General features: G+C 37.0%; 1 protein-coding gene across 1 annotated transcript; it reads left to right on the plus strand.

Annotated features, from left to right (window-relative positions):
- Positions 1–6731: 6731 nt before the first annotated feature.
- On the plus strand, positions 6732–69327 carry SLC1A3 (solute carrier family 1 member 3). Its single transcript, XM_013181799.3, has 10 exons — positions 6732–6982; positions 8512–8786; positions 27001–27138; positions 51169–51373; positions 52777–52819; positions 60167–60462; positions 62395–62628; positions 64753–64947; positions 67034–67168; positions 68478–69327. Exons 2-10 carry the CDS (start codon positions 8606–8608, stop codon positions 68680–68682), a joined length of 1632 nt encoding a protein of 543 aa, XP_013037253.1. The 5' UTR covers positions 6732–6982; positions 8512–8605; the 3' UTR covers positions 68683–69327.
- The last annotated feature ends 39643 nt before the right edge of the window (positions 69328–108970 follow it).

A 108970-nucleotide genomic window follows, 5' to 3' on the forward strand; every position in this document is an offset into this window, starting at 1 on the left:
TATGGAATTAATGAATCATCAGGAAATTAATATCAAAGCACAGCTGACTGGGTTCCTATTCAGCACTTCTGAATCACTGCTCATTGAGCAAAGCAATCACTGGACAACGGAGGTTTTGCCTGAGCAAAATGTGAGTCAAGAGACCTGGACTCCAATTGTCTTCACTGGGAGTTTTGCCTGCTTATGGAGTGAGCTGGGACTGGTGGTGAATGGGAGCCATTCACAGAGCATCTAAGTAAAGCACCCAATACATCACTATTTTGAAGTTAACACTAGGTGGTAGACGTAACTGGAAGAAATACAGACATTTTTGGAGCTATGTGAAAGACTTGTATAAAGCACACTTCAAAAGTATTGTCTCCTATTTCCCCCTGTTTTGGCCTAAACTTTTTTGTTTTGAAAGGTATCTGGCTGATCACACTGACATTCCCTTTGGTTTAACAAATTAATTAAAATAATTTCCTTTTTGCATTCAGTATGTAGGCGGAAGAGACATCCCTGTTTAGAGCAGAAGAACTGACGTCCTTGCAGCTGCAAATGGAAATCTCTTCTACTGTGTAGACCCTTTATGATTATTTAGTTGGAGGAGGGAGAGATTTCTGTCTAACCAATTCTCAGCATGCTGCTGTTTGAGTGCGTTGTCACTGATCTACCAACCCCAGATGTACATTTGTATTAAAATCTCCTCCATGAGCACAAGTCAGTGTGAATGAGACCTTCAATTCCATTTCCTAACAAAACTGAGAGTCACTATAAGCAGAACACAAGGGAAAGGGAAAGGGGAAAAAGAAGATAGACAAGTAAAGAACAAAATAGCCAGGCAAGAAAGCCTTCGAGGAAAAGAGAATATGAGTGACTAAAGAGAAAAGAGAATTACTGTCTACACAGAGAAGGAGCACAAAATAGGTGATGACTTGGAAAAGGTGTTGAAGAAACAAAAAGGCCAAGATCCAAGCTCCCTTCAAAACTTGAATTCAATGAATCAAATGAAAAGAAGACCTATCCTTACTCATCTTTCTCTGACTTAAAGAAAAGTGCTGGTGGACCAAGGAGTAAGAGGGGAGAGAGTTTTAATGGAAGCAGAAAGGAGCAGAGTGCTGAACATGCATAAACATGGAGAGCAGTTGCTCTACCAAACAGGACAAGAGACAAGGCAGCCCTCAACTGAGGCTGAAGTTCAGAAAGGAGCAGAGGGATGGAGTGAATGACTGCATGAAAAAGCAAAGTTGCACGTTGTATAGCAAATCTATGTAACATCCCTGTTTTCCCTGCCATCTAACACCTTCATAGGCTTATTTCTTCTATAGATCTGATGACAGGCACTTGGTAATATTTCAAGAAGAACAATGAGTAATAAATTAAAGGACTGTTCCTATTTTCTTTCAAGTAAATCACAGATAACCAATGAGTTCTGTATGCTTTGGATCACAGCAGAGATTGGTATTTCAGAATGAAAAACACGGCAAGAAAATAAATGCTGACTACAGCACAGCCTGAATATCTGGATGCCAGGGGTACTATGAAACAGGTTTCGTGAGATCTTCCATGGTATAAGAAACAAAGATCGTCCAGAAGAATTTACTGACTTTACATCGTCTCAGCCAGTGTGGACTGATTATACGGCAAGATAGAAGCAAAGACGACTTTCTGCCATTCAGTTTTCCAAACCTGGTGCTGCTTTTTCCCTTGCTGAAAATTTGCATGTTTTCTCAGAGCCTGTTTCTTTCTCACAATAAACAATGCAAAGCCCTCCTGCCAAAAAAATGTCCAAATGCTAAGCAGTTGCTATTATAGTCATTATGATAACAGCAACTTTGAGCTGTGTGCTTTTAAATTATAATTATTTTTACAAAAGATTTTTATGTGTCTTGATTGCAGTAATTATGATCCTACAGTAGTAAATGTGTATTTTAAAAGTCATTTTAGCTTACTGCTCCAAATAAATGAGTTTCCTTAACTGAACTTCACACAAATGAGTGGTTTTCTTTGTATTTATCATACTTGCTATTCTAGCAACACACTAGGATGTATTAAATTGCTGATAAACCATTGTTTCATTATAAAAATAATGATGGGCAAAGATATCAAAAAACAAACAAACAATGTTTCATACAATGTGTGTTTCATGTAGATAATACTATATTTAATTTAGAAATAAGTGTTGCTCTTTAGTCTTGTTTCTCACCTATCTGTCCTTGCTTTGTTTAAGGAGTTCGTGTTGAGAAAATAAAGGAATTTAAAAAGGAAGGAATTTCAGACCATGTCGGTTGTACAGGCTAGTTCCGTGGTCTAGTGTCAAGCCTCTACTCTGTGTAAAGAATATCCAGTATAAAGAGCATCACAGAACCCAAGAAATGGGCTCTTTAAACAGCAAGTCCAGTAGGGAATAAAGACAGAAAACTGTTCAGCCAGTGAGACACCCACCAACAGTGCTATTTTCCCAAAATAGGACAAATATGGCATCATTGCTCTCTTGCTACCGTGACCAGCAGGGATCGGAGGCAGCAGCTTATCCGTGACAGTGCGTGCTTCCAGCCAGGGCTTCCCTGCAGGATGTTCAGTAGTTCAGTCAATTCACATGCTAGGAAAGTTTACAGCTGGTTGGAGAAAAGGTTTAAAAACTAAACAAAAAAAAATTTAAAAAAGAAATCAGGAAGAGGAAATAGAGGGGACCTGAGAGAAAGGGGGAAGCAAGTCTCTGGCTCCAATACCATGCTCTTTTGTAAGGAGCCAGAATGTTGTATCAGCTTTTCAAATGAACCTGTCTGTCCCCTGGAGCCCATTTGAGTCATTGCTACTAGCCGTGGGGAAGCCAGTGAAGACATAATGTGAAGCAGTTTGGATCTGAAACTCAATCAGCTATCAATGCGATCCCATTAGATTTGTTACAATGACATGCCTGTCTATCTCCCATCCCTTCCTAGGCAGCCTTGCCTATCCTTTGCTGAGACGAGAATTACTGCATTGTACATTCACAATCATGATAAGACGTTCAGGGGAAAAGTTCATAAGCCACATCCTCTGCTGATTTAACTTCATTTCCCGTCCCCTTTCTCCCAGGAGTGAGCGTGTGAGCTGACTCCTGGTGCTAGAAGGAAACAAGGTAGTCTGTTCAGCTGCAGTCAGACATACAGTATGCCGTGAGGCCCAGGCAGCTGATGATGCTGAATGAAGATACTGTAGGCTCGTATTTCTCTGCTGAGAATTGTCACCGAGCAGAAAGGAATGCCATGTTTTTGTTGCACAACTTCTGACTGAAAACCAACAGAGCTCTAAAGCATAAAAATCACAATTATTTTCATGGGACAAGACCTCAAAATGTAGGAATAAAAATGACCAAGAGAATTTGTTGGCTGGCTTGAGTCAGCAATGTTAAGACTGTAGTAGGACACAAAATGGAGATGTAGATACAGGTTACTGAAAGTCTGAGTCCTGCTGATTGCTGTGCCCATTACTACTAATCATTCAGCCTAATCTCAGAAAAAACACCTCGCTTTTAAATGTTCTTTTATCAGAAGAGTAGAATTTTATAATAATCATTTAAGCTGCACCACCAACAGAACATTTTACAACATCATTTTTATTGATAATTAGCTTTGGCCAATGACTTGTTATGCAGCACAGATAAACTCAAGTTCAGAGTAGCCAGGAGAGGAAAATTTCTACTAAAATTGACCAATAGTGACATGCTCTGATTCATATCCTGGAGTGGTCTTAGAAGGTGTGATCTGGATTCCTTCAGGATAAGACAAAACCAGATCATACAGTCCAAGCACTAATGGATGTTTGGGTCAGAAAAAAAGACTTAACAGCAATTCAGAGTAACACTTTTGGAGTACATACCCTGCAAATATTGGGTCCTCAGTGCCAGCTATGGACCTACAGATCTTTTTCTTTTCACGTTTGCTAAGAAAACATAGCCTATGTTCTCTTTGATGTGCGTAGAGCACATATAAGCATACACATTACAGTGTTAACTTTTATTGCATCAGATCTTAATCAAAAATGAAGTATATTTTTCATATTTAGCTGGCAAAAACTGAGTTATTTTTCAAATCCCACTGTGATAAACAGATCCGAAAGCAAACAAACACCAAACCTCAATTTCTCATCATTTCAGCATGGTCAAAAAATGAAAGAGCCAATCTAGTATCTCAGGAAAAAAACATGCCATGGTCCAGTGGAAATATTCAGGAGCCTAAGGCTGTGTCTTAACTCTGCCAAATATTTGCTAACTTTTAAGGAATAAATTTGATCTCTCAGAGCCTCAGTTTCTTCATTAGCAAAACAGGGTCTAACGGTCTAACTAACTGTTCTAAGACGGGTTGGAACTTGCAGGGGAGTAATATATATTCTTGTTTTGTTCAACTCAATTGAAGACTGGGGACATACCAACTTAATATGAATAAACATATTCTTTCACAAGCATATCACTCCAATTTTGCTGTTGTGACATGGATTGCAATCACGTTGTAACAGTACAACGTTGTCAATGTGAAATTGGTGGTAGCACAAATCACTGCTGCTCTGTCAATCTATAAACTGTACTAATGCTTTTCCATATTCTTGGTGTTGGCTGGTTTGATCTAAAGTCTACAATATTTCTAGGAACTTCTATGTTTTAAGTTGTTATTCTTAGAAACTAATAGTACTACTGAAAATTACAGATATAAGTGTTTAACCAGTAAAATTGCAAATCTTGTCCTAGTCCTGGTAATTAAAGATTGTATAATAAATCTGTTAAATTGATTGCATATTTAAAAGTAGATTTATTGCAACTATGTATTGCCAGGAGACACTGTACTATTAACTCTGACTCATTTATTTTTATCCAAGGATACCTAATATACATGTTTATTGCAATATGGAGGATAGTGTTCTTTATATACTCTTTATAAGTTCCCTTATTTCACTACCAAAGATAAGTAAATTAACAAAAGGAAAGGATGTCAGGAAAGGAAGAAGACAGGAAAAAAAATAATAATTTTTTTTAAACATGTTGCCAAAAAGTATTCAGTTAGTATTCTGTTTTTCTAAGCACTGTCTGTTGCTTTCTAAGAGCTAATAAAAATATTGCTGCTGAAGTTAAACTAAACTGTAAGATTGCTTATTGTCTATTTACATTTTGTCTCATGGAATAGCTAATTCTCTTTCATTGGATTATCCTTGTTTCTCATAGACTCTACTATTAATTAAAGTGTTAAATGATGACATACTTTGGGATCATCTCACCTGGGGCCTGACCCTGCTCCCATTAGGCAACTGGAACATTACCATTCATATGAACACAGGGCAGAATGAAGTCCTTATCTGGGAGGTTTCAGAGAAAGCATGCCATACTCCAAAAGGAAGCATCATGCAAGCAGATTGCTAAAGGCCAAAGGTCAGTAAAGAGGTCAATTCCCGTCTCCAGGCAAAAAGGTGAAAGTATGTAAAAACTGAACCAGAAAAAATAATGATGAGATAGACTTTTAAGATGACAGGTATAAGAAAATACAGCACGTGACTTCTATCTTTGCAACACAAGCAGCCAACAATTTTTCTTGCTTTTTAAAATAAATGAATAACAAATAAGGTAATTCAGATGTTTACTTTCTCTCTTGAGAAACCTAAGATCAAGACTCTGCAGTTCTAAATACAAGTACGAACCTACAGTAATCCCAAGCATGGTTGCATTAAAAAGTAAAATAATTTTTTCTATGTTACACATTATGTGAAGCCTGTTTTAAATTAACAAACATTTTAGCAAAACCGTTACCGTGACTGTGTGAAAGTAATACTGCTTTCAGTTTTATTTCTTACCTAAATATTTTCTGTGTGCCTGGTACATAAGATTATATCTGTATACTTGAAATGGCTTTGTAGAGAAAAAGAAAAACATTAAAAGCAACATAATTCATCAGCAGAATTCTTAACTTTTACATTTATCATACATTTATATAAACTTCCATTCATAGTATTTGTTAATCTTTTAGGAAAATGCACTAAAAATCTCATGAAAATTTCACTGAAGTATAGTCATTGAAGAACTTAAACTGACTCTAAAATGAAAATGTTCTTCTAAAAGTTAAAATCTTTGGGAATTCCCCCAGCTTTCCTCCCCAAGTACCTTTTCAATGGTGCAAACTTTTAAATGCTAAAAAACCTGAAGGCCACTTATTTTCCAAAAGTCGATGTTATATTCTTCATTGTTCACTCCCTGCTATTGAAACGGACTGGATAATGGGGCTTAGCATCCAGTGAGTTTAAATTGCTGAATTACAAATTTTCTCATCACGAATTTTGTGTATCTTCAAGAAACATACAAAGAATTATAGCTGATTAGGTTTTTCTTGACAATGCTCCAGTCACTTTTGAAAGATATGTCTGGTTCCCCACCCTGGGGAGAGGGAGTTCATGAATAAGTGTCTTTAAGGATCAGAAAATATATGATAGCCTCACACTATGCCTCTGTTTAGAACAAGCTAGCATGCTCATGTATTTTATCATTTATTCTGAAAAGCACAGGAACGGTGTTATGTAATTATGTGGAGGCTTTTCAGTTTCCCAGTCTGGAATATGGAATGAAGAAGCCGTCCCCGCTCCGTGTGTGTGTGTGTGATCCTCCAGTTCTTCCTGGGTTCTGATTTTGCATTTCTAATGAAGCTGAACTGACAAAGCGTGAAAGTGGTCTAAAAGGAAAAACAAAGAAAATGACCCTGTTCTCACTGTGCCGAGACTCATCAATATTCCAGCAGCTCGGCTTTCCTCTCTTGTCTGATGTGTTTTCTTTTCATTTTTTTTTTTTTTTTTTTTTTTCAGAGCTGGGCTGACAGTCTCCTCCCCTTTCCTTAAGTTACAGGGATAGTAAGTTGCTGTATTCCCCAGCACATGCAGATTGTCAGTTTTCTCTGTCTCCCACTTGCTGAACTGCTATATCTGCTGGGAAATCCCTGCCTTATCTGACACCTCTGTGTGTGTACAACACTGCAGATCTGAAAAGGTGAGCCGATCCTTTAATCTGCTGGGGCTTGGGGAACGAAATCTTTTCTCTCTCTCCTCCTTTGTATGTTACTTAATGTAATGATACTTTTGCCTATAACCATGTTCTTTCTTGATCTTACTGTTAAACTATAGAGGACAGACTAGCTGTGTGAATCATCTCAGAAACAAAAGGCACTGTGAATGAATCTGTGTTTTACAAAATACTGAAAATTAATTCGTCTGAAAAAATCCTTCTTGCACACAGTAGTCGTGTCCAAGCTGGAATACGTAGTAATGTAAATATCTAGTTCAGTCTATGAATGCTTTCACTCTAACAAGTTAAGCATGCATCATTCCGTCACACAGAATATTGTACTCAAGTGCCAATGTTCAAACATAAGGTAATTCAAAAAGCAGTGATCAAATCCCATCAAAACAAATTTGTAACAACGTGGTATTTTCTGTAAGACACATGGTTTCAAAACTCTGTGTATTTACAGTTTAACCGCTTCCTAAAAAAAGGTATTTAAGCACTAGACTTACTATGTTGTTACAGTTGCATTGTGTATAAATAGACAGATTTCAGTGGAAACTACTGTCTCTGAACATTTATGAATTTCTAATTTCATCATAAAAACATGATTAATGAACACTTAGAAAACTGGATTTTCAGCCTGGAAAACACTTTGTGCAGACTCTGTTATTAAATAAGTTCATACTAAGCAGACATAAATATTTAATTTTTAAACAAAGAAACAAAAAATAATGTTCTAATGAAGGATTTTTAATACTAAAACATTTTCGGGTTGATTCAGTGTTTGATTTCTTAAAATCAGATTATGTCCCCATAGTTGCTGTTGGACCATGCTAGCCATTACTCTGCAATGTGAACTTGTATTATGGTTAGAAGCAAGAAGCTAAGTGGGATATAACTTCTGATACTTTACAGATGTGCTCTAAATAGTTTATACGCTTCAAACATGAATGTTATCAACATAAAACTGTCAAAAGCATATCTTCTAAATTGTGGTTGAGGGATAAATAAACTATTCCTGCTGGGTTTTGCCATGTGAAAAGGAGGAATTCAGACAATGCAGTCAACCATTTGAAAACATCTGAAATGCAGAACGTTTTAAACGTTCCATTTCAAGCAAAATATTTCTATCCATTGGTTAGAGTAAAGGTGAGCTAGATTTTATTTTTTTTTAAGATGGTATGGACCAATTAAAAGTAAGCCCGACAGATAACTTTAAACATTATAATTACTTATACTTCCAGGTATTGTACCCATTTTATGTTACCATATCTCTAGCAACTGGAAAAAAATTACAGAATGACAGCAAATTCAGATTAATTTCTGAAGACAGGATACCCATCTGAACAGCTCATAAAATCCTTTTCAAAGAGTTCTTCTCACAGCCAACAGCTTAGATGTTGCAAATAATACAAGTTGTACCGAAACATGAAGAATAACCACTTCCATGTAAATATATGGCTAACCATTCCTCTGAAATTTTATTGCAATATTTGATATTTCTTGTCTTACAGGTTTCTCCAGTACCTCCCACGGAAAAGGGTCTCTCACCTTTCTGAAGGGATTTTGACAGAAGTTAAGTGTAAGAGAAAACTTTCTGCAAGACCGATGACTAAAGGTAACGGAGAAGATCCCAAAAGTGGAAGTAGGATGGAACGCTTTCAACAAGGAGTCCGGAAACGTACACTTCTGGCCAAAAAAAAGGTGCAGAGCATAACAAAGGATGATGTTAAAAGTTACTTATTGAGGAATGCCTTTGTGCTCTTCACTGTTGTTGCTGTGATTCTTGGTGAGTAATTTGTTCAATAGGAATATTCTGTTCCCCAATGCATTTGACGATGACAATTTGCCTGGGCAATTTGCATTACAAAAAAGATCCCAAATTCTTCTGAACTGATAAAGAGTGTTCTGGCTTGGAGAGCTTGGGCTCTGACACCAGCACGTTGAAATTTTGCAAAGAGCCATTTTGATTATTCTAGGGAAAATAGTGGTGAAAGAAATCAGCTGTTCTATGGATTCTCCTCTTAAGGAACCAGGTACAATAACTGAATGGAATATTCTCAGCAAAATCTTCTACCAAAACAATTTGCAGCAAAATGCTCAGGGTGTAATTTTTATTTACCTAATCTAGCTGAAACTAAAACCTTGCAATGATAAACAGAAATCCTCAATGAAATAATTTAAAATTAAAGGGTGACATTTCTGAGCAAAGTTCAATATCAGAGCCTCAATCTTTGTAGTTTTCCCTTGACAAATGCAAACCTGTCAAAACTAAGTACAAGCTTATGCTTGCTCAGTTGCTCACAATCTTACACATGCATCTTTCAGATGCAATTGGGGCAACAATGGAAATGCTACTTGTTCAAAGGACTGCAAGATGTCACCTGATTAAATGCCTTTTTTAGAGTGTATTGAGAGGAATCCAGAACATTAAATAGCATTTAGATTTGGAATGCAACAAAATGTTAATTTAAAATACAGCTACACATTTTTTTCACATAAGAAAGAGAAAAATCTGAGAAAAAATGTTTAAAAAACAAAATTTACTTAATATAATTATGTGATCACCTCTGGTCATTTTCCTTTAAATACAGATTAATTTTATACATGGTACCACGATATGTTCCATGAAATGATATTCCTTTGTGTGAGCAAGAGCATTATTGTTTTACCATACATTTTTCTTTTTATTTTCTGATCAGTTTAGGTACGAAACTGTGAATCTGATCATCAAAACCCAAATGTTAACACTTAAAGATAAGGGTATATGTCCTAAACCTACATAGGCCCTAATGCTAATGATGATGCTGTTTTGCATAGATCTGCTTGTTCTATTTCTATGTCTTTCTTTAGGAATTTAAATTTCAGGGATTTACTATTATTTTTGTTTGGCACCACTACTGCAAGATTATTTTAGATTACTTTCAGCTTTCATGGTCTTTTTCTGGAAGAGAGTTTATTGGTTTGCATAAGGGTAAAATGAAGTACTTTGTTGCTGTAACAGAAAAACCATTCTCTCATGTTTATCTATATTGTTTGATCAAAAGTGCTTTTCATTCCTAACTAAGAATTTTCTCAATGCAAAAAAAGAACCTCTACTGTTCATATCAAGGGTACAAATTATAGGCATTCTGTCTACAGTTTTCAGGAAAGGCAGAACTAACCAAGCAGGTTTTGAAACACCCTCCAACCACTAAGCAATACAATTCCTCAATCAACATCTGTCTATACTGGACAACAAGACTAAAGCACTCTTACAATTTTTTCACTGTCACATAGCTCCTGTGTCACAGACCTCCATAAAATTGGCAATGTGGGAACAGAAATGTAGTCTCGACAAGTGTGTTTACAGTAACTGCATGTTCCAATTAGCTTTAGATGAGTAGTGACAAATGTGAGTCCGTGGCTCTGCTAGCACTTACAGCCATTTCAGAGTACCAGTAAGGCTGGAACACAAGCTGGAGAATTGATGAAAATGTGCATCTTAAGACGACCCAGCTCCTAAAATTATGCTTATGGACCAGACATATCTGGAGTAATGTTCAGAAAAGAGTCTGTTCATTACTGTTATGGAATATTCCAAAATTTTCTCCCATTCCTGGTGTAATTTTATAGTATACTCATGATTAAAACAGCAAGTTCACACTTGGCAGCTCATATAACGGTAAAACTTCTATTTTGGGGATTTTTTCACTGTTGTGGAAATATTCAGAAGTAGAGAACAAGAAGGGAACAATTGGTTGAAAAGTTTGGAAAAGTATTGTTGGTTGAACTGCATCTGTCTAGTTTGGCAAGAACAAAACTTCTATCATCCCTCAGCTGTTTGGTGATCTATGCACAATCAGATGATGGGCTTTCCTAGCAGACAGTAATTAACATTGAAAAATTAATGCACCAGTTAGCACCTCTGACTGTTTCATTAGAGATGCTAGCAAGTAAAAATAGGTGGAAACCAATCTATGCTCAGGTCAAGGTTGAATCATTTAAAAGAAAAGATGTTTAATGCTCTCTGTAGTCTAAACAAATAGAGACATCAGTTTCTAAGGCTGTCAGTCCAGCAATGTTCATAAAGACTCAGCTCAGGACAACACAAATTTTAGCTTAAAAGAGTGCAACATTTCTTCAGAAACATTTCTTTTAGGCCACTTTTGCCAAGGGAGCAAGATGAAAAACCCTATTTAATAGAAAGCATTTCTGACTTCTTTGCTGGACAGGATTGATGCTAGTAGAGGTGAAGTGTACAGGATTATGTCTTAGCCTGGTTTTGGGACTGTAGCTTGTAGCAGGCAGTTGAGTTTGTCAGATAACTTTGTGTCTGTGGAAATAAGCATGAAGCTGCAACATGCATTTGTTTGTTTTGCATATGGCTATTTTACAGACAGAGCAGAGATTTTCTGGCATGCACATAATAAGGAAAATATAACCACCTACCCTTACTTTTGCTGGTAATCCAATTCTGAACTAATTTCTAAAGTAAACTCACTAGTTGCTCCAATACAAAAAAAAAAAAAAAAAATTACTCTTTAATAACCTAATTACGAACATGCCAGAAGTTATAACTCTCACTGAGAATTACTTGCACACCATTCTCTGTTTCCTAAAAATCTGAAGAAAGGTCTTCTTACTTCACATTTTGCACAGGTAGTGTCTATTTAGTACTGCATCATTATTATAATTGTTGCCAATTTTAGGGAAACTCAAAGTGCTTTCAAACCCTTTGAGAAACTTTGAGAAAAAGTGTTCACCAAAGTGAGTTACAATGACGTTTTTCAGATTCTGCTGACCCACCTAGAAATATTAAATTAGGTTTTTTTGTTTGTTTGTTTGTTTGTTTTTTGTAGTGGGTCTTGGCAAAAGCCAAAAGATGTGTGAGATGAATTTGGGCAGCTGACCATTGGTGAATTCAGGGTGTCATGATGAGCAGGAGCAATTTTAGGTATGCTAGAAGTCTGGTGGCTCATGGAAAATCTTCAGGAAGTCTTACAAACTTTGAAGTGTTAGTCAAATTACTGGAAAAATAACAGAGGCTGCCCTTGCTCCCATGTTATTGAACTTCATTGTTCTGTCCCCAAAATACCTTCCTCTAGAAGACACTTGATTCTCTGCTACCTACCTTCCATTTTTCCAAAACTGCTAAAAGAGTCCACACTTTATTCTGGAAGGACTTTTAAATGCCCAAGAATCTCTTGTGAATTCTGAACTTATACTGAAGGAAAGATCACAGTGCACAGAGGTTCTGAGAAGCTGTTCGCAGAGAGGGAGGATGTGAAGTACTATAAAAAACATTTTTTGCATAGGTATGAAGCTATCATAGTCCCTTTCAAAGGGGACAGGGATGGAGCATGTTCTGGAAGCTGGTTTGGGTTTCTGGCTGCGTGATGGCATCCAGTCCTCTGTAATTCAGGCAATCTCACAATGAATGTGAGAGGTCCATACATTCATACCAAATCTGTTCTACAACAGGATGCACCATACATAGGATCCCCAAACTTTCCAACATAAGAACAAAAACAAACAAACAAAAACCAAACAGCTAGCTAAAAATACAGGATGAAGATAGTAGGGATGAAGGCATTTCCAATGTCCCTATGGCCCCCAAAAAGTAGAGTTATAAAAAGCCTGCAGATGTTCCTTCATAATTCAGAAGGGGTGGTGGGGGGAGGTAGGGGAGGCAGGGGAAGGTCTAAAAGACCTGGATAATGAAAAGCTGTGCAGAGAAGCAGATTTGCCTATCTCAACACACAACTTGTCCAGACAACAATTTAAAAGGAGTCTTAAGAGGTTCAAGTCCATGATATATGGTTAGATGGAACCCCTGGATAACACCCACAAAAAAGACATTGTCCAGTGTATTGAAGCTTGTATTCCCAAGCTTGTATTCCCAAGCAGAGCTACAGGCTGGGAGATGAGTGGCTGGAAAGCTGCCTGGCCGAGAAGGACCTGGGAGTATTGGTGGATAGTCGGCTGAATATGAGCCAGCAGTGTGCTCAGGTGGGCAAGAAGGCCAACAGCATCCTGGCCTGTATAAGAAGCAGTGTGGCCAGCAGGGCTAGGGAAGTGATTGTGCCCCTGTACTCGGCTCTGGTGAGGCCGCACCTCGAGTACTGTGTTCAGTTTTGGGCCCCTTGCTACAAGAAGGACATGGAGGTGCTCAAGAGAGTCCAGAGAAGGGCGACCAAGCTGGTGAGGGGTCTGGAGAACAAGTCTTACGAGGAGCGGCTGAGGGAGCTGGGCTTGTTCAGCCTGGAGAAGAGGAGGCTCAGGGGCGACCTCATCACTCTCTACAGTTACCTTAAAGGAGGCTGTAAAGAGGTGGGGGTTGGTCTGTTCTCCCACGTGCCTGGTGACAGGACGAGGGGGAATGGGCGAAAGTTGCGACAGGGGAGTTTTAGGTTGGATGTTAGGAAGTACTTCTTTACCGAAAGGGTTGTTAGGCATTGGAACGGGCTGCCCAGGGAGGTGGTGGAGTCACCATCCCTGGAGGTCTTTAAAAGACGTTTAGATGTAGCCCTTAGTGATATGGTTTAGTGGGATACTTAGTGTTAGGTCGGAGGTTGGACTCGATGATCTTGAGGTCTCTTCCAACCTAGAAATCTGTGATACTCTGATACTGTGATACTGTGAAGCGACATCTTTTCTGCTACTGGTAGGTCCTCTGTATCCACTGAAGAGAAGGGAATTTGACCCCATTACACACCGGCAATGTGCACTGTGACAGTGCTCAAGGCAGCCTTCGTAAAATTTGCATGAGAACAAAGCAAAGATCCATCACTGTAAGAGAAACAGCTGTGGGAGGTGAATCCTAGGAGAGAGAATATGATAAAATATAAAGAGAAATGTGATATTGGACAAAAGGATAAGATGTATACAAGAAAAGCAAGATAGCTTAGGGACAGCTAAGGAGAAATTCCTTCTATTTGTGCTGAACTCAGAGGCTGTCTTTGTCTTCATGCTCTCCTAAAGAACCTGTCCAGCATGATTGCTCCTTTTTACTGTGAGCCTTCCTAGCAATATACTGAACCAAATATATAGCAATAAATTCCTAAGCCAAGACTTAATTCTATTTGAAGTTAAGTAATATTTATAATTTTGTGGGGAAAAAAATAAATAAACAGACACCATATGGTCCTTTAAACAGTGCAACACTTAAAAATTAAAACATGATCTTTTCAAAAAGGGTAAGAAGTATAGAAATACAAAGAGCTGTAATTCTGCTATCTAGTAGCCAGTAATAAATGTCAGATGGTGAAATATGAACAGCACACTATTTTAACAGTTACTTGTAAAATAAAATTATGTACATTTATTATCACAGTCTTAATGTCTTATCGTACACTCTGGTGTTAATGAAACGAAACAGCACTAGTTGTCAGACTGCCATACACAATGTAGTAACAACAATACACGTGGCTGCTCTGTGAATCACAGCTGTGCATTCAGTAACAGTGCAGATATTAGTAAAGATACAAAATATGCTAAATATTACCTTACTAACTTCCTATTTGCTCTATTTGACAAATCAGTGGACTTGCAAAGTGGTGCTGAAAAGTAGCATTTGTGAGTGGTCATAAATCAGTCCAAAGAAACAATCATTCACTGCTCTCCTCGTACAGTCTGAAAATGTAGGCATTGATGGCCTTCTCAAATCTCTGTCTAGAAATTCAGTTTAAATTGATTTATGTAATACTACTTCATACAAAGCAGATTTCATGTCTGTGGGTAGAATTCAGGACATTAACAGAGACATTTAGGGTGTTTATATGATTTCTAAGAGATTTAATGAAAAATTTCCCTGCAATGTTAGTACAACATGGCAATCATTTTATCAAAGCAGAAATAACAATAGAAAAAATGGCCATATTAAAGACCATTATGAAACAATTTGGGGCTGTATGAGCATCAGAGAGGACTAAAAAAACATTTTCAGCAGCAAATCAGCTAGTGCTAGGGCTGGCCACTCCATTCCACTTTTCAACATGTGTGCACTGTAGTCACTATGGTGACTACAAAGCACTACAAAATCATAAGCAAGGTGCTACTGACTTGTATGCTGAGTAAATGTTTAACATAAGTTTCTTACCAGCACCCTAGCTATTGAAAAGACTCAAATGAGTTGTCATTTGCACTGGAATGCCTTTCAGCTGGCCAAAATGAAAGTATAACCCAAGATGACATAATCAGTTGTTTATTGATTCCTGAAAATTTCATTCTTTCAGTGTGAATCTGTCACATAGTACTCTTGAAATAATCAGGCATCTAAAAGTTTGTGTGGGTTTTATGGTACCAAAGAAAAAATAGTTGTATTTTTAGGTGAATCAAGATAAAGGGTATTTGAAAAAGTATACAAAGAAATCCAGTATGAAAGAGGTAAATAAAGAAATTCAATCTTCTGAATAAGGTTAAAAAAAAAAAAGTAAAATACAAATATAGACATTCTGATGCTTTGTAGTGTAGCATTGACTTTTAGATCAGGATAAATAGCTGCCAGGAGATATTAATTATCTTTTTCATTTTTTCATGCCTTCTTTAAAAGGTCAGAACCAGCAACTGCATAAAATAATCCATGCAGTCACATTAGCTGTATATATCCTCTGCCCATCCTCCCAATTCTGTACTTTTACTGTGCATTACATTCAGATTTTGTATTTTATTTAGCTTCAGATTAGAACTCAGTATCCTTGGGATTTACCATATTTTGTCCTGTATTTGTTGCCTAGCTTAATATAGTCCTGTTCAGCCTGGACCTTTTGAGCAATATCTAAGTAATAAATAATTATTTTATTTTTTTTTATTTTTAAAGTAAAAAGCTAAGAGATTTCTTCCTTGTATACTAATTTCTCCAAAATTCTCCATATTCACAGAGTATGATAATGTCTATAATGTGTATTACGAAGCAAATAGGCTCCTAAACAGTTTTACTTCGTATCATTGACACAAAAAAAAAAAAAAAAAATAAAGTGTTTGGAATAGGGAAGATACTATGAAAAACAGGAAATGAACAAATGGAAATTATTCCTGATAGATTTCAGTAAATGCTGGATTACTCCATTTATTACATCAACCCAACAGAGCTGGAATTGTACTGATACTGTGTGTACTTTTAAAAAACATGATGAAAACCCAGAATGTATAACCTCTTTAAAGCCATGCAAAAGAAGTTTATTTTGATGAGAGATTTTATAAAACATTTTTGGATTAAAAAAAATTTAAAAAAAATAGGTCCATGAAACTATAAAAGAGTTAAAAGGAAAACATTTAAAAGCAGGAAAGGAGGCAAAGAAAACCAGAAAGACAACATGAGAATCAGAAGGAAACAAAAGTGTTATTGCTATCCATGCACTGTAGTTGTACTCCCATGATCTTTCTCTTAGCAGTAGTTATATCCACCTTTTGAACCTTAATTCCTTAAACTGAAGAAATGAATTTTCTTTTGTTAAATTTAAGATGGCTACCAATTTTCTATTGGTATTGATATAAGATCATAAATGGCTTAGCTGGTGTACACTGTGTGCTTGGTATTCACCATTTTGATAACTTGGCCTAACAGAAAATTAATTTGTTCAAGAAAGGTCTATAAAAGATGGGACTTACATGATAAGTATAATTTACACTGATACTTCACTGATACCAGCAAAAGACCATTGATGAATTAGACTGCTGCATACTTTTTGATGTCTTTTGAAATCTTTTTATTTTTACATATGTTGAACAAAAAAGGATGTATTACCTAGTTCTTCAAAGTCTGAAAAGTAAGGGAAGCTACATGTGGAATACAAAGCTCAGACCTGGATGTCTTTATAGCGCATGAGTGAGAGATGGCAGATTCAAAAGGTGACCCCACAAGTCCAGAAAGAAAACATGTAAATGCTTAAAACTTGCCAGGAGGAAAAATGAAGCAGGATTACATTCCCACTCCTTGCTGAGTGAGTCAATGGACCATGCCAAATATTTCACCCAATCAAGATCCAGAAGCAGATGAACCTTCACCTTGGGAATGGTGTCAACAGTGCTTGAGGAATTGGCTCACACTTTTCCTTTCAAAACTGAAGTTGCAGGATGGATTCCACCATTCCTTTCAAAGTTGTGTCATTGGTCAGAATGAAATGCAAGACTTCTAAAGGCAAATATGTACACCAAGTACATATACCTAATGGCTGAAACAAGCAAGGAGCCACGGGTTGTTGAGCAAAACTTGGAGTAAGAACAGTAACACAGGGCATCCCAAATCCAGCTGATTTTCTGCATGTATGTGTCAGACATGCTCAGGTCAGTTTCTAGGCCCCCAGTACTTACACTGGAAATAGGCAAATTGATGTTTAGGTCATGGCAATTCTGAGAAAAACACAAACAGAACTGTGAGAAGTGAGGAGTCTTCCAAAATGAATGGAGAAGTGCCAATTAACTTCATGGATTCTCAGCACTAAGCTTTTTACCTAGAGGGACTTTGAAGGTCACAATTTGGACTCAGGTACTTACTTTGTGATTAAGTATTGTTCCAGGTGCCAGTTTCCCTTTGCTGTTTTTGTGACCTTTAAGGTAGAGAAATTCTTCCATTCTGAATAATGACTAACAGTGAGAAGAGAGTAGCTATATATATAACCTATATGCCAGCTACATCCAAATCAATCCTCTGTGGTACAACATTTTCAGAATCACAGACCTCCCACTGTATCCCTCAAATGGCAACTTGTAAGAAGTCAATCAGTTAAAAAGCTCATGTGAGACTTCTTTGGAATCGACTGAAATAAAACAGTTTTGAAATTCATTTGTTGAAAGAGGATGTTGACCAGTAAACTAAATAGATGGGAAATTCTAGTTAAGGATAGTTTCATCAAAGTCATAATAGAGGAAAAAAATGGGTCACTTAACAAAATCAAATAGCTAGAGACTTGAAAACATCTTAGCTGTCTTTTTGAAAAGATGATAATATGATTCCACGAATTTCAGTCACGAACTTGAATGCCCTATTGAAAGAATATACTGGGTGATAAATCTAATAGGGTTACAATAATACTTAAATCTGATATGGCAGCAGTCCTGTATTCTACAACAGGAAATCCTTCCTCTCAGTTTACCCAGGTTGTTTGCATGTGTCAGCAAAATACTGGATGAGAAAGAATCTTTAAAATCTTCCAGCGAAGTCTGCCACGTGAGTTATGTTCCATGACCAAACAGTTCTGGCACAGGCATATCTCGATTCAACAAAAACTTAATCCTCAGTGGCAAACACCTCAATTACAGATTTAGACTATCAGCACTAAGTTAAATTAACAGGTGGTTTTGTAGGAATGAGAAGTTGGGCGAGCTCCACAGAGATATGAATGCATAATGTGAACCTCCCACAAATGATCATATAAAACTGCACATCAAGGAAGCAAAGCCTGCAAAGATGTGTTTTGTAATATATGTCTAAGGTGGAATTAAAAAACTCAAATAAAGGCAACTACCAAGGTCCAACCTCAGGCTCTCTGTTAAGTCTACACCAGAAATTCTTCAGAGTAGAGCTCTGTTTTCTGAGTACATTTGTACAAAATTCTTGGCACTGAGGGGTCTCAGTCTCATTGACTGTGATTCCTGAGTGTTGCCGTACTGTAAAAAAAACGACAAAATAATACAGTCAGGCAAACGGAACTGTTGAAGAGAAAACAGAATTTGGTGCTGTTAAGGACTATGTCAGCTTCCAGTTGAGGAAAAACAGGCAAGAAAGAAACTATGTAAACTTTACAAGAGATCAGCCTTCATATCTGTTGGGAATTACCTTTTATGGGAGTAAAAACATGAGCATTAGTCAAGAAGGTGGAGCTGCAAAGTAAACCCAGGCATGAAAAAAAGTTATGACAGTAATTTTGTAAAGTGCTAAGTAATACCTTAACTCTGGACAGTACTTCACTAAATGTAACCTGACATTTTTTTAATGCTGTATCTTTTTTATATGAGAAAGTAAGAATGAAAAAAATCCTGAATTTTACTGGAATTATATGTTATTTTATGCAGCCAAACCAGTAGTAGTCTGTCTTTCAATAAAGTCTTTTGTGTGAGAACGAAAATAGGAATATAGAAAATGTAGAAACACTTCAAGAAATATAAGGGAAAAGTCAAGAATAAAATTAAAGACTAACAGATAAGCCTAAGTTGGACAAAACAAGAATGATATTTTTGATGTATTATCAAAGGGAGAAAATTACTTCCTGACTGGGGAAGAAAGGCAAATGAACCAAATAACTAGAGAGAGAATGGAAACCATGTTATGAGGATAACAGTGGAGCCAAAAAGCCGCAGAGCACAGACTTCAACAGTTTGTTGGTGGTGCTGGTGGCATTTTTGTCTGTTTTAATTTTCAAACAGTGCTCAAATGTTTTATATTCTCAGATTTAGTATGCAAATGTCCTCATATAGGCTGTATCTCATAAAGCAGTGATTTTACTCATTGCTTAGTTACATCAGTTCTTCCGCACAGCTTCAGATGCCTCATTCACACCATATGCCTTCTGTCCACAAAATCTAAGGAAGAGATACTGTGTCTGCAGCTGAAAACAATGTGCAAGTTGCCCAGTCATAGCTATCAAGGTGTTTCAGAAGTTCAGGCCCCTTTGAAGTTAGTCATTAACAGGCAGAGGTTTTGAGTCTCCTAAGTTTGAGTTGCAAACTGAGTGCCCTACAAAGCTATGTTAACCTAGTTATAAATGCTTATAAAATACATGAAAATTACAAAATGCCTCTGGATCTCTGCAAAGTGTACCTGCAGACTGATGTTACAAGTCTGGTGTGATTTTGGAAGGTAACGGCACTCACTGGATGAAGGAGATCTTCAGGGTCATGTTCAGGAGGCAGGAGCTGCTGTTGCAGTGGCTGCAGCACTACCACTCAGCCTCCACTTGGTACAGCTGGGAGCACCATGGCTCACGTGTGATGCCTGAGCAAGGGTAGCACAGAGACTTCCCTTCTGATACAGGGAACAACTCTTTGACATCAGTGTAACTCTTTCTCTGGTGTACATTTTTTTTCTCCGGATGTGTTTCTTTTTATAGCGTTAGAATTCTATCCAGATGGAATCTGAGCCTTTTTTTCTACTGTTTTTGATCTTTCATGGCTCAATTGAAGCAGGAGTTTCAGCTGAATCCCTTGATGTCTGGGAGTCTCAGAGAGCCCCAAGGTTCATGGGTGCATGCGCAGCAGACTCTGTAGCATGTGAGTGACGACCAGCCTGCCACCATCACTGCGTGCCATCCAGGACTCCCAGGGGTAGCCCACTTGTGCACAATAAATATAGTGCATCCTGACTAAAATAGTTTTGGTTTTGGTTTTGTTTACTTGTTTTTATGCACAGATAAACCAGGTAGTTCATTTTTTTCCCCAAAAGAAATAAATTAATATTTTGCTGCTAGAACTCTCCCACACCACAATCTCATATCACAGGCTTCTGGGTCCCAAGCACGTCTAGGATATTTGGCTATCTTAAAGGACTTCTACCCTGACTCCTGTCATCATATCTCTTCAGCAAAGTAAACAGATCTATTTGTGTCCAAACTGACCCATAGTGTGCTTCGCTATATGAGAGCTGTGAGAGCTACTTTGAGCACAGCTCCTTAAGCTCTCTACTGCTCTAGCATCATGCACTTAAAAGTGCAGGAACACACCACAGGGATATTCAGCTATAGACGTGATATTCTCTGCTGGGCCTCTGTCATTTAAGAGCTGTAGAGAAAAGTCAAATAACTTATTAAGCCAATTCATACCAGGTCTTCTTCGGGTCTGGAGAAGAGCAGCAGGTTCTCGCTGAAAATAGTTCATCCTCAGAAATAGAGAATTTAAGGAACTCCAAGCTACCTATTATCCCCAATTCTGAATGGTTTGTGAGGAAGAGTAACTGATAAGGTTGCTTAAGGATATGTTTTTGCGATCAATTAAGTCAGTCTTACTCTGCCATAGGTTGCATATTTATAGCACCAACTGTTTTTTTTCTCCACTTTCAATTACACCAGCACTGCTGCCATCCAGCACAGCAGTAAACCTGTCCAGGGAAGTAAACTGGCAGAAAACTGTCCCAGTAAAAATAGTTCCTCCCTAGTTTAGCTCCCAAATTAGATCATCTCAGTATTTGACAAGTGCACTAAAACAGTAAAAATTTGGATCAACTTAAACCGTAGCAATTTGGTGCTCTCCATGACATAATCCCCCTCAGTTTGATGCCATGTGTGCCCATTCTTACCTTTGTTTTTTGCCCACCACAGGACTTCCAGGAGTAAACAGCCTGGAATTGCCTTTCCTGAACCAAGGGGATTTTCCTATTTTGGGAACGAAGACTCACAGAGAGCTTTTTCAGTTATCCCACCAAACACACTTTATGTTAAGGAGCTTTAGAGAGTTCTTACACCTCTAGGATAAAAAAGGTTGAAGAAATGTAATAAGGCAGCACTGATGACTATATAACAAAAGATTTAGTTCTCAAATGCTTAAGAGCAGTAACAGCTACAGACCTAAATTGATTGAGTAAATAAAAGTAACCATCTAGCTACTGAACAACAGTTAGCATAACAAGAGCCGATCTTTATGATAAAATTGATGAAAATAGGAAAAAAGTCACACACACACAATAATAATAATAATAATAATAATAATAATAATAATAATAATAATAATAATAATAAATTGCTGCAGTACTTAATTATCTAATACTTATGTTAGGCACCTAGCATTTAGGTTCATCAAAGTGGTGTCAAAGGGAACATGTCATTGTACCCACATAAGGAAAATCAGAAAGGAAGGAAGGATCAGGTAATATAAAGGGGAATAAGGGGAATGGGGGGTGAAGGGAAGGTTAAGTATAAAATTGTGAAAGCAAAAAAAGATGAAGAGCTTAAGAACTATTATTGTCGGCAACTTAAAGTATTTCTTATCACTTAGAGAGGTTATTTACCTGTTTGCCTCAAGCAAATACAGTCGAAACCTTATCTGAAAATGGCTCTTAAAAGAAAAGGTGTCAGAACAAAATGCTAAATTAAGCAGAAAAAAAATGACCCAAAGAACAAAAGCATTCATTCCAGGGCTCCACAGGAACATAAGAATGAAATGGTTGTGCAGCTAACAAAAATATACAATGTCCCATTAAACTGGTAGGAGCCTGATTCTCTTACTGGCTGTAGCCCAACTTCTGTTATAGAACAAAATGTTATTTGCTTGCTGGTTACAAGATATTCAGAAAGATCACTCTTAACAGTAGTTATTTTAGTGATCATTCTACCTAGTCTAAGGTAATCTTTCCCAGTTATGACGATACTTTCTATTTCTTGCTTGAAAAGAAAAAGTCTGTATGTCCACTGTTAAAGAAAAGGATATTGATGCAGACCTCATTTAACAGTGTTTTGAGATTTACTGGTAAGAATCGGAAGATCTTATTTAAAGGGAACTTTTGCACCGTTATTAATATATCATCCAGTAATTTCCTCTTGAAATAGGTTTGAGTGATTTATGATGAATTAAAGAATAAAACTGCTGGATTTTGTACTTTCTGCATGAAAATATAGAGAGCATAGACATTATAAAAATATACAGTCCAAATGTTATGGGTTTATTTCCTGTGTGTTTCTGATATAAGAGAGAGATGAAAGACTTATAAGGATTCATTACAAAAATTCAGAATTCACCTGTTTAACAGAACTGCTGCTATTGTTCACTTAAAAATATCGTGCCATTTCTTAGGAGCTTCCTTATTGCCTTAAATTATCAGTTAGTTGAAGTAGGGGGGAAAAAAAATGTCCTTCCCTCTTTATTAAATTTCCATACCTAATTCATCTAAATAGGCTAAGGAGGAGGATAGACTTCCCTAAAGTTCTTAAGTAAGCATTTAGATCGGGGTAAAACCCCGCCTATCATCTTCTAAGAGTTGTGGTTAATTTTTTTTACTGATGTGGTGTTTTAAATCCATGTGTAGATGTACAACATTTATTTATTTCATCTATGTAACACAAAGAATTGTGTGAAACAGTTTTCTACCACTGTAAGACCAAGGCATTTTGTAATGTAGTTAAGAAAGTTTTCACTTTTTCCTTGAAGTATTTTAAAGTTCATTTGCAAATATAATTTGATTATACTCTGATAGATTAATACTTTTTTTTTTTATAATGACCACAGACAAAAAAAAAAAGTTCCATAACTAAACTATTCCTAAAAAAAGAATAGTTTAAAAAATATTTTTATTGCTGCTTCAGACCCTGATTTTAATACTCAATTCATAACACTTTGATATTAGTCCATTTCAGAAACTTGATATAGAAGGTCATACGTTTATTACCAATGTTGGTACAATGTTGGTTACAATGATGTTCCCACAGTCTGAAAAGCTTCATATGAAAACTGCTGTTTTCTTTCTGGTATTGCAGCATCTGAAAGTGAAAAACTTATGCAAATCATCAATGTTTTCCTGCATTAGAAATAAACAATCCCAAATCATATCTACCATTATTGTTATTTAAATTCTATCACCATCAACCTTGTTTTCCCCTTCTGCTCCTTGAATTTTTAAATTCTCTCTTCATATAAGTTGAGTTTTATTTTGAACATCTACAGTGGAACAAAAATATTAAAAAATAGTTAAGTTTAAAGTTTATTCTGATTATCATCAGGATTACCTGTAAATCAATGTTGCCATAAATTTGATTGTATCATTGAGAAGTGCACCTCAAAACCCATCTTTTTATAACTCTAACCCGATTATCTTCTTTAATAACTGTATAAAGTATTCAGCAATATTAGTCTGTTGTACTACTATACACATGCAAAATTCATCTCCTTAACTTAAACAAACACTACCGATTTTTGTACAGGAAAAGGGAAAAAAAAAAGGAAAAAAAAAAAAAGAACTGATTCTGTTAAGAAGTCTACGCTTTCTTGCAGTGTGGATAAGGTACACCATTTACCATTTGGGAAGTTAGGCTCTGATATTGTAGATTAGTTGTTCTTTTCTGTTATAGAGGGTAGACAGAAACCTGCACAACAGGTTGTGGGAGAATGTTACACACAAGGCTTTGTTTAATTACAATTTTCAGAATTAATCAGAAACATGAAACTTTTACTGAGAAAGGCCAGCTCCAGTATTTACTCTTCTCAGCCTTGATTGTGGGGCTTGCTGATCAGTACAACACTAACCATGCACAGGCATCGATGGTTGTTGAAATAACTGCACACCTTCCAGAGGTTTAATACCTCATACCATGTCTAATTTCCAGAATTCATGTTGATACTTTGTCAATGTGCCTGTCTTTAAATTATGATTGTATGGTGTTATCAGAGAGGTTTTAAACCTGTGAATGTTGGCCCTGAATTTAGCGCTATCTTGCCAACTTCTACTTGTCTGTTTCAATTTTATATTTTTTTGTTAATAAAACTTCGACATGAGGTAATATCTAGTATCTAGATATTTATACTGAGGACTGAAAAAGAAATTTCTTCTCTCTATTTTCTAAAATCAAGAGAGGATGGTAAAACCATGCTATTCTTCTTTCATTAACAGACTACAATCAAAAAATTTAATTTCTTAAATTCCTTCTTCTGCATGTAAGATCACTATGTTAATACAATTTTCAGACCTTTGAAGCAATAGCAATTATATTTTACAGGTAGGGAAACTGAGTCAGGGGAACTTATTTTGGCTTCACATAGATCAATAGCAGTGCTAAGATTAAGGCTGAAGAATTAGTAACCATCAGATGTCAGCCCAGGTCACCAGGGCACATTCCTTCCATGTTGTAGAATTTTTTTCTTGTAAACTGCAGTGGCAGGCAATACTGTAATAATGCACAAAACATATTAGGACAAAAAAAAAAAAAAAAAAAGGCTCAACAGGTTTGCATGGTGCTTCAGAAACCTACTCTTACTACCAACAGTATTCAATGAAACTGCCATCTGTTTGGGCCCTGATTCTTTCTTAACACACTTTGTACAGCTTAGACAGTAGAGGACCAGATAATAAAGCCCATATAGTATAGCATAAGGACTAGTTCTTATAGCAGCCTTAGAAGCCCTCACTAACTTCACAGAGGCTTTGTACTGGTGCAGAGATTAATCCATGTGGAACTAATTGCAGGACTGTAGCCTAAGTAAGAGACTGGTCTATCTCTATTTGCTTGTTACCCAGTTGTCAAAATGTAGTGCTCATTAAGTGCAGAAACAAAGGGTCCAGATGAATTCTTTATATCTGAGAAATGTGTTTCCCATATAAAAGGAAAATAAGCAGTAATACTGCAGTGAAATTTAAAACCTTATTGAAAAGAAGGGAACTCTAATGCAGGTCTTCTGAGGCCCTTTCTCTATGTGGTTTATGATCTACTTTTACTTTAAAAAAAATCTATGCAAAATGCACTTTAACTACCTGAGTCCATGGAATATGAATGAGGCTAAAATAAATACCTTCCACTGCTACACCTGTCTTCTGTAGTGTGAGCTCCATGATTTGTACTCTAATTCCATGATTTTGTACTCTCCAGTTGTACTCTAATCACTTTTCCGCCATCCTGTAATATTGGAGTTTTCTGTCCTGCGTTTTTCTGGACTCTTCTAACCTAAATATTATAATCTACTGTATGGATTTACAAATCAAAAATCCTGTTTAAAAAACAAAATAACAACAACAACAAAAAACACAAAGTGATCAAGAACTGGACCTAGTCAATGTTATAGCATTATCAGGGCCTGCCCAAATTCTAACAAGCTCTAGAAGTGAACTTGAGTGCTCTACTGCCTATCATCACTGACGATGCAGTTCCATGAAAAATTTTAAGGCACCTGAGTTTACTTGGCTGCCAAAAAGGGCAGTCACACTCTTCTTCAAGGCACATTTCTACCTATTCCCTTGTGGAGCTACCAAATCTTGTGCAGCCACACGAAGAAGTCACCTTAGTGAATTGACCTGGCTGAATATTAACCCAGTAAAATAAATTATTTCTGTGACAGTAACAATTCTCTGATCCAACTTTCTATACATGCGCAATTAGCATAAATGACAGTGCTAGACAGTGGGCAAGAACATGGAGTCAGGAGTGCAAAAGACGTATAGTTGAATTTCACTACCTGTGTGGTTAAGGAGTGCTCAAGATACAGCCATGTGTTGCTCAGCTTGATATAGAAAACCTACATCATATAGGCACCAAACTATTTAATGCTCAGTACATTGTAATGAGTAGTGTCAATTAACCAAATAATGAAGTAAGAAAATAAGGCAATTCGTGCCAGGTGAGGAAGTCCTAGCTGAGAAGTGTGGGTTGCCATATGTCAGCCTGTCTATGGCTTCCATTTTTAAATATCTGTCAAGTACCATTTATTTGTTCATAGCAAGACAAATAGATTCAGGCACTCCCTCACCCCACACCCTTAGGCACTGAAACCCACCACATAATTATCCAGCAAGACCTTCCAACCCCCATTAAATGCTTCTTTGCATGTGCTTGTGTGTCTGAAGGTAGGCATGTATAAAGCCTACTTACATCCTGGTGCTGTTTTGCTGGGTAAAGATCTAACCACAAGGGGATTCTCAGCTAAATCTCCCCTGGTTATCTCATCCAATCTGAAGCATGTCTACAGGATCAGGCCCAACAGAGAAAACAGGCATGGACAAGACTTCTGAGGGTTGGTGACTAGTATGCATATGCATTACATGTATGATTACACTCAAAATCTCAGAAGTCAAAGCACTCTGCCGCAGTCGTGGGGCACTGTTTCCCTTTCATTAACACTCAAGATGTACCTTTTACACAAATTCTATTTTGTAAAATTGAAATGCAATCAACCTTCTGAATCTGTTACAGTGAAAAATAATTCACTGGCTTCAGTAGGACTACTCATATAAGTAGCTGATGTTTGGGAGAGAAAATCAGGAGTGCAATCTAGAGCACAGTAAAAAATGCATATTACAATCAGGTATGCCAACTAACTACTATATACAGATATACATGTTCAGATGTTACTACTACTTTAGAATAACGTTATGACTATCTTTTCTCTCTCCTCAGGTGTAATCCTTGGATTTTCTCTCCGATCATACAAGATGAGCTATCGGGAAGTCAAGTACTTTTCATTTCCAGGAGAACTACTTATGAGAATGCTGCAAATGCTGGTCTTGCCACTAATTGTGTCCAGCTTAGTCACAGGTAAACAAAAAAAAATTATTCTGAAGTTTTCTTTTAATTACTTTGATAAAGAGGCACACGGTGAATAACAAAACAACAACAAAAAAGAATATTCCAAGTGATAGAACAGAAGTGTTAAGAACTACAGGGAAAAAAAAAAAAAAGAAAGAAAGAAAAAAAAAACAATACTGTTTCTGTTGCCGTTTTAGGGACAATGTAGCAAAAGGTGTGAATACACAGGCACACAAAAAAAAAAAAAAAGAAAAAAAAAGATGCTTTTCCCATTTCCCAGACAATCTAACTGTATAAGTTACTGTATGTAGCTGACTCTGTATACCACTTTCTTCTCCTGCTTTCTAAACATATGTCTTCCTCCACAATGTCCTACAGTTATCAAAGAGAATAAATCTCAGAAAAAAATATTTCCAGGAACCAAGAAAATTTCAACTATTGATTGTGAACAATAGCCAGTGCTACTGATCTGTAAAACATCCACCTCCTGTCCTCTTAGCAACAGGTTAGAAAAAATAGGTTATATATATAATATAATATAATATAATATAATATAATATAATATAATAATAATAATAATAATAATATATATATGTACTATTTGGAAGAAAGTTCATTCCATCAGTTCTGGTTTTATTTCTTCTGGTTAGCAACTCTATTAAGTTTCTTCAAGCTGTTCCTTGAGCTACACATATAATACTTAATTTCATGTGATCATTTATGTCTTGCCGTTCCACCTAAGTTTCATGAAAGACCTCTCTTTTATGGATGTTCAGGATGTACCTGTGATGTGTTTATCCTATTAATTATCTGAAGAAAATAAAGTAAATAATTTAGACTATCAGCAAATTAATGGTACATCTTGGAGAACCTAATCATAGCATTTGCTGTGCGGTCCAAGGACCTAAACACCCAACACACTACCTTAATTGTCGGAGGATCCAGAGACAATAAGCCATACTCTATTCCATTGATTTTCAAACATTTTAATATTAGGATCTCCTGTTAAATACAAATGAGCCCAGACCCCATCTTTAAAGATACTAAAGACTACGTACATATATAAACTGTTAATCTAACAGCAGAAAATTAGGGTATTCAGGGTTGTAAAATCCTTTGCCTTCACATATTTCAAGGAGAAGGAAAAGCTTGTTTCTGTATTATATGAATACTTGTTTCATCTTATATGAATACTGAAAGCTTAATGCATACTGAAACTAGATAAATTTATGAATCTTGTAGTGGAAACAGTAACAGGTTTTATTCCCAACCAGTGTATAATTCTGCTGCCCATTATTTCTCGTATCTCCTTACTGTCTTCTTATCCCTTTCACCTCCAAAAAAAAACTCCCCAGATTGGCTAGGCATCAGTAGAAGAACCGTTGAAAATAGAAAGGGAGAGACATTTATCTTTCTTCAGTGTCAGCTGAGACTCCTGCTGCTACTCCTGCTACTATATTTTGTAGGATGAGTTATTGAAGCAGAAATTACCTGCTCAGTTCCTTCTAAATCTACATCCATAATGGTTCCCTGAAAGAGCTGCAGACAAGACAGGAAGTTTGGTAGATCAGCCTATATAAGGACTTGAGTTCACTTACTTTCAAAATTCTAAGTAGAAACCCTTTGTTCAGGTATAGATATCCAGATCCAGAGTCACAGGTGTCACAAGGATCTGGCCTTGCAATAAAAAATATACCAAATATCAAAATACCAAAACAATGAGTTTACAGCTAATTCTACTCTGGAAAGAATCTTCCATCCCTGTATTTAAACAATACCCTTCTTACTAACTTTTTTTTTTTTTTTTTGGTAATGTTCTTTTACATTACTCTATCAAGATTTCTGGCAAAGAGAATGTCATCTACCTATAAGATTTATCTTATTATACAGGTGCTTCACAGTGTTTCCCTTGTTGAGTGTATTATTCTTAGAGTTTCCCTTTGAAGTACAGACGTTTATTATCAGGATGAATAACAAGAGTTTAAAATTCCTTAGTCAGGAAGGGAATTATCGCAGAAAACTCAATGCAATTTCCAAATGAAGTATTTTATTTTATTCTTTTTTTTTTTTTTAAATCCTTAAATACAACAGTACCACATCCTTTTTTATTGGATAAAATTTCCCCCTTTTTTGCTAAAAACTTTAGAAAATCTATTTTCTACACTGAGTGATACCTTATTTAGCACATTATTTATAATCATTACAGCTGTACTACTGTACAATTTCATAGACACTATCAAGGTATTTGTTTCACACATTATAGGTTAATTCATTGGATAAAAGTCTTATCCTTCTTAAATAAGTTTTAAGACCACTCGGTAGTACATCCATGAGCCAAGTCTCTTATTTCCTGTATTTTATTTGGCAAAGCTGTAACCATAAGATTCCTCCAGGGTCTTACATGCTGATAATGTAATTATTTCTTCCCACTGCAAATTATCTAAATAAATATTTTTACTGTTTGTAGACATGACAATATCTCCCAGAGATGATGTTCTGGGTTTCCGTTTGCATTCATGTTAAGTGTGTGCAATATAACAGGTATCAGAACATATGATGTCTGAAGTATTAGAAATAGGCTTGGCATGATTACATTCCTTTGCAAACTCTTTGAAAGGCAAATAAATTAGAATAAAAATGAAGCAATAGTTATAGAAGGTATGGGCTGTTACATTAGAGAAAGATAAATGGATTAAGTGAGGAGCCTTGCTCTTCAAGTAAGCAGTTCTGACAGTCATTCACAGACTCTCACAAGGTAAATACGGTTAAGTCAATGATTAAGTCATCTCTGTCACATTTCTCTAAAGACCTTTTTGGTGCTTTCACTAAAGAAACATTGCAGAATCCCATTTAGAGGTTTTTATTCACATTTGACTTGTGACTTACCACTGTTGCACGTGGCTCAAGCAGGTATACAGTTTTCTCCATGAGATTCTATCTTTTGATGTGTATGTTACCAGGCATGTACTAACATCTGCTTGGGAGAAAATTGAGGTTATTTGCATACCTTTCACCATCTTTTATTGTTTATAGGAAAATGGGATTATATTAATATCTGTATTCTTCATCTTCTGTGGTTTAGGCACAAATCCTATGCATATTCTATGCTGGTCTTTACAGTCTTACAAATGTGAGAACTCTTAAGTCAGCATTCCCAATCAGTATTTCTCACAAAGCCTAGGGCAAAATTAAGGCATAGTATATGGAAGTCAACAAAAATAAACAGCGACATAGAGAAAATTCCCATTATGGGTTATTTTATGACTAAGTCTGGACTGAATTCTTGTACAAACACAAGGCTGACAGTTTTGTTCCACTTCTGTTTTGAATTTGCTGCAGTTATAGGAGTTCAGAATATTTTATACTTTCTTATTTTATTATAACTCGAAGCATTTGACATAAACATTTGCTTGACATAATTATTTTAAAATATACATTGTCCCTAACAATTATATAAAATAAATGTATGTGCATATGCTAACAATTCAACTCATCATGAAAAAGGCAAAGACTGCAAGATTTACATTACAAAGACTATATGTTAACATTTTTTTGATCTGTTTACAGAAAGAACATCATGCCATTAAAATTCCAGCTCTTATAAGTGGCCCACAAGTTTTGTCTGCATGCTTCATTTAGGCGGAAAGTTTATGAAAATAACTAATGACCAGTCATTAAGAAGCGTAGTTAGATCACAATGTATATAAAAAAAGATGAAACTAGAGAAAATTTCTAAGACTTATTTGCAAACATTTTCACAATTATGATCGCAGTTCAGTTTAACAGACATGCTCTATCTTTCTTCCCAAAATTTTGGAAGCTTGGACCACTACTTTTAAATGAAAATAAACTAAGATTAAATCCAGTGCATTTCTTTCAGGTATCTGTGTCTGGTAAAGTCCAGCAAAACATAAAAGCCCAGTGAATCTGCACATTGGTCAAACACAGTAAAAAAACAGTCCTGGAATATTTACTAGCTTAAATCAAGATGGAAGAAAAGGAATGTGAAAACAGTGAAACAGAGTGGTCTACTGACTGCCAAAGATGATATATCAGGTCAGCAATAGTAGAATCAAGCAAAGATTGTGATCATGAGTACCAGTGCAACACACTGTGCAGTAGGTGATAATGTTTGCCTGAAGTGTTAATGGGAGCAAAGCTGATACAATAGGAATGAAATTTAATCACAGATCAGGATTTTGTGTGCACAAAAAAATAAGACTGTGAATTATCTTATACAAATGGAGGCTGTATAGTAAAACATACAATGCGTTTTACTATATACGTCAAGGATGGGTGTGGACCTCAAAGACGAAAACAATCTGTAGTTCGTAGTATGTCTTCTTTGATATTAATTTCCCATTCTAATTCCAGTTATGACATGACCCTCTTTCATGGATTCTGAAAGATACAGAAACTTCTCTGTCTCTGATGTAGCCTTTCAATGTCAGACTGCAACACAGACAACTGCAGGAGACACAAGTGACTTTCCTTACCCAAAGTCACAGGCATCACAGTTTTTGTCCCCAGACTTCTTCAGCATATGCACAGTATTTACCCCTACACAAACTACAGAAGAAGCTGATAAAGTGCAGAGACCTGGGATTTCCATGTGTAGATTTTTACTGTCCTGTTAACTAACCACAGATGTAAGTGGTTTCAACTGATTTCAACTATCAGTGGTGTGCAACAAATGGTGAAAATGCTAAAAGCAAGTAGCAAGGAACATGGTCTATCCCCTCAGCAAAATAAAAGCAAAGGCACATGGCATGACTCAAGTAATAAATTGAAACACGAGCAGAGACCATAATTAATGCTAAGTTGTTTGAAAATACCTATAATGAAGCAAAGATAATATTCAATGAAATAACTGAACAAGAAATAGTTTCTAAGCCACTCTATTACGTAAGTCAGGAAAAATGCAGCATCTGGATATGAACACAGATTCAACTGGTGAAAAGCCCAGTTTTGCCCAAAGCAACTTAGGGATATAAAATGTGGAAAATTAATGCTGTGACATGTTGTGTAACCTTAGGCAAATCATGTTACTTTTTTGTATCTGTACTTTCTTTCTCTTTTCAGACGTAGTGCTGGCAAAGGTGTGTGTAGGTTTCTTCTATTTATTTATTTATTTATAGCTACTGGGCAGCAGAGATGACTATATGCTGAAAACTTTAATTGAGACAGGTACATTAAGCTTTCATGGCTCAGCAGACACAAAGTGTATAGCTATTGCATTTATATCACTGTGGAGATGGAAATAAACTTGAGCAAATAATTACAGCAAGAATGGTATGGGGCCACCACTGAGCCAGTTGCTACAGAAAAGCTACACCCAATGTTACCTGATTTCAGCTAGCTATGATGATATCACCATAAAACAGATATGCATAAATTGACTGTTTGTTTTAATAGATCCATCTGTTTAACAAGAATGTATTTGCCATGACATTAAATATAATTTCTCCTGAAGATAGCATATGGTATGATGGACCTAAACTAGGTTGTATGACAGGGAACTGTAATACAATAACACAGCCTTCCACATCCATACGGCAGCTGTACCCAGTCCCCCATAAAGACATAATTCTAGAAAAGGCTATAGTCCCAACTTATTAAATTTAAGAAATGATGTTTTGTATCTCCCTTTCCAATATATGAGACAGTACCCATCAAGTGTAAGTGGATGCAAACACCATTAAATATTACCAGTACATCCTTTCTCCACTAAATTATAAGCATTTTTCATTTTGACATTTGTAATGTCCCTTATTAACACTTTAAATTAATAGCAGTGTACATAAAGTGCCAGAATTTTGAATTTGTTTTTTTCTAACCTCCTGCATCAGAGAACACAAAACAATAGGAAGGTTTCGTAAACAGACCTCTGCATTACCTCTTCAAGGAACAGGCTGGGAATCCAACCTGTGTCTAGTTTTGTAGAAGCAGAAGCCACACTGCATAAAGTCTCCAAGTAGTTCCAGTGTTGTCCTGTCTTCTCACTGACAAGTCTATTGTGGGAAAAATACTATCACTTACGAGGTCCCAGGTGCTGTCTTTTCACGCAGAAATGTTTCAACAGATGGGAAATGTCTCCCTGATTTCCGTATGTATAAACATGGACATAATCCTTACGTCTGTTCTACTGAGTCTTAGCACAGCACCAGCAGGATTCCAGAGAGGGAACAAACGCTGTGAAGTCAGCAATATTCTTTTCCCAGGAAGAAAAAGGTATTCCCTTTAATTCATTCCAGCAGAACAGACCTATAAACATCTTGGGCACCCACAGTAATGCTGGAAGCCAAAAATCAGTCTTACTTTTCTGTGTTTCAGCTTAAGAAATATATTACTGATTCAGTTCATATAATACATACATAACAACTAAGAAACAATTAGGCCCTGTTTGTTCAATTTAGCTGATTACCAGAGCAATAAATCCATGTCCAAATTCTAAAAATTGCAATTTTTCCAACATTTCCAAAATTCGCTGATTTTGTATGTCCTCACAAAATTATTTTAGAAATCAGAGCAATGAAAACCCATCAAATCAATGGTAAATTTTGTACTGATCTTGGTTGAGTCTAGTTGGGGCAGAAGAACAAAACTGACAAATTGACTTTGAATGAAGCACCTTCTAGATTACCAGTGTATTTGAGCTGCCTGCAGATATGTAGTAGTAAGCTTGCTAAGAGAAACCAATCAATGAACATCCTCAGAACTTATTTTTTTCTTATGCCTTTCTTTTAATACAAAACATTTTATTAAACAAATAACATCTTTTTTTATTAAACAAATAACATCTTTTTAAGGCAATTTTCCATCTTCCTCCCACTCCCCCGTATTATATAAGCATGTCATTGCCATGAAAAATGAATTGCATGGAAGATTTAATTTTATTTACTTTTACATTTCATGCACACATCAGTTTATGCATTCATATGAGTATTTACATATGCAATTTGCATAACTGGATGACAGATAAATACTTTTTCCACAAATAAAGGAAAACTCAGACTTCGATTTGTGTGTCTCCAGAAAGAGACACACATGTTCTCCATGGATGAAAATATGGCTATGCAAGTTAATAAGTTTGTGAAAATACATTAATCTTGTAAATAGGATCCCTTGCAGGAATACAAATAAATAAATATATAAATAAGAAGAAATATCACTACTAGTACAGATTCAAGTTCTACAACAATTTCATCTTGAACTAAAGTGTATGGTAGATTAGGGCCAACAGCACCTAAAAATCTACAAACACTTTGCTAGAGAAGTAACTTTTACACTATGTTCATAAAAGTAGAAGGAAGAAGGATGAAACTTTATACACATTTTACTACACTACAATTACTGCAAACACCAGATCTTTAGTACTTGTATTACTGCTTAAACCAAATGTCTATCAAGTTAGATATATAACCTCTAATAATCATTAATTAGACAAGTACTAAGAGATGAAAAAATTGGAACCATCTTATACACAGGTTTTAAAGGGATGTTGGCAGGATACATTTGATAATTATGTCATGTAATTCTAATACAATTTGGACAAATGCTTTTAGCAGTTACAAAATGAGTCTAAGTAACAGGGCAGCTGCATTTTCAAATATCATTAAGAAAATAAAAAGGTAGACTGGAAACTATTCAGCACCTAGAAATATCAGCTTTCAAGGTGCTGGCAATCAATCTGATTATGAGTTCCTCATAGTTTCCCCATATGGTTCCTCAAAACATATTTCCTCTACATAAAAATTGCTCCAGCAAGAAATGAACTATACCCAGTTGTAAATCAGAAAGCATTGTGAAAACCATTAATGTTAGAAAACAATAAAGGAATGTTATATGTATTTGTAAAACTAAAAGAAAAAATAAAATAACTTTGGATAGAGCTTCTTACTCAGCAAATCCTATATACCTTAACTTATGCAAACACTGAAAGCAAGGAGCTACAGAAGGAGAAAAGATCATAAAATGAACACTTACTACGATAAACTCACTTCTAAACACTTTTGCAATAGGAAATATCCAGAATCTCTCCTCACAAGATTCTCAGAGGACAATCCCAAGTGAACTCAGATACCACTCAAAATTAGAACTTAGTAAGATGAATTTACTGCATAAAATGAGTGTATAAAATAAGATCTGTTTATACCTAAAAAGTGGAAAGTAAGCAGTAGCATAGTTTTGGAAGTCTTATTCTCTGCAATCAGTAATACAGAAACAGCAAGGGTCTTCATGAAGAAAGCCTGTAGTACTTAAAGAAAGCAAAATTCAAAATATCCTCTAAAATCATTTAAGTTTGCATACAGATCTTAATTAAAGGCTGATTTAAATTTCACCACAAAATATAGCTTTTCTCAGAGAACCATTACTTTTGGTCATTTCACAACTAAACGTCCTGTTTTACAGGTCACTACACACTGCTATTGAATTTGTGTTCTCCATAGGTTTCCAATTTAGCTGGTAACTCCCACCAACAAAGGTTTTGTTTTGATTTTTTATATAAATGCATTACATCAAGACTTTCCTTGCTGACAGGAAGTCACTGGCAGGAAAAAAAAAAAAAAAAAAAAAAAAACAGAAAAAAAACCTACTTGGAAGAGCTTGTAACAGTTAAAGCTTCTTGCCTGAGCACTAATGGAACAATGTAAACCCACACTATCTCTTTACCAACATTCCTACATCTCTCTGTTTATTTCCTGTTCCTATCAAACGCAGGAGGACTTAAAGTATCTTAGAGGCAACTTATAACAATTTTTTAATTATTTTAAAATTATTTTAATGCAAATACATTTGAATTGATTACAAAGAAAACATACCTGAAAAGTAAAAACCACAAAAATATTATGAAACGTAAAATTAGCTACACTAAACTCTAAGTGGAAAAGACTTGGTTTTGCATTTTGTACAATTTGCAGTACAAAATACAAAAAACGAGTCTCCTCAGCAGTTCAGGAATTAGGACACTGAAAGCAAGCATTTTATTCAGGGTATTGAAGACTGAAACTATAAAGAATTATGTTTTCAATAGTGAATGACTGATAAAATGACAGATGATTTAGAATGGTGCCAAGTGCAAAGTAATACACCTGGGAAAGGCGACCATACTACAGCTATACTATGCCTAATCATTAGCTCTCAATTGGTCATTAGTACAGAGGAAAGCATTCTCAGATTCGCTGTGAACGGTACAGAGAAGGTGACAAGGTTTACTAGTGGTAAGGAGTTGCAGTGAAATGCAAAGAGAGATTAAACAGACTGCAGCATTTCAGCTTGGAAAAGATACAACTGGTGTGGAACATTGCTGTAAAAGTCTACACAACTCATGAATCATTTGTAGAGGCTTAGATGGAGTAGTACTATTATATCTCATAATGATTTTTCATATTAAAGGAAACATGGGCTGTCCAATGAAATAATCAGGGAGCACATTTGTAATAAAAGAAGTACTTTTCTTACAGCACACAATTAAATTGCGCTCCACATTGGTACGAGCCATAAGTTAATAGTTTCAAAATGAAACCGGAGAGTTCACACATACAGCCACCATTGACTATTAAGCTTGCAGCTCTTGCTTTTCTACTGCTTTCACCTCTTTACCTGTAGCTGGAATGCCATGGTCTGCATCCCTATTTCTCATGCATGAGTACAACTCCATCATAGTTAATTCTTCGTCAGCTTGTCTTTGCTATAACACAGGCAGCACAAAGATAATTGCTATAACCACTCGTGTAGAACAGAAACATCTAAACAACCAAGAACATTCCCTCAATCAAGAATGTTCCTGAGGGTGCATTCTGGGGACACCAAGAATGTTACTGGGAGTACTTGCTCACCAGCAGGAGTAATGCACATCATCCTTTCATCAACATTATAAAATCTGACAGACACAAATTACTTCCTGCATTAGCTGCACAGATCGTTGCAGAAGGACCATCTGCAGACCAAACCCTGTGCATATAAGCAGAAGGTTTTCAGCTCTCGAAAACAGGAGACTCTAATGCTCTCCTTAGGTTCTGTACCATTGTTTTCACCCTCAAATTTTATTTTTCCATGTTTTGATAATGGGCAATTGTTGACCTTTAATGTATTATTTCAGTTTAATTGGAAAATGAGATGTAATTACTGGATCTGCTATATGCTGCCCTTTAACTATATATCTAGATTAAAAAGTTCTCTAAAACAGATTCAACTTTGTCATCATTACTAGGGGCAGAGATATTGAACACCTGTCTCTGGATAGTGCTGCTGGGTGCCCCACCTGTGTTCTGAGCAATTGATAACGAGGAATGCCATTGCACACCACAGAAACTACAAGGCTCAAGCCTGGGGTCTGGGTTCCATTGAAATATTTGATTGTCTGGAAGAGGAGGAAGACTGCTCAGCTAGCAGTTTGTCATTCATCGCCATGCACTGGTGAGGGAAGATGAGGAGGAGAAAACAGAGATAGTGAGGACAGAAATTTCTAGCTGGGGAAAGATTTGTTGAGACTACAGATATAAGAGTCATCAGTGTCTGGGATATGAGCTGCATGTTACAGTCACAAAGCAAATCCTGCATCCACTATAATTCTTTTTAACCAGGTGCCCCTATTAGTGCATATTTCTTCTTTATTTTTTCTTCCTGGCTATTTCTGAATATATTTTGTATCCTCTGGTTCAGACCTTGAGAAATGAATGCAACAAAACATAAACAGTGCCATCGTATATGCAGTGAAGATTCAGCAGAAGATATCATTGCAATTTAAGAGCTTGCCAGGTTGCTAGGAATTGCTTTCCAGTTGTGTCACAGTTACTTTTCATAGCTGATAACTTTCTGCAGATACATGACACAGGGTATTGTACCTTTTCCTTATTTGTCTGTTGCAAAGTTGTCTCTAAATTAGTGCCTGAGGCAGCCATGAACACAGCAAAATGTATGCTGAAACATGGAATCTCCTTACAGAATCGACATCCTGTTTTAATTGCGTGGAAAGTCTGTTGATGTGAACTTTTTCAGGCTCACATGAGTCTAATCTGGTTTTCTTCATGTAAGTCAGTCCAGGGTGATGTTATATTGCTGAAGATTGATGCAGAACTCACGCAACATCCCACCAGCTCCAGAAATCACTGCTTGGTTTGGTTTGGTTTTGGTGATCATTTATTCTAGGAAGTATACATTTTGTCTAGGTCTGGGCATACTCTGCCACTTCTATGTACTGCCTCAGATATTTTACATGGGCCACCCTGATGACATTTACACAAAGCCTTTTTCCTTTTACTCTCTCTAGGACTTGATCTCCGTAGGTTTGACTGAGAACAGTGATGTCACTGATACACACCACAGCAAAGTCAATTACATTCACTTAAAAGCCCCATCTCTCTGTCTCTGGAAGGTAGCAAGTATCATCCAAATTCCAGAAATGGTGAGAAAGAAATCTCTACAGGCCAGTGACTGTTCTCAAGGCTGGCTTTTCTTGAGTGGCCTGTCTCAGTGCTTCTCAGGTCAACAGTGGTGGTGTGTTTAGTTTCTCTCATCCTGACCCAGAGTTCATTACTGCAAAGCATGGCACTGCCATCTGAAAGAGGGACATGTGCAATCTGTGCAAACACAGATTCCTTAGAGGTTTGCACAGTTAGCAGAACAGGGCAGTTTAGTGCATCACAAACTCAGTTCCTGCTGTTGTGAACACATCTTGCAAAATGTCAAGAAAAACAGCTGGAACGGTCAGCTCTTAACTTTTGTCTCCTCAACTCATCTGACACAATTGTCCCATGTACCTCTGTAGTTTTTTTCTTGAAGGGACCTTTTTATCTGCAGGAGTTATACCAATGATGTTCTACAAAGAGAAGTAAATTACGATACGGAAAGACTTGTGCAAAAAAAATTTGTCTCATTATTTATGGGGCAATACCATATGGGAAGTTAAAAGATCACATTCTTTACAGTTTTACACAATTGAATAACAATTCAGTTCTAATACCTAATATGAAATATGGGAATAAAGAAAACATTAGAGTGATCTACTCTCCTGCCATCGGAAGTGTTCAGATCTTAATGATATTCTTAAAGACTCATCCTCTCTGAATGTCAAATATCTAAGCATATTTTTATTCCTTGGATGTGAATAAAAACTCAAAAGTAGACTATACCCTGAAAACCCTTTAGTCAGACAACAACAAGTACTTGTTCTACAAAATGTTGATTTTTAAGTTATTCCAATATTTAGAGAGCTTGACATGTAATTCTTGAGTAGTTAGAGCTGTCGATTCTAGTATTATTCTTTAAGCAGTATACTTTATCACTACTTCATGGGAGAGTTTGAAGGGCCTCATGAAGTTGCCTTACTTAAGCATGTTTTCAGGAGCAGGTTTTTAATGGTAACATACTTAAAGAGAATTCACATTTTTTCAGATAATTACACCTTTTCTTCCTCAGGCAATTATGCCACTAGCTTTTTACTGGTGGTCAATAAAAAAAAGTAGTGGAAGTATAATATTTGCACTAGAATTAACATGCTGATACTGTTTTCTCCCTCCATAAACAGCTCTACTTGTATGCAAAGCTAAATACTTACTTTATTCTAACATTTCACCACCCACTTCTAATTTAGATTTGAATATTTGATAAAATCAGAGATTCTCCAGTGAATATAGCTCCTTTTAAAAGCTAGTGAAAAAATAAGTTTTGGTCGAGAGTTCACCTAATGAATGGCTTTTTCATTAATGAATACATTCTTGCACTGAAAATCAGCCTTGTCTAGTATTTACAATTGCAGTACAACTTAACTCCCCCGACCCTGAAAACAAAGCTAGAGAACATTAGCTTACTAAGCCTGCTAATGTCTATCTCACGGCTAATGAAGCTGTGCAAAGGACCTGCAACCACAGAGAAAATAAAGCTTTCAAATTCAAGATGTTTGATGTTCAATGATCATTAAAAAGTAAATAAGCTTCTTCTCTGTTCCGCTAACATCACAGTCCAAAAATAACAGTAACCTAAAAAACAAAACAAAACCTAAAAAACCCCTTCTCTTTCATCTGTTCAGTTTTAAAGCATTTGATATTTTCTTTGGTACCTCATACCTCTCATAGAAATTCACATGCTAAGTCCTGCTTGTAAGCAGATCATGCCTAGATGGCTCTGTATATCACTTGAATCATGGAAGCCAAAACATTTTTTTTTTCAGCCCTACTTAGCACCATAATATCTCAGAAAAGAGTTGAATAATATTATTAAAAATTGATTTTTAATTGCCTGATTGCTACTCTCAGGCATTCCAAAGGAAGACTTAACTTCTTCCCATTGCCTCCTACAAGTCTGTAAGGTGGCTAAAGACAAAGCAAAAAATGTACGACTTTGATGTTGCAAGGCTGTAACTGAATCAGTGACCCAGAGTTCAAGAGGTCACAGAAACAAAGGAGAGAAGAGAAGGAAAACAAAAGCCCATTCACATGAAACTCCAGTTCCACACTTTCATAACGAGTTCTCAGAACAGCCTTAACATCATTACCCAACTACGAAAAAAAAAATCCAAACTGTAATGGCAATTTAAAGTGTAATTGACTAGTTGCAGTGAAAGCAATGACTCCTGAGTAGTATTCCTATGGCATATTACCAGTGAACTTTGTGGGTTGGAGTTCGATGATCTTTAAGGTCCCTTCCAACAAGAGCCTTTCTATTCTATGATTCTATGGCCTTAAAATCACACACACACAGACACACAAAAAAATAAAAATAAATAAGTTCTTGCTAAAATTCATGTTTGTTACCTTTTAAACTCTTGGGGCAGAGATACGGTGTAAAGAAAACATTATTTCCTCCTATGGTCTGTAAAAATAAGTAAGTAAATAGAAATGTGCTAGTGATCTCATAAATTAGGATGTTCTTATTTATAATTAAAATATTAGCAGGCAGATTATAAGTAGTGTTTTAAAAAGCTGCCAGTTCATAAAATTGAAAGTGTCTTTAAAATTTTCTTTGCCATGATGTCTGTATTGAATCCCATATGCTTCAAACAGGTGTTGTATACTCGATAAAGGAAGTTTCATATTATTTCTCAATTCATTATTAAAAGAAGATTCAGGTCTTGATGGTATGCAAAAAATATGCAGAATTTTTCTTATCAAATCCGAGTTAATGTTATTCTTTGAAAAAGGAGAATCTAATATAATCTATATTGTCAAATAAATTCAAATTCTAACGCAAATAGTGACATAAAAGAGGTGGTAAGGACCAATCCTGTGTATTTCCTTTTGACACAGACAGATATTACTATCTAGCAGTACATATTATTTGCAGTATCAGAGACTGAGGCCCCACTACACTAGGTGCTGCACCAAAGTCGCTGTGGTATTGGTGGCAATGTCTTTCAGGATAAACTTCCCCAAACTGAGAGAATGTTATGTCTAAACTGCTGACTTAACTGTCATAGATAGATAACAGATATTTTAAAATCAGTTTGGGGAACAGACCGGCAACAGCAGTGTGGAGCTCCATTCAAGTTGATTTATGGTGCTTCAAGTGAATGCAGATAGCACTACAACTTGGTGGAAATTAAAATTATACCTGAGATGTGAGAAGAGAAAAGTCAGGGAGCAAAGCAAAAATCAGTCAAGAACAACTTATAAAAGTATACACAGTGTTGCAAAAAAGTACACACTAAAAAAATGCCTGAAAAATGGGAAATAATATAATAAACTAAAAGGATTACAAGAACATGTAAACACCAGCATAGTGTCTGTATCACAGACAAAGCAGTAAGCAACAGCTCCATGAGCAGCTCAGATAAATTCTGTGCAAGATCAATAGATAAAACCGCACCAGACGATTAAACTGCTAGCTTGAAAGCAAATTGAAAATTTATCACTTTGGGGTTGGACACAGAAGAACCAATCAGTGCTTTGTCACTGGAAAGATTTATTAAAGACGGCTGAGCCTGGATTATTAACAAACCAAAGATAAATTCTAGCTACTGCAACAACAACAAAATACACCAGATTATTTTGTGAGTGGGCAGTTACTACTGTAACTTCAGATTATTCCAAAAAAAATCATGTGTTGCTAACATATCTAAAGGCAATGTCATGCAGTTCTTTCCCAAAATACCTTAGTATTGCTGAGTTAGTAAAGAAATATGATGTCTCAATGTTTTAAAAGTTTCGCCAAAATTAAAATATGAGCAGAAACCTGATGGACAGGTTGTTACTATACAGACTAGAAGCACATCACTATTGGTTCAAATCTTAGTTGAGTCACATCCAAGTGAACAAAACTTCTTTCCAAATGATGGCTGCTGCATGAACTTAATCAGTTTCAGTTTCTAGTGTGCAATCATCCAAATAAGAAATACCATCACTGTATTATTGGAAGTTTTATTGAACAGCCAAAAATTGGCTGGCCATCAATGCTGGATCACCTTTTGAGTGAGGTGACGCCTCCTTCTTAGAGCTGTGATAAATCACAGATTGGTACAAGTATTTGGTACAGCTTTTGTACCTCAAATCCTATGTCAGTTTGCAAACAAAGATTTATCTATCTCTACCTTTATACTTCTAATTTTTTAAGTCAAGCAACCTTAATTTTCCAGTTTTTAAATCTTGCACTTCACTGACTAATTGTGTTAATTTCATTTTTATAGCAGTTCGATAGAAGTGCCTCTTCAGACATCTATTACATACTAAAGATGTAAAAGCAAATGCATTTTTACATTAGACTGCATTACTAGCTACTGTTCCTTTAGGGATACCTTTAATCTCACATCTGGATTCCAAAGCATGTCATACTATGTTTTTCAGTAGCGGCTAAATTAGATCAGGAGTGCGTTAGCATAGTAAATAGTTTACAGCTTCATCACGTGATATAGAGCCAGTCAGATAACAGAAGCCCTATACATTTGTGGAATGCTATTTAATAAGTACTGCACATACAAAAACATGTCTTTGAAGGGCTCCAGGCACTGTCTGCCAAAACGCAGACCTGCCTTTTAGCAGATTAAAAGCTTCCACGTGTATTTTAAGGTACTTTTTAATGAAGTTTATGGAGTACTATATAACATGCTTAACAACATTCAGAAGGGAAGAGTATCTCTATCAATCGTATCTTGCCAGGATGCAGTGTGTTTTGTGTTTAAAGTAGATATTTTTGGCAATATGTTCAGAATAAGTGAAAAGTGGTATTTTTATCCTTGAGGAATACAGTAGAAGTCTGCTTTAACTACCAGCATATTTATTTCAGTCTTGTAACAACATGTCCTGTAGGATTCAAGCTGTCTTAACATGCTTTGGTTTATCAGCTAATACAATGAACTTTTTTTCTGATCAAACTGATATAACTTACCATGTTACATTATGTTTTTCTTAAGCAAATGTTCTGTGCTCATTACTTCACTCCTGATAAAGAAAATGAGTAGCTTTATGCCCAGCAAGAATCTTATTTACTGGAAATTTTAGCCCAAATGTCTGGATATGAAATGATGTCTTTTTAGAATTGCACTGTACAGGTAGCAGCAGTGTTTTGTTACCAAAAAACAAAACAAAAAAAAAAAAAAGTGAGCTGCTATTTTCTGTGTTCCTGGGTCTCTGGTTCTTGGCTTGAAGACAGTCAGTCCTTTGTACTCTGTTATTACAATGAGGTAACCAAAGAAAGAGAGTCTTGGTTTGAGACTGTCAGCTGTTACTAATCACTGCTCCATGGCTTGCTGTGAATCCCTGCTTGCCTCTACCTCCTGCTCTGCTTAGCACACATAAAGAAGATAAATTACTCCCTAGTTTCCCTTCAAAAAGCATATTGTTTGACACATTCCAATACTGTGAGCAAAAGATGGAATAATGTGAAGAGTTAAATGGGTATCTAAACAGACCCACAGCAGGCTTCTTCTCAGGCAGATGTGAGTTTCAGGAAATGTACTTCTCCAAACACACTCTTGCATCTTGCAGCCCCTGAGAGTAAATCAACTATGGTCTTCAGAATAGTACAGCATATCCCTTCAGTAACAGAAATATCACTGACACTCAATAAATACAGCATCTAAGTGCTATTTACGTATCTCCTTTTACTGGGGGCTGTAATACTTTGAAGTCTAAAATGATTTAGCAACAACAACCACCGTCTGGGGAAGATTACTGAATTCTTCCCTGCCTTCAGTGACTGACACAGTCCTGAGACAGAGAATAATTTTAAAGAAAGAAAGTGAAGTTTTTTGTGCAACTGTGAAAAGTATTGTGGAAACAAGCTAAGTAAGAAGAGAGCAAGGCTGTGGAATAAACTACCACAAGAACAGCTAAGGTAAAATGAGCAACTGATTTGAAACTCAAGCTTGAGAAATTTATAAACAAGACTGTATAATATACTTGCCTGTTGTATCAGAGTACTATACTTGATGGCCCAGGAAACACTTTCCAACATAAATTGCCTTATTTTTTTAAAAATCAGACAACAACTTTTGTTGACGCACTGAAACCAAGAAGAGGTTCATACCATTAAAATGAATTTATTCCACTGAAAAAGCAATATTGGTGATGAATGATGACAAAATAATCTTTCATCATCCATGGTTAACTGAAAGGTAAAAATCACTGTAAAGCCGATGGAGACTATTTGGGTCTCTACCATTGACACTCATCAGTAATGTTCTGACAGTATCTTACTATGTTTTAACATACATACCCTTTCTAATGATGAAACTGCAGCTGGAAGAGCATAGTTGCAGACAGGAGGATGAAGACCAAAGAAACACGGTCAGTTATTTACTATTTTTCGTTAGTGAGAGTTAGAAAGGGATGGAGGAAATACATTTGCCCCAAGCACAAATTACACCTATTTGCTAGCATAGTTTGTACACTGTATCTGTCAATAAGTATTGGACCAATGGGAATATGATGTTCAGTCTGCATCACTGTGTTATTGCATGTGCAAAACCTTTCAGAATTTTTAAGTGTGATTCAGCATCAGTTATCACTGAGAGGTATCCAGCATCCACATTCAGATGTAACTCAAACCAATAGCTTTATGAATACCAGAAATATATACATATGGTGGGGTGGGAATCCTCTAGAAGTTGTTTTTTTTTTTTTTTCTCTCATCATATGCAGCCTTTCTTTTTACTTTAGTGGTGAAGAATCCACAGAGAAAGGCACAACACCTTATGTGCTTATGTGGATTCTTGGGATTATCTTTATGCAGATTTTTTGGAAGGCAGTTCTGGCTTGAGAAGGCATGGCCCTCCAGAGCTCTCCAGAGCCCAGGTGCTCTTTTACACACCTTTTGTGCTCTCCTTGTCATCCAGCTGGTGCATGTTGTTTGCTCAACTGTGTGGTGAGAACAGAGACAGCTTAAAGATAAACAGTGCAAAGTGAGGAACACAGAACATGCTTTAGAAGCACTGCCACCAAATAGCAAAGGATGTGGTCTAACACTACAGACAACCTGAAGTAATGGCAAAGAGCTGCCAAAAGGACTAGCTGTCGACTCCCAGACATGCTCTCCTTCTGCTTCCCTTGTAAAAATTTTGGTGTTAATATTACACCATCCTGAGGTGATTCAGAAGACTGACAAAAAAACTTACCCTACAAAAAACAAAGTAAAGAGTTTTCTGGTGGAGTTGGACTACAAAGCTGTGGGGCATGACTTCAAGAGCCTCTCTAGACAATTAATTGGCTCATTATATTGCAGTACTACATCCCAGCCATGGGTTTCATTAGTCAGTTTGGCTTAATCACAGTCATGTAACTTTGGATCAAACATAATTACTACTTTTCCTGTGAGATTTGTCAAATGATCTTAATAGACCAGGACAAATTATTAAACCATAGAATTTCATTATTTAAATTTCCATATTCATATAAGAATAAATTAAATTGAGATTTGGGGTTAGCTTGTCCTATTGGTTCATGCAAAAATGCATGCAGAACTATATTTTAGACTTGCACTTTATGGGGTTTCAGGAAATCATTAGCTGTATTAATTTAATATTCATTAACTTCACTAATACATAAAGTTTTTGAAAATATTATTTAGCTTTTTTCTTTGCAATTTTATTCTTCTACTGCTATTGCTACTAAAAGAAATAATCTTGAGTTTGGACTAACATGGGCCCTGATCTTGTGAAGGACTCAATTGTCAAAACTTTAACTATTATTTGACTTTTCTTTTCTGGGAATGCTCAGCAGCTATTAGAATAAAGCTTTAGAGATTAATTAATCATGTTAATTAAAGTCAGGCAGTACTGCCACTGTCTTTTTCTAAATAATGTTTTTGCTTAGTATTTTTCTGTCAGGATATTTTACCATGACCTTGCACAGTGCTATTCATTTCCAGAAATCCTCATCAACATACACAAAAGAGATTGTTCTTACAGTCTCATACTGAGCGTTTACTCATCACACAGTGGTTAGTAGATGTAGGGGGTCGGGAGTAGCCCATTTAAGACTGCTTCATTAGGAGAGTGAACGACAACCTAAAAGAAATAAAATTAGGGCAACACTCCTGAATCAACAGTTGCCATTATCGCTGTTCTACCATAAGACTCTTTAACAAGCAAATGCAATTCCCTAACGAAGAGACTCCAAATAATAAACAGGAAAATAATTAGCAGTAAAAAGATGTTCTGTTCATAATGCTTTATTTTTAAAAACTGAGTCTGAAACGTCAGTCTCAGAAAATTTATACAAAAATCTACATTAGCAAGAAAGTACCATCGGTACAGTTCTAAGATATTGAATAAGAAAAAAAAAATAATGATCTCACAAAACCTTCCTTTTTTATTTGCATCAGTGAATATTTATGAGGACCATACTGCACAGTTTGTTCTACATGCACATTCAGAACTGATTCATCATTTTATGTATTTTAAATCTTCTTCATTGTGCATCAAAATTAATTTTAAAGTAACCAAAATTTAAAAGTATTTTGCACATATCTCTTATACAAAACACAAGAATTTTTGTCTAGGAAAGCAAATACCAATAGAGGCACCTCCAGATTTAGATATTTCAGTATTCTGTATTATTTAGACTCATAAGTACAATAAAAATATAATTAACGTGAAACCAGTAATAATATAGTATCTATTCAAGAGAACTGTTGCATGATCATTTCATGATAATTTGCAGACCCATGAAGAAATTAACTGAACAATCAGAGCAATCAAATTAACAATTCAAAATTTAGCAAATTCACCTAACTAGATTTTTTCTCCTTTTCCCTCCATCCTTTCTTTCTCTTTCTCCTTCTTTTGCAACTACACTGCTTACTTGCTTGCTGCCTTTTCTATGTCCCAAAATATTTTCATTTCTTCCCCAACACCTTTGTTGAAGAACCACTTAGGCTTTGCTTTTTGTCCTGGTAAAGGAGAACTCCTTATTACATCTTTATTTCACCCACAGCATGACTGATTCATCACTTATTTCTCAAGAGAGGAAAAGAGTGTGTGAAGGGAGGGGACAGGCAGGGGTATGAGTCTGTTTGCAGTCTCACAGACTTATGCCTGCCCCCTTCTTTCTTCCCTTCCTTCCCTCCCTCCCCATCAACACTTAAAAAATCATTCCCATTCACGTTGTTTGCGAGCACACGCTAGGAGGAATTACAGGCGCTCTGCTGGGGGTTGCCTTGACAACTCCAGGGCATCCCTGTGCATGGGGACCGGTGGCCCAGCAAAGTTTCCCAGGCCCCTTGGGGAAGGGGAGGGAGGAGGAGGAGAGGAGGCAGTGAGAGGCAGAGAGGCAGGAGCCAGCAGCCACGGGGAGGAGAGAGCAGCGAGTGGGATGAAAGGGGCACATACATCTCCTGTGGGACAACGGGAGTTTTGCTGGCTGGCTGTGAAAAGACACACTGGGGATACAATGGTTTGTGACACATGAAAGCTTTGGAGTGAACTTTATTGCTTCTTCATTAAGGACCCTTCCAGAGACCCATTCAGCTCTACGAAATCCTGTCAACATCTTAAAACAGAAAGAAAACAAACCCCTTCATTTTCTCATGTTTTAAGAACAGATTTTCAATATTTTTTAGATAAGTCTTGCTGTTGGTGTGCTGGAAGCTTTTGCAGCTTTGGCCCTAGAAGGTACCGCATGTCCATCCTTGGCTTCCCATTAACTCCTGTGGGTGGGAGGGAAGGCTGCCCAGCAGCTCCCCAGTAAGGGCTCTCTGAGGTGAGAGCTTGCTTCCCCCTCATATAGCTTTTGTTCATATGTACGCCTGCCATCACTTTGCTTTGAATGCTTCCTGCTATACATGCCATGAGCAGTTAGAGCCTGAGAAGAGAGGAACTGCTGTTCCCTACTTTCAAGCTGAGAAGTCATTTATATGATAAGCAAGAGCAGAAATGAGACTGAGCAACCTAAAGCAAGGGGGCCATGTATTCACAGCCAGAGCACATAATAGGAAACCAAGCTGGAAAGCAGCTTACAAAGAAAAGAGCATGACTCTTGCTCCCTGACATATCAGTTACACACAGTTCACCACTTGATCCCACAATCAGTCCAAGAAAGAAATAGGATCACAAGCTCTAATCCTTCAACACAGCAATCTTCAGTGTTAAGATATGCCCTACTCTGACTCCTAGTGATTTTTGCAGTGTAGGCTGCTCAGCCTACTATCGAGTGTGGAATACAAAGAAAGATCAGAATTGGTTAAAGCAGTAGGTTCATACGCCTGTGAACCCTGTAGACTGGCAGTGCTCAGCATCTGGTCCTGAATCTATTAGCTGGAAATGGCAGGATTCTGGAAACCAATTGATTTAAAATCTATGCATTTCCTTTTTTTTTATTTTTTCAAATTACATAGAATAAATTCACCTTTCAATTTTTAAGATGTAAACTAAGTTTAAAACTGATCTCAGCTAAAATGAAAAAGTGTACAACCCACTGCTTCTATTTTAGAAATAACAAGTAAAAATGTAAAACTGCAATTAAAATATATAAAAGCAAAGTTGGCTGGACTAGGATGCATGCATTCATTTTTCACTTTTAAAATTACATTTCTTTTTGTTATACAGTGATGCTTTAAACATAAATTTTCTAACAAATGCTGTCTGATATAAACACTGTGCAACTCAGTAGCAGATCTGAAAGACTGCAACAATTATTAGCTGTATTTTTCTATACTGGTTAATTATACTTGCATTACTACAATTATTAGCTGTATTTTTCTATACTGGTTAATTATACTTGCATTACTTTGCATTTGCATTATTTTGAGGACTCAGAAAAAAATAAGCAATCCTGCATCCACCCACAAGACTGGCTATAGGATTTCTTTCCTGTTCACAAAAATAAGAAAACTTTTTATTACTTGTAGCATTTACCAATTTTCTTACAGAATTTCAAAATGTATGAATGTAAACTTACCATAAACATTATCATCCCTGATACTGATGGAAGAGCTGAGCAGAGAAATGAAGGATCCAGGGCTTCAAATGTTGGATTTCTATTTTCAGTTTCTTACTGTGTTCCTAACACTTCACTCTTCTGTTACAATAACACATAAAGCAGGCCATTCAGGGTGCAAATCTACTGGTCTCTCTTTGCAATTTATTTTGTGGGTACAAATCTTACTGGCTGTAATGGTTTCTACTGAGAGAACAGGCAAGCCCTAGGAAAAATGAAAATGGTAAGTATGAAGCATGAGATTGGTTTTGTACTTTGAAGATCTGATCAGAGCCTGGAATGCAGCCTTGACCCCAGTTACATCAGTGACTATCTAGAGTAGTTTCACTGTAACTCCAGTAGCACGTATTTCTTCATTTAAAAGGAAAACAGAAGTACAATGTACCTAGTAAAAAGCATTTTGAGAAAATACTTTATTTTTCCAGGTTATGATTCTGGTTTTATATTTCTGTATTATTTATGTTCACCTGCTCCTTTTGCCCTATTTTAAATGTTTTCTCTTCTAAGATTGGTACTCAGAGCAGGAGCTGGGCAACATTCATTACATCCTCTACATTCAGAGGATTCACCTAGATAAATATGTGAGTGGTCAGCAAAATTTTGGATCAGACAGTGCCATATAGGAGTGCATTGGAGAAGATAATACAGCAAAGAGATCCTTTCATGACCCCTTTCTTCATTCTGCACTTTGAAAGCATTATTCCAAAAGAGGCAGCACTGGTGTAGGACAGGTGGTATAGCTACCAAGAATGGTGAAGTTACTGACTACTTGAAATTTTAAGGAGAAGGTGCTAAGGGTCATTTTAGGTAAGCAAACAGTAACTGCACCTGTTTGGAAAGAGAAGGAGCATTTCCATTTGAGAGTCCTCATGAGACACTCCTGAGAGGTTCAGAGCTCTTTCCCTGGCAGAACTGCACCTTCATTTAAAAACCACTGTGCAGCCCTGTTGGTGCAAACTGGTGAACAAATACTTTAGCAGATGCCATACTGAGCACCCTAGTATTCACATTAGACCAGACACATTAAGAACAGCCAAGAATTAGGATTAATGTCACAAGTTTTGCAAAGCTTATAAAGGACTCTAAATGTGTATTCATAAAATAGCAAGGATTTTCTGAAACAAGCTAACAGCACTTAATCTATTTTAAACTCCCATGGCTTGGGACAGAGGTAAACTCAGGTCATTCCATTAAGGACTGAAGAAAAATCTTCATAGACATTAATTGTAGCATATATTATCAACATTTCTTGAGAGTACTCGGTTTTCTTTTTTACCATTACCAGATAGGTGAAGCACATTTCTAAGGCACATTTCTCAGATTAAGGTAACTATGTTAATAAAAAGATAAAAACTGGCTCGCTGGATCTAGGGAGTGCCACACTGTGTCAGACCAACAATCGTTGCCTTTTACAAATGTAAACAAAGCACAAAAAGCTGTAATTCTTATACTAGAAAATGAAATAGCAGGTGTTATGGGTGGCAGCAAGTATTAAGGGTGGGATGTGAAAACAGTAGCAGTATGAGCTGCAAAAGAGGGATGGTGTATGCCGGATAGCTTTAAATGTAAAGGTCTTAAAAATTCTTCCCACAAACCTATTTTCATTATGCTGAGTTTATAGTCATTACTCACAACTGTATGAGGTGAACATGCTTGTGCTTATATTTACTAGGAATTGCTGCCCTGGACAGTAAAGCATCAGGGAAGATGGGAGTCCGAGCAGTAGTCTACTACATGAGTACTACGATCATTGCTGTACTGATTGGTATAATCATTGTGGTCATCATCCACCCTGGGAAAGGTACAAAAGAAAACATGCACAGAGAAGGCAAAATTGTGCAAGTGACAGCAGCAGATGCCTTTCTTGATTTAATCAGGTATGGCTATGATATTGCACATTTTCTGTACCAATGTCAACAACAGTAATATTTAGATTTGCATGAGAAAAATAGTGGATAATTGTAGATAGTGACTGTATAAACTAGCCAGATTTCTTTCAGCTATGCAATATCACTGTTTCTAACCCCTACAATGCTACAATACGTTGATTTATATTCAAATCAGGCTGTTGCAAGGGAAGAAGCTGCTTTTAATATTCAAAGAAAGAAAGATTCTTTCACACACAAAAGAAACGTTTCTGTTCTGCTTTCTGCATGGGTCTTTTCCCCTCTTTCCATAGCACAATCCTTATTATCCAAATTCCTCTGCTTTCTTTTACTTCCAACTTTCGACAGTTCTCACTTCACTTGAATCCCTGATTTAGCTATTCATCTTAATTTTGAATGGTAGCTGCCAATTTGCGTGCATATACTCAACTTTGTTAAATAATATGGATGGGAAATAAATTCCAGGAACATGCAAATAAAATGCTTGAAATAGAGGGGCACAGATATAAAAGCTTGTTTTCTCCTTGCTCAGAGACTCTGCAATACCTCTTTTGTAGAGCTAATATGTCATAGATGTATTCCAGGGAGTAGGGAAGCTGAGGTTTTGAACTCAGGAGCTTTTCCACAGGTAAAGCCACCAAAATTTTGTGTTCCACTAACCCATTTGGAGAAGCCAGAGACATGGAGAAAGGCCTCCAAGAGTCATGCTGCCAGGAAGGGGGACTTCAGAAAGACCCATGAAGAGGTTTGCACTCAGATTCCTCCAGATTTGTTCAGTTAGGCTGCCTCTAATTCCCTCAGAAATATCACCATTCTGGAAAGCAAACAGACTCCCATATGTAACAAATATACACACATATATGTAACTATATGTCCGTGTTATTATTAAAGCATACTCCAAATTCAGAAATATTTATTTTTTTAATCACAAGGCAATAAATTGATTAATGAAATTCATGATGTGCTATGTGACTGCAAAAAATGTTTGAGAAGTAGAAAAGCATTAAATATTAATAACTCCTTTATTAATCTGGATTCAGAAAGAATTAATAAATACAAACTTTAATTAATAAATACAAAGTCAGAACGGACACACAGAGCTTTGTTCATTTGGTAAATAGCTAATATCCTGCTTCATAACAAAACCTGCTATACGATATTGGATCCAGAGATTATAATTGTCTATGGTCTATCCAACCCTACAGCATTTTGTCCTGATAAAGCTAACCAGGCCAAAGATGTATGCAAAGCTCTACTCATTGTATGCATAAATATATATTCATCTTAGGGTTCCTTTGAAAATTAGTTGGTCAATCCTATTGTTAGCTGTGCCACTGCCTAAAGTATTACTAGAGTCCTATTACTTCTTATATTGTTTTCTTTCTCTTTCACAGAAATATGTTCCCTCCAAATCTGGTGGAAGCTTGCTTTAAACAGGTAAAAAATATTTTTCCATCTAAAACATATAATAAAGCAAGACATTTAAATGTAAAAGCATTTTCTTTAATAATAGCCTATGGTTGTACAACAGAAACAAATCTTACGTGTCCTGATATCTGTCACCAAAATAACCCCCAACCAAGTCTGATCTTTGTTTTCAATCTTATCATCTCAGTATTTACTGTGAGAAGGGAAGAAAACCCACCTGGCAAAACAAAGCAATGTTTTTTTCATAATGTCAAACTCATCAGTCTACAGCAAGCTTCACTAAAGGGAATTTAGTTTTCAGAAAAAGTGTTCTGTTAAATTGGGAGATACTAAGATATGCACCGTCATACAAAGACTGGAACATGTTCAAGAATGTCTCGTGGAAAATGTGCATAGGTTAGAAACTGAGACAACAATTTTTGTGGACATCAATAAGCGAATCAAAAAAGGGGACATCCTGTTGCCTGTGGTAGGAATGCTCTTTCTATGTTGCTTCCCATACTCTCTTCTAATTAGCTTCAGCTTAACCTAAACTATTCTACAAATATATATATACATGATAGTAACTAGTTACATTCCTCTTTTAAAAATGGGACATTATGGAAACCTATTGTTGTAATCTAATTGCTTCATAATGAGCCCCCAGAAAATCTTGACCTGGTAATATTTAACAGTTATTGCTGTAAAAATTAAGTAAGCTGGAATGTGGAAGTCAAAAAGCAAGAGTACAAAACAGAAACTTCCAAAAGACAGGCTGATTTACAGAAGGAGAGAATTTAAAAGAAACAGTGACATTTTCTTTAGTTGCATAAACCATGACCAATAAAAAGTAGTGACTTTCTACATTAAAGATTTTTTTTAAGTTAAAGATAAACAAGATGCAGGTCCAAAACCAACAAATACTATCACTTTGTTTTTAGCAAGGATGACAATGAAGTCAGGACAATGATGTAAAAGGACAGTATGGAAATGCAAAGATCTAACCTAGACTGGAAAAAAAAAAAAAAGAACAACGTAATGAAGTCAGGAAATTACATCATCTTCATCTCAAAATAATGAAAGAGTTAAGGCTTAAGGTTACATATCTAGCTGCAAGTATTTTTAATAAATCTGTCAAGTTCAGAAGTTATTATCTGTAACCGGTGAAAGCAATTATACAGACTTTTGAGTTGCAATTGCAAAAATATTTGGGAATTGATTTTAGCTGTTGATAATCCATTAGGCCTCGGTTCTACTGAAGGCTATGGCTACCCTGAAGGAAAGAGTAATAAATGAAAATAAAAAATACATAAGACAACAAAAAAAAGTAAAATTTTCTTTCTTTCTTCTCTTCTTTCTTTCTTTCTTTCTTTCTTGTCTTTCTGTCTTTCTGTCTTTCTTTTTTTCTCTTTCTTTCTTTTTTTCTCTTTCTCTCTTTCTTTCTCTCTCTTTCTCTCTCTTTCTTTCTCTTTCTCTCTCTCTCTCTCTCTCTCTCTCTTTCTCTCTTTCTTGGGGTGGGGGTGGGGATTGCAACAGAAGTGCAACAACTCTAATCTCTTTGGACTTCTGTAGAACAGAGGTTTTAATATTAAGAGGGAAGTGAAATAGTTGAGCAAGGGATAAGATTATTTTAAGAACTACAAAATTTGGGAAGGGAAGGCCCAGCTTCCAAACTTATGGAAGTTGCTGAATTGAGATGCTGGGTGTGTATCAGTTGATGTTTTTATGAATGACATTGCCACAAGATACACATAGTGAAATTTACAACTTGAAAATTACAAATGAAATTCACTTACACAGTGAATTTACAATTTGAATTTTACAACTTTACTTTACTTGAAAGTTGAAACACTTTGTACTGAGATATCCAACAAAAGCAAAAGTCAGTATGCCCTGGCACAGTGTAAATCTAAGAAAGAGTGTAAGGCACAATAACGAATTGAATTGGCCATTGCAGAGATCGGCAAGGAAATCACTATAACTGAATTTAAACTGGGAATTAGAGTAAGATCTTTACCCTTTATTACCTTAAATGTGAAGTGCTGGAAAAATCTTAAATTAGGAGTAGTGGGAATGAACTAGCTCATCAGTTTTAATATATTGCTTGTAAAAAAAATAAAAATCATTCAATAAAATTTCCTACGGCAACAGGAAACTCAGCTCTGTGACTAGCAGTTGTAAATCTAAGTTCTTAAAGACGTCCTGTAGGTTCTGTTTATATCACATATATTGTGTTTCTCACATGCTTCACGGCTTAAAGACTAAAAACTTAAGGCTTAAATTTAGCTTTAAGGCTAAAAATGGCCTAAAGCCTAAAAACAGTTCAATAAACAGGAAATGTTTAATGAAAATTTCTTCTGACTTTCATCAGCAGATATGCTTACTGAAACATCAGTCATACTGGTAGTATTATCTTCTCAATCAGGTAGCAAAACTTTGATTTTTTGTTGTATTAGGCATGTTACACTAAATCATTTTACAGGAGAAACCAGTATGTCTGTGATTCATAGGTATCCAGATGACTTTGTACATCTGACTCCAAACTTTCTTTCCAAAAGCTCATATCAATTTTTTCTTAAGTATCTTAAAAGATTTATGAAGGATGATTATTAATCTGCTTCTGCAACACCATGTTTGCAGTCTCATACAAAGAATACTCATAGTTCTCTACTCTCAGATGCATAATACTGATCAACAGCTTTGCACACGTGGAAACCATCACTGGCATACACTCTCCACTTTCGAATCACATCTATTGATATATTAGATGCTCACATTCTGCCTTTTCCAAAAGCAAGTTTCTTTCCTGACAGATATCTGAATTAGAACGCAATGGAAGGTTTTTCTCTTCCTTTCTCACCACTCACCAGTTTCTCACCACTATTGTGGAGCTGGTCATTTCCGTATGACATATGTTGCTACCTTCACTATTCAGAGGGCTGTGATTTTTATTGGTGTCAGGAGAATCTGAAAAGACTGACTGCAGATAAATATTCCACACAACTAAAATTAGTTAACTTTGTTCAACAGCTTCTTCATACCCCTATATTCACCCCCAGTTAGGGGATATGCAAATAAATCTTTGGATTTATCTTTCAGTTCTAGCCATTAGCTTTTAATTTCTCTTTCTTTGCTAAATTCAAAGATGCTATCTATCATGTGGCTGAGCAGTCTGCTTGTTAGGCAGAAACTGCTTTATAACTGGTCATTCTTTGTGCTGTGCTCTGGGAATACATAAAAAGACAAAAGAAACAAAAATGAACTTGGGACCTCAGGAGAAAAATAATCATTCTACAAATTTGAGGAGGGTCATTGTGTTGTATTCACAAAGCAAGTGGAACTGGTTGTGAGCCAAAGCTTAAAGAACTGGAAAGGTGCATCTAGTAACTGTGTTTTTTGTGAGCTGTTTTTCATTAATATTTTTTCCCTAACTCATGCTTACCAGGGGGATTGGAACTGTAAATCACACATCCAGATATCAATACTAATATATACTGTCTATTCCTCATGATAATTTTGGCTGGTTGAGATATATTTTAACCTTTCAACAGCTCAGTGATATAAATTTTTATAGTTCACTTACAGATAAGGTTTCTCATAAAAACTATTAGTACTAATATGTATTAAATAGTATTTGCCTCTCTTCTAGTTTGCTTTCTATACATGAATTAATGGAAAATTTGTGAGTATTTTGCATCTAAAGTCTTACCAGGCAGAAATGCTTCTGTCTGGAGATACAATGTACCGATCAACCTCAGAAATGACAGCATCACAGAGATGTTGTTTAGCCCTGTATAGTTGTGCAGACATCTAGTAAAACATAACCAGCTCATCTGAAACCCTAAGCCTACTGATTGCTTTATGTGAGCAATTTTATCTCATTTCATCCATTACTGAATGATGGAAAAGAATGAGGATATGCAGAATTGTAATGTAATGTTAAAATGTCAGTTTGAGCTAAAAAAAATCTAGGAGAGTTAAGTATTTTTACTTAGATCTCCAAGAATCGTGGATAACCCTGATTACCAGCACAATACAGTAGAGATCTCCCTGCAAATAGGGATTTCATAAAAACTCACAAATTGATGTCTGTCACAAGTTTTTCTGCAAAGTGGTAATCATCAACTCTGCTATTACTCACCTAGTTCAAAACCTTTGATATTTTCTATCTTCTTGCAGGTGCTCTTTAACCCCATCACTGTCTATAAACAGTTGGCTTTTCACCATTCCACATACAGAAAATTTGTTTTGCAGTTATCAAGCATTCAAGTATTTTGCATTTAGTGCCATCTGAAAAAGCACTAACAAGAATAAACCTCAACCTACACTTTTTCCTTGGTAGATATCTCCTTTGCAGTTCCTGTATTTGGTTTTTCTTAATTTCTTTTGTTTCACCAGGAATCGTCTCATGACTTTTGATAGACAATGTTGTGCATAGGAAGGCAGACATATCCACATATTTATCCTTACCCTCATTTATCAATAATGGAAGAATCACCAGCTCAAGTGACTGCGTCACAGCAAATAAAGTAATAAAAATAAAGTAAATAAAGTAAAATAAAAATAATAGTAATAAAAATGTGATAAAAATAAAGTAATGAAGTAAAATAAAGCAAATAAAGTAATAAAAGCAAAGAAAGCTCTAATTCTGTTGCTCAGATTCCCATTTTGAATGCCTTTCTAAATAAACACTTTCTCCGCTGTTCTCCACACTGGGGAGGATTCTAGAAAGACTGTTCTCTCTGGGCTAAAGCTAACATTTCTGAATACTTAAGTCTGACCAACAGGATGAGTCAACAGAACAGATCTAGAGTTCTGTGTACCAGTAGTGCACAGAGTGCACAGTAGTAGTTGAAATGGAAACAGAATTTGCGGAGAGATCCTACAATCCATATTATACCCCTAAAGAGAGAGCTACCTAATACACAATCAAATACATTCTCCCATTGGGAAAGAATTCCATAATCAGCATGAAAAAATAATTAAAAAAAAATACTAAAAAAAAAAAATGAAGGAATAAGCCTATTGCAACCTAAGATGATTTCTAGCTGTGTTTTCAAAAGTCAGAAACTTCACGTGATTGTATTTGCTGCCCAACTCTTTGTCAGTCCCCCATCGTAATTGTTGAGTCCAGTGGCTCCAACACAGGGGACACGGCATGGGGGGGAGGATGTCTCGCAGAAACTAAGATTGTGGTAACACTGAAAGAAAAGCAGTTTACGACTTATCTCCTAACCTGTTCCAACAGTAAGCAGCCAGCACACATCTAACACTGTCTAGCAGCCATATCATGTGTTTTTTTTAGCCTACTCGTATAGATAGGAATGAGAGAGTAATCTAAAGATAATGGAGGAGAATCAGGCAGAAGTCAGTTATGATGTGCCTAGAGAAAGAAGGGGAGGAAAAAAAAATGCAACTAGGAAATTCTGCAGAGTGTTAGTCTTTAATTCCAGACCTCACTAGGACCTTACTTTTTCATGTTTTTCTAATCTGCATGCCCACAATTACAAATTACAAAAAATTACACACCTCAGATATTTGCATTTAGGAATTTTTACCTAGTTTTTCTCATACTGAGAAACAGAAATACAAATATACATATAATAAAACCATCACATCCATACGCTTAAAAAAAATAATAATTAGAAGTATTTGATATATAGCATTAGGCAATACTTAAACACTCCTGTCAGGACTGAAATGAAATCTCTTTGCTGTTAATTTCTAGGTAATTTCCATTTCAACTCTAATACCTCTCCGTCACTTAAAGAGGTAATCCCATGCCCTCTTTCCCTGGCTGTGTAGTCCCACTCTCAGTGTTTCGCCACTTCTGGCACACATCCGATTTCTCAGTGAGCTGATTTACCTCCATAGCATGTACAAAAAATGGCCATCTTTGTGCTTGATCATTTTCCTACCAATTTAAAGAGCACTGGCTCATGGGGAGATCAAACCTGAATGGACACAGAGAAGAAATTATCACAGATTGGATGGGAGTCATTGAGGGAGTAGAGCTATGCTTTTATATGCCAGCCAACTGTTTGAACAGCTCAGCTGCCTCTTCTAACTGCAGAACAAGACTTAAAGCTTTTAAGTAAATTTAATTTAAAACTCAAGAATATCTGAACTCCATGGTGGTTTACATCTTATGACATCTTATTGAGAATATTTCCATAAATCTCCTGTAAGAAAAATTTTCCTGAAATCCTGGAAGACTTAAAGTCTTTAGGAGATACAGCGAATATGTTGTAATTGTACATCGAAACTATTGAGGCATGGAAAATAACAGAAACTTAGGTCGGTGTTGCTAGGTGTTGATATTCAGGTCCATCTTAGTCCATAAGCTCCATTTCACTCAGATACTCTCAGACTATGCAATAGTTTACCAATGTTACTAATAATACAACAGCTCTTGGACCTGATATTTGAGTTTTGTAGGCAGGACCAAAGAAATAAAAATCCAAAGTTGCTAAATAATCTTGACACCTGTATTCCATTTCTTTAAAATTATATTTAGCATCCTGAGCTATATTAGATACATTTTACTAGTGATATTTAGTATTCTTTGTGCTTAAAAGAACTTAATCAGGACAGGGCTGAAGGGATTTTTGAACCCTGAAAGAAGTATTCCGGGCACATATTTCTCTTTGTAAAAGTATGATTTGGTGGAATACAGGTTGTCAAAGTAGAGATTTAGTAGCATACTGAGATCTTGAAATTGATTTGCCCATTACATAATGGAACCATTTAAAGTAAAATCCTTTCCTTAATGATAATAATAATAATTAGTAGTAGTAGTAATAATAATAATGAATTGTTACGGCAAAGCAGGGAAAACTAATGGCTTTGCCATAGCAAAGTCCTAATGTCAGGTTATAAGATATGGAAAAAAAGGTGCATGTTATGTTTAGGTTACATTCAATCTAATTTTTTTTCTAATTTAAAAAGAAGAAAAAGTAAGAAAAATCCAAAGCACATGAGAGTATTCCAAAAAGACAAAAAAAAGACCTATTTATTCAACAATTGAAAAAATGTCATTGGGAAAAATGACGATTTATGAGAACGCAAACTCAGAATCAATAGTTTTGTCACAAAGCTCATGAGCTAGACAGATAAACATGTCTTAGATTTCAACATACTTATGAGAGAGCAAGTTCTGGAATCTAAAGGGGAGAAGATTTAGCTCTTGAAGTCAATACAGATTTTTGTTGTTTTCAGGAAAGCCAGGTTTTCATCACAGTTCATTTTACCACCAAGTACTACACAAAGAATTCAAATGTCCTACAGTAGTAATTAATAATTTAATGTGTGATTTTTTTACCTTTGTCTGCTATAATTCACATGATTTCCATATTTCTGTTCTTTTTGTTTTACCAGTTCAAAACTAACTATGAAAAGAGAATGTTTAAAGTAGATATTCCATCCAATGACACATCCACAGTGGCTTCCATAATAAGCAATGTGTCTGAAGCAATGGAAACTCTCACCCGAATGAAAGAGGAAATGGTTCCTGTTCCAGGTTCTGTAAATGGAGTGAATGCCCTTGGCTTGGTGGTTTTCTCAATTAGCTTTGGCTTAGTGATCGGAAGCATGAAGGAGCAAGGTCAGGCATTAAAAGACTTCTTTGATAGCCTTAATGAGGCTATCATGAGATTGGTAGCTCTAATCATGTGGTAAGTGCCTTTGATAAATTATGGATTAAGTTACTAACTATTTTTTTTTCACCACAGTCATGCACTGAATAGCTAGAATCTGTCTGGCAGAAAGTCAGACAATAAGATCTTAAATTCCTTGTAGCCTTTTTGGTAAGTGATCCCAAGAACTGTAATTCTGTATATATAAGTAATTTGTTAAAAAAATGCCTAGTCTTTCAGACTGCTTGGCTTTTGACCCGGAGCAAAATCAGGATCTATGGCAGAATTTGCCAAGCTTATACAGAGCCATTCTATGTCTTCAGAAAGACAATAATCAAAAAAACATGCTGTCAAAGTCCGTATAATCTACTTAGACTTTGCTAAAGGAAACCGACAAATGTCTCCCATAATAAGATTTCTACACAGCAAGACTTTGCTATCTTTAGTTTCCAACACAACTGGTTCCTGGTTCCTGTGTAGTGTGTAAATATGTCCTTGCGTTGTAGCTGCACTGCACACAAACATACATAACTTTTTCTACTTCCTTGTTGTGTTCAGTAGATAAATAAAACCAATACCTTTTCCCTCAAACAAGAGGTATGAACTCTTTTAAACACTGAAGTTTCATCTTTTTGTCATGTAGAAGGTTAATTATGAAAATAGTCTGAAATGTCTTGTTGCCTTCTTTACTATGGAAAAAAATAACAACCAAAAAACAAAACACAAACACACACACAACCAAACCAAACCACAAAGCCCTAACAAACTCACTTATCTTGCAGTATTAGATGCAAAACTAAAAAGTATATAAATATATATATGAGTATAAAACTATATAAATATGCTTATATATACATTCATATAACTATATAAAGAGTAATATACACAGTATATAAAGAATTAAATATATTATAATATAGTATTTAAATAATAATAAATATACATACAAGTTAAACTCTTAACATCTTAAAAATCTATATAATGAAAAAAATCTTTTCTCATTCTTTACCGGCAAGCTTACAATGATAAAGCACTGAGTAGTATCTGAGAAACATCTACATGGATTTTATGGCTAAAAGTGCAGTGGAGATATGCTAGGTAATGGTGTACTCTGATGACTTACTGTAAAAAATGGGTTGGTATTTATGGAAATAAGGCTGTATCAAAAGTCTAGCTGTAACAGATTTGTGTTTCTGTAGATCTTAAGAGTTTTATGCTGAGTTCTAGCTCCTTCTTCACTTGTAGGTGTCCTTATTGACAAGAAAAATCAAATTAGACTACTCTTGCTGGTGCCCCACAGAGCCATAACCTCTGCCATACAGACAGCTCCATGCTAGTGTTATCCAGTGCGCCACTAGGAATGGGCAGAATACACTTGAATCATTGGAAGTGTGAGTTACTTCCCCAGCAACGTGGGAAACAGTAGTGGAGAGAGAAAAGCACTGGGCACTTGGCATAGTCTGCAACAACGTTGGATGAGTCTTCATTCATACAGGCAGAATTATACCAGAATTGGCTAAACCAGCTTTTGACACTTGAATTCCAAAGGAAGCTCATCTTCCTACCTGTTAAAGAAAGTTACTGAAGAATTTTGAGTTGAGGCTGTTCTTCTATAGGTTCATCTCTACATGGCAGAGTTTTTCCTGTGTCTGGCCAACCCAGTTTTTTTATGTGATTTTCATGCCTTATAAGAAGTTCTCTAAGATTTCATATATGAAAGGTGCAGTATACATCTCCTCTTCCTGTATTCCTCTTACCAGAGCCTATTAGAAATATTCACTGCTGTGATTTCATCCAGGTTGAGCTGTTTAGAGTTAAACAGTTAAATTCTCAAATTACTTCTGAATAATTACAGTCATTGTACCACTAAATGCTACTTTCATGCTTGCATATAAATACCAAAGATATGGATGAAGAAGTGTTGTTTTTTTTTTGCTTTGTCCAATATAGATTTTAATTTCTTGTTTGCAGGTATGCACCACTTGGAATCCTGTTCTTGATTGCTGGAAAAATTGTTGAGATGGAAGATATGGGTGTGATTGGTGGTCAGCTTGCCATGTACACTGTAACAGTTATCATTGGTTTGCTTATCCATGCTGTCATTGTCCTACCTCTTCTGTACTTCCTAATCACTCGTAAGAACCCTTGGGTATTTATTGGAGGCCTAATCCAGGCACTGGTCACAGCTTTGGGAACATCTTCAAGGTATAACAGAATATTTTAAGTCCATATTTTTTCTATAGTATTATTGGTTTGAGAAACAATTTTGCCTAATATAATTGGTTAACTTCATATTCCAATGTACACTTGGGCACTTAATTGCATTTCCACTGCTCTCTGATAGAGATGACTATTATCACTACGTTGACTTGAACCTTATTTTTTATGAGACTGCTTGAAAAGAGATGAAATAGGTGAGTTTGGTGATGCACACTCTATGGCTGGAACCCTTGTGACACTGCCTTTGTCTTTGAGATTTATAGGTAGTTTGTAACCACTTGTTGGTAAAGGGTGAAGCTGGCAAACAAAACTTTACATTTGTGCATGGCAAAACAGAGCAGGAAAGGGGAAGGCTCAGAAGGGATTGCATGAGAGAGTGTGAGAGCCCTTCATGGCATGTGATATTCTGTACTAAAGATCCTGGTAGCCAGTGATGAATGGTACAACCTGCAACAGAAATGCCCCTATTGTTCCTTGTTGATGAGGTCAGAGGAACTTCACATGAATAAAAATCCTGTTTGCATCTATGATGAACAGAAACATTGCTATAATCAAATATAGGTTTCCTATACCGTAAGACCATTCGTAAAGCACTTTCCATTTCAATAGATTCTTAAAGTATGCCCTAAAAATAGTTGTTTTCAGTCAGCTATTCTGCATAAATAAATTCAAGACACTAGTGTTTGGATTCGTTTTGAAGATCTGGATGAGAAGCTATTAGGATTATTAATGTGGAATCCGATTAAGTTTTGTATCAATAAAAATGCTGTTAAGGAAAAATGTCTTTATCTTAGTGGGTAAAAAGGGACAATTACTAAGTTTCATTACTAAGTTTTTGGCATTTTGATGTCAATCCTTGCAATCTGTGGAATGCCTAAAAATGAAATTTATTAATAATGATTTTAATAGGAAGATGATACAACTGAAGACAAGTGACACAGTTTAAGAGAAAATAAATAGTGCCAAATAAAATTAGTATCTAATTTTTATGATACTACAACTTTGGTGGGTAATACTAATAGTTTTAAGAGAATATTTTCCAATGTCTGTGAAATGTTCAACTTGGAGCTACTCAAGATTCCGAGTAAGAACCTAGATTGATGCTGGATCAAGAGAGCACACTAAAGTGCATTTAAAAACTGTTCAAAATTCAACTGTAAGTTGACTGCCATCAAAGAGATTTTCTAGCACAATCTTCCACAGCCCTTCTTTACTTAATACTTTATCAGTATTTTTATTTTATCAGGATTGATAAAGTTTTCAAAGACATGAAAGTCTGTGAAGTACTTAGCAATGAAGACGTCACAGAAACAGAGTAATCTGAATTGCTGAGTCTTGAAAAACCTCTTTATTTTGGTGTAATCAGGTGTAGCGATACATCTTCAAAAACAAAGAGTCCAGTCCACTCCTATGAAGTAGCCACCTTATCCTTCCTTCTGAGACAGTGTCTCTGAAATGTAACTTGGCAATGTGTGGGCTGAATGGGCATTCCTGTAGTATAGGAAGCAAATTGTACAGTTATATTGATCTTTAAATGGGATGACTATTTGGATGTAGCAGAGCGCAAAGATTAAGTGGTAAAGTGGTGTAATCATCTATCAGAATGCCCCTTCCAATTGAGCCATTAAATAAAGAGGGAGAAAATATGCTGTTTAGTGAAGGTTTGAATAAATGAATTTGTATAACTTCAGGAAAACAATGCCTAGGATTGGTTCATTCATAACTCCATGGCATCAAAAATGGGAAGTGGGAATTTTAAAATAGATATTTCTGCCTAGTGTGCCAAAGTATAACAAAATCTGATAAAAAGTATAACAAAGTATAACAAATTCTAAAGTTAGACACATTCAGACTAGAGACTACATAGTAACAATAATGAACCATTGGAAAATCTTTCCAAGTACATTAGGAGAATCTGCATTATTAGAAATGTTTAAATTCAGCCTTGGCTTTATTTATTTATTTATTTTTAATATTCTAGTAGATCACGTAAAAACTAAGACAATCAGAACAATCTTTCTTGTTATATAACATATGACACTTTCTGCATTCCTCTTTGTAAAATGTGTACCAAGTAGCATGTCATGCATTATCTTCTTTTTGTTTCAGTTCTGCAACACTACCTGTTACATTTAAATGTCTAGAAGAAATAAACGGAGTGGACAAACGAGTTACAAGATTTGTACTCCCTGTCGGTGCTACAATTAATATGGATGGAACTGCTCTATATGAGGCTTTGGCTGCAATTTTCATTGCACAGGTTAACAACTTTGATCTGAACTTTGGGCAGATTATCACAATCAGGTACAGAAGCCATTATTACCTACATCTAATAAAAGCACCTTTGTGATGACTCCTTCTTGCTGATATATGAGCGATTAAAAAAAAAGCATCTAGAGCTAAAAACAATAACTGCTACAGTAGCTGAATAACTGTAATGATTTATATCTTCTGCACAGAAAACGCCCCCCAGCACATATTCTCCATTAGGTAAACATTTAAAAACTAGAGCATAACACACCTATCACTGCACTTAGTATACTGAGTCAACAGGAACAATATTTAATAACTTTTTAATTTCTTTTGTCATTAAAATTTTCTTTATTAAGAATTCATGCAGCTGCTGGGAGCTGTGGACTGTATATCAGTAGTGGATAGTTTGCATTGCATGTACCAAGCCATAGGATAAAAGCAGCACGGTGGCATGGTACCATGGCTAACCTAAGGCTAAGAGGGGTGGTGTTTTCCTTGTCTTGATGGTCTCAGAATACAAGTAGAGTTTGTGTAAGGAGTGTGTAAGGAGTAGAAATTCCCTTTATTAGTCCAGCTGACAGAGGTGGAGAAGATGAGTATGTTTTCAAGCACACAAGCCTTCATGTTTGAAATAGAACAGAAAAACAAACAAACAAACAAACAAAAAAAACCACTATGTAGCTCTTGATGATAACTGATATGCATTAATGTCATTATGTAACAAAAAATTTAAGAGAAAAGGGTGATGGGTACCTGTGCAAAAGAAAGAAATGTCAACAAGGGGAGAAAGGGACACTATAGTACAGAGAGAGAAAAGTATTCATCACTCAGGAGTAGTGAACATTCAGATAGTGGTGAATGGGGAATGTAGGAGATTTTCCAGCAGAAGTGCTTTTCTCCTTAAAACAAAAACAAAAACCAAAAAGCAAAAAAACAAAACAAAAAAAAAAAACACCAGCTTAATTCAATATTCATCAACAGAAGGCATAAATCTGCCTTCACACTCTGAGGCAATAATTCCACATTCATTAATACTAGAGCTGCTCGCTGCCAAATCACCTGACAAAACATATTCTTCCTAAACCAGGTGTGAACAAGCATATTTATGTCAAGTTACTAGAGTGTATGATTCAGGGTTCCTGCCAGCTTTCTTTTTTTTGGTGGCTGAATGCCAACTGCCAGAGGACAGATTATAATTCACTTGGCATAAAGTTACAGTACTGCATCCAGGTTTGGGGCCCCCAGCACAAGAAGGATGTGGACCTGTTAGAGCAGGTCCAGGGGAGGGCTATAAAGATGCTCAGAGGGCTGGAACACCTCTCCTGTGCAGAAAGACTGAGAGACCTGGGGATGTTCAGCCTGGAGAAGTGAAGGCTCTGGGGACACCTCATTGAGGCCATTCCATACTTAAAGAGGTCTTATAAAAAGGTTGGAGAAGGAGTCTTTTCTCAGGTAGATATTGATAGGACAGAGGGGAATGGTCTTAAACTAAAAGAGGGTAGATTTAGATTATACATTAGGAGGAAATTCTTCTCTGTAGAAGGGTGGTGAGGCACTGGCACAGGCTGCCCAGAGAAGCTGTGGCTGCCCCATCCCTGGAGGTGTTCAAGGCCAGGCTGAATGGGGCCTTGGCCAACCTGATCTAGTGGGTGGCATCCCTGCCTATGGCAGGGGGGTTGGAGTTCAATGATCTTAAAGGTCCCTTCCAACCCAAGCCATTCTATGGTTCTATGATTCTATAGTGAGGTAGACAGAGAATAAAAGTTTTTGCATTAGATCTGTCATGACAAAATTACCTCCTCGAATTTACTTTTAACATGTTTGAGCTGCTGGAGTGCATTTGTTCAGCAAGTGGTGACATGTACTTATGTTTTTGACCATCCATTAGGATCTTCTAGGGTATTTACAATCACAAAATCATGTGTCCATGGTTCTGGATAAAGGCTTAGTGTATACATTTTAGGTTAAAATCCACACACCCCTGCATCCGTGCAGTGCTCAGATTAGGGACTGGAGTTATTTTTTTCTTTATTGCTGAGCAAATGCATTCTTGCTTCATATCTGTTTTTAATGTTTGCAGATGATAAGGTGTTTACTATGAAAGTCAATTAATTGTTCTTGCGGTCTCTTTTCTCAGCATCACAGCTACTGCTGCCAGTATTGGGGCTGCAGGCATTCCTCAAGCTGGACTGGTCACCATGGTCATTGTGCTTACATCAGTAGGTTTGCCTACAGATGATATCACTCTTATCATTGCAGTGGACTGGTTCTTGTAAGTACTTTTCCAGCATCATTAAGAGCTTAGACCACATTTAGAAGTGCAGTAGCCAGGGATGTTTTGACAATACTGCAACCAGTGGTGTACTTTTGCTGTCAAAGGTATTTGGAAAGAAATGTTGAAAAGAATCACAGTTTCTTGCAATTAATGAATATTCTTAGACCAGATGGTAAGAGGTGTTACTTAGTGATGGTTCCTCCTGTGTGCAAAAGTTTTACTTAGAAACCTGGATCCTTACCATACTAGGAGAACTGTTAGATACACTGTAATTCAACCAGAAAAGCTATAGTCTTTTTTTTTTTATTTTTATTTTTTTGTGGGCTTGGGGGAGGGCTGTTGATGAAAACCTTTCCATCAATCAGGCTCAAAGTATGGAAGTTGACTGGTTCAGACCTAACATATTTCATTACAGACCTGTTGTCTATCTAATCCAGGAATCTACATCTTCCCCATAGAAGATGTAGATGTAGATCCCCCCCACAGAAATGAAAAACAGTTGTGTAATTCTTACCCAGCAACCACAACGTAGCGTAGCGTCCTTCAGTTTTTCTATTCCTCTGTTGGCAGTACGGCTACACTTGTAGGTATATAGGGTAATCTCTTAGAGAAATCCAAGAAACAAATCACAACTAATAGAGGATCATTTCTTCCAACCTCTATTTGCCCATTTTCCAGAGACTTTCACCCTTCAGTCTTCCCAAATGATCCCTGTAAGAAGTTGCCTATGTCTTTTTCAGAATGTTAATGTCTTCAAATGATTATCTAAGCACATGCCACAGCCATATGTGAGTGGACACCCATCCATTAACAGTACCACTCACTTCTCATCAAGCTGCCTCCTGTATCTTCTGGGCAGAGCTTTCTAAGAGGGATGAGTTGTTGTAGTTTACTTTGAATCATTTCAGCAGGATTTCATTACTAAATTACTGACCATAGTTTATGGTCAGGAGGAAAATAATAATAACTTACATTTTCATTGGCTTTCTGTGTTGAGAAGATATCAACCCAAACCAGCAGAGTATAGAAATACCTCTGAGAAGCATCTATCATATGCTCCCTTTATCATGCTCATCACACAGATACTTATTGCTGTGAGGTTACCAACAGTATTAACGTATTTTGTGCCTCCAAATCCTAGTATATTGTATATTACTGTAGAAGGAATAGTGGCATTAAAAGTTAAATGAATATACATAAAATTACTGAATCATCAAGTAGCTGTGAAAAGGTTGTTTAAACAACTGGTCTGCATACTTCCCAGAACAAGTGGTAAAGCCAAGGCTAATTTACCATTTCTTTTTAGGGATCGTCTCCGTACCACTACCAATGTCTTGGGAGACTCCATTGGAGCAGGAATTGTTGAACACTTATCACGGCATGAGCTGAAGAACAGGGATGCTGAGATGGGTAATTCTGTGATAGAGGAAAATGAAATGAAGAAACCATACCAGCTGATTTCACAAGAAAATGAGAGTGAGAAACCATTAGATAGTGAAACCAAGATGTAGGGTAAAGAAGGCATGAGTCCAACACTACAAGTGTGGAAAATACACACTTATTCCAGCCATTTATATCATGAATTTACCAAGTCCACTTATTCCCTGTAATCTCCCTTTATGCTTGCACTGGAAAGAATTAATGAAAATATATTCCAAATTAGCAGTGATCAAGGTATATGTTGTCTTCCCACTTAAAAAAGAAAATTAACAGGCAACAACACTGGTCCTGCTATACAAGTGATAACTGGGGATAAAAAAATCATAATAAAAATCAGTGTGTGTGTTACTCGGTCCTGTAAATGTGATTTTTTTTTTTTTTTTATGAACTGGAAAGTAAAAACAGATAACAGAGCCTGAAAATGGTTTTATTTTTTTAAATACCTGTTGTGAAATTCCTAACATCTATAAGCACACAATCAATACTTCTAACTTAATAACTGCATTCAGCTAAGTAAATTAACATTTTTTGTTTTTTCATCTGATGTTCTTTTGTCCTAGCATTACATCCTTGTTCAATTACTAGCAAGACAATAAAAAGGACTGTAATTGAAAGGATTAAAAAAAAAAAAAAAAAAGAGAGAGAGAGAGATATGTAGGTAAAGAAAAAAAAAGAAAAAACAAAACAAAAACACAATCAGCACTTTTATCAGCTGACTTGAGATACTTCAGAGAAAGTGATTTTATCTGGACACAGTTTTTTGCATTGTCCTCAGCTGATCTTGACAAAAACCTAGTCAGCTCCCACTGACTTGCAAACATTTATGTACCTCCACTCTGGATTTGCCCCAATAATTTCAACACCACAACCCAGCTGAACAATATACGTGTGTAAGTGCTTGTAGGAGCAAAGCCCTAGGCTGTATTGACTCTGGGACTGGAAATGCATCTTCATCTATGTGTGGAGGAAAAAAAAATATATTAAAAAATTATGCTCTGGGTATGCCAATTAATCTCCTTAATAAGCAGTAATAAGAACAGGAGGGAGTGATATCCCTCTGCAGGAGGTGTAGAAGGGTGAGATGATCATATCCTAATGGTACTGGATTCTAAATCTGAATCCCTGATGCCAACAAGGGATTTTCTGATTGGAAAACTCCCAAATGCTTGTTCAGTCCACTGACAGCAATAAAGCTGTTAGCTGGATTTACATTTTTCCACCTGGAGAAGGCTCCCTAACTACATGAGAATTTTCAAAATCCTTGTACATTTATTGGCAGCATCTCAAAAATAAAAAACAACCCTTTAGAAATCAAAACTAATGGGTGTTTTTTTACATTTTTCTAGGGAAAAAATATATAAAATGCAAAATAGTAAATACTATAATAAATATTGAAAACTTAATTAGAAAGAATTTTAAAAAGCAATATTGTAGGTTTCTTTCGGGAAACAGATAAACAAAGAATGAAAAAAAAGGGGATAATTCACTTTTAATCCTGTGGCTGTTTGTTCATTTCAGCATTATTCTCTGATGAAGCCCTTTTCTAGAAATGTAAATTATATATTTTCCTTTTTACCTTGTATTATTATAGAGGTTAAACTGGAAAGTTTAATAATACAGTTATGGTTGGGGGAATGAAGAAATATGAATTGAAAGGCACAATAACGTTGAGCAATCATTTTTATTCAAATATAAGTTTCTCTTCTTTCTGCCTTCCCTGTTTAAAAATAAATAAATAAATAAATAAAAATGAAGGATTCCCTTGCAAAGTCCCAGTTGCTACTCAGAAAAAAACATTCAGTATGTTGCTTTTGTCACTAAAAGAACATAAATACAGTGTGTTTCACTGTAGTGAATATGTCAGCATCTTGACTGAAGGTAAATCTTTTTCTGTGTCTAAAGTAACAAGGCAAGACTGGTTTTTTTCTGGACTGAAAACTCCTACCCAACTTCTCCTGTTGAGTAGCCCAGACAGTATGGGCAGGCAGTCTTCAGTGACTGAAGTGAGCCGGGTTTAACCCAGACTATCGAGCAGTCAAACCTGCAAAGCTCTAAATGAATCTCTGGCTGAAAGAAATCAAGAACGATTTAATTTTTTTTTCTAACAGAACACAAATCTAGGATTCAGACATTTTCTGATACGTTATTAGAGATATTTTTATATAGCTACTGTATTCAGAATGTGTGTATAAATGTTAACTGTAGAATATATGGCATAACAATTTAATTTTTGTTAAGATTCTGTTTGGAAATACATTGCAAAGGCTTAATGTAAATGTCTGTCTTTCTATGACATCAGCTGAGAAAAATGAATTGTGTCACAAAGTATGTGATCTTTTTTTATACTAACTCTGTTTCTTTTGGAAATCAGATATTATAGAAAAATTCCTTTCCCCATCCCCTATTGGTTCTGCATTGGTATGCACCCAGAGTGGATTGAGAAACATTACTTTGTAGATGTATTTTCAATAAAAATAGTTTTACATTACTGCTTTTTATTGGGGGATTTCTTTCAAATGCTCTCTAACTGAAGCTTCACACAAACTCAAAACAAATGAACCCATAATATGCAACTTAGGAATTCCAGGCCATTATATACAGTAGGGTCTGGCTATAGCAAGGCTTCCTTATTTTATATATCTGCTTACAGTTTCAAGACCAAAAAAAATAAGTAGATAAATGAAACAGCACAGAAAAAAAGAATGAAGAAAGAGTGGGTGTAGAGGAACATTAAAAAGAAAAAGAACCAAAGTTAATCAAACTTAATTTCAGTCAAATTCAGATATATAACTTCATATATATAAATTCAGATTTATAACTTCATATTGATATCTGCAAAATATTAAAATATTAAACATTTATATTTGAATTTATTCAACAACTGCAAAGTAGTTATTTCATTTTGGATGTGTAATTACACAGTCCAAATGCAGAAATGTCATAGTGCCATGGGAAGTAATAGAAGTCAATTGACTAAGATATTACAGAATTGTTACATTACAGTCGTCCTAGACAATCCACTGTTTTTCTCACAGAAGTGGTTTGGGATGGTGTCAAAGTCCATTTGGCAACAAATTCAGCTAGCAGAGATACCATCAAATGAATGTCTTTCCAGAAGGAGTGGGAAGATATAAAAGACATGAGCTGAATCACTTGAATTTGGAAATCTGTGTTGGCTGGAGCACATGGAGGCAGCAGGGAGATGCCCTGCCTTCCTGAGCATACACCAACAAACCACTGGACAATGACTTCTATTAAATGACCTGTAGTATGTTGAGCAAAAAACTTATATAAATACAAACAGGATTTAAAAAAATAATAAAATAAAAAAAAAATCAAAGAAGAGATGGAGTCATGAAGTGCATAAGCATAATTTTTTCCATTTTTCGCCAAGTTATCTACACATTCATTCATTCTGCCCAGTTAGGTATCTTTGTGTTTTTAGAATTCCTATTGTAATGGGAAGAGCCACAGAAAAGAGGGTTAGTGTATCATTTGGAGGCATTTCTGGCATGGTGGTTTCACTCACTTTTCTGTCACCCCACCCAGAAAAAAAGATCTCTGGTATTCCATAATTTTTCAGTAGTTGGGATACAATACAGCCATGCCATTCTTAGGCAAGAATTTATGTCTCTGTGACAGTGTGTGGCCCATATAAAGCAAAGGGATCATGCATGTGGAAAATCAACCACTGGCACAGAAAGTACTTCTGCCTTCCTTTCAGAAGAACTGGGTTTGCATGAGTAAAATTTGTGTTCCAATGCAGGCACAACTGATGAGAAACTAAGGGCATTTCTTTCAACTGACACTATAACATGTACTTGGTTTAAAAAAGTTACAACGGAAATGGTACAGAAGAGCATATCTTGCTTCTGGTCTGATCAAGTGTGCTAGTTGTATTTGCTGTGATCAACAGTGTGTGATCAACTTGCTCCCAGTGTGATCAGCTCTTTCCCAGAAAAAGATAAAAAAATTGAGATGAAGTGTTAGTTCACTCCTTGTCTGGCTTTCTGTCATCTTTTTTCTAAGAGATCGGCTTACACGGGAAGTATGGAGCAAGAAAGAGATGGAGAGAGATGTCTGCACCTCCATGCCAAGCTGAAAAACCCAGACTTGCAACATCAGTGAAGCAGTGAGATTCCCTCTGATAACAAAGAGAACTTTAGTCAGATGATAACATCCTGCATCATAATTCTTTTTCTATCCCTCTGCCTTCCTCCTGGCTCCTCAGATGTCTCTAAGATACCCAAAGGTATCTAAAATTCCAAAATTTTACTATAGGAGCACTTGCATATATAATTGAAGTTCTTCAGCATGCCTCATTACACAACTAGGGCTGCACAAATAATTGAGTTTACACTTCAGTGAGAGAACTGAAAGACTGGGGGAGGTATAATGTTTCCAGGTCATCATGAAACAATTTTTTTTAATGTTAAAATAAAATTAACAAATAAAAAAATGCCAGCCTCAGGTATAATGAAATATTTCATTCTCCATTTCTTCAAACGTCTCATTTTTATCTCATTTCTGAATGAATTTTAGTCTACTCTAAATTAAAATAAATAGCTGTAAAATGAATGGTTACTCTGAAATAAGAGATTGAACCATTTAGCTAAGAAAATATCATGGAGAAATATTTCAACATTTCTGTAATAGCTCCTCGCTTTAAAATCAGTTATGTTCATAAAAGTTGGCACACCTTCACAAGTACTTGCCTCAAAAACTGAATTTTTCAGCAATATATTTTTATAAGAACACTTTTTCATTGCTCTTTATAGCTTCCTTTCTCCAGGTATTGCACCTTTTTCTGCTTTTTCTGATGGTTCAGATTTTATTTCTTGATTGTGTCATTGACTTTTTAAGTGTTGGTTTTTTTTGGTTGTTTTTTAAAAAAACACTTCTAAAAGTAATAAAAAAACCCTCTCCCTTTACTGATATTTTTTTCCCAGTACTACAGTTATTATTTCTCATCAACATTTACTCTTTTCCTGCATTGTTTTTGTTGACTTTTTTTTTTTTCCAGTGCCCCAAGCAGTTTCCCATTTTCTCCAGTACCATATTCCTCTTTCCATCCCACCCACTTTCTCTCTTAGCTCGTCTCTTCATTTGTACTGCTTCTACTCCAGAAGCCCCACTGCTGTGGCTGTTCATAAACCCAAATTCAGGTCTCAATAGTGTCCTATCTCCTTCATAAATCTGTACAAGTCTCTCATCTTTTCTGTTTTTTTTTTGGTTCTCCTTAAGTAAAACTGGGACAAAACCATCACCCTAGCACCAGGTTTGTTGATAAAGAAATAAAGGTTGTGGAGAGCCCACTTGGCAGAGCTGACGTACACACCTGGGTCATGACTTATGGGTCTTCCAGACCTTGGGATTCGCCCTCGAGCAAAGGAGCTTTGGACTATCGGCTCCTGCACTGTAGACACCTGAAGCGTATTTGAGCAACTTTTACTTCAAAACAAATTTGTTCATTGTAACTGTATATAAAAACAAGTCAAATCCCATGCTGCTTGCTGGCACCAAAGTCCCATAAATAGCAATAGGGGGAAGGATAAAATAAAGATCTGACTCGGATTTCATGCACAGGGAATAAATACACTGCAAATATACTCTGAATATGATTAGGACTGATGTCAGATGGTGACCATCGTTCGGTCTGAGCAGGTGCTACACAAACTTCCCTTCACAGATCTGCTGGTTCACCATGCCCTGGACCTGCTGTTCCCTGCACAGCCAAACCCCACTCCTCTTCCAGGCAGCAGCTCCTGGACGTCCCAAATTATGTGGTGGTTTTGTGATATGCACAAACAGGGACCAGGATGAGACCACCCAGCTTGTTTGCATTTACAGGCCAAGCCAGGATGCAGGGCTCAGTCTCCAGGAGAAAAAGACTATGGTACTAACCCACTGTGCCACTTAGCATCCACAGTGCAAAAGAGCTATTCAGATGCTGCCAATGCTTCATTTTTAGCTGTACTGTGGCTCTGTAACAATCAGCCTCCTGAAAACTCCGAAATGTCTCCCAGCAATGACAGCCAAAATTTTGGTCCCATTGGATTGTGCTGCCATCCTGTGGCAAATGTTTTTACAATAAACATTTCCCCCCCATTTAAAAAAAAAAAAAAAAAAAAAAAGGAAAGCCACATTTGCTTTAGCTGCAAAATGTTCTTGTAATCCAGTTTACTCACATGAATAATATATTCATTCATCTTGTCCTTTGTTTAGCACAGCTTTAAAGAGGTTCAGCTGTGAACACCTTCATTCTTGTTACATTGGTTCTTTTGTGCCTGTGTTCATTTCTCTGTGTTTTATCCAAGCACCTCAGGTGAGATGAAGGTCTCAAGCAAAAAGCCTGCCACCATTCCTGAAACACTCTTTTAACAACTGGGGGAATGCTGGTGTATGTGTTAATTTGCTAACTCTGATTGCTAACACAGTGGAGTATAATGCAACTGTTAATCTCTCTTCCACTCTCACTGGTCCACTTCGAAGGGGCCTTCCTTTGGTGATCCGGTATCTGCTAAGGTGCTATGAGAATGGTAGTTTTCCATACTTGGAAACTATTGACACATATAGGCAGTGCATAGACATATTTTGAAGGGACTTGAGAGTCAAACCAAATGTTAGTCTTCCTACAGGAATCTCTTGCAAACTCCTAGAGTAAGAATCAGGAGAATTTTGGGTGCACTATCTTAAAATACAGTTTTGGCCTTCCTGGCTGTTCAGAAACATGGTTACAATGTGTCATAAAGAACCAGAAAGCAAGGAAAAACAGCCCCTAATTATGTTTTTGGCAGCCTTAAAACAGCCAAACTCATGCTTTTGAACATCTGAGGTCTGCAATACTGAATCCTATTAAAATATCATCCCTCAAAGGTTACTCCATCAAATATTGACTTTTCTGTCAATGAACATCTTCATCAAATTGCATGAGGATTTTCAGTTTAGCAACAACGAAGCCACCCAGAAACTCCACCACTATCAAAAAGTTCATGATCTGCTAAAACTATAGAGTTATAGAACTGTAAAAAATAATTCCAGGAGCACAGGCAAGACTTTGTTTACAGCCAGTCCAGAGCAGAGATTCTATTTTAGAGCCCTAATCAACAAACTATAGTCAAGTTTTGCTTGTTCCTTTTTTCCTTTCATTCTTGACTTTTCACAGTATACTTCAGCTTGGTGGGTAAAGCACTCTCAAGAAATAATCACAGCTCTGGACACAAGAGAGACAGTATTGCCAAGGTGCAGGGGCTACTGGGAACTATGGAGCAGCAGTTCTGATTTCCTTCCACGGTAAGATAATAGGATAAATTTACTCAGTATGTGAATAAAAACAATCTGTTTCAAGGAAGCTGACAGTTTTTGCAAAGGGAAATCCTGCACTGTGAATCTGGTGGAGCTCTCTAAGTGCCATAGTAAGGAAGCCACAATCTATGAAAGCATTTTATTAAATATGTTACTTAGAAAACCCAGAAGAAAGATATTTTACAATGGTGTGCTATGAAGTTGTTGCATTTTCTCTCTCTTGTGAGGCACTGAGCATTCTAAGTTTTTATTGTGTTGAAAAGGGGTCCTAACAGAAAGTGTGCAGAAATTTTGTACCATGTGGCAAGTCAGACTTATGAGTCAATTCTGAACCCCTCTAATACATTCTTTTGGGAGTATTGATGATAGCTGCAAATATCATAAATCTTAATATTCTGGGGGCTTCAGATGTGATGTGATGTCTCCATTCTAACAACTGTGCCAAACATGATGCAAGGGAAGACTGCTGATTTCCTTCCCTTAACAGGTCAGGGCTGTAAACAATTATAAGATCATCATGGGGCCATCATTCACTGACCTGACCAGCTACTTTTGCCAGGGGTAAACATTCATTTAGCTGACATCACATAATAAATCACACATTTATATATAGCAGTTCTGTTCATTTAATTTTTATCTCTTTTAATCTTTCTCCTCCTTTACTCTGCTTTCCCTCCTGCTTTCTGCTCTCTGGAACTAGAAGTGGGAAATTTTGTACATTGGTGTACATTGTCTGTTCAGCAAGGGGGCTTCTTGAAGTTCCTCTCAGAGACTGGCCGGCAGCCATCCGTCCTTGTGTGATGGAATTGGTTGAGACAAGAAGCAGCACTGAATTTGTTAGCTTCCACACACTGGAATTTTTGCATCTAAAAGCTGCAGTGAATTGGTGAGGTTTCAAGCCCTTCCAGCAAAGTGTTTTGGGCCAGAAGATGTGCTGTCCATACAATATATAATTGTTAATGTTCAAGAGAAGAGAAAGCTTGAGTGATGGATGTGACATACAGACCTAAAAAGAAAGACAGTCCACGGACTGTGAACTTGTTTCCTCCTCCTGTTCTTAAGAGGATTCATAGGCTTTGCAGTAATCCCTCACAAAAAGATGAAATTCACCCAAATCAGGCTGTGTTAATTCTTCGTTCAGCCTGACATCTAGTGGTCCTAAACAGAACCATTGTTACTTGGTCTTTATCTTTGTTTCTTGTTTGTATAGAGTAAACATCATATGAAACTTTGCTGTTTAAGATTGAAGGTGTGTAGCCTTTTCTAGCATTTTTCCCTGAAAGATTTAAATCAGAATTTTGATCTGAATTCTGTTTTTATTTCAAGGGAAGCCAATAAATAAATAAATAAATAAATAAATAAATAAATAAATAAATAAATAAAATACAGGGATGTCTATCTATATTCAAGAGAACCAGCTTGCCATGGATCTTTCACACGTGCATATACAAGGAATGAAAGCTTAGCAGCTCTGGCACTTGACAAGTACAATAACTGTCCTATGCAATACAATACTTCTATTCTTGAAAAATTGTTAAATTATAGATTTTTCAAAATAATAATGTTACCTTTAGATGTGGCACTGAGTACAAATGATATGTTAAAATTCAATTTGGATTTTATGTGCATTGCTCTCATTTTTCATTATTCTGATTTAAGAATTTAACATTTCTTTCAATTATGACTTTCAAAAAGAGACCTTTCAAAAAGCAGTATCAAAAAATCTATACTCAGAGAAGATGGATAAAAGCAGAAAATACTTCTACTTTGGTACTTTTTTGTTGTTCTTTTTGTTGTTTTTACCCCAATGGATTGAATAGCAGCTCCTCCCTGTTCATATTTGGCCACGTTTAAATCAAAAACTATAGAGCAGCAACAGGGCATTCCAAGAAAGATAAAGAAATTATATTAGCAGCAAGAAGAACCTGCCAGACAGAAGTAGCATAGGAGCAGGATCAGTTGGAGTGCTATTAAAGAAGACATTAGGAGTCCACAATCTCCATTAAGTGGAAAGAAGATGTGCCATGTATGTTCTCTATCTAATGAAGAGGCAAAGTGGGAATCCATGAAAATTCACACGCTACAGTCAGATACTTTAGATTATCTTGAGGTGAAGATTTCAGTAGAATCCAGAAGAGTTGCCATGTTTATAAAGACAATTCAAACATCCATACACACATCAGATAAATTCATACATAAACCTTTAAAAGCGAGAGAAATTCTCATGCCTCAGGGCATCCACTAGTCTCTGTGTGGCGAGTAGGAGGAAAATTGCCCAGGGGTATTCTAGATCACATTCTTTCTTTAGCAGTTTTGCACTTTCTCTGAAGCTTTGGCTTGCTGTTGTTGCCAAAATCAAATTATCAAATGAAATGAACTGGAGGTCTGATCCAGGATGGGAGTCCTTATGTTCCCAACTACCACAGCAGTATGTAAAGCAAAAGACTTGTATTTTTATTACCAGAAGACAGAAGGCAAGAAAGCAAGATCTTGTGATGCGGGTGCCTGTTGTCAGAGATAATACCTCATACATCTCCTGGCATGAATTTACCAAGGTTCTAGTTACTTAAGAATAATTAAGATTTTTTAGTTGTTGTTGTTGTGGGTTTTTTTTGTTTGTTTGTTTTTGTTGTTGTTGTTATTCTATTCCTTTCACCTTTACCACTATAATTGAGAAGCTGTTTATTAACCTATCCAATAGTTAGGAATTTCCTTTTTATTTCCTGCTTCCATAAAAACATTTAATATTCATTTGTCCTTTAATACCCATTTAACCTTTTGGTATCCATTTGTCCACATATGTAGCTCTTTTCACTCCCCATCCCTGCTGAAAGGTTGTTGTATTTTGTTTGTTATTTCCTCTCAGCCCTCTTTCTGCTGGACAAAGAATAAACATTTTCTAGCTTATTCCTACATATATCTGCTCCCCTGGTTGTGCTAGCAGTCCTCTTCTACATTCAAGCCCTTACCCTTCTGGCACATAAGTGACCAGAATTGCTAATGGTATTTCAGAGGAAGATAAGGATGCACAAAAACATTAATTCTTCCTACTAGCTACTAAATACCTCACTGACACATTTCAAGATCTCATTTACAACTTTACTACCAGCTTATTCTGGCTACATGCAGTCATCCTTTAAACATTTTCAACTAATTATCTCACAGTTTATAGCAAAAAACCTTGTTACTACTCCCTAAGTGCTATGACTTTGCACTTTGTACAAATGAATTTCACTGCATTTAATCAGTACCTGACCTCTTTTTAAATTAAAATAATTTATAGAATTATTATTAAGATTTGTCTCAAGTGGGGAACATTACTAGTAATCCCCCATTCAATGTTACTCTTCTCTGTTTCTCTTTTAACCAGTGCTTCAAATTCCCGAGCAGTTCTATACAAACTCACCTACTTCAGTTCAGTTAATAATTTTCTTCAAGACATCATACCGAACACTAGATTGAATACCAAAGAAAAGAATACCAAAGTAAATTGTTTTTGTCAATAAAATTAGGTGTATTAAGAAAGAATACGATATGGGAAATTTGGCTTGATCTACACCTAGTGAATCCATGCTGCATTTTATCTTGTCGGGTTTGCTCCCTATATCTTGCTTCTTTCAGCTCTTTGCCAAGTCCTTACATTTTACTAAGATCAAGATCAACTGGCACCATAGCAATGGGGGTTTCTGAGAGATATGTAGAATCTAAGTGTCTGTGTAGAAGCAAGATCAGGTACAAGCAACACTATCTTTGTCAGGTGTTTGTATAACATGCTCTTGAAAACTAACATGGCTGTGAAAATCTTCCAGAGTCACATTCCAGTTTAGAAGCATCTCCTAACCTTCAATTCAAGCCCTCTCTGCAGCAATAGAACATGATTTTTTTCCTACTGTTTTCTCACAGGAACACAATACTACTGATCACCTTCCATTTTAGAATACCCTTGCTGTATGGATAGACGTAGCTGTGTTTGCAGTTTAAATAAATCTCATTCCCTCAGCCTTTCCTAACAGCATATTTTACAAACTTTTTTTTTTTCCTTCTTGTTCTCTCTGGGACTTTCTCCAGTTTATTTAATAAATACTTTCTGTTCTAACCTACTTGTTATAATTTACAGCATAATTTCCTTGCAATCCTGTAATTCCTGTTTCAAGCATGAATGAAACTTGGTAACGAGTATAGTGAGTGTTTCTTGTGCAACACATACACCAGCACACACGTGCCTGTACAAACAAATATACAGAAGATCTGCCAATGCCTTGTAACTAGTGCAGCCATTCTTTCACTGTGTGTCAGTCAAATAGATACACCTGTTGCCCATTCAAAGTATTTTATTTATTTGTCTCTATTTTATGTTTTCCTGTAGATCCTAAAGGCTTAAAATGTTAAGTCACTTCAAGGACTCTGCAGAGCTCATGCCCACTGTTTTTGATGACTACTTCAAAGGAATTACTATTAACACATACAAATCTACTTTTTGTAGAGTGCGTAGACAGATGAATAATAGATCCATTATGTCTATGAGCAGCACAAGATTCCTATCAGTTTCTGCAGTATTCCAAACTACTCAAGGAATATTCAAATGAAATTTCAGTCAATGTGTAACTTTCTGCTTCCAGTCTTCCTGCAAGAACTCATCACAGGGTTAAGCCAGTGGTGACTGGCTCCCTGCTCACTAGTACCCTTGCTGGAAGAGACAGCTCTTTGTGGATGGCTGCTGCTCCACCAAAAGCATCTTGCCAGAAAAAATGGTGCTGCTCTCCCCTTGTCTGATTGTTGGATAACACAGAAGGAAAGTACCTTACATTAAACAGTTGCAGAGGGTGCACCCACTCTGGAGGTGAGAGTTGGCCCTGGAAAAAGCTCTTCAGATGGGGACAGATGGAGACAGCATGGTACTTTCCTGTGCTTGAAGTTATGCTACTACATGGAAAAGAAATTAAGCTGAGCTAGAACTACTGTCATTCTGCTGCTTGGTGATTTGGATATGAATCTATATTTTGGTCTCTACTCTAATGCACACTTCCATATTCATATTAAACAATCAATGAATACAAACACACAAACACAGCTTGAAGCAAGAACTGAGATCCAGAGAGTTTCTCTCAAGTGGATGAACAGTTACTTAACACTGCCTGCCCACAAATTCACCAAAATTCCATTTAAAATAAGGTAGGTATTTTGACCCCATGATTCATCATGTGATAATCAAAAGATATGTTGTTATGTTCGGAAGGTAGAACATAAGAATATAAATGCAGATGTACAAAATCATTAGAATACAGACTCAATGATTTGTCTTGGAAACCTGAGCTTTGCCATTTCCAAGATTTCCCATCTTGTGCTGTAACGGATTCCCAAGGCTTTTCTTATGTATTCTTTTCCCATGTAGAAACCTTAGAAAAGTACTGGCACTTCCTAGATTTTATCTTTTAAGAGCAATGTAACATTTTGACAGCTAGGATAATTTCAACTATCTGACACATCTTTTTCTGCAGCACTGATTTTCTTTGGAGGTATTCTTTGCATTCTAATTATAATTCAGAGCCTAAAATATATTTGTTTAGGAGTTTTTCTTTTCTTTCCATCACAGAGGTAACTAATCCCCTGCTGCCTGCTTTGTAAGCACTATTGCATCAGTTTACAGGCTTGAATTCCAGTCAGAACAACCATGATGAAAGTACCTGAGTATCTGATGCAAGGGCACTGTCCCCAGGTGGCATCTGTACCTGATTTACCACATCTTAACCTGAACCCCTACGTTTATCTGTCTCAGCAGAAGCTCCAATCATCATTTCCAGCCTCCTCATCTCCTCTGCTGTTCACTGTGCTAAGTTTGACAGTAGGACTTTCAGTGATTTGCTCTCCTCTCAACTTTTGCTGTCCTGTGCTTAAATGAAACGAGCTAGAAAGGATGTTGTACTGCAGCAATCACAAGTTTTATAATGAGGGTGTGTTCCAGTCCCAGATAGCTTCCCAAGTTTCTGGCTTTCTGATGCTTTACGCTAATCAGTGACAGGATGTCTCAAGGGGTTATAGAAGCCTGGGCTTGCACAAGAAGGGAAACTATTGTCGTTAGCAGCTTAAAAGGCTTTGGAAAGCCTGTCTTGTTACTTGAGATAATTTCAGAATCACTCCTACTTGAAAGTATCCTCTTGCAAAAAGTTAACAGACCTTTAAGCTGCTTTTATGCACTCATCATTTTCTGATTGCTGTGCTTGATATCACTATGGATCACATCCTTCCCTTCCCTTCCCTTCCCTTCCCTTCCCTTCCCTTCCCTTCCCTTCCCTTCCCTTCCCTTCCCTTCCCTTCCCTTCCCTTCCCTTCCCTTCCCTTCCCTTCCCTTCCCTTCCCTTCCCTTCCCTTCCCTTCCCTTCCCTTCCCTTCCCTTCCCTTCCCTTCCCTTCCCTTCCCTTCCCTTCCCTTCCCTTCCCTTCCCTTCCCTTCCCTTCCCTTCCCTTCCCTTCCCTTCCCTTCCCCCTTCCCTTCCCTTCCCTTCCCTTCCCTTCCCTTCCCTTCCCTTCCCTTCCCTTCCCTTCCCTTCCCTTCCCTTCCCTTCCCTTCCCTTCCCTTCCCTTCCCTTCCCTTCCCTTCCCTTCCCTTCCCTTCCCTTCCCTTCCCATCTGGAGAGATGTTTGCAGGTCAGAAAGGTGCTCTGTGGGGAAGGAAGTCATAGGATAGAAGCGAGGTCTATGCTCTCCCTTACAGCTCAGGCCATAGGGACTGTAACATGTTTTCTTCATGGAGCCTTGAGTTCTCATTTCCCAGTGATTATGCTATAAACCTTTCCCTCTTTGGAAAATGGACATGAAGTGCTCTGTGAGTACACCTCCTTAGAGGAGGAGATGATACTGTCCCAAATAAAAACATTACATTAGTAGTGGTTCCTTAATTTAATTTGTTTTTTAACCTACATGTGAGGGACATAACATTTAGCACAAACATCCCACTGTCTGCCTTCCCTGTGAGTCCTTCACTAAGTATCTCCACACCTGGTCTTGTTTACGCTTCACTCAAACAGTAAGTAGATGTCTTCCCTTCTGGAAAGCAAGCAGTTAAATCTCAATTTGAAATAACAGTACCCAGAAGTTTCATTTATCTCAGTAATTACCGCTCAGGGAGTGAGAGGAAAAACCAAGTCCCTAAGTCCCCATAGTTTGCTGGTAGTTCCTCTTTGCAGATGACATTGTATTTACTGATATATTTTAATTCAAGCATGAAAAATTAGTCAAATACCAATAACTTTGTTATCCAGAGTGCTGACAAAGGAAATAATGGACCAATTAAACAACACATTGGAACAGGCTCATTAAACAAATATAGCCACTGTTTTACTGGCAGCAGCATCTTCATTAAAACCAGGTTGAGCATCAGGCAGAGGGAGAGAAAGAAAAGGGAGGGGGGCTGGGAAAGTAAGAAAGGGAATGCAGAAATGTTTTGCAGGACATTTTGCAGCATGGGAGAGAGCAAGATAGAAAATTAAGTTTATTTATGCCCTGCCAGAGTCATTGGCAGCAGAGGACTATGCTGAATTCCCTGCACATGATCAAGGACCTTCCCAGACCTTCCTTTGGTAACTTTCTAAGGGAAATAAATCATCTGGCTTCAGCAACAAACTGAGTAATTCCTTCAAAGTGCTGAGTGGACAATAAGGACATTGTGCTCCAACCTATGTAGGATCATGGGTGTTCCTGCAGGATCTACCTGTAAATCTTCAAAATCCATGGGAACATGTCTCCTGCTTACTGTAAGGTTTTACCTAAGAACATCAGTGAACTGGGAAGGAATGTGGCCAGACACAGCCCCTGTGCCTGAGGTGAAATCCAGCATCACTTTTAAGCCAGGACAGTGTGCTCCCTTTTCTGCTTGGGACCTGGGATTTTCAATGAAGTATTTATTGTGCTGTTGAGCAGCAAGTAACTAGCAATTTGAACAGGTTGTTTGCTCATTTCACAGCTCTTCTGGTTTCCTGCTTGAAGTAAGTGGCATTTATACCAGGAGAGATCAGGTGGAGAAGAGTTCTCTAAACTAAGAATATCCCCTCTCTAAATCTACAAGCAGATGTCTTGAAATGACTAAAGTCTCCTGGGGAATCTATTTTTGCCAGAAACACCAAATTTGCCTCAGTCTGAGCCTTTAGAGCTTGCTCAAGTAAGTATTTCAATGTCTTCTTAGGTTATTGTGCCCAAGTCATGTTTGCGGCCACAGCTCCCCCACAGTAAAAATTGTCCACTGCACTTCTAGCCAGTCTGTGAAAATCCAGCTCCTGTCACCAACCCATTTATTAGTTTCCTATCATCTGACATTGGAAGTGGATGCCACAAAGCAACCCCACCCCTCCCTTTCCAGTCCATACAGGATTCATGCATGCAACATTTAATGTTAATTTGAAGTAAGAAATCTCTGTCACAAATAGGTTGGAAGAATTTGAATTTCAGAGAGTAATTATTCATGCAGTATAAAGATGCGTGAGTCACATAGAAAGGTATGGCTCAGTAAGCAGGCCCAGCAGGGCAGCAGCACCTTGTGCTGCCACATGGGACACTAAATTCTGATGGGAACATCCCCAAAACATGCAAGTGCCCAGTACGGTGTGCATGACAGGGGAGGAAAATGCATTTTTTAAAAAGCAACAGCAGTCGTGTGTTGGCATCTTTGAAATGCTTTGTGAACATTAAGGATCAAATCTGGCCCTTCCACTCCCTTCACAGAGGGACACAGAGGTGTGCTCTGCAAATGGGCAAAGAAAAATGCAAATAGGGCAACTAAACCAAAGCATGAGGCAGAGCCAGGTAAGTTATTGCCATGTAACCCTCATCACCACAGAAAGTACCTCTGGGGTTGCCTTGGCACAGTCAGAACCAGAAGAATTTATGGAGGTCGTCTGAGCAAGGAGAACAGCTATGTAACTTTGGCATACTTCCCTGTAGCCCAGGGGAAGTCTGTGGCTCCAGCAGCACTTCCTTCTGCCTTAGGGCTACAGGAAACCTATTACTGTCCTCAGAATTAAATGCTAAGAAACTATAAATGAACACATCTATGGGAAAGAGCCTTGCCAAAAGCACTCAACTGCTTTGCATCCCACAGATCTCTAGCAGAAGATCCTATCTTCTATGGTCCGGATTGTGCACAAAGCCTGATATAACTCTACCAATGCCTCTAAAATGCACCATGGTGCAGAGCAAAGTAGTTTCTTCAGAGCGAATATAAAACAGTGGTGGGCTGACTGAACTACCTGCACTTGGAGCCTGCAGAATAGTTGCTGGCCACATGAGAGAAGTGCTGTAACAGCACGGTGATATGCAAACTATCCCCTAGGATAATTAGCAGTTGGTGGAGCTATGCCTCACTCACGCCAAGAAACCAGAAGTCCTGCAAGCTGAGTAAAAGCAGCCCCCATTTATGTGGCTTATGAGGGGTTAGGCAGCAGAAAGAGTATAATGGCAATGGGTGGATATCTGGGGAGCAGCAACAGCTTGGGAACAAAGACAAAGAGACTTGGCTGAGAGTGTGTGAACATTTAACTTCATAAGAAAGCAAGGAGAGAAATGAGTGGATGAAAGGATGGTGGATCAGAAGGACTCAGGTTGGTTTGTGATCTATCAATATGAAGACAGAATCTGAAGATACACCATCAGCTAAGATCACCAAAAAGTGAAATGGCAGAGTTAAGAGCATCTTGTTAATTAAGAGATTAGAATATTACAAATATAAAGCACTGAGTTCATCTACGGTCTAGCTCATTTCCAGCCTCTATTGATTTTAGTGAGATTACAGTATATATTCTGCCCTGAGAGACGTTTAATTTGCTCTTTTGTTCAAATAATGATTTAAACACTCTCCTGTCCCTACTCATCAACCTATGTACAACATTGATCCTGTAGGCTGCTTCACATGAAAGAGAATCTTGGGGATGCAAACTAGACATACAATAATATCAGGGGTCTGTTTTTCTTGTTGGAGAGACTGTGAACAACAAAACTATAATCCACGCTGGTCACAATATAAACCTGTAATTACTGTTGTGCAGCTCTGCGCCTAGTTTTTCAATTACGTCTGTCCTCCCCACAAGATTCTCAGCCCAGATTTCATGCAGGAAAAGAGAATTCATATTTTGCATCTAGATCAATTTTGCAATAACATCATTCCTGTGGACAAAGACAAACAAGTTTTTGCACCCTGGGTGAGCTGCAGGAAATGACTGAATGCTCTAGGTGCAATGCAATTGTAAGGTGCAATGCAATTGTAAGGTTAAATTTCTTTCACTGCAGGCTGAACTTACACAGGTGCTATAAAGTTCATATATTGGAAAAGCAAGGTTTTCCTTGGCAGTCTGAAAAAAAAAGCATGTATAACCCCTTAGGTGTATAACATGCTCTTCCTCTAGAGTTCTTTCCAACTCCTCAAATACTTCACAGGAAGAACATACCAAAGACAAGTCTATGGAAGTAGGAGGAATGCTACAGAGAGGCTGGTTTCCAATGGGCAGGGACAGATATTTGTGAAATGTTTGAGTACAATGTTGCCAACATGGTGTATTCCAGATTCATAACTGGGAGTCTCGTCTTCTTCATTAGGGATAAATAATAGCATGCAACATACCCAGAAAAAATGGATGCATGTAAAAGTTACAGTATAATCAAAAAGACAGGTTATCTGCTACTAAAAATAAATAAATAAATAAATAAATAATCCAATTCTACTACCCTAGCAGCGTAAAATCAGATTAAGACTATGTATGCGTTAGATCAGAAGAAAGCATTCATACATGCCATGTCTCATTTCTCCTGTTGTTGCATCATTCTGTTGCAACTCAACTCCATGAGCTTTAGATGCAGAGAGTAAAGGATCTGCTTTTTGAGGATTGTCTTCCAGTGTGTCCTGCCTTGCATGGGAGACTGAGGGTGCAGTCCTCTTTTTTTTTTTTTTTTTTCTGGGAGGAAGCTCAGAGCACTGAGCATGCACAATTCATAGAGTAAGGAGGAGAAATGGGCAAGCATCACACCCGGTGTCTGCCACTCGCTGCCACAGTGGTGTCTTTTGTGAAAAGCCCACATGGTTCTTTCATTGTGCGTCTGCTGAAGAGAACAAATGCACATCCATGGTGTCAAAACATGGTAGCTGGACAGAATACTTATCACTAGATAAAATCCTCCTTACCCAAATCCAATGCAAGCACCCCACAGAAACCAAGAGTACAGGAAATTCAGCAATGCAGATCTACTTGTTTTAGCGGTCTTTCTAGACTAAGGGTCCTGCCAGTGATGACAAGTTACTCTATCTGCAGCATCTACAGCCATTTGCCCACAGGCAAGATTAACCTCCTGCTGTGGTAAATCCTGGGGTACTTGGGCTGAAATGAGACACGGGGTACTATGTTCAGGCTACAGGGGTCGGCAGGAGGTCAGCTGGAATCAGGAGCTTTTTAGGATCTGTGGTGTCTCAGGCCAGAGCAGGGTCTGGCTGCACTGCTCTGCTGTTGGTAAAGCTCTGAGCATTCAGCAGGCCAAGCAAAGCTCATTAAAAATACGGAAGAGTGGGGGAAGGTGAAGGGAGAAAGGAGAGAGAAAGTGAGAAGAACACATCTGTTGTGATACAATGGAAATTTCCTGCTGGCTTTAAGCCAGATGGCAGTAGCCATGTTCCTAACTTTCAGAAGAGGAAAATGGGGCAGAAGAAGTAGGAGGCAAATGCTAGCAAAAAGGAATGGCTGCCAATGACAGGATTGTTTATTTTGGTCTGCTTGTTGCACTTGTTACGTCAAATAAATCATCTTTATTTGTGCTTTTTGTGTAATGGTGTTAGTTGTTTGGTTCTTTCCAAAGAGAGTTTAAATGTCATTCCTGCAGGCCCAAGCTTGTAAGGTGCTGGAGGGTTGAAAACAGATCTTCAGATTTGGTCCAATAATCTTAAAGTAGTCTTCCAAAAAGCTTAGCTTCACGGCAAGTACTAGGATAAGTTTTTTTTCCAGTTATGTCTGATGCAACACTGCTGCATTCCTCCACCTACCTCAGATATACTAACTACACTTTTCAGTGTAACAGAAACAGGTAGAAAGAAAGGACTTAGAAAAGGTGAAGCAATTACAAGGAATGCAAACAGGCTTACTTTTCTCTCTCACAAAAATGTATGGCAACTTTATGGCTATTTCCATTATCTTCAGAGTTTCGTCCTAAAAGACAACACTGGAAGTGCACATTGATGTCTACTGACTTTGCATCATTAGAAACTCACCTGTTAGAGCCCCTGTGGCACGTCATAAGGCAGCCATGAGTTGGCCAGAAGTCTTGCACTGTTGCCTGTACCCCCCACTGGTGCCTGGAAGTGTTTGGTTCCCCCGTGTGCTGAGAGGCTCCACTGACACCAGTCCCACTGCAGAGATTTGTGGTGACCAAACTGGTGGCCAGAGTGATCTATGAGGAGGACAAAAACCATAAATGTAACTTAAATCCACACCAACCTCCTGACCTGGCCACAGGCACAAGCATCCTGTGATTTCAACCCTGTTTTCTCTAATTTTAAAGTCAGTATTTTCATAACTGACAGTGAAAGAGAAAAATCACTAAGCAAGCCTCAAAAATAATGTCTTTGGGTACAGTAGCCTTTACTGTTTTTAAGAGAAATGAGAAATAATCTGATGAATTTCTTCTAGATGACATAAATATTTTCATTTTTTATTAAAGAAAAACTAACTTGCTGAGCTCTGTACACAAGAATCTGAAGTATGTACAAAACTGTTGCACCTTTTTAATCAGAGCTAAGATCAGTGTCATCTTTGTTTGGCTGCTTTGATGGTTTCACTTTCACTCCCAGGTGGACATGTATTTGGATGATTTTAGAAGATAGTTTTTGGAACAGTTCCATGCTTAGATTTATGGTTCTTCTTTCTGGAGAAGAGGATTTACCCACTGCCTGTACACGTAAAGAACAAGTTAAAAAAGCTCAGAGCTCAATAATAAGGATGGGCAACATATTGCTTGATGTTTTAACATGATACATTTCTAAAAACCATCAGTTGAGGTTGTGACTTAATTGGCACATAAGCAAATTTTCAGTTCCTTGTGACCCAAGGCTCCATGGCAAAAGCAATCTAAAGGCTAATTTTAGTTGTTTCCGTCCATAATTTGGCTTCTAAATCCACTTTTACTTATCAGGTATAGCTAGTGGTCAAGTTGTGTTTCTTTTCTAATGGTTACATGTTGGTTGCAGCAAGAAAATGTGGGGACCTTGTAAAGCACAACGCTGGCATGCCAAGATCACAGATCAGGCCACAGGATGTCATGTGGTAGACGCGGCTTTGCCTGAAATGACTTAAGTAGCAGGGGTGTGGTGGAAAAGGAGGAAGCAAGCTTACTGTCGTGCACACTGCCTGTGCCCTGTGAAGGGAGGTCTGCTGGGCACAGCAGGTCGTCAGCGCACAGCCCTGACGGGGCAGGAGGGGAGGGGAAGAGCAATGCCGCACTGTAACTAGGTGAGATGCAGTTAGCAGCAGGAGGAGAAGACGTGGGAGCCACTGAAATGCATTTCTACAACCAAAGCATAAGCTTGACAAGCTCATTCGCCTCTCCTGGGAGAATCCCTGCACAGCTGCCTATGCCATCTTTCTCCTTCCATGGCATAGGCAAGAAAGAAACAGTGTATGTGAAAGTATGGCCCATTACTGTTAAGTATCTGTATCCATTAATATATATATCATATATAATATATGTATTTTATATATATATATATAAATGGATACATATATATATATAATATATATATTATATATTAAAGATATATATATATATACATATAAAGTAAATATTATAGATGAACCCTAGTCACACACAGTCATGGTCTGCAAGCAGGGGCTGAGTGCAGGAGTGGTGAGGGGGAGAGAGGCTGTTCAGCAGTTGCCCCAATATGTGAATATGTGATGAGAAAACATAGCTGACACTGGATGTTTTGTTTGTACACCACGAAGTCTCTGCTTCTGGGCTGAGAGAGAGAAGCAGAGGTTTTAATTTCAGCTACAGGTTGTGAGCATGTTGTGGCAGAGAAGAATGTGGCACACGTAATTCTTCCACCCTCCCCCTTTAAAAAAAAAAAAGTAGGCAACCCACTGAAAGCAATGTACCGATGCAGGTACAGAAACAGCATCCTGAGAGTACACGAGTATGCCAAGTAATTTGAACACTGGGATAAAATTTTACAGATCAAATACCTTCAGATTATAGAAGAAAATTCCACTTTGTTTTCTCACAGAAAATCATATAGGTAATATCCTAGGCATGCTCCTAGACTTTTGTGCAGAACGTATCATATTCAGGGGTCATGATAAGAAACTGTGATTTAGTAATGGATGTGGCAGATTATCATTGGTTGCTCATTATTTCTTTGTTTTTATACATTCTAGAAAGCTTCATGTGGGCAAAAAGGATTCTGGTTAAAATAAAACAGCTTAAAATACTGACCTTATAGTCATAATCTATAGCGAGTTCTTCATGAGAATGGAAATCTGTCTGCAACAGATAGATTACTGCAGCTTCAAGTCCTTTACACAAATAGTATGAGACTCTTCTCATTATGTCTATTCATTTTTTATTGCAAGCATATTGTTTGTGCTCATCAAAAAGAATGATTATTCTTGTAATCTTGGTCTTTAAAATTCAATCTTCTCTTCTAAAACACCATATTGGAAGACTTTGAGAAAAAAGGAGCATACTGGAAGTTCTTAAAACAAACTGACTACAGCTTTATTTCAAAATTATGTTTGCTATTGTTCTAATCAAACTCATCTCTATCAGTTAAATGGTGGTGTATTCAAATGCTGTTTAATTCTACGCTGATATTGAACTATAATATTATTGCTTCCTTAACTAAATTTTATCTGTTTAATTCCTCAAGGCAATTATTTCCCTCGCAGTACATACGGTACTTTACCAACTCAAACCACCAGAGGGCAATGTAATGATGTTGATTTTACAAGGTATATTATGAAGAAATAGTGGGCTCTAAAGGAAAACCTCTTGCATATGAAAGAGCCTTTTACAGAACTCAAAATATATTATTCCATTCAACATTTTCATCATTCTAATTTTAGTAGAAGACAGGAAACTGGGTTGCACATCAATATATGAATGAAAAAATATACCAAGGTTTGAACAGAATATGTGAAAGAAGGCATTCTGGAAATTATGGCAAAAAAAGAAGAGAACATGAGCAACAATGCCTGTTGTTTCTACTCACTGAATTTGTACTCTGAGGTGGTGTGGGATGTTGTGGATCTAGACACAGGAATAACTATGATCTTTCAGTACATTTTCAGGCAGAAAAAGGTGTGTAACTAACTGTAACTGAGGACGAACAAAGTAATTTTGAACATCTGTTGATCTGCAACAATCAGGTATAACAGCACATGAAGCTTTTATTCCCACTAGCATGAAAAGTCTATATAGAATCTATTCAAATTACCTATATCCAAATACTTCCTTGAAGAACAAACCTGAAGCCATGTTGCCATGTTTATTGCAGAGCTGGCTATTCAGTTAAAACTAAGGATACTGATATGTGATAAAATTACTTATTAAAATGATTCAGGGAAATTGATAGTTAAAAAAAAAAAAAGTATAGAAATTGGGGGCTGTTGCTTATTTATTTTTACAAAATTGAGACTAAACTCTTCATTTTGTGCATGCTTGCAAGAGGATGCTTGTAAGAAAGACAGAATTACCATAATTCAGAAAGTAGGATTTTATGCAGAACCAACATCTAGACAGTCTGGAGGTCCATTTAAGATCATGCAGTCCACATGAGGAAAGAAGGACCTTTCCATCAAGACCCACAGAAGCAGGAAGTTCTAGGCTGCTTCCTTTGAAACCACAGGGGTACAGGCATAAGAACAAAAGCCCCACTTAGAGTTATTCTAAGTTTGAGAGTGTTTAGATCCAAAAGGAACTGACAACTTTCACACATACAAAAACTGTTACAGAAATGAAACTCTCTTTGGTTTCAGTATGGTAACATTTACACTAATATAATTAAGAAGTCCCAAAGAACAGGCTGGGATCCCTCTCTGAAACTTAAGAAACTGTAACTTGCAGGGCTGCATTATAAAATGACAATGTAAAATCCAGGGAGAATTTGCCATCAAGGAGGATGGAAGGCATGTTCCATTCATGGGCTTGCAAGGTTCCCAAAGCCCAGTAAAATCGGCCACATTTTGTAAACATCTGATACTAAGTGCCTTTTTTGTACAGACAGACAAGAGTTTCTAGAAAATTGCTTGTCAATCAAAAAGAAAGAAACCCATAATGACATTGACTGCAAGCTTTGCTCAGTGGAAGTACAGCAGACTATGCTCACCAGAGAGAATCAGAAAAGAAATAGCTCAGAAGGCAACTGAATTGCAGCAGTAATGATGCTTTACTTTCAGATGCTATCTTAAATCTAAGGATCTGAAAGCATTTTCCTAAAAGTGGGTAAATATCTGAGGAAATGAAGGCATAGAATCTGATTTAGCCAAGATCACACCATGAAATAACGCTTTAGGAACAGAAATTCATGTCTGCAGCTACCTGATCTGCTCCCCAGACAGTGCTTCTTTCACTACTTATCTTCTGAAGAGCACTGTTTTCTTACAACATTTTCATTTTACTGTCGTTAAGAGAAGCTAATTCTACTCAAACCAGAGCCTACTGGGCTCTCAGTTACACCAAGATGTGAGTGTTTTGCATACTGCAGTGTTTTGTTTAGAGTATTGTTTTGTGTGATTTGAAAATGTATTTTGCACAAACTGAATGCGCATCTGTCAGGAGGTTCTACTTAGCTGTTGTGTAAAATACACATTAATATGTGTATTTTTGAGTCACTTGTGGGGGCAGTGCAAGCACTTTCAGGTTCTGGAGGGGTCACCTGACACTCAGACTCTGCCTAGGCTTCAGCAGGTTTTCAGAAAGCTGAACTGATCCCTTGTTCAAGGAAGGCTTGCAAGTGTTCTGCAGTGCCATGTCTGCAGAACACATCTGTCACTGTAAGGCTACCAAAACTTGCAGCAGCTCAAAAGTAAGTCTGACCTCAAGTGTGTGCTCCATGCTTGTTTCAGATTTCAGTTCAGACCAGCAGAATTTGGTGGCCATGAAAAGCATGTGAGGAAAAGGGGAGAAAGGAGGAAAGTGATCTGGAAACCTGTGGTGTACCTGGAATTCTACCACCACTCAATGTTTGAGGACTTGGGCTAGGGTCAAAATAGGTGCATGTTCAGGAGATACTGCAGTAAGAAACTGCTGACAGACCCAAGTACTTCCTCATTTTTAATCACTAGACAACATCTTGTGATGTTTTCATAGCAGTGCAGTGGCAGTTGCAGCAGCTAACTCCTTTGTCCTGGCCAAAGCACACTACCTTACAGTAATTCTCAAATGCAAAACCAAAATATTCAAAGGTGATACACAGCAGTTGTGAAAGGTCAGAATTGTCCTAGATGATGCTCATAATGAGCTCTAAGGGCCATAAAGGCACTGAAGCATTATGCTTCAGTTTCTTTTATTTCAGAGTGTTGACGATGCTCTCTTACCTCCGGGACACAGCATTGGACAGTTAAAGTAAATTGCAGTCCTATTATTGCAAAACAGCGCATAATAGATGCCCTTTCCAAGTACTGTTGATTTTGTTTGACAGGAGCATCTTTTTATTATTCTTTAAGTCTGTTTGGAGAAGAAAACTACAATACTGAAGAGGCTCCTAATACTCTATTGTCCTGGCTATGTGCTAGGTCTCCTGTAGCCAGGACTCCTATAGATGAGTAAAGACATACATAGCAGACAAGCAGTTATTAAAAGGATCTGGACCTGAAATTATTCTCTGTTCTTTCACATATAAACAGTCCCTCAGCTGAATGCAAAACTTCCTCAGAAAAGTCCAGGATTTACTGTATATAAATAAAGGCATATTCTGTCACACTTAACAGTTCTTTCTCAATGTCAGCCTTGCAGTAGTTAAGAGTTTGAGTCACATCACCAGTCTGAATAGAGGAGAGGGCCACCGAGGCAGATTACTTGTTAGTAGCAACAAGATTGTAGGGACAGCAGGAAAGAAAAATTAGCCAACGCTTAGAGCCATATGCAAATAGTATATTTATGGCTGCAAGTTCAGAAATCTCACAGGTACTGAACCAGCTCTCATCTAAATGGTCCGACCAGAGGTGAGCTATGCATGTCTCACAGTAGTCACCGTGACTGATCAGATAGGTCTCAGAATTTTTAAGGACAAGGAACATGACAATAACTGGACCAGGAGTACAAAGAACAGGACCTGTACCAATAACACAGAAGATTTCAGCTGATTTTTTACTTAGGAACCTAATTGTTAAAAAGCTTTACATTTCTTCCTCCAAGGACAACCTAAGTTTGAAATTCTGTCTTTATAAGAAATAAATCTTAAACTATGAGCTCTTCCCAGCTTCTTCTCTTCAAAACCTGTACTTTAAATCTACAAGAATACTCTACCTGCAACTCAAGGAGCATGAATTAACTCAGACCTAAAGTCCTTTGCTTGAAGTACCAGTTGGTGTTTATGTCCCTTAGTATTGCTTACCCCTTCCAATCTCTTCCTGTGATCCTGGCAGAATAGCCACATCTCTCAGCAAACAGGACCTAAAGGCTATTTGAGTAAAAGTATGAAGAAGTGCACTTTCAAGGTTCTCCTGTACTGTCGGTTTAGCTTAATTAAACTTAGACAACCTGACAGTACCTATTCCTTCTTCCCAAATCTCTCTTCCAGTCCTAACCTTACCAATTAATTCATGATGCAGTTTTGTTGCAATCATTGAATCATGAATGGTTTGGGTTGAAAAGGACGTTAAAGATCACCCAGTTCCAACCCCCCTGCCATGGGCAGGGACACCTCCCACCAGCCCAGGCTGCCCAAAGCCCCATCCAGCCTGGCCTTGAGCACTTCCAGGGATGGGGCATCCACAGCGTCTCTGGGCAGCCTGTGCCAGTGCCTCAATGCGCTCCTAGGAAACAATTTCTTCCTAATGTCTAATCTAAACCTACCATCTTTCAGTTTAAAGTCATTACTCCTTGTCCTATCACTCCACCCCCTGACAAAGAGTCCCTCCCCAGCTTTTCTGCAGGTCCCTTTAGGTACTGAAAGGCCACTATAAAGTCTCCCTGAAACCTTCTCTTCTCCACGTTGAACAACCCCAGCTTTCTCAGCCTGTCTGAGAGAGAGAGTCATTCAATCAGGAATTACATAATTTTAAAAGGACCTGGAAGAAGAAGATGCTCAGTAACCTCTAGGCAAAAACATGTCTCTGTGAAATGTGTCACACAGGCCTCCGCCATAGATGTCTCTTGTCAAAATAAAAGATTGGAAGAATGGAAAAATGATCCAGCTCACTGTTCCTTCCATAACTACAAATTTTCTTGCAGGACCTGCCTAATATACTAACTTTGGACCCTACAGTGGAATAACTGTTTTGTTACTTCTCATTAGCATGTAAAAGCAGCAAGCTTTAGCACTTGTTATTTCAGATGGTATTGCTATCAGCTTGTCTGCAAGCTTAGGAGTTTCTCTTTTAAATGCTTCCAACACTTGTATGTTGCTGCAATAAAACACGAATAATTAGATTACCCCTCTTTAAATTACATTTCCAAACACTATATTATCTAATATTTTAAATGTGAAATTGTTGAGCTAAATGGAATCCTAGATTCTGGGTTTTGTAGAACTTACACAAAAACTATCAGAGAAAATTTGCACATACACACAAAATCTATCAGAATGCTTTAATGGTATTTTTTATTCCAGGTGGAAGAACAGTGTGTTAAAGTAAAAAAAAAAAAAAAACAACAAAAAAAAATCCCTACAGATTTTGCAACTTATGCATTGTTGTTTTTTTTATGTACATAGTCTCTAAGGAGCTAAGCTATTTTAATTTTTCAAGACATATCTGGGAAAAAAAAAAAAGAAATAAGATACAAAACTTTCAGCTTTGATTTTCTAAGCAATATAGTTAAAGAAATGTTTTATACTTTCTAGTTTAAAAATTTTAACTGTGACTACATTAACTGTAAAGTGCCAATTAGTGCCAATACAGTTGAAAACTCAAAGAGTAATCGTGACCAACAGAATGGATCCCTTTTCTGGGCTAGAATATTTTCTGGGCTAGAATAAGGTAGATGAGGCATGTAGGGCTCCTGTTCTGCATTCTTGCTTCATTCTCCTCCTGTTATCTTAATGTGTTCTCAGCTTAGCCCTTATTCAGTTGTTAGATAAACTCATGACAAATACAGGCCTTGGGCTGTGACACAGACATAAATACGATAATGAGCTTTTTGGTCAACTTCCCTACATGTGGAACAAGGCTTTCCAGTTTCCTCTTATCTAGAGGAAACAGAAAATCTTCTTTAGTGGCACAGCAAAGATTTGTGATTTGACAAACAGGTTGTCTGAATTCTGTCTCTGAGCTCTATAAACTTCTGTAGGGTACCAGAGCAGAGAACCAGTCCATCACCCTGGACAACTGCTGGGGTCTTGTTACAAAACCCCTTTCATTGCAAAGCATTACAGAACAATATGTTAGTATTGACGAATTATTTCATTTCTTTTACTTCTCATTGTAAAGGCACACATTAGCAGCACCTTTAAGGTTTAAACATTCAGGTCAGCATCCTGAGAACCACTGGAAAACTTCCTAGCAACACCTCCTGTCACTATGGTAATGTGTGGCAGGGACACTGAATGGAGACCTGTCACTACATAACAGGACAACACGTTTATTTATTTATTTATTTATTGTGTTTGCAAGAGGTTTTCTCTCCAGAGCATAAAGGCAATATGTAGCTCTAACTAATAAATTAACGGATAAATAAATAATAATAAAAAAGATACTCTGGTAAGACGCAACAAAAACGATATACAATGGTGTGCGTGAGAGTGAAAGAGATGGAGAAAGTATGGAATAGATTTTCCTGAGGTTCCAGAATTTCTAAGGACAAGGCTGCTTGGAGACTTTTGTCATGTGTAGTAGCCTATGGCTGGTTTTGGAATAGATTTTGGACTTAAAACCTAAAAGAAAGATATGTTGAGGTTTAATCATGTTCAGTCAGGTGACCAAGCCTGCTTATATCATATGCTAATTTAAATGCTTGGGATTCATACAGATAGTTTCTCACTCCAAGTAATGAGATTTTGCAGCTATTACAAAGATGTTGCAAATGCTCCACCCGCCTGACCAGCATATATTTTCCTAGTTTTTGTACTGTACTTTCATGAGCCTTTTAATGACTACTTTTCTACAGCACCAACAAGAGCCATATGCATTTTTAGTTGTAAATGACAGCCTTAATTTTCACCTGTGCTTGCTTAAATCTCACAGTGAAAAGGAAAAGACAGAGAGGGAATGGAAATATTTCTTCCAAAGATGCTATAGTTACTTCACTGTAGAAACAAAAGTATCTGCTGGACTCCACCTGCTAACAGGGCTGAAAAGCAACCTAAAAACCAAAGTGCATGAATTTGCATTTAAAGTTCAAAGTGTAGCCGCTGTGAATGTATATCAGGGAAGGTCTCTTACTAGGCAAAGTAGGGGAAAAAAATTTAACCTGTTCTACCTTTTTGCCAGAAGATAAGTCTGAGAGATGTCGTATAGGTGACCTCAGGCCTTCTTTGTTGGGTTTTTGTTTTGTCATGCAAGCATGTACCCACATAATGAACATGATTACTAGTTTTTGGAACAGCAATATTACATTAAAAATTCTGCTATGTTAAAAACATGTAGTAGATGTGTATTTGCATTATCTCTCCCCCTTGGTGTCATTCTGGGATGATGCTATCTTACTGCAATTTGTTTGTGTCATTATTATTTCCATAACTAATGATTGTGCCAATCGTTAGTTATGGAAATAACTGCTTTTATGGTACACTGGAAAGTAACTAAGAGCTTATGCACCTTTAAATACATTATTTTGGACACTGCTAATCCTATGACACCCATATTAATATTTTTTTTTAAATACAATGCAAATCTTACAAAAATCCAGATGCTGAACTTACTGATATCATAATGAATGATGTATTAAATTCACTCTCCTGGCAAGAGGATGTGTGTCTACTGAGGTTCCTATTAGCATGACAAATGTAGGGACGTCTCCACATGTCTACAGATGGAAATATTTCAAGCTTGCGATTTAATTTAGTGAGGGGACCGGGTCAATATACTCCTAACAAAGGTTCTGGCAAAGAAGCTGCAGTGCACAGATCCTGAAGGTACTGACCAACTTCTACCCTTTTCCTACCCAGGCATAACTTTTGGCTGTGTAATGTGGTCAGGACCACAACCTTCACTATTTACACGGCACCTCTTCCTTAGTTCAGGACCTTCTCTCATTGACATATCCTTCCTTCCCTGACTGAAAAGACCCTGGGAACTCTCTAATCCACTTTGATCCTGGCAGGTCTTCTAGCTTCCTCGTCTTCTCTGCGGATGACTTTCAGTCCTGCTTTTCTTCCATCCCACATCTTTAGATGACAAGGCTGCAGTGATACTGATCCACAGTAGTGACCCAGCACAGCTACTAGAAGAGTGTTCCTCTGCTTCTTGAAGTGCAGGACAACTAAGAAAAAACAGGGACTGGAGAAATCAGAGCTTATAAAAACATGTTATCAAAGTGAAAAACAGAAATCAACAGAAGAAATCTTAGTGGAAGTTAAAAGGTCTCAAAGGTCTCTCTCCAAGGTGTGGGTATGAATTAAATTGACTGGACTAGTATTTTAAATTAAGTATAAAGTTATTTAATAACACTGAAGAACAGTAACAGTAAGGCCTTCAGAATGAGATTGGAATTAATAGAAAATATACTCTGGGGAAAAAAATCCAAGTGCCCTAAGTTTCTTTTTTCATACATAAGAACTCTCAGAAACTTATGGCTTAGTATATTTTTGTTGGGCTTATAGAAAAATTAGTAACTTTAGTTCTCTTATGAGCATACTTCTCACTTTTGTTCTCACCTCAAAATGTCCTTGCTGTTCTTATGAACATTTACATACGTAAACACCATAACTAAAGATATGTTCTTCACAGTCATGCAGCTGAACCTGTGCAAGCAACTGTGGTACTTGCAGGTACAAATACAGGTAGTGACAACACAAACTCTTTCACATAAAAGACAAGGATCCATTTTCCAGAAGCTGCCTAGTGAGCAAGATCGCTTTCCCTTGCTTCTGGTGTCCTTGCACTGGCTATAGTGCACATGTACTCCCTTCCCTCTCCTCCTTCCGTTGCCAAGTTAAATACCGAAAATCAAAAAGGCCAGTCTGAACCTGACTATGCCTCAGGTTTGGCAAGGATAGCTTCATTTCTGACCTTTCTGCCTCCACCTAAGGAACAGTCTATCCGTTATGTTTCTGAGGCAGTCTGACCCGCACGGAGGCAGCAGGATGGCTCTTCCATCACTCATGTACCTCCAAAGTGCCAATCTGCTCTTGGGCAGTTGTGGATCATCTCTGCCTGCAAACAGAACAAAGTTTTGGTGGTCATGCTGCACATCACGCAAAATACAGACCCTTTTCTCTGTTCAGAAATCACAGAGAGTGTCTGTAATTAGCCAGCTGAAAGTTTATTTCCTAAGCATGATTGAATGAGGAGGCACAACATGGTTATAGTAATGCCATTTGTTTGCATAACAATATTCTACATTTGACAGGCATAGCCTTCAGCTTCCATTAATAATTGCTTGAGTTGCAATGTGCTCTTAGATCCAAGTTGTTTCTCAAATCACAAGTAGCTCTAATTATTTTCACATCTCTTGGCATCTCTTGTAGGCTTCTTCTCTCATTACAAAGCTTCTTCAGTTCCGCATTCCTCTGACATCTGGACTGAATAACTTCAGGTGACTGCACTAAACACATTTTAAGACACTGAAGTGATAATACTACAAAGAGATCACTGGGTGTTCACTAAGTGAGGGTTTATAAGTAGCCAAAGTTACAATTTTCCAGCCATTTTTGTCTGCTACAATGACTTCCTCTTTACTTCCACACTGAGTTTCTGGTCTATGCGATCTTACAAATCGTGTAAGATATCACCTGTCTATCACTGACCTGTCTGACAATTAAGGTCAGATAGTTTCTTAAGATACAATTCCCTATTCAGACTCGTAAGGATGCTGTTATTTATTCATTCTCCACAAGAGACATCCACTCACAATATAAGCTTATTCTAAATTGACTAAAAGTTTGTGTTGATATCTAGACTCAATGAATGACCTCTTTTTAGTTCCTCAGGAGATCACCTTAGGAGATCATCTTTTGCAGATACTGGGACAGGAATTGTTTTGGGGAAGACTGGTCTCCCTTTACTTTTGACCTTAGAAAGGGCAAATGTATGTGATTTATTTAAATTTGTGTACCCTTTCCTGAAACTAATAATAATACCTTTTATAGAATTATTAATCAAAGATGTTTTCAAATACAAGGCAGGTAGTGCTTTTGTAATGTGGTGGAAATTACTTAAATTATATATATTTTAGGACCTCCTAAAGCAACTAAGTTTCAGTGTGCGGCATTCCATTAAACTTTATGTTGCTTTTATTGCTGTGCATGACATTTTTTGCACACTGCCAGTTTCTGTTCTAGGTACCAACTGTTTAATTAAATAATAATAATTAACTAAAAAAAAAAAAAAAGACTCCTGCTTATTTTCAGTACTGAGCAGAGAGATGAAGAGAAAAAGACAGGCATCTCCATGCATAAAAACACTTGTTACCCTAAGCATACCCAACATTATGAAGTTTGGTACCTCAGCCTTAGTACCAGCAGCACCTGAGCAACCTTTCCTCATCAAGCATCTTGAAACAGATTTGAGTGATGCCTGCTAGCTGTTACAGAGCAGCGTGGATCTCCTCAGTCAACACAAGGAAAGTAATAGAAAGAGAGAGCTAATGGGGAACACCTGTACACAAATGACTCCCTAGAGTACAGGATAAAATCAGGACTTATCTTAAAAAATGTACACTAGTCTGCATTTAGTCCGCACAATATGCATGTGTACAGGGACAACAGCAAAATTATGATCCAGCTGTCACAGTCAATGTCTGGATAGATAATAACAGCCCAAGGAACTTTATAAAGTCATTGATGCTATCATCTTTGGTACAACAAATAAAAACATCGCCTGCCTAACTGTTACAACCTGTCAGCAAACAACACATTATTGATCCACAGACTGCAATGGATTCTGAGTAGTTATGGTCTTCCGTGTTATTGATCTCCAAACCTAATGTTGTCAATTGGATTTTGACAAAATTGACTGTAGGAAGTGCCACTTTTCAGCTTGAAAGTTATTAGTTTCCTAAGTAGAAGGTGAGATTCTGGTGTCATCTGTGCCACTCAGAGGCCTTAATTGTCACATTAGCTTTTGTTAGAGTAGTTCGTTTCTGTTTAAATTTGGCAGGGGCTTGAGCTATGTCATCTCTGCTCGGCTTTGCTGCATTTCACTCTGCTGACTCATTTCCATCCTCTGTACCTTCCTTTGTAAACTAAGTACAAACATCCCATGACTTTTAAGGCCAAAGGGACCGTTACATTAAAATCAGTGATTTGTGTTTGACTAAGCATATCATCCACATAATTAGTTATATAAAGACAATTTTATTCATTGTCTTCTAAGATCTGTGGATGAAAAGTTCTATATAAGAGCTATTGTAAATACAGAAAAAAAATCCATTAAATCAAGAAAGGAAGAATTAAATGAACTGAAAGTCCTTTCTGATGTCATATCTCTTAACTCAACTATCATTTTATTTTCATTCCTCCAGAGTTAAAAGTCGTTTCATACGTAGGCTTATACACTATGGACAACAGAGTAGTGCAAATATTGAAGATCTATGTTTATAATAATTTGAAATATTAAAAATTGAACAGCAGCTAGTAATTTTTCAAATATTCTCATCCTGTTCCATCAAATTCTCTAGAAAATATGAGAAATTATTTTTCAAAGATTCAGAGTTTTCTATTAATCTAGTATTAGTAAACAATAAAATGTTTGTTTTTATGGTTTCTTATTCCCCCACCTTCAATGAAAAAAATCATCCCCATTTTCTTCTGGATGGTCTAGAGTTCAATTTGACATCCAATTGTAACAGCAAGTCTGTGAAAACAGACCTGTTTCCCAGATCTGCCTTTGAAATTATTTCCCACATGATTATTTTACAGCGGTAAGTGTTCCATATAACTATAATCCCAGTGAATTGGTTATTCTCTTATTTATATCTCTTGAAAAATGTTGGAATATTCATGCTGTAATTAGTAGTTTAGAATCCCTACACTATCTTCAAGACTAATTTGTTTTATTATGCTTGTGGTTCAAAACTAGCTAAGAGTCAGATTCTTCCATCGTTCATACTGAATGCTATCAGAGTCATATATCCTAATAGAATAATGTAAACATTGTTGGGAGCTAACTAAAGAAAAGGGAATTTCATTCAAAGGTTTTTGTTTGTTTGTTTTCATTTTGTGCTATAACTAAAGAAGATTTTTAACTGCATTTCTGTAGCAATTTTTCATATTTTATTTTATTTTATTTTATTTTATTTAGGACCAGGGGAGAAGGAGTGTTAAAAAAAATGGATTTGATGTTATGCATGCCTTATATCTCCTTATTTTTTATACTTCAGAGGTAACAAGCAAACTTGCAATTTGGCAGGATTTAAAGCATCAGTATTAGTTTGTAATGTTCATACATCACTCATCAAAAGCAACCAACTTCAAACAGCCAAGCAGCACTGACAGACTCTTTGGCATCATCTATAATATAGGGTACAAGGCCTTTGTACAGTGTCATTAATTTCAGAGAAACTAAGCCAATTTACATTAAATGTGGATTTGGTCTGATGTGGCTTTTACAATGCCAGCAAGGAAAGAATGCAAAGTTTCCGCTAGCTAGATCCAGACTATCTTCCCTGATCACTGTGGAAGAAAGGAGAATACATTTCTTTCAATGTTCTCTTTGTAATTGTGCTGTCAAAAAATCTGTGTAAGATACTAATGATGTCAGAATGCTTACATTTTGGTAGAACACTGGTAAAATGAGCTAACTATAAACTCCCTGCTCCAGTCAACTTTGGAAGCATTTAGCTTGCACTACAGCTCAGTGTGTTGAAGGTGTGTATTATTAGAAATTGCTCGTTTGGTCTGTATTCCCACTTGTGAATGTTTGGTGGGACTTCCTGGTTGCAGCGTTGTCTTGGTTCAAGATGAGATCTTCAGCACCAATGATTCAGAGTGTTGTTTTCAGTAAATAATCATCAGAACTTGAACTTACTCCTACCCTTTCCATCTGTGTCCGCTTTCCCTGAGGAAGTAAGATGTCTCACCAGGCACCTCAGCTCTTAGTATTGAAATGAGTTTGCAACGCTAGCATGTGTGGCAGCTTCCCTGTTCACTGTTGATGAAGTTGTTATCCTAAGTCAAGTGTTGGGAATGAGCCATTTCACAATGAAATTAAATGCTTTTGGCTCTCTTTAACCATATTGTTTTCATCTACGGTACACCTTTTTTTTTTTTTTTTTTTTGTCTTTGTAACTCTGTGCTGCAGAAGTTAAAACCACCAAAAAGATATTCTCCTCAGACTTCAACTCCAAAATTAAAAATACATGGGAGTAGAAGCTGGATCAATTTTTGTATTACAGGCCAAGGAAATTTATTTGCATTCATATTTTTTTTTCAGTATTACTGAAGCTTTGCCCACTCCCCTTTCCAGATCTTTCTTTGTCTCTTGTGAAATTCAGTGACTGTTATCATACTGCCTCAAGTGCTTGGAAAAATTTCATTTCCCATGCTAGAGTGATTCTCCACTTGCCTATCTCAAAATATACCTTAAATCTTACCTCTTCTTATCCCCAGAGGGAAAAAAAAAAACAAAACATATTCTGCTGGTTTCCATAAGTATAGTGGCATTGGTTAAAGTATTTGTTTGCTGCCCTATGTGTTGCTTGATTATATGTAAGACTTGCTGCACAGCCTGTGTAAATGCAGGGTAGCTGCAAGCATAAAGATAAACGTATTCATTGTGGTGTCTCTTTGAAGCTTTGCAGTTTCTGTTATTATTGTTCTTCTCTTTATCCAGGTATACCTCTTTGTTTCAAGTCTGCAGGAAACATAACACTTAACCTCATGAAAGGATTCTGTATTGCATCTCCTGTTTCGAGGTGGAAGGTTACAGTGGCTCTTTAGTTTCAGGTCCCACGCCAGTTTCCCTTGAGCAGCCTGACAGCATTCTTTCCATCTGGAACCTTCAGAGCCTACTAATTTCTGAATCCCATATTCATTTCCAATATGTCCATCCATAGGTCAACATATTTTTGTTTTTACTCCATTTTCAGTAAAAATGCACATGAACATTCAGTAAATATGTTAACAACACAATATATGGAACACATTATACCATAAAATCACATAAATCACATATTAGAAAATATTTTCTATGTTCAATAGGAAGAAAAAGAAGAAAAGCAGGAAGTAGCGTAGAGTAGAAGATGATAAAAGGAAGAAGAGGAGAAAATGCTTCAGTTATGAATGCAAGACAAAAGCAGTAATATCTGTAGTTAAATTATTTTACCAATACCTTGTCATCTCTATAGTGTTTTCTCATATAATGTAATTTCATTTAATGTTGTGAATTCTTCTGCCAGGCTTCTTTATTTCCAGTATCTGAATATTTCCCCGTGCATAATGCTTACAGCTATTCATGCTGGATATTGTACACTCTGAACAACCTCCTTCTTTTCTTCCAGACCTCTCACTTCATTCCTCACATCTATGCTGAAAAAATCTCTTACTCCCCTGGCTGACAACCTAAGACTCTCCAAGACTTTCCCTCTTGCCTGTTCTGTTTGTATATCAGGTCTTGATTCAGCAAAGTAAAAATAAATGGAGTGTATCATGAGTAAGTCAAAGTACATGGGATCAAACGTACATTGGTTTACACTGAATCAGGTCTTTCAGTATAGTGTCAATAATCAAGTTGTTACTGCATAGGTATTTGTATTTTTCTCCAAAACTCAACTGCACAGATTGCACAGGACAGTTCTCCTAAAAATATGCCTCTAATCTCAAGTGTATATTTCAAAATTCAGTTTATCAGATTTCTGTAATAGAATGTGGTACTTATTACTGGCAATGTCCTTCTGCAGGTATTTTTGTTCTCATGAATCTCTAGTTCTCAATTTTGCACTGAAGTAGTTAAAAGAGATGAGTTAAAATGTGAAAATTACTTTAATTATTAGGACTCATAAAAGCTAGCAGATTGAAACAACTGTTCCCCCAAAAACATTTTATTTTAACTATATAGTTCAATTAAGTCTGATGGATGCATTCAACTACCTAAATGGCTGTTCAGATTTCAACCAAATCAGTAATCTTTGTTACGCTAGTGAAGAATGAAGAGCTGCAGTTAAAAACAATGACTGTCCTACATATTTATAGATTTGTTATTAGCATAGATCCAATATTGAGATAGACCCAAGACAACACTGAGAGTTAATCTGTTAATGACGGCTTACAGAGTTGTTCCACTGTAAAGAGCAGGAATGCGATGTAACCCTTTCCACCCCAGTTGAAAAAGGTTGCAATATGGCATTTTCATGAGCTGTCCAAGGCAGTCCAGCTCCCAAACCATTCTTTTCTCTATTCATCTGTAAAACAGAACCTAGCTCTGGCTCCCTAGGAAAGGTACCTTGCCTTCATTACAACTGGACAATTTGCACTCATTTTTTGACTCTCAAGAAAATTATTATCTATGTCAACTTTTGATAGAAAATCAATTGTATCTTCAAAATGGAATACAAATAGAATAAAACATTATTAGGTGTTCCTTAAAAAAAGATATCTTTTTTTTCTAAAAGCTTATGTGATTTTGCTTTGATGAAGCTCAGTCCTTATCATCTTCAAAAAAGCAAGTCACCTTAGATTCAAGAGATTGTAACTACAAAGGAAGCTATGTCGATGAATACTGAGTATTAATCTCAGATCTAATCCTAAAGAATTGCCTGTTAGTATCAAGCAGGATGTTTAAATACTTTCCAATTTCCCTCTTAACAGGATTATCTATCAAGATTACATTTTCTCTCTTTCATTACTCACTTTGGTGATGAAACTGTCTTCCTCTCCTATCATAAATGACCTGCAAATATCCAGGCTGGTCAGTGGTGATCAACGGTATGTCATTTCATTGTATGCAGATTGCAGCAATGTCTGAAGCAGAAATCTCACTGCAAAATCTCCTGAAAGTAGCATATTAAAATGATGCCTTTGTGTAGTGCTGATGTGGATGTGGTAGGCCACTTACTATTTAAATAAATGTTGACATCCTTAAAGGTTTTAGATATATCAACATTTAATTTACAAAATGACAGGGGACTGTATGATATGTATACACTGGCATTATAATACACCATTGCTGTAAAAAAATAAAAAGCAGCAGTTGATGTCCCATATGAAGAAGCAATGTTTCTCTGTACCTCCTCCTTGTGCATCACGCTAGTTTTTCTCTACACCTTATCCATGAAAATCTGCAGGATGCACTTCATATACTCAAAATACAAAATGCTTCCCCACCCTGCTGTCATATTATTTTGGTATCCAAACAGAAGGCATTGGACAAAGAACAACTTGAACATTAGCACTTCCTAATAAATGGTTAGTGTCCTGGTTCCAGTTAGGACAGAGTTAATTTTTCCTCATAGTAGCTGGTAGGGAGCTATGTTTTGGATTAGGATGAGAAGAGCGCTGATAACATGCTGATGTTTTAATTGTTGCAGAGCAGCGCTTACACTAAGCCAAGGACTTTTCGGCTTCTCGCTCTGTCCTGCCAGCGAGCAGGCTGGGGGTGCAGCAGGAGCCGGGAGGGGACAGACCCAGGACAGCTGACCCAAACTGGCCAAAGGGGTATTCCATACCATCTGGGGTCATGCTAAACAATATATAGGGGTGGCTGGCCGGGGTGGGGGGCGGCTGCTCGGGAATAGGCTGGGCATCGGTCAGCGGGTGGTGAGCAATTGCATTGTGCATCACTTGTTTTCTTACACATTATTATTATTAATACTATTATCATTATCACTATTATTATTATTATTATTGTTATTATTATATTCCTGTCTTAATAAACTGTCTTTATCTCAACTCACCGGCTTCACTTTCCCGTTTCTCTCCCCCATCCCAGAGAGGGAGGGGGGAGGGTGAGCGAACGGCTGTGTGGTGTTTAGCTGCCAGCCGGGTTAAACCACAACAGTTAGAAAACAGTTTGTTTGTTTGTTTGTTTGTTTGTTTGTTTAAAAAAAAAAGAAAGGAAAGGAATCTGACACTTCTGAAGTTCAAACATGACAAAAGGGAGAGGTGTCATATTCAAACACTACTGTTGCACAAAAAATGTGGGTACAAGTATTTGCAAGGAGTAGCTTGTAACCCAGAATAAAGCTGTTATGTTCTTTCACTGAATTTTCTTCATTATAGTGTAGATCCCATTTTATAAAGTGGAGAATGGTATTTCCATCTTTAAAAAACAAACAAGAGACATTACTAATGACAGTAGATCTTGCATGGCTATCATGTATCTCAGTAACTCAGATATATCTGTGTATAGAACACTTACTGCAGTTAAGATCCTCTGAATAAAGCTAAAACGGAGCACTGAAAAGATGACTTTGGTGTTCGCATAACCCTCTGAACAAGACCCTGACAATGAAAATGACCTTCCTGTTTATGAAGAATGGATCACTGCTGTAAACATATTCTAGTTGTAATTCTAAAAGCATATTTCTAACACAGGAACTTGCAAGTCAGATGGACTTCCTGAATCTTTCACAAGAGACTGGGTGTGTCTGCTCAGAAGAGTGCAAAATTAAATTGGAATGACTAATTAGCAGTACACTTTGAGAACAGAGAATCCTCTTTTCCAGTGATACAGTAGTTTTCCAAGTCTTATTGTCAGAAGAGATAAGAATCCATTAGAGAAACCAGACCAATATACCCAAAGCATTCATTGGTACAGAAAGTTCCTGATTTGACTATTTAAATCTGACAGAAATGAAGTTGCTTTTGACTATAACATAGCCTTACAACAATTTCCTGGGAATTGTGAAATGTGAATACTACTTTGTACAGAATGCCATAATCGGGAGCAATTTCATTTCAATAACCCTAGTACACTTCTCTGCTTCCAGATGCTTGGGAAATTTTCTGTTGAGCATCCATCTACAATCATTAGGTAGTTTTCCTTTAAGATTTTCAAATTTTGCTCAGAAAAATTGGAGGTCTTAAGTTATCCTCCCTTCAGATTCCTGTTCAAGCAGTTCTTTGCTTTCACTATTTGTAGTTAGTTGAAAACAAGCCTCAGAAGTTCCTGTCTGTGCTTGCTTTTCACATTTAGCAAAAAATTCTATAATGACATTATCATTTTCTGAAGGGTATAGTGCATTACAAAAGTGTAATGGGACTTCCAGCGACTGTAGATCCAAGAAGACACTTGAAAACTGTCAATTTTCCTGTTTCAGCAATCTTTTCCATTTTACTCAGTGCTCTGCAAACATAAACAACTAGACAATGTTATGAAAAAGACTTCCATTCTGCATGTGCTTACACTGATTAAGATTATAGGTGTATTATTGATTTATTTCAAAATAGGTTTGGAATACACTGCTGTTGTTTATTTTTAAAACAGTGTTTCATCCAGTGTTTTTCTTTTTCACCTCATTCACCTTATTTTGTAAAGCCAGTGCAAGGAATGTTGAGGGAAGGACTTAGTTTCAAAAGATAAAGGATGAATTAACTGTAGTAAGTTAATAGGTATCATGAAGTTTTTATAATCTCTCTTGTTTTCCACATGTACAATACCCTTCACCTTTCTCCTGTGCCTCTGTTGCTAAGCATGTCTCAAGTTAATCTCATTCAGTCCTGTGGCATTTGCTCCTCTTCATTGACAAGCTCTTTTCTTTCATACCTAGCACAGCATTCCACAGCCCACTATTGTCATCAAGTTCATCACATACCAAGAATTAACTGATATTTATTTTT

This window comes from Anser cygnoides, chromosome Z (genome assembly GCF_040182565.1).
Source record: "Anser cygnoides isolate HZ-2024a breed goose chromosome Z, Taihu_goose_T2T_genome, whole genome shotgun sequence".
In the NCBI taxonomy this organism is placed as follows: domain Eukaryota; kingdom Metazoa; phylum Chordata; class Aves; order Anseriformes; family Anatidae; genus Anser; species Anser cygnoides.

Coding starts and splice junctions, on each gene's coding strand:
- SLC1A3 (XM_013181799.3), top strand. CDS start 8,606: ATGACTAAAGGTAACGGAGAAGATCCCAAAAGTGGAAGTAGGATGGAA. Junction 8,787..27,000: donor TGTTGTTGCTGTGATTCTTG/GTGAGTAATTTG, acceptor CTCTCTCCTCAG/GTGTAATCCTTGGATTTTCT. Junction 62,629..64,752: donor GCTTTGGGAACATCTTCAAG/GTATAACAGAAT, acceptor TTTTTGTTTCAG/TTCTGCAACACTACCTGTTA.